At 32.6% G+C, this 144,179-nt stretch overlaps 3 protein-coding genes across 4 annotated transcripts in view; 2 read left to right on the top strand and 1 right to left on the bottom strand.

Moving 5' to 3' along the window:
* Positions 1-11,394, top strand: part of LOC129223029 (uncharacterized) — a 20,999-nt gene extending 9,605 nt beyond the window's left edge. The window contains exons 4-6 of the mRNA XM_054857595.1: positions 2,715-2,839; positions 4,192-4,316; positions 11,355-11,394. Coding sequence (XP_054713570.1) covers positions 2,715-2,839; positions 4,192-4,316; positions 11,355-11,369 — 265 coding nt within the window. The 3' untranslated portion in view covers positions 11,370-11,394. The remainder of the gene's footprint in view (positions 1-2,714; positions 2,840-4,191; positions 4,317-11,354) is intronic.
* Positions 11,395-24,819: 13,425 nt separating this feature from the next.
* On the top strand, positions 24,820-57,586 carry LOC129223011 (alpha-aminoadipic semialdehyde dehydrogenase-like). 2 transcript variants are annotated; one of them, XM_054857586.1, is made up of 9 exons: positions 24,824-24,840; positions 24,943-25,130; positions 33,058-33,303; positions 42,532-42,810; positions 47,062-47,367; positions 52,175-52,351; positions 53,943-54,149; positions 54,735-54,827; positions 57,186-57,586. In XM_054857586.1, the coding sequence occupies exons 2-9, from the start codon at positions 24,945-24,947 to the stop codon at positions 57,303-57,305; spliced, it is 1,614 nt and encodes a 537-aa protein (XP_054713561.1). In that variant the 5' UTR covers positions 24,824-24,840; positions 24,943-24,944; the 3' UTR covers positions 57,306-57,586. The 2 variants fall into 2 exon arrangements, with proteins under 2 accessions (XP_054713553.1, XP_054713561.1); XM_054857578.1 differs by having other exon boundaries at positions 24,820-25,130.
* A 6,978-nt stretch (positions 57,587-64,564) lies between these two features.
* On the bottom strand, positions 64,565-115,224 carry LOC129217115 (kinesin-like protein KIF12). The gene is made up of 19 exons (XM_054851369.1): positions 115,202-115,224; positions 113,650-113,733; positions 110,721-110,799; positions 108,646-108,773; positions 102,645-102,714; positions 93,777-93,920; positions 93,515-93,647; positions 90,593-90,835; positions 86,276-86,394; positions 84,765-84,869; positions 78,509-78,589; positions 77,493-77,565; positions 76,808-76,871; positions 76,620-76,712; positions 75,934-76,072; positions 72,382-72,531; positions 71,845-71,912; positions 64,732-65,033; positions 64,565-64,587 (listed from the first exon to the last, which is right to left on the bottom strand). Exons 1-19 carry the CDS (start codon positions 115,222-115,224, stop codon positions 64,565-64,567), a joined length of 2,121 nt encoding a protein of 706 aa, XP_054707344.1.
* Positions 115,225-144,179: the final 28,955 nt, after the last annotated feature.

Genomic DNA, 144,179 nt, shown 5'->3' with positions numbered 1-144,179 from the left:
AAGAGTTCCAATCACAAGAAATGTCTCCAGTGGCCCAAGCTCGCTTATTAACCCACCAAAATGCAGTTTTACGTGTTATCTGCCATCTCAGGAGTTTCGATTTTGAAAGACAAGAACTCTTGATCTGTTTACAATGCCGCATCCGCGTAAAAGCAAAGCTTCTCCACACACAAAAAAAAAATAAAGGTGTCAAATCTTAAATCACGTAAAATCAAATCCGCGTAAAATAAACTCGCGTTAATGAGGTTCTACTGTGATTGGTTGTGACCACCAGGAAACTTTCTTCTACATTTTTCATTGGAATATGCTGAATTGAATCAGTGTCAAAGATTATTTGATCACTTCTGTTGTTTTAATCGTTAAAAGGTTTTTTCTTGAAGTAATATACTATCGAAGTTAAATAAGATCAGCAAGTAATGGTAGATAATTTTATAAGCTCTGTGCTTTTCAAGGGATTTTTTAAAGGAATTCCACATTTCAATTTAAATAGTTTTATTGTCATGTGCTACCGCTACGTTTTTTTTTATGTTATGAATTTTTTAAAATGAAATTGCTTTCAAGTGTTAATTTACTGGTCGATCTTCCTACGTAAATGCATGATGTTTTTGGTTAATTCACATTGAATGAGAGCAAAATTTCTTTAACTCATCCAAATGCATAAGTATCTCTAAATAATACCAACTACATTCCTAAACTTTAAACGATTTGTATTAACAATATGAACAAAAATTTGATGAACATTTCGTGATTACGATAAAATATTTCTTTTGAATTTCAGGTCGTAATATCTTTTTTCTTTTATATATTTTACTTGAGAAAGGACATGAATGAAAAGTTTTTATGACTTAAAATAAAAAATGGTAATTTAGCCATAATTATTCAAATGCTAGTAAAATTTTTTAGAAAGTGTAAATATTAGCATAATTCACCGCAGTTTATAAATTGAGTAAGGTATTTTTCAATGACATAGAAGCATAAAACTTCTTAGGTTTTTAGATTTATTTTGAAGTTTGTTGAGTCAGGAAAGCTTTCTTCGTTGATTTTAATATCTTTTCTCTTGGGAAGTTCATACAGTTTATTTATATTTACAAGAGACTTGCTACTTCCGTAGTTCGTTTTTTATTCGCTTTGGCATGTCATGGATTTTTTTCAGTGAGGCTTCCGATTTATAAGTGCTTTATATCCTTTTCAGAGGCGCAACCAAAGAAGATTTGAAACCTCCCCCTACCTCAGAGTGACATAAACACATATTTTTAACCTCATTATGTTAATACTATTGCGACAATCGCGGCACATCTCAAAAATTTGAGAAAACATAATTTTACTGATTCAAAATCTAAATTTAATGCTCTTTCTTTTCACAAAAAAATCACAAAATTAGTTTTCATAACTAGTAAGTGGTGGTGGCAGGTATAAACAGTATTAATAATGACACTTCATTAATATTTCGTAATTGGAAGAAAAATTTTCTAACGTTAACTATACACTAGGAATTTAGACAACAAAAACCAACTATATCATAAATGTTTTACGCGTATTAATATAATTGAAAAAAAAATCAGTTAAAATTAGTACGCAATATGTACGAGGGGGGGGGGGAGTCATGAATTCCTCTTAAATAACCGAAGATATCCTATAGCTTCATGACCTAAATTTTGGAAACTTCGCCCCAAACCCTCTATTTAGCCTATAAATGACACTTATGGATCCCACCCCCCCCCCTTTCCAGAAGTCACCCCCTCCAAAACCAGATGCTGGATCCCCATTGATTCGATTATCTGTTTTTCAACTTGCTCTTTCTGTTTTCTAAACGTTTTACAGACTTTTTCCCTCCTCCTTTCTTCAGCCCGTCAAGTTAGACCATGCCGAAAGTTGTGGTTAACTATTCAATCCTTTCCACACGACTTTGCAGTCCACCTTTTATTTCCCCATTTGCTGTAGAGGACATTGCGATTTTCATAATTGTTTTAAGAATCTTTTTTGCTGTATTCAAATACCATAAATTAGAAAAAAATATAATTTTAAAAGTTAAACTGAATAATATTAATATTTAAATAGAATATGATAGTTAATTGAAAATAACAGTAAATGTTATACTGTTTGACTGCCGTTAAGATGGAAAGCCGAATACCGGGTTTACGGGCAGAAACGGACGCATCGATGAGCTTGCAGGAATACTGATTGCCGTGTATCAGCATCTAAACTAAGCAGAGTCACATTGAAATGAACGGAACACACGCATATCAAGTTTTTCCATTCCCCACTAATTCAGATAGAATCGTCTTAACTAATTTCTTGCCAATTCTACGACAAACGCGGTCAACCAGTAAAAGTATTTGGTATCTTTTTGAGTTTCTAAAAACACTCTCTCAGTTTTATACCTGGAATTTTCTGCTGTTGTCATGGGAAAAAGACTGTAGAGTTTAGGAAAGCAGAACGTTAATAGGGAATAGTCATCCTAACATAGATTTCTATTTTTTGGAGAATTTCTCTCTTGATTGAGATCAGTAATCGAAATATTTGCTCAGGAAATTACTATTTTATTCCATGTCGAATTTCGTATTTTGCTGCATGAAACGCTGGATTGTTTGAATTTCTAATCACTCATATAAACTGCATGAATTTCCATGTCACTTAGCTGAAATTAGCCTTATTTATTAAATTGTTTCTTAGAGTTATATCCAGCTCCAGTCCTGTTATTTTTTTTTTTTTAGTTACTACAGGATGGCGGACGGTGTTATTCTTGTCTATGATGTTGGAAACATAGTTTCTTTCAGCAAACTTACTAGCTGGCTTCAAGAACTCAGAGGAATGAATGAAAATGCGGCAATTGTAATAGGTATAATTATTTGTGTAGTGTACAATATAATAAAGGCTGATACATCAATCACGGTATTTGAATTCATACACATGATCGCCAAGTCAGCTTTTACATTTCAAGAAGTTAATTTTGCCACTTAATTTACGGCCATAGAAAAATGCTTTATCTTCTTAGTGGTAACAAGTCACCTTCTTATCGAAATGAAAGATTCTTTTCGATAATAAAGAAAGATTAAAATTCCTCTTTGAAGAAATTCTTTCACAAAAGAAAAAGTGTGATTTAACCCCTCACACATGCGACATAGTGATGGAATCCTTAAAAATTGAAATTGTTCTATAATTCGCAAAAGAAGTGAAATGGTAAACACATTACTTATGCGTTCGATAATAGTCTCATCAATTGGCTCTCCTCTATATGACGGTGCAATTTTTGACGAAAATTGTTTGTTTGCATGTAAATTGTTTACGTTTTAACATTTTTACCATAGGTTTGAATCTTTCCATCAAAATTTGAACAATCGGAGCTTACTCCTTCGTAGAGAGAATTATCGCCTGAAATTTTGATTTAGTGTCGACCTTAGGCATTTTTGATCTAGGCTTTTGTTTGCTCAAGATGAAACCATCATGCCTTTCTTCTCCACAAATAGTTTCTGAAGCCACTGTTACCAATCTGACACAGCGTGCCGTCGCTTGGCTGTGACATGAGTATTTATGAATGTCCGAAGTACAGATTGGTTCCTCCAAATTAATTTCACCTTAAAGGGGGTACTTCTTTTGTTAGTGGAGGCTCAATGGCTCATATGTTTCAATTTGCCATTTTTCTTTTCATAAAAATTAAGCCTGCCCAAACTTTACAACCCGCACAAAATCGACTACTACCCAAAATTTAGCAATTGTGCCGGAATCTTAAATAACAAAATACTCCCCACAATTCAACGCCTACTCTAATTTCAAATGCGTTTGTCAAAAAATACAAAAAAAAAATAAATATGATGTAAGAAATTTGCATAACAGTGCAGTTGCAATCTTATTTTAATCTATTGCTAACCATAGCAATAAATTGATTTCAACTCACGCTTGGAATTTAACACTTAATATGAATTTCAGTCCAAATATTTAAATTTCATAACGTTTCAACGATTTCATCCGACACCATCACTAAGCTTTTATAATATAAATAGAAAAAAAGAAATCGTATGTACTAATGTATTTTTATTTTATGCAAACAAAAAGCGAGAACTATTTTCCGGCGATCGGAACAGCAACTTAAAAGCGTTTCAAAATATTTTCAAATATTAATTTTTACTGCAGTAAAAGCAACTTGTGTTTCTCTAAATATTTATTTTTTATTTTTTTCTCCTTCTTTGTTAGTTGGGAACAAAACAGATAATTTGAACCGAAGGGCTGTAACACTACAAGCAGTTGAAAGCTATGCTAAAGAAGAAAAATTACCATTCATAGAAACGAGTGCAAAAAATGGGAATAATGTTAACACGGTAAGTTAGAAACGTAACCATCTTTCTAACACAGATGCCATTATTATTGGACTAAATGCTCAGTTATAGATATGAAGAAAATATCTGTTCATATATTTTCAGTGAAATAAAAAGTTAACAAAAAAATTTTCAACCATCGAGTGTATGGAACGATACTGAAACATAATTTACAGGCGTCCCTCGTATAACACGGTACTTGTATCACACGGTTTCGATATTACACGGTACCAAATTTGCGATCATTATTATAACTCGGTTTCGATATTACACAGTACGAAACTCACTTCATGCTAGTATTTATACTTCATTTTCATACTTCGTGGTTTTGATATAACTCAAATGTTATATTTTAAAAAGATGGAATTTCATTTTTGTTTAATACATTCTGTTAATGTTTGATAACTCTAATAAGTTTTTACTTTGTTTTTATAAAACTTAGTTTCGATATAACACGGTGCACATCCCTTGATTTACATTATTTCTATGTCTCATATAACACGGTTTCGATATAACACGGTACACATCGACATGATTTTTACTATGTACATGATTAGTATAAAAAATAAGTTAAAAAGTTATTTTAAAAAAAAGTCTCGTTTAACAGAGTTTTGATACTACACGGAACGAATTAACCGTGTTATACGAGCGACACCTGTATACATTTACCTAGGTCCTATAATGGCCCTAATGGGCTATAGTCTACTATTTTGAATTTATCAAAGCACTGGGTAAAACGGCGGTACCAAATGATAGTGTTCCATTTGAATTCATTAACGGCATCATAATCTTTCTAGAACAGTTAACAACTTTTTCTATTCTAGTAAACTACAGTGAACCGTGAATAAACAAAATTTATTGTAAAATAAGATCAGGCAATTTTGAGAAGACTCTTTTGTAATATCAGATTATACACATTTGTCTGTTAATAACAAACTGCTTGTTGATGACGTTTTATCATCAGTTAGGCGGTCTGATGATAATAAATCACAATCAAATGAGTTTTTGTTACCCTACATAGAAAAATGGGGTGGGGTGCCGGGTGCCTTATTGGTGCATATGGCTTTATTTGGAGCACCCACCTTGTGTATGATTTTTTTTTTTTTTTTTTTTTTTTTTGTAACTTCTCTTTCTTTTATTTCGTTTACAACACTAACATATTGCAAACATTTTGCATCCTTGACAAGAATATAAGTTTTTGCCTACAAACTTATTAGCAATAGGGCCTAAAATGCATGAAATTTCGAAATTATTTTCACTTGCATTTAAATCTTAAAATTTTACAACTGAATATCAAATTTCAGACTATTTTAAGCGTGACTCAAAGAAAAGAATAATGTAGGTTTTTTTTAATCACCTTCCTTTACATTAATAAACTTCGGCTATGTCAAGGAGGCATAAAATTTTTAATGGCCTCTGCCTCTCCAAAAAAAAAAATCCTGTATTCGGTAATGACTCCAATGCTAATTTTATTTCAATTAAAGCGCTTTTGTAAATTTGCTGTCCTTCCGCTTTATTTTCGTTTGACTTGTTTGAAAGAAAAAGCTTATAGTAGTGTAAGAGTATGATATTGACGAATAAAAATATAAGAAGTCATAGAAATTCTTTCAGTGATGACTCATGCTTTTCACCAAAAGAAAACAAGTTTTAATCCTAAGAGAAGGGGGATATCAAAGATAATCATGATGAAGCATTTAAAACTTTTTTGTAAAATTTAGTAAATCTTACTAATCAAACTAATGAAAAATAAGAAAAAAAGACGAAATCCACTGAGCTAAAAGTTTGTTTAAACAAAATCCCTTACTAACATTTTGCCGTTTTTCAGCAAATCTGAAACTTTTAAAACCACTCGTAAATGAAAAATAAAAGAAAGCAAAATGAAATTTTCCCTTTTTTTATATTTATTTTATGTATTCCATAAAACGTTTTTAACTATACATTTTTCCTCGTAAATACACGAGGAAAAATGCATCTAAAGCTACCAGAATCTGCACCTGTTGTCGCGTTTAGCTGATACAGTGCAATTCAAATAGTTGAATACAACTGTAGTGCAAGGGCAAAATTGACATTCAAGTTTCTACTCGGCTGTTTTTCATAAGTCACTTATTTATACAGATATACAGTGATAGATGAGAATTTGTTTCAATATTTTGTTTGATTATATTTTGACATCTTTATGTTGGAATTTAAAATTGTTGTCTTAATAAACGCTAAACATATTAATACAGTGAAACGAAAATAATTAAAATTAAAATTAAATGTGCGACATCCCAACATCATGAGCAAAAATGAAATCTAGTTCCCATTCGTACAATTGTGAATATCATTGAAAAGTAAAAAACGAGTTCAATCTTTAAAACAAGTTGATACAGTATTTTTTGAAGTCGGCACAAAAACAACAGTTCAAATCATTTATGACCAATTGACTATGAATCATCCTTAAATATAAATTTAAATAAATAGAGAATTATTCAGTAAATTACCGCCCATTAGCCAGGGCTAAAGCAATAGGGAAGTTTTCGATTTTTCAATTTTATTTTTATATGATAGAGTAACATGTATGAACATCATAGGTGAAAAAAATTTTGCGATACGATAAGTAGTTTTTTTTTTAATTAATTTTTAAAGTTCAAGCGCCTGTGACGTCAGATGGCATAGGAAGTGACGTCCGATAGGAGAGAAACGCTAGCGAACCGGTTCCCATGTCATGGGAGAAATCAAAGAACGTGCATTCGACTTCGAAGATGAAACGTAAAAGGCTTATCTCCTCGCGTTTCTGGAACATTAAACCTCTCATCCTCTCGGAAATATTCGAATTTCACCATTGATATTATTTGAGGAAGATTATTTAGATTGTGCTTTAACGAATCCGGCCTCCATAGTGTGTTCAAAAGGATTATTGAATTTCTAAAAAATAAAAATATCAGCGCGCTCAAAATGTCCCCAGCGGAAACAAGGGATCTTCGGCGGAAGGCTGACCATTCGCGCCCTGTGACGTAGGCTCGTGACGTTTCAGAAGAGCGCACTTTTGCGCGTGGATTTTTAAAAATTCATTAAAAATCAACCACGGTGTTTTAAAATTCGGCGATGGTGAATTTTTTAGTTTTGAGGGTCAATTAACAATATGCAATAGCCAAAATATGAACATTTAATAGGTTGCAACTTCCCTATTATTCTTTATTCCGTTAACTAGAGTTCGGATTCATTGCATAGCTGACAACGTATTCGACTAACGGTACTTAGCTCCAACTTTTAAAAGTTTTCTCTTGTTTTCCTTTTTTGTAATGTGAATGAAATACAATTACTCTTGTGCTGATATGTTTTCAGAAATGTAATTTATATTAGTTTGTTATGAGACCGAATAATCAATTTTAATTTATATTTATGTTGGTTACTTATGATTTTATTTACCGTTTTTACGCCGACTTCAGAACTGATGTTTAAAAGTACGACGATGCATAAACTTTTGAACCAATCGACGCTAAAAGCTAATCAGAGTTTTTCTTAAGTTAATCCTAACTTAATTAATACCTTTTAAATATTGACGGTAACTTAATCAGCTATCTTTCGAACATAACCAAAAATAACGTGAGCTTCTTGTTAATTATTGATGTATTGCGCCCTATTTGGCTTCAATTTATTTTGCAGTTAGAAATATCGGATGACAACACTTTGCTGATTTATCGTTTGGAACGGGGAGGAGCTGTTAAAAATACATTAACGTTTAGTTTAAACAGAATAATGAAGATGTAATAATATTATATTGCTTTTCTATTTGTGTAAATATTTATTTATTTTATTTCTTTTGTATTTATTTATTTACTAGCCGCCTTCGGCGGCAGCTTAGACAATTTAGTAACGGTATTAATGTTTTTCTCTATATATCAATATTATCTGCCTTTTTACGACAATGTTGCCGTCTTCGGCGGCTGCTTAAATACGTTTCGTGGCGGTATCAATCAATCTATATCTAAATCATTATTAATTTAAATAAAATATTTTCTAGATCTATCTCCAGTTCCGTCGTTTGGAATATTTTTAAAGGAGGTGTAGGGGAGACACAAGCGGCTTGCTCTTCATGCAAACTTTGTCGAAAAATAACAAAAAACACTTCTACTTTTATTTGAAAGCATTGTTTTTTCAAAGTCATGGTGTGTGTGGGGAGGAGGGGCACTGACAACCCGTTGAAGTTCCTTAAATGACGGGCATGTCTCTTTCTTGCTGTCCATCTACTATATTGACCTCTGCATTTGTCTATCTATCTATACGATCAATGCGTATCTACCTCTGAGAGTAATTAACAATCTTTTTTTATCTATATACAAGCAGCCGCCTACGGCGGCCGTGTTTGGCTTACTTGTCATTCACCATTTTACGCCAAGAAGTCCTTAAATAACAAAAATCGCGTCCATTTTCATGTTAAAGCATTATGTTTTTAAATCGTAGCGGCGCCCCCCCCCCCTAACCCCCCTTGTTGTTCCTTAAATAACGGGTCTGTCTATCTCTCATTGTACATCGACCTGTAGATTTATCTTCCTCTAGATCCATGTAAATTTACCTCTGATAGTAATTAACAATCTTTTTTTCAAAGAAAAAAAAATATTAATTCAAAAAAAGAAAAAACATTTTTTGTACGCTCAATGTATATCTATCTACCTATTCGACCTATCTCTAAATTTTCTCATCTATCTCTATTTATTTTGATCTAACCTCCAATCTTATTCCCTAACAAAAAGAAAATCATGCAAAAAAAGCGTGCTTACTTATTTATTAAAACAGCACAAAAAGTTGGTGTCTCTGTGGTACCCGAAGTTTGCCAAAGTATAAAAATCATTGTTTTTATTGAAATTCAAAAAAAAAAGTGACTGGGACCAAAACGATCTGATGTGGTCCGTCTGATTAACCGAAATCGAATGTTTAGCAAAACATCCGAGGGGGGGGGGGAGAAATAAATGAAATACCTGGAAAGAAAAAAAAGCGAATGAATCCTTCGAAAATGCAGAAAAGAAAAAAGCAAGTATACTTCAGTTAGATCACGTGGGTGCGTTACGTCATATTCGAAGCGGTCAGCGCAGCGGATCTTCGGTGAAGCGATAGCTCATATCTTCGTTCTGCCTTTAAAAAATTGTAAAACAAAAACTTATGAATATTTTTGAAAACTTTTTTTTTTCTGTAGAGGACGAAATGTTGTGGCTACTACATATTAAAATTGTAGAAAAGAGGTTATTATATTTTTCACGGGATGCGCTTAGAAAAAAATTAAACCCAGAAAAAAATGCAAAATAAAGGTTTTTTCAAAAATTCATAAAAAAATACAAAAATTGCTCTATCTTCAAAATTTTTTTGTTCATCATATTTAAAATTAAATTTCCGACACTATAGTACCAAAAATATTTGTCTGGCGTGATTGGTTCGGGGTCTGTAAGGTTAAAAGTGCTAAAAATCACATTAAACATTAAATAACTTTTTTTCTAATTAAAATATCAAAAATCGAAGCCCGAGGTGCACAACTTCAGCAAAAACTACACCTGTATACCAAATTTCATCTTTCTAGGCCTTACCGTTTTCCCGGGATGCGCGCCACACACACACACAAACATCTTATTTTATTATATGTATAGAATAGGTTTATTTTTTTTATTTTTATTTATTTATATTTATTTTTTTATTTTATTTTATTTGAAATAATGATTTATAACAATATTCTAAAACTAGTTTATAGTTTACAAAAACTATGCTCTCTGATGCGCATCAACCGATCTAATGTACCAATTTAATTTGATTTTTGAAAAGTTAAATCGTCTGGCAAAAAGAATTTGAATGAAATACTCGTTACAATGAAAATCCCGCTCCGTAGAAAACAGACTTTGCTTAAAACACTCATTATAACTGAAACAGTATGAAAATACTGCTATGCCACTCGAAGATAAAAAGAATTTCATTAAAACTCATTACGAATTGAAAAAAAAAAAAAAAGAGGCTTCAAAAATACATGGTTCCGAAATAATTTTGTACCCAATTTTAAGGTCTGTAGGTGTTAAGAGTCCCTCGACACAGCAAAACGGCAGTTCATAACGTTAGAAAAGTGGTTTTCAATTTAGTAGCCTCCAGTAACATTTTACTATATTTATCTCGGTACTTTAAGTGAGTTTGCCTAATGTTTTCGCTAAATTAGAAAAGCTTGCATCCTCTATTCTAGTTATTTGACTGGGAACCACGGAATCACTCTCAAACAGAATTTTTTTTAAATATTATTCTTCATTTTAATGGGACTGCGTTAGAGCATCACTATCAACAAGAAGGCCTCAGAAACCGACCGACTCAAAAATCCTTATTTGGCTGCTCAGCACTCGCAAACGCGAGCGATACTCTCAAGTTTCGAATTCTTTGCCATTTTTTTTTTCACTAATGCTACTGATAGCAGAGTTCACTCTGGATTTAGTAAAACTCCTTTTTACAGTTAAATTAATTATGCAAATATAAAAGCATTGTAGAAATATTACACTGTAATAAAGAATAAAAAAGAAATGAAAATCTTTGAACTTTAATAATAATCTAGAATAGATATAATTTTCAACGTAAAAACAGGTAAGAAATTTTGTTTTATTTTTCCAGCCATCAATGACTCGTTCTTTCTCGCAAACTGCATTTTAGCAATGAAAGAAATATTTAAAGAACTTTAACATTTTAGGTATTTTTTAACATTTTGTACGAAAGAAATTCTGATCACTAAATTTTTTGTCGTCATTTCAATAACTTTATAGAATGCAGCTAGTAAGTTCACGAAAAATTGTAAGAATAAAGCTAAAAACTTGTTTTAATTGATTGGGAAAGATGAAACTTATATCACCAGGGAAGAGTAAACAAGAAGAAAATATTTGACTCAGGACTGACATTTTTTAAATGTTGCTTTCTGTTTTGCATGATATTCATTTGATTACGTTGTATTGTAAATAGTGACGCATGATTTAGATAATACCCATGTATATTTTCATATTTATGCAGAACGCATTTCATATTTAATTATAAATTTTTTTTTAGAATACTTTATTGTGATAGCCATTGCGTTACTAAGTACATACAGTGGCTCCCAAAAGTCTTCGTACACCTACGACTTTCAACGAAATAGGCCCTAAATCATTGGTTAAAATTAATATTTCTTAATAGGTATTTAATTACAAGATTCATGATCAATTTTTAACAAAATTGCATGAAAAGTTTTTAAAAAATATTAAAACTTAATTTTTAAAAAATCAAAACCCGAAAAGTGCCGGAAATTTTATCTCACAAAAGTCTTCGTACACTTTATTAAATGTCTATATACAGTGGCTCCCAAAAGTCTTCGTACACCTACGACTTTCAACGAAATAGGCCCCAATCCATTGGTTAGAATTAATTTTTCGGAATAGGTAATTAATTATAAGATCTATGATCAGTTTTTAACAAAATTACATGAAAAGTTTTTAAATAATATTAAAACTTAATTTTTTAAAAATCAAAAACCAAAAAGTGCCGGAAATTTTATCTCACAAAAGTCTTCGTACACTTTATAAAATGTCTGTATATTATTGAATAATCTAACTATTGATTAAGTTATTAATTAGTAGAATATCATACAGTATTCATAACAACTTTTAAACATCTGGGAATAAATTTCATTCGTTTTCTTTCTTTTTTTTGCGTAATTTCTGAGTAAGTGTTCAACCACACTTCGAGTCTTACTGTTTTTAGCTCTATTTCCGTTTTAAAGCCCTATTTTCGTAATCTAGCCTCCAGATATCTCTAAATACGTTACAATAATTCAAAATCTGAAGATTGAGGGGGTATTTCTAAACTTTAGGACAATTTTCGAGGCACTAGACGCAAACGTTGAAAACCGTGTGCTTCTTATCGTTATCTTGATAAAAAACAAAGTTGTTTCCAATAACCAAATTTTTGGCTAAGAGTTCAAAATTGGTTTTTAGAATATTTAAAGGACCAGCATAATCCATTATTTCACAAAAAAATTCCAAATTTCCAAGTCCTGATGCTGAGATGCACCCTCACACAAGAACACCTTCAAAGTCCTGATTAACTGATCCAACTAAGTTCTTAAGATTAAATTCCTCATTTTTTTTCTTCCATTTACAATTATACAGCAATTTAACCCAAAATGTTGAATTTATTTTCATCTATAAGTAGGACGTTGTACAAAAACGTTTTGAGTTTATTTATCATTGATTTTTCGACTGAAAGCGTAAACTTACTGTTTTTCGCGCGAACAAGAAAATTTCTGCGGGAAGAGGTCCCATTTAATCCAGCTAATCAGAGAACTTGGCGAGCAATTTTAGGTGAAAAGTTAAATGTAAAATATTTCTTTTAACTCTGCAGAAACTTTTACAGCACTCAAATTTGTATTTTTCATAAATTGTTTAACTTTAAATCTCCGATCACGTTTTTGTCAACTTTGCCGGTTGACCTTTTCTTACCTTGTTTTCGGTCCGATTCCTTTCTTTAAAGTATTTTATCAAGCACTTTACTATACAAACAAATAAATTAACTAATTTAGATACATTTCAAACCAATTTACCACTACCGTGGAAAAAAAAAATTCAAATTTTGAGTGGTGTTTGCGGTTTTTTTTACGAATACCAGCCATTTTACAGTAATAAGCACAATATTAAGGAATAAATAAACAAAACATTAAAGCCAAATGACTCTTAAGGGTCAAAACAATGCAAAAATATGAATAAAACGGCATATGATAATTTTAATCATGAATTTATTCGAAAATATTTGAGTGTACGATGACTTTTGTGGCGTGTTATTTCTCTGTTTCTTCGTTTTCTGACCCATTTCAAAAAGAAGATCCGTCAATATTTTGAAAAAACCAATGTGTTGTATTTAGAATGACATAGGAATAATGTGAAAAAATATTGGACTTCATATTCGAATTCAGTTTCGAGTTATTTTGGTTTTACTAAAAAATTTCAAAGTGTACGAACACTTTTGGGAGCCACTGTATTATTGAATAATCCAACTTTTGATTAAGTTATTAATCAGTAGAATATCATACAGTATTAATAACACCTTTTAAACGTCTGGGAATAGATTTCATTCTTTTTCTTTCTTTTTTTAGCGTAATTTCTGAGTAAGTGTTCTACCACACTTCGAGTATTACTATTTCTAGCTCTATTTTCGTTTTAAAGCCCAATTTTCGTAATCTGGCCTCCAGATATCTCTAAATACGTTACTAAGTTACAATCTGGAGATTGAGGGGGTATTTTCTAAACTTTAGGACAATTTTCGAGTCACTAGACGCAAACGTTGAAAACCGTGTGCTTCTTATCGTTATCTTGATTAAAAAAAAAAAAAAAAAAAAAAAAAAAGTTTTTTCCAATAACCAAATTTTTGGCTAAGAGTTCATGGTTTTTAAAATATTTAAAGGAACAGCATGATTCATTATTTCATCAAAAAAATACAAACTATAAAGTCCTGATGCTGATATGCACCCTCACACTAAAACACATTCACCGACCTGATTGACTGATCCAACTAAGTTCTTAAGATTAAGTTCCTAATTTTTTCTTTTACTTACAGTTATACAAAAATTTAACCAAAAATGTTGAATTAATTTTTTTCTGTAAGTAAGACATGATTCTAAACTGTTTTTAGCTTATTTATTATTGATTTTGGGCCGAAAAGCGTAAGCTTTCTGTTTTTCGCACGACCAAGAAAATTTCTGCAGGAAGAGCTCCCATTTAATCCAGCTAATCAAAGAACTTGGCGAACAATTTCAGGTGAAAATTAAATGTAAAATGTTTCATTTAACTCTGTAGAAACTTTTACAGTGCTCAAATGTGTATTTTTCATTATTTTTTTAACTTTAAATCTACGATCACGTTTTGTCAACTTTGCCGGTTGACCTTTTCTTACCTTGTTTTCGGTCCGATTTCTTTCTTTAAAGCATTTTATCAAGCAATTTACTATACAAACAAATAAATTAACTAATTTAGAGACATTTTAAACCAATTTACCACTACTATGGGAAAAAATTCAAATTTTGGATTTCGTTTGCGGTTTTTTACGAATACCAGCCATTTTACAGTAATAAGCAATATATTAAGGAATAAAGAAACAAAAAAATTAAAGCCAAATGACTTATAAGGGTCAACATAATGCAAAAATATTAATAAAATGGCATATGATAATTTTAATCATGAATTTATTCGAAAATATTTGAGTGTACGATGACTTTTGTGGCGTGTTATTTCTCTGTCTCTTCGTTTTCTGACCCATTTCAAAAAAAAGATCCGTCAATATTTTGAAAAAAACCAATGGGTTATATTTAGAATGACATAGGAAGGATGTGAAAAAATATTGGACTTCTTATTCGAATTCAGTTTTGAGTTATTTTGGTTTTACTAAAAAATTTCAAAGTGTACGAACACTTTTGGGAGCCACTGTATGAACACTTCTACGATAGTGGATGGGAAAATTGAAAGTAGGTTGTTCTCCTGTTTAAATGGTCTATGATAGTTAAAATTTAAATTTTTCATTTATGTTTACTTCGTTATGATATTGATAACTAAGACATTGTTTTTTGAATCTAATAAGATTCCTTAAAAATCATTTGGATGTGATGCAATGTATTGAACATATTGGTTACTGTAATCTTGTTATTCCCTACGTTCTTTCTTATATATTTAAAGAAAAAAAGCGCGTTAACTTAGAAAATAAACTTTTGATTTCTCCTTTGATCAATGTTAATATGTTTGGCGAACTACTGTTCTCAAAATAATAGCTTTAGTATGTTAAGAGACATAAATTAAAGGGGTTTTCATCGGGAAAATTCCTCTGAGTAAGCCTCTTTCGGTCACGTGACGAAAGCAGTGATCGGGCTTTCTATGTAGGGAGTGGTGGTTAGAGGCCCAACCTTCTGCAGACCTAGTGTAATCCCCTATTAGCATCCATTCTTTCACGTGGCACCACTACCGGCGGATGCTTTTACACGAGAATTTTGAAGGCCAGTTTCCCAACCTGGTGGAGGCACATGGGCTCTATTCGATGCAAAACTGCACTAGGAATTTAATTTTGCCTCAAACACTTCTAGACAAACGAGTAGTTGAGGGATCTTTTACATGCCGCATAATCATACGACATGGTCGCAGTCGATTTTTTGCATCTTGAAATTTCACCGACTGGAGTCAGGTTCGAACCTGCGCCATTGGGCGTAAAAGAACAGCGTCAAACCACTACATTTTATTTGTCGGCTTTTTCTTTTTTAATATACGCAGGGGAGAGTGTTGTACCTTGGTATGCTTGTACCTTGGGACACTGCTAATTTTTAAGAAACCATTTTTAGCAATCATGTTTTTTCGAATCTCTAATAGTAACCTTCACCACTGAATGGGGCCATTAACAATCAGCATCAAAAAGGTTAAATTGATGATTTTGTGAGAGAAAGAAAATTTCATGACTCCTAAGTAAATATTTTCTTCAGGTTTCTTTTTTTTTTTTTTTTTTTTTTCTTTTTCTGTCTTGGTGTTTGTAAAACTAATCAACTGAATTTTATTTTGTTATAAAAGAGAAGTACTTTAAATATTTTGGTTATGAGAAAATAATGATAGTGCATCTAGCTTGACCACCATTTTGATTTTTCTTAAACCACGTTGTGATTGCACCTAAGGGATAGCCAAACATATCATCCCTTAGGACGCCTCCCAAGGTGTGACATATTCATGGTTCTTAATAATTAAGATATGCTTAGGAACATAGAAAAATGTTCCACTCGGATGTAGCCTTTTAAGCAGTTTTAATGTTAGGTAATAATTCATTAATTCATTATTTATGATTCATTATTCATAAGTTAATTCATTACCATGAAAAAAAAATTTATTTTTTTCTTTTTCTTTTTTGGTTCAAAATTGGTTTAAGTATATGGCTGTTTCCTGAATCATGAAGGGTTCCCATGGTACAACAGGATGTCTCCCAAAGTACAATAGGATGTTGTACCTTGGGACAATTTGGAACATTTACTTTAAATGGCTGGCAATATTTTATTTTTAAACTGTCCGAATTTAAAAGAAAATATATTATAGAGAAGTATATTACGATATTTTAATGTGTCTTCTAGATTTTAAATTTAATTTAAGTTATTGACGTTAAAAACTAAAATATGAAAAGTATCTCAAGGTACAACACTCTCCCCTACATATGGTCGCCAAATGCAATGCTGATGCACACAAAGCCAGAAAGTGACGAATGTGAAACAGGTCACAGTTTATGACCAAATATTTACATAAAAGATTTTACAGTAAATTTTAATTTTCAAAGAAGGTTTAAAGCAATTGTTGGAATTCGAAGCCTGCAGCTATAATACAAGCGTCGCAGCTGTCGATGAAAACATATCAGAAAGTCTCGTCATTGCTATGATGGCTAATGTCGGTGCTATGTCATGGATACACTTCGTTTCTAAGCAGAAAGCAGAGGCGTGCACAGAAATTTGGGGCCCGTCACAAATGATTTTTACGGCCCCCTCCATATTGTTCACCCCTACGTCCCTACAGTTATTTTGCCCCTCGTTTTACAAATATGGGGGCCCCTTCAGGCCTCGACCTTCAGGTGTTCCCCCCCTCCCCCCGCCTGTTCAAGCCCCTGACAGAAAGCACCATCACTTGCATGAACTGTTTCTTGATTCTTAGTGGAAGCTGTATAGTTTATTTCTATTTAAATTTTTACCAACTTTCTTTTGTAGATTTTTGAGAGTCTGATACGCGAGATACTCTTCAGAAAAGGAATCATCTCGAGTTCTTCTCCCCTTTTCAATACTCAAGAAATAAGCGCAGAATCTTCTAAGATGATTGACTGTGAGCATCAAGAAGCTACTGAGACTGCTAAAACTGGCGCAGCAACTTCGCTGCCGCCAATTGTTAATCTGCCTAATAATACAATAAAACTCACTGTGAAGAAAGAAGGAACAAAAAAGAAAAATTGCTGTTGAAATACGAAGTCTGTGTTTGCGATGTGTATATATTCTTATGCGTTTTTAGAACATAAGTTTTAATCAGGAACACATTAGAAGGGATTTCTTTGAATCGATCTCTCAACTAGTTCTCAGCAGATTTTCTCATCATTTTCATTGTGACTCATAGTCAGTTTAAAACGAATTTGCCATACATACACTGTGATTTTTGTAAAATTTGAAATTTGCCTCCGAAGTAGAATGTAAATAAATAATTTTTTTTATAAAACAGAACTTGAAAAATGTTTGAATACAAATAATAACACACAAATCCTTGAAAACAATTAAGATCTTTTTTCTTTAAAAAAAATCTTTCCTACTGATTTGTCTAAATCTTATTATGTACATAATTCATAAAAGGGAGGTACTTGGACATTCTTTCCCAACAAAGGAAGTGCGGGATACTGCCATCAGAACTTATATTCACAAATGAGCTGAATTCCATCCAGTGTGCCAAAATTTACGCAAAAAAAAAAGTTAATTATCTCATCCATGCATCAGGATGTCATTATGTCATAACAATGTCCTTCAGGGAAATGTTTTGAGTTTAAAGGATTTTTCGGGATCTGGTCCTTATCCTCCCTCACCAATGGAACTTTGGTGAGGGAGAGGATGTATTTAATAAAACTTTTCAAAATGGAAATCTTTTAATCGCAATTTAAGCCTTATTAAACAGTAACGTGAGGGAAAGGGTGGAGGTTCGGATGTCTTCCGACGGAATATTTTTTAAATTGAAATCCTGCAAGCACCTATTAAACTATCTTTGGCGTTCGGAGAAATTCAGTTCAAGGGCTGTGGTTAGAACAACTTTGGTTCTGAGGTTTTCAAACTCGAATTTTAGGCTATATTTCGAGAAAATATTTGAAAATTGAAGCCCTGGAAATGAGTTTGTAGGTAGACTTGAAAATAACGATGGGGAATAGTAGGGGATTAGACTTTTCCTATGTAAATTTGTTGAAGTCTTAAAAATGCACTTTAAGTTATCTTTGATGGCGCTAGGAGAAGGGTCAAGGCTCAGAAGCTGTTGAAGTTAATAATTGTAATACCGATGTTCAGTTTTATTATTTTTTTTTTTCCTATGTGCTGTAGTACCGGTATTAAAAATTTCTCAAAATAAGGATCCCAAGCATACTTGTTTCGTAGCCATACCTCATAATTTTATGCAAAAAAACGTTGATTTCGAGAATTTATTGCGAACACATATAAAAAGTGAATAAACGAATGTTGTAAGAAAACACTCAAGGATAATAAGAAGCGTAATGCATCTACTTGACTGAATTGTCACTAAGCCAGGACTCATTTCAGTGCACAAATTTCCAGCAATTGCAAATACTCTTTCTGAATTCACGCTGGTCGGTGTCAGGACCGTCCGGAGAGGATTCGAGCGGAGCGATCAGCGTGAAGATATGGGAGGACACCATGAAGTAAGCTCTCACTTCAGTACAATTTATTTGTTTTTCAATATTATTCTTTAAAAAATACATTAAAAACAGTTTTAAAAATGCCAATGTATTAGATTCAATTCCTGTCTTTTATGACACACATAAATTTCAGATTACATGTTCAAGAATATTATAATTAGTACAAAAATGTTTAGTACTTTTCCATTATGCGCCTACCATTCTTTATGTGTGGGGGGGGGGGATCTGAAAATGTAAGTCCCGGGTGCTGTCATTTTATAGAACGACTTTGGTCGGAGGAACTATTAATAATGCTCAATACACCTCTTCTAACTGCCCCGAATTTTTTAAATAACCTTAGAGAGAGGCAATGAGATCCCCCCCCCCAACCTAGAGTAGGGACTCCACCCTAACCTAAAGGACTAACAAAGCAGTTATAGGCTCTTTTTCACCTTTGATCGTGTTAAGGGGGGATTTTGACGTCTCACTTGAATTTTTTTTCCCTTCTCCTCCTGGAGCAGTGGTTCTCAACCTTTTCACCACTGAGGACCACTTGCTACATTTCCGAATCTTCAATGCATCAAATGCGATAGAAAAAATATTTTCACACAAACTATATTAGGTGGTATGAGATGAATCCAAAAGTTTTCTTCAATAATTTTAACCATGACTATAAAAATGATATAGATTAATATTCATTAGCTGATGGCGTACTACATGAAAATTTCTCGACGATTCTGTTGGGAGGAACGAATGATTAATTTATTATGGGGGGGGGGGGGTGATACTAATGAAAAAAAAAGAAACAAAAATAACTAAAGCATGATGACTCGTTTTTTTTTTTTTTTTTTTTTTTTTTTTTTTTTTTTTTTTTTTTTTAATTTACTTATTCAAATAGTTTGAATGAAAATTAAAAGTGTTTCGAGTATCACAAGAATAAAGAATTGAAAAAAAAAAGAAGAATTTCTATTAGTATACCGGATCCATTATCCAAATTAAATCCTTTAACTTTTTATTCGTTTGAGGTCTCGTGAAGTTTTTTCAGTAGCCATTTAGGTCCTCAATTGTACCTTCTCCTTATAAAGGAAAGGTTACAGTGTCAAGATGGCATCTCTTTTTACCAGTTTTCTTACCGAACATAATGAAATACAAAAATTGCATTTGTAAATAAAACTTGAAGATAGTTATGGATTTTTTTGTTAATTGAGCTGTTTAGTATTTGCGTATTCGTAGGAGAGTTTGCGTCTCCTCCCACGAAACTGTTTATTAGGAACATATTTTTAGATGCTCTTTGGTGGTTAATTGGCGGAAAGGAGGTTTATATATGTATAGAGAGGTCTCTTTCCGAAAATTTTTTGAAGTTTAAGGGTAATTTTCGAAAATACAATCGTTTGCATCTTTGGCGTCTTGAAGTACAAGGATCAGATTCAGAAAGTCTCCCCAATCGTGTTTTGAGATTAGAGTTCAAAAACGCGATTTTAGATAACTATAAATAATGCTAAAAGTGAGGGCGTTTGAGGGTTTTCCCCGGAAATTATCGGAATTGAAGTTCTAAAAACGCAGCAATTATATGCCGCCTTTAATAACGTAGAAAAAAACAAGGGGTTCAGAATTTTTTCCCAGAAATGTTTCAACGTAGAAGTTCTGAAAACATAGTTTTCGACGATCTTTCAATGATATTGAAGGATGAAAAAAAAAGGACTCGGGTGTTCCTCTCCAGAAATTTTTCGAAATTGAAATCTTGAAAGCGCAGTTGTAGGTTACTTTTTGGTGAAGTAAGGGGTCGAAACAGAGATCAGAACTTTCCCCCGGAAATTGTTCGTAATTGGAGTCTTGAAAATGCAGTTGTTTGCCATCTTTGGTAGCGTTAAGGGAAGGGATGGGGTCAGGCGCTGTCCCTCAACTTTGCGATATTGAAGCTTCAAAAATGGACAGTGAGAGGATCTTCATTGATGATAAGGGAAGGGCTCGGGCTCGGAGGCTCTCCCCGGGAGGTTTTTCGGAATTAAAGTCCTAAAAATGCAATTGAAGGCCACCATTCAAAGACATTAGGTGAAAGCATTAGGTTCAAAACTCTCTTCCAGAAAAATGTTGATATTAAAGTTCTAAAAACGTAATTTAAGATTTTTTTGTATTGCTAGGAAAAGGTGAAGTTTTTGCAGTCTTCTCGCGGAAGGTTTTTGGAACTGAAGTCTTAAAAACGTAATATTAAAATGACTTTAGTAACATTAAAATTCAAAAATTTTGAATTAAAGTCGTAAAAATACAGTTGTAGATGATTTTCGGATGCGTTGGGGGAGGGAGAGGTTTGGTGGTCTTCTTCTGAAACTTTGCATTTCAAAAGAAAACAAATGCCAAAAGAAAGCAAAAATCGTTTTTTTCTTTAGTTTAACAAGGGAAAAAAAGTTCAAATGCAATATTTAACCGATGTTTAATCTGTGATTTGGGAGCTGCTTTTAGTTCATTGAATAGGGTCAACGAAGTGAAGCATTTAGCTAATTTGAAATTCGCTAAAAGCATATTTTATTTTGCAAACTACTTGTGTCAAATAAATTTCCAGAAAAAAGTTAAACCATCTGTCCCGTAGAACATCTGAAATCAATGGTAAACAGTACTCTTGTTTCACCAGTACTCTATTGTGCAATTGTGAAAAAAACCTCTTCCTTTAATTACAGCATGGTAAATGTTTTAAACATCCTCAAAATAATTCTATACAAAACAAATTGCCAACAGCTACTTGTGAAAACACAGTAATCCATGCTGTCCTTTATCGGTTGCGACTTGTGGGTTAAAACTTTCGGTTAAGATCCAAACCCTTACCTTTCTTTTTCTCTTTTTAGAAAAAAAGTGCGTGTGGGGTATTACAAGTTTATTTTCATCTAGGTCTTGTCTGCAGTTACTGGTTATCATTTTTCTGGTTTTGAATTTTATTTCACTGCATAAAAAATTTCCAAAGAAATCTACTTCAATTGACATTCAAATATTATTCATTTTTATTATTTACTAGCAGTACCCGCACAGCGATGCCTGTGCTAAAAATTTAAAGAAAATCTGTTGAATTAAAGGGAAACAAATTACATCAAAATTACATTTGCAGTAGCTTTCAAATGCAAAAAACTCCATAATTCATTGCTAAATTCGCCACGCGACTTTCTAATTAAAAAGAAAATCAATTAACATGCGCACATTGAATTTAAAATAAAGTAATAACAGTAAAATATTCATAAGTAACAAAGGCAACTTCCTCCAAAATGTTTAAAAAGAATGTAATTGAAAAAATTGTCTGGAAAATGCACCTAGTGTTATAGCATTTTCTTGAAAGAGAAGTCTTGAAAATTGGCTCAGTTAGAATTGCTTATATCTGCTATTCTAATTAATTGAGAAAAATGGAACAAACATCATCTTGTTTGGGAAGGAAAACCCTTTCCAACGATATATAATTTTTGGAGGTTGGCTGATTTTTTACCCATTAATTAGCCAAAATTTAGCTTATTTAGTTAATTAGAAAAAACTAATTCGAAATTTAGAATTTCGGCTTCGAGGTGCACGGGCCCGGATACGTTCGAATTTTTGTGCCAAGCTTCAGGGCTGTAGGTGCTATGGGGTCTTTTAGCCATCGGGTACAAAGAAACAAGGAAACACCGTCACCTTTATATTATATATACAGTCGAGTCCCGACTTACGCGAGGGATGCGTTCCAAGACTTCTCGCGTAAGTCAGAATTTCGAGTTGTGAAAAAATATATGCATACAAATTTTTTAAAGCATACCAAATATTTACTTTGCAAGACTGCTCTGCAAGCTTCAATATTGAAACTTAGTTCTGAACTTTTACGGATATCTTTTAGTTTTGACTTTTAATTGTACGTATGGAAGATTCACTCATACTTTTTGTCGCGCTGCCGTCGAAGTTTTGTAGTTGTTCAAGCATATCGAGAATTTTAGAGTTTTTATTTATTTATTTATTTTTTATCAGACATCAGACACCTTCTTTTTCTTTCCATCTTCACAAACTTTAAATGAAGGTGACATTAAGGTGTCATTTATATTTCAACATTTTTTATAATTAAAATGAAAATATAAATAAAAGAAAGATGCTGAGTGGTTATTTAATGCACTAGACTAGTTTGGTGTGGGAACTTTGGCTGTCAGTGATGCTGAAAGGGATGCAATAACACTCACGAAATCAGTATTTAGTCTCTAATAACGAAACTGATACTCCCTTCCAAAAAAATTCGTGTTGTGGGAAAAAAAATTCGCGTTAGCTCTAAAATTCGTTACTCGTGAAAAATTCGTTATAACCATTTCGCGTAAGTCGAATCGCGTTGTAGCGGAGTCGACTACTGCCATGGGAAGGGAAGATAAAGCGCAGTATTTCAGCTAATTTTCCCTTTTTCACTTCCCCCCCCCCCCAATAGGAAATTCAAAACGCGTTTCTTCAAATAATCTCAAACAACTCATTTCTGCAGATACTGCGTTTTACCTACTGACGGCAGTATTCTATACAATGAACGACGCAATATATAAGAATTGTGTGGTGAGTGCTCTTTTATTGCTTTATTTTCAGAATAAGAATTACAATATTTTCAGTAGTGTATTATTGCCATGAGACCAAATAGGAGTAAAATTTTTGGGAGACCAATGTAAGAGTTAAAATTTTTTAACTGGAGCATGAATCTAACAAGTGACTGAGTGACTCAAAAGCTCGTTAGTCCTGGGGCCCCATATACAGCCCTACTTAGAACATAAGTTGTTACATCACAAAAAATGAGTTTTTTACCCTACAATGTCAAAATTTTCGGAGCAAAAGGGTTTCAAAACATCTATCCCTCTTGCTAAGTCCCAACATACAGCCTAAAGTTAAATTTCAAAAAAATTCAGTGTCAAAAACCTGTTAGGGGCAGCCTCTAAACTTTGCTTTTTCATCGTTAGGCGTTCTCCAAAGATTGCCTCAAATAGAGCTTTAAAGATTTCAATTCCAAAACATTTCAGTGGGAGATTCTGCAATGAACAGATTCCTCTTTCCTCCAATATCTCCAAAGGTAGCCTCAATTAGCATTTTAAAAATTATAACATGGATATATTTCTAGAGGAGCAACTCCGAACCTTTCACCCCTTTCCTGAGATCACCACTAATTGCTAAAAATTCAGTCTTTTAAAAATTTCTTCCATTATCAAAACAGCCTAAAATTGCGTTTTTACCCTTCAATATCGGAAACTCCCGGATGGTCAACGGATCCCCTAACGCCACGAAGGTAAGCATAAATTTGACTTCAGTTTTGAAATAATCCCCCCCCCCCCAGTCGAGAATCTCTCTCTAATCCCTTTCCCTTAATTTTACTAAAACCGATTTTTAAATCCGGGAGAGGCCTTTGAACCCCTTGCTTGCTCGAACTTCTTTTCCGGGGAGGTTGCCCTACTTCCCACCTGTTTCCTATTGTTAACGTCACTAAAGACGGTTTAAAATCTTGTAGCCTTTGGTATATAACTTTTCTGTCAAAACACTAAAAATTGCTCACTAAGAATTTCTCAGTGTTAAACTTGTCTAACATTTTAAAATTTATTTTGCATCTGTTTTCGAAATTCAAACTAAATGCAATCAAGTTAAATAAATACTCAAATAGCACAAATTGCAGATAATTGCAGACACGCGTTTCGGCTTTACATGGAACGCCTTTTTCAATGCAAAAGAAATGAATTGGCTCGGCACTCACCACGACTTCCCGACAAAGCTTTTTTTTTAACCATAGCTTACGTTTGACGAGCACGACCGGTAGCGTCCAGTTAGTTAATCACGTGACAGCTAATCATCACTTGCTCCAATCAACCAATCAACTGCTTAGAATGGCAACCGATTCGGTAACCGGTTGATCATAAAACGCTGCGGTTAGTAACCGGTTACTGATCGGTCGACCAGTGAGGTTCGTCGAACGCAACCATAGAAGCCAAGCCACGGAGGCCCCTGCTTTGTGAAGAGAGTAGTAACTCTATTTCTCTATTTCTCACCTGAGTTTTGCGCCGCAGTGCCGAATGAGTTGAAATGCAGTTTATTTTTTAAATGAAGTTTATACTGTTGGCATCAGAGTTAAACGTTTGATTAGTAACATGTGGAATTTGTTGTAGATGTAGGGAATTTAAATGACTTTCTAATTTAAAGCATTTTTTCGAATATTCCACTTTACTATTCGACAACTTAATAAAGACGCATTATTATTTTTCCTTTTTAGAAATGTTTGCTTCTCTTCGAAGTTTAAGAAAAATTCCTGTAAAGCAAGTCTTATTTTTTAGAAATATGCAAGTGTCTCCCGTCCGCAATTACTTGATTGATGATTCCAAATATTCATTTCTGAAAGACTTAGGTTTGGCAAAGAAGAATCTCGGGGTTTACCACGGGTCATGGACTGGTTCAGGAAAAGTGAGTAAATAAATTAACGAAACACTGTGTGTTTGTGAAATAAAAAACATCGTTGGAAGTAATGCAAGATTTAGTGATTATTAGTTATGCACCGCACCCTATTAATCAATATTAATCCAATCAGTGAGTGCTCATAACAGGGATGTAGCGTGCATTGAATATGCAATAATTTTTGACTTCAGAATATTGTTACGGGTAGTTAGTAAGTAAACATACTAAAAGTCCCCGCCCCTAGGGAATAAGCTAAAGGTAGGAGGGAGGAGGGAAGAAAATTTTGGGTTTTTCGAGAAAATGTTGGAAACGGTGGAAAAAAATGTTTAAAAAAAAAATTCAAGTTAAATAAACTTCCTACAAAACCACACATTTGTTAAATTTCCAATAATTTTCCGCGTATATGTTATAAAAAATGATTTATAAATTTTGGCCCCCCCCCCTGCAAAAAAATCAGCAGGGCCCCTAACTGCCTACTAGATTTCCATGCCACTGAGAGCCACGGGCTCTTTTAGTACAATGGACTTCTGGGTCTTAGTAAAACACACTGCAGTGTCTGTGAGTACTTAGATCTGGGCCTGCTTTTAAGCCCTGTTTAAATTTCGATTACTCTGTAACCAGTGTTGGAAAAGTTTCTGACACATAGCAGCTTTTGACAGTTCTCTAACCCTGGTTTATTATTCTGTCATGTCAAAAGCCTTTATAGCAAAATTTTATAACTATTCTGCTATGCTAAGCACAAATGCCGTACCTGCATTCAAGTTCAAAATGAGAAATAGCAGTTTAAACTTCTGCGCCTCCATGTACAGTAGAGTCTCAAAAATTCGAGGTAATTGGGGCTCGGATTACTGAAAACTCAGATTATCCGAAAAAATCTTTGGACTACATAAGATAATGCTCTGTTTACTTCCTTACATTCTGAAAATGAAATATTATCTCCTCAAAGAATTTATCACTCAAATATCAACATAAATTTATGTTTTAATTAACCTAATGTTTTTCTTGATGTTCGCACATACTTGTGTTTAAACTTGCAGGCAACCAAAAAGCTCTTTGATCATCCTCGAATTAGTTTTGATGAGTTTTGTCGTAACATTTGTGTCTGTGTAGAGCGTACGTATGTACTTCCTGTAATACAAAAACCTTAAGGATTAGATTTCGTATGTACACTTCGTACAGCATCAAGTTTTGCACTTTTTAATTGGAATCTGATATTCTAAAAGAGCTGTGTGTTTGTTCTGCAAGGCAAAACAATGTTTTAATTTCAAGCTATTTTTTGTGTCGACCTGCTTTCTCCAAGGCATCTCTTAATCCATTTCTAACACACATATGCAAAGTTACTCTAAGATATATGCTAACTTAAAGCCAGGGTTCGTGACTTTTTCAATTTTTTTTTTTTTAAATCAAAAAAGTTGATTTTTTAAATTTAAATCTGATTTTTTTGATTTAAATCAAATTATTTTGATTTTTTTTAAACGTTCAAAAATTTGTAGATATTAATTACTTTACATTTATAAACATAATATATTTCATACAATAGATGAATCCATTGAACTTACTTTTAAAATTAAGATAAGTTCTCTAACTATTCAATAATATTTTAAGATTTATAAATATGTTATAGTGCTTAGATAAGATGTCATTTTGTTTTCTGCTTTGCTCAAGGATAAGGTTTCCATTATCATGTACATTTTTAGTGTAAAATAATATGTTGAACAATTACTTTTCTGAACTATATTAGTGGTGGTATATAAGAAAAAATCCAAATTTTTATTTTGTTCTAAACTGTAATTTTGGAGTAAAAGCAATAGAGTGAAAATCTGTTACACACTTTGGAAAGAGGGATCTATGTAGTTTTGCCTGTTGAAGCTAAGATAGTATAATGCAGTGCAGTTAAATTTCGAGCAATACATTCTAAAAATGCAAAATTAATTTATAAAAGTAAAATTTACTGATTTTAATTAATGATTTTGTTACAAAAATCACTTTAATTCAAATCAACTGATTTCAATCAATGATTTTTTTTAAAAAATCATTTGATTTAAATCATGATTTTAATCACAATTTAAATCAACAAACCCTGCTTTAATGCCCTGCTATCAATTTTATTGTACATTTTCTTTAAAATATATGGTATTAGTATAACAGGATTCTTTTCTTTTTGGAGTTGTTTTACGGAATGCAATGAAGAAAAATAGCTTTTCCCCTAGCAAATCTTAATGTAACTTTGCATAAAATGAACATAAAGACTTATCCTTCCAAAACCCAGTTCAATAAAAGTGCTATACTTCCAAAGCTCGGAAATTGTATCGGCTTTTGTATTCCCGGGTATCATTAAACACATCTTTAGTTAACTTTAATCTGCATTGTCTCATGAATATTCATTAATTGATTTTTCTTTTGGTTTAAAAAAAAAATTGTGCACTAATGGTGAATGCTTAATGCTGTTTTTAAATAAAAGATGATTTATCAATTAAAACCAATTTAATAGGTATGTTACATTGATCATTAAACTTTATATTTTGCACTCTACACACAAAAGATAATAAAGTAGGAACAATGTTTGATAGTATTTATCACTAAATTAAAAACAAATGTTGTTTGAGTTACGCTGTCCAACGTACCCCCCCCCTCCCTCCTGTGGGGCATGTTGGTCCACTTTAATAGGTTCCATTAAAAAATTAATGTAAAAAAAGTTTATCAATTCAACATTTCCAAAAAAAATCTGTGGTTTTGAGAAGCGTTTAGTGAAACTTATTGTAGAAAACAAAACTGCTCAGTAAATTTTTTGATGAGATAAAAAATTAAAAGTAAAAAAGCGGACCAACGTGCCCCATCTCAGCTTATTAAGCATCTACTTCAATTTCTGGCGATGAAAGCGCACTTTTGACATAAAAAAAATCCAATTTGATTTTCACTATTCAAACTAGCGATGCGCTGCATACTGTATGTTCAGTTGAACCGAATATTTGGTGGAATTCTAAATATTTATCCATAATTTTTTAACTAATTATTTGAATTTGATGCCAATTTAAAATAGAATTTATTATTCTTTTTTGGAATTTATGTGAATGCATTTCCATTTAATATCATAAGTTTGTCTACTCTACATTACGAATATTTGTTAATTCAAAATAAATCATGGAACTAATTTCATATACCCCATCCTTGGCGACTTTTTCCTGTTTGCGCCAAAAAAGTCACCAAGAACACAATGTGATGACATATGTCATACATCGCTCTTAGCAATGCTTTTTTAGCGCCAACAGGAACAATTCAGATAAAAGAACATGATCAAAGCACTTCAGAACACAATATATATAAAAACAACATAAAACCACAGCAAAAAACATTGCAAATATTTGCTTCAAAAATACCAGAAACTAGAAAGTTTTTGTACACAAAGAAAAATTACTAGAAGGTATTTAAAATGCTTAAATTAACAAAATACTATCACAGCTCACCAAAAAAATATATTCCAAGAAAAATAAAAGCTATTTTCCAACGTGCATTTCATCGAACACAAACTTTTCTTATACTCTACTAAAAAAGAGCAAAACAATTCAATATGCAATGTTTAAAGTGGAAAACATCCCCAAAATATAACTATTTCAGCCAAAAAAAGCTTAAGTATTCAAATTTTGATGTATGAAAAGTAAAAATGTCTTGACAAAATATCGCAAACATAAATAACACAAAAATACCATGCATTAATATGCTAGCCAAGAAATGTTTACAGAATATGCCTAAATAGTTCTTGGCATCGATAAGAATTAACTTTTAAAATGAAAAAACCGTGCTATTTTTTTAAAATAAAATTACATGCAGTAAATATAAAATTAACTACAAGAAACCCTCAAGATTTTGTGAAAACATAAATTTCGGAAGTGAAAGGTTTTTTTTTATTGAATTCTAAAAAAAGAAAAATTTACTTTTTTATTGTATAAAGCCTCACACTCAGGCTGAAACACAACATATAAAACAATGGCTCCTTACCGAGACGCACCCCAAGTTGGATTTTACTCTTAACTAGTCGACCCATGCGGAACTCCGCACTGTACTTCGAATCGTTTGTTGAATCAATTGACTAGGACCAGTCTAGCTGGGCCCAGAGCCTGTTGCTGGTCTTCACTTTTGTATTTGTTTCATAAGGCATTTCGCTCCTTAAAAATTTCAAAGAAAGAATATTATGAAGAAAAACCGAAAAAAGTAAGCGCACAAGAGAAGGCATGTAATTTGAAGACATCAGTAACAAAATCTCGTTAAATACAACATTGTGATAATTTGATCATTGTTCCCCTTTTGGTTGTACGTATTTTCAATGCAAGTATAAATATCATTAAAAGTGTGGCTGAGTGACACGTGAAAAATCAGTAATTTTGCATGTGAAAAAACAGGTTGTGGCAAATACAGTCCTACCCATGTGAGCATCTGACGGAAAAAAAAGAGACATTAAAGAGATATTTAGTGGCATGGATTCAAACTGGCACCATTCTGATTAACAGTACGACGCTGCAACAAACCTAGCAACCAGTGCCTTCCTTTTCGAATGCTATTCATTGAAGGAATGCGTAATAAAACACAGTAAAAAAGTTTTTTGCCAAAAAAAATATAATGAGGAAGATATCACGTAGCGATTGGAAACAAACATTCTAGAGAAGTAATAAATTCGGTTGAAAAAATAAGTGTTTTTTATTTTTGAAATTCAACAATTTCCCATAGCAGGCTTCTTTAACCTGTACAGCTTAAAAGCCCGCACTTGTTTTTCTTTTAATCGAACACTTAAAATTCAAAACCAAAACCATTTGAACCGAGTCCGTTTTTTTAAGGTGTAATTTTTCGAACGTAGACAAAATGTTTTTTTTTTTTTCAGCCAAAAGCAGAGGAGTAGAAAATGATTTCTTACTAATGAAGTTGATAATAATTTATAATGTTTTATATCGTATTCGAATAAATAATTAAAGATTTACTGGTTGAAACTCCTAGTTTTAATTTGGCGTAGTATTTTTTCATTTGTACAAAAGTTCGAAACACTGCTATTAGAAAAATCTACATTTCAGCATACAATGAAAATGTTTTTCTGCACAAAAAGGATTCCCTTGAGGTATATCTAATACTTTTTTATGCTTACATTATGCTCTGTGGTCTGGACAGAGTCGAAGCTTTAAAAAAAAAAAGGGCAGAACGCCCTTCGATTAGCAGTCAACTTATTTGAATGATAACTGTAGCCTGCATAAAGGAGTCAAAACACCAAATAGCATTCCCACTGCATTTATTTTATTACGTGTGTTATCTGCTGTATGTTATGAGTACTACATGTAATGCGTAATATTACTGTAAATTTGCTATTATGTCGGACAGCCCGAACTGGCAAGAAGTTCATCATTTAACGGCACGGTTAAAATACAAAATAATTTGAACTAAGTTCTTTTTTAAGCATAGCTTTTAAAATCTAGTAAAAATGTGATACGCTATTTAATTTATTTTTTTTTGCAAAAATAAGAAAAATATATATATTACCGGTTAAATTGAGGTAGTATTTTTTTTTATTTGTACAAAGAGTCAAAAACTCATTAGAAGGAACAAAAAACAATTCCAATGTAGTCTTAAACCTGATACTTATGTTTTTGCTTACATTATGCTTTAATTTTCTTCCCGGAGCCAAAGTTTAAAAAAAAAAAAACCCTTACAATTGAGTATCAATTCAGCTCCGTGTTGCATCAAGTTTTCATAACAGCTAGGAGGATTTCTACCTATGTAATCCCTCATATTTGTTGTTCATTGTTCATGTAATGCGCGATATTTTTCTAATTTTTTGATGCAGATTGTCCGGACGTGGGCCCGAACACGCAGTCTCCTGGCTACTAGGCGAACACTCGGCTGATCAAGCTATTCAGCTCTGTTGGTAACAGTGCAAGTTAAAGTTATAAATTTAACCGAAAACTTCATTCTGGTTCTTTAAAACAGGTTTTTTTGCCTAAAAAAAAACAATTTTTAGACCGTGGGTCTATTTCTCGTCAGTAGCCTGCACGATAAGCTTTAAAATAAGGTGTAAATCAAAGAAATCGATCAAGAATTGAGGAAAATCTTGCGTAGAAACAAAAAACAGGCTACAGAAATAACATATAAGGATTAACGGACAAGTTTGCAGAAACTGTCATTTTCTAATATTTATTCATCAAAACACAACTACTCAGTTTAAACCAACACAAAATAAGCTTTCCTATAAGGTATATTGCATAAAAAAAAATCTATTGAATCTATCTAACGCTGAACTGCTAAAAAGTAAACAAGTTTGAACAGATCTAAGATTGCCTTTAGGTTGCCGAACACAGGTCAGTTTCGCCAGGAATGCTATGCTTTAAACATTAGCCTTATTGGCAAGAAAAATATTTCAATAATTTTGTGCAAAAAATTGAATGTCGCCAAATGGGGGCGTATATCACATATGTATCTAAATCATTTCAAAAAAAAACTATAGTCATGTGTGTTTCAGTGAGACATGTTCAGTTGAAATTATTTCTCAAAATGGATGCATGCTTATGAAGTTACAATAACAATTCTTCATTATGAATAAAATATGACAACGTATATAAAGTACAAATTGAGAATGGAAAAAGGTTAAAAAACCAGCAAACAGCTGTTTCGGCACTCTAAAATACAAGTGCCATCATCAGTGCATTAAAAACGAAGACAGGTTCACCCGACTAAAACACAGTCGAGGCGAACAATGGAATGAGAGATGAGTTGTAAAAGATATGAGAGCAATACCGGAAACGTTGACGTCAAGGTTACGTCAGAACTCAGAGGACAGTTGCACTCAGGAGAAAACATCACGGACAAAAAATAAACCAAATAACAGACTTCCAAACATTAGGAAAAGGGGGGAGTGCTAGACAAATCATTGACGATTAAATTAGCGTTTTTCCATATGTAATATGACTCCCAAAAATCTAAATCATGAATGGACGAACACTCGTGAATAACTTTGGCGGAAGAAAAAATAAAATTATGACCGCTGGACCAACAATGTTGAGCAATAGAGGAGTGTTTGAGATCCTGTTTTTTGACGTAATTTTCGTGTTCTTTTATCCGGAATTTGAGGGATCGTCGAGTCTGCCCACTGTAGGCCAATTTGCACTGGCAGGAAACTCTGTAAATGCCCCATTTGTCAAGGTTGTGAATAGGGTGTTTAAGCTGTGAAAATTTTAATTTATTAACAGGAGAAAAAGTGACGGAAAAAAGAAACTTTTTTAAGATTTTGGCAATTTGTAGACTGATTTTAGGAAAAAAGGGTAAGACAACGGAACTCGAATAGTTCACAGGAGCAAGTGTTTGATTTTTGTTAGTTGAGCTACATAGCTTCTTATAAATGGTATCAATAATATCTGATGTGAATCCCCGATCCACTGCAATACTTTGTAGGTAATTCAGTTCTGATGAAAGTAAAATGGAATTTGAACAAATGGCTAAAGCACGGTAAATAAAAGATCTAAAAGCAGCCAATTTTTGTTTAGGAGGATGAACAGATAACTTGTGGGGGGGAAGAGAAACAGCAAAGGGTTTACGGAAAACAGTAGTTGTAAACGTATTGGCATGACGAGTGATGGACACATCCTAGAAAAATCGTCTTGAAGAAATCGTCTCTCATTCCATTGTTCGCCTCGACTGTGTTTTAGTCGGGTGAACCTGTCTTCGTTTTTAATGCACTGATGATGGCACTTGTATTTTAGAGTGCCGAAACAGCTGTTTGCTGGTTTTTTAACCTTTTTCCATTCTCAATTTGTACTTTATATACGTTGTCATATTTTATTCACTAGGCAGTACAAAGTTTTCGGCTACTTTTTATGAATTCTTCATTATGTTTGTCTTATTGTACTTTTTGGATAAATCTTTTTATACTTGTTTAATTCCTATGTGTTTGCTTCTTTTACAGGTTATTACTTCATTCTCGCCCATAAACAATCAGCCCATAGCTGATGTAGTAGAAGGTTCGTTAAGTGACTATGAAAGTGTGGTCAAAGAAACACAAAAAGCTTGGGAAATTTGGGCTGATATTCCAGCCCCACAGAGAGGAGAAATTGTTCGACAAATTGGAGAAGCTTTAAGAGCGAAAAAATCGGCCTTGGGGAAGCTAGTGTCTTTGGAAATGGGCAAAATTTTACCTGAGAGTGAAGGAGAGGTAAAGTTCCCATTACTCTTTTCTATTTCAATAGTTTTTTTTTTTGTTTTGTTTTAACCGATGTTTGACAATTTAAAACACATCTGTTCTATAACTTTGGAGTTAAAGTATCATTTCTATGAATTAATGATTTCATAAAGAAATGCACATAGCTAGAATGTAGAATGTCTATTGCTATTAGTGATGTAAAATACCGGGATATTTATTTTTAGGGGTAAATACCCAGGGTATATATCCGGGTAAATACCCAAAACGGATATTTACCCGGGTATTTATTTTAAAAATTTATATTCAACTAAAATACTTTTCTGTATGTACTCCACTATGTATATTTATATAATCCATATGCAAAACACTATATTTTACCCAAAAATTGTATTTCGACCACATATTTAAAGAATTATTGTTTGAAACACAACTTAACAATTTTTGATATTCACATTTAATGTGATAAATAAATACCTTTGTGCTGAACAGTAAAGTAAGACAACGTTAAAAAAGCACAAATTTGACAATTACAGCAGACACGTGTTTCGACAAAAATCGGATGTCTTTTCATCCATAAGCTCATTACTTTTTGCATTGAAAAAGGTGTTCCCTGTAACGCCGAAACACGTGTCTGTTGTAATTGGCAAATTTGTGCTTTTTTTAACCTTGTTTGTTTTACTTTACATTTAATGTGTTGGATATGCCTAATCAATGTTGATAGCCAAATTTCAGATATAAAAAGCCATTCTACAAAAAGTAAAAAGGTTAACTGGTTACAAAAAAAAAAAAAAAAGCAAACATCAATTAAAGCAGTGAGAAGCAAAGGGATGTAAGTGAACATTTTCAAGTTTTGAGTAAAACGCGTTTAAAGACAACAACATTTTCAAGTTTTGAGTAATAACGCATTTAAAGACCATCCTAGGATAGACTTTCATAGAAATTTTTGTCTAAATTGTTCCTTTAACTAAAAAAATTATAATGATAAATTATTTTTTTATATTTTTAATGTTTCATTTTACGGTTTAAGTTTTAAAAAGAAAATCATTGCCTTTTTATACTACTTTTTTTTTTTTTTTTTTTTTGCAAAATGCGCAATTATTAGGGGATTTACCCTGCCTTCGGATAAATACCCAAAAAATATTTACCTTTCCACCCTTCATCACTAATTGCGTGTATTAAGAATATTTTGAATAAATATTCACCATGAAGTACTGGGGAGCAAATACAAATGAGAAAGGCAACAGAAAACAATATTTTGACTTCATTTCTTTTTTTTTTTTTGCTTATTAAAGTGAAAACTGTTTCTATATTTGCCACGTTATCACTTAAACAGCAATAAAATAAATAAATAATGTCATAGTGTCTTAATAACTTCTCAGTTTATTCTTCCAAACATCCCTCATGCTTCCTTTTTTTTCTTTCTTTTTGTTTTGGGTATCACTAAACTAGATTGTGATTTTGAAATCCTGAAGTTTATCATTGAATTGCTTATACTTCTCCAATTATGAAATTGAAAAGAAAGATTCTTTGGTTCACAATATGTTTCTTTCATAATTTCATCAAGTCTTTCAATAAAAAATATTATAAACTGTGTAATACATACGTATATATCAGTTTTACCAATTATTTCATATTTAGATTTTTTTTTAAATTTCCCATTCACTTTTTGAATTTTTTTGTAAAATACCCAGTTTTTGGGTATTTACCCAGGCCTTGGGTAAATACCCAAAAAATATTTACCTACCCACTGGGTATTTACCTGGTCCACATCACTAATTGCTATAGAAACATACTTTGTTCATTTTCCAGCAATGTTTGGCAGGAGGTTTTTTTGGTGTCATTTTGCCATTCCTCTTCTGGTTTTTATGGACTTGTATGAGGTTTTCAAGCAGCTAATCTTTCTCCAATTGTTAAAATTTTTGTTATATGGTCGATTTATTTATTTGCTCTTGCCATTTTAGTCGTAATGGTCGGAGTTTTGAACATGCCTTTTCAGTTAAAAAAAAAGTGGTGCTAATGTTAAAAAAAGCATGCAGAACTTTTCTCAAAGCTGCAACAAAAAAAAAAAAAAGGAATTGAAAGTATACCTATTCAGCTATTCTAAAAAAGCATCTGAGGCAACTGGAGTGTCAACATTCACAATCAAAAACATCAAAAATAGAGTTTCAGCATTACAAGAAATGAAATTCTGAGAACAGCTAGGGAAAATCCAGGGTTGATTGTGTTCCGGTATTTTACCGAATTTCCGGTATTTTCGGACGTATTTCCGGTATTTTATGTCCAAAAATACCGGAATTATGTTGTTTTTTTTGTCATGCTTTTATCTCCCTACCTCCGCAATTTTTTTAAATTATATAATACCATAGCTGCCAAGTGCTCCGTTTTTCCCGGAGTTTCTCCGATTTTTATTGCTTACTCCGAAAATCCGATTTTTTTCCAAAAAACTCCGTTTTTTTTGACTTTGCTTGTACACTTTTCGATTTTTGAGGAAAAAGAAGAAATTTCCCTATCCTCCAAGGCAGGAATTGTGCGCAAACTCAACAAAAGAGAAGACAATTTGATGCTTTGGAAGCTTAGTGTCATCAGGATAAACACTGAGGGGGAGCGCCGATTGGAGATCGTCGTTTTTTCATCGAGCATTTCAGCTACGTGTAAAACGTAGCCGCCATGTTTGGTCATTCAGAAGATGGAAGTTAGCAGACGATACTTAAGCGCCTTCGTTTTCAAAGACAAAGTAGAATTGGGTGTTTCTTTTAACTGCAAACTAATGAAAATAAGCAAAATGTTTTTTTTTTTTGGTTATTTTAAATAATTTTATTGAGAAATATGAAAACAGTTATACCATTTAAAATTTCATTTTATCCTTATTGCTTTGGACACGAATGTGCTAAAAATTCGCAATTAAATTGTAGTTTCATGGGGATTTTTTATTTTTGAATTATTTTCATGCTATAAATTCAAAATTTTATATCTGAATTTTTGACTTAGTCGCCATATTTGGTCATTTGCGAGATTTTAGTACACAAGACTCTTAAGTGGCCAAGTTTTCAAAATCGGAATTAGATGTTTATTGCAATGCAAACTATTGAAAATAATGCAAAAATGGGCTTTTTTTTCCCCCCGGAAAATTCTAAATTTCTATCTTGAAAAATGCAAAATTTTTTCTTCAGAATATTATTTTATCCTCATTGGTTTAGACTAATGTGCTAAAAACTCGTTATTTCGTCTAAATTTTAGTTTTTTAAGGGTCATTTATTATTTATAATTGCTTTTCATGCTATAAATTCAAAATTTTATATCTGAATTTTTGACTTAGTCGCCATATTTGGTCATTTGCGAGATTTTAGTACTCAAGACTCTTAAGTGGCCAAGTTTTCATAATTGGAATTAGTTGTTGATTGGAATGCAAACTATTGAAAATAATGCAAAATAGGCTTTTTTTTTTCGGAAAATTCTAAATTTTTTTCTTGAAAAATGCAAAATTTTTTCTTCAGAATAATACTCGATCCTCATTGGTTTAGACTCTAATGTGCTAAAAACTCGCTATTTGGTCTAAATTTTAATTTTTTTAAGGCTCATTAATTATTTATAATTACTTTTAATGCAACAAACTCAAAAATCTATTGTCTTGACTTTTTCGCGTTGTTGCCATGTTTTGTCATTTGCAACATGAAGTAGACAAGACTATTAATAGCCTAAGTTCCCAAAAACAGAATTAGTTGTTTGTCTCAATACAAACTATTAAAAATAACAGAAGGCAAAAAGTTATTTTTTTTTTTAAATAATTTTCTTGAAGGGGAAATTTTATCTATTTGATCCTTATTGCCTTGTAGACTTTGCTATAAACTGAAACTATTTCATCTAAATTGAAGGTTCCTGCTGACTTCTCATTCATTTATTTTTTATTTTTATTTTTTTAAATAAATCAGAAACCAATTTTAACTTAAATTTTCCATGTGCAAAAAAAGTATTGAATATCTCTCTTTAAATCCTATTCATCTTTTTTTTTTTTATTTTTTTAAAGGGAAGTTGTAAAAACTGCCTCCCCCACTCCAGTTTGTATTTCAAAACTTAATGACATTGGTAGCCACTAAGTTTTTGGAGTCGAGTGCCACTGGCCACTTTCAAAATTTCAGAGTCTTGACCTTTACTATGAAGTTGCTTTACTTCCAAGTATAAGAAATAATTGTTTTTTTTTAAATCTTCAATATGTTCTTATGCATGTAGGATATGTATAAAAGCATATTTTTAAAAAGGATTGCAGTTTTATTAAATCAATCAGTAATCATGTTTTTTTTTAAACTTTTCAATCTGTATCTATGTAATGTTGCTTTTTTAATGTAAAATAATTTTGTTCTAAACTTGGTTGTAGTTTTGTTGAAAATCTAACATGAAAATTTAGAAAAGCATTTTATAAGTGCTTAGAATTTATGGAAACTTATGGTACAGAAGGAAGGTTTAGCGCAGGCCACGATTTCATGCTCCTATTTTAGCCCTCAGTGCTCCTATTTTTTCCCTTAAGTGCTCCTATTTTTTGTATCTTGAGGTTGGCAGCTATGTAATACTCATCAAATATACCTGCAAGAGCCTTAAGATGGACAAATGTCAAGATAATTTGTATAACACTAGCTCAAAAGTAACTTTATAACCCATTAAAAATTTAATTAAATGTACACACAATATTTTGACTCAGAACTATTTAATACTATGGCAAATGTGCACTTAAGTAATAGGGGCCAAAGATTATCCCCCCCCCCCCCTGTTCTCGCTTTGAAACCTTCAGGTATTTGTTGATGAACTCACAATCACCCCTGAAAATCTTAAGAGGCCCAGTTATCAAAACTATGTACTTGATGATTTTGATTAGTGCATCGTATGCCAGGTAACGTAGGATTTCCACCTAAAGGGGAAAAAAAAAAGTCTTCTTAAGAAAATTGCTCTCGGTTTTTTAAAGTTAAAATAAATTTTGAATGGAAAAAAGAAGTCTTGCGATTGGCATTGCATTCAATTAATTTTTGCTGGAAAAAGTGCATCCAGTAAGCAAAAAATTCCAGGGTTGTTTGTGTAATGCGACATTACATCTTTACATATGTTTGGCCTGATTATCGAAATCCCTTCATTATGGTCAACCTGCCTCGTGGAGGAGCAGTGAAAAAATGTGCGTCTGTTGGCGCTTTTGGCGTGTTTTGTTTTACTGCGGGGGAGGCAAATTGGCGAGGAACTTGCCTAAGTTCTGGGGGAAAGGTTTGAAACGAAAAGATGAACAGGGAAGAGAGATAGTGGGTGTGAATAAAAATAACCCTTAAAATGCGACCTTTATGCCTCATGAGAAAAAGGAGGTAAGGCATTTTTTAATCAGTTGTATTTGTATTGAAAAATGTGCCTTTCTTTATTATTTGAATACCTAAATGCCGTTTAGTGGGATGAAAACGATTTACCAAAAATGACCAAATAACAACATCATCATAGTTCGGTTTAAACCACATTGGTTTAAACCAAGTAGTTTTTTTTTTAAACCATTTTTTTTTTTTAATTTCATTGTTTTCCCCTAAATGCCTTCATAAATTTTACATATTATTGCAAACAGTAAAATCTAATGCAAAGCAACTAGCAAATCTTTATAAGTGAATTACAGATTTAATAAATTTAGAAACTAATATTTTTTAAGGTAATGCAAATTTGCTAAATAGTTTTTATTTATTATTTTTTTCTTTATTAAAATCTATGCAGCTTTTCTATTAGGTACATAAATATACAAGGCAGACCAACTAAGTTTTTCGAAAATTACATTAAAAAAATTCCAATAGCTCTTTTATAATTTTTAACTATCATTATTTTTCAATCTTTTGCATTTCAAAATAGTCCAAAAAGCATATTTCAACCAAAACTTCATATGCTGCCTAATTTGCTTTATTACTTAAGATTTATTGAGATAGATTACGCACTATTGAAGCAATGCATAGTGTAAAATTATCTTAACACTAGAATATTTAAAAGACAAGAGAAAATAAATCACTAAAAAAGTTCAAGGACACTTAGAGTAGGCATAAAATTGCGTTTATACCTGCACACTTTTTGCATTCCCAATAAACAATGCATTCAGAGCAAGAAAAGAAAATGTATAAAATTGTGAAAACGTCCATGTAACTCTGTGCTCTTATAAAGAAAATAATAATAATGCCAAAATTTCACTTTACAAAGAACTTTTTTTATCCCAATATAATAAAAGCATTCTCATGTATGAATGGTGGAAGAATCAATAAACATTAATTTTCATGATAGTCTTCATTATTAAAATATGTTAAAAGAGTATTTTCTTTTGTACTGAGACTTTTAATTAAAATCATTGTTTTTTTCTTTGCTAAAAAATTGTATTCCTAAATGTATTAAACCAGGAGAAATAATGTCTACAAAGGAAAACATAATGATTTTCTTAAAACCTACTTGTCCTGCTTCTATAATTGTCGTTACTGATACATAATAGATAAATAAATTACATGTTTTGTAACTTTTTAAATCTTTAAACGAAATATGCATTAATCTTTTGGTTTTTAAAGTTGTATAATGTACTTCAGACTTATGATTAATTTGTAGACACTGCAAATTACTTTCCATGTTTAAAAATGCGTGATTTTAATTTTACTTTCATTTTTACATTTATAGTAGATAGCTATGATTATGAGGAAGTTAATTTGCAAGAATTTATTCGTGGTTATTTTAATTAATAATGTCTGAAAGTATCACAGCAAATTATTTCTTTGGTTATTTATACCAAGAGCCATTTACGTATTCTATTTTTTTTTAAAGATTTTCGAACAATATTCTCCTATGGAAATCTCTAAGTATGAGGAAATGAAATTACAAGTTTTTACTCTTAATTCATTAACAAGAATTAAGGTACAAATATGAATATTAAACATTAATTCACAATTAATTCATAAAATCTTCATGATTTTCCTAATTTTTCTTTTTTTTTTACAAATAGTAATAAAAACCAAATAACCCGGTTTAAACCTAAAATAAATAAATAAATAAAACCTGGTTTAAACCAAAAAAACCAGTTTCTTTGGGTTTTTTAAAAATAATACAGGTTTTTATACCAACCCTGAAAAATTCTAATTAGAAGGGCAGCTAAGTGTACTGACGGAATAATTATTTAAGAAAAATGAAACAACGCAAAAGAAATTGTAGACAAATTATTTATTTCTGTGAGACATTGGTTGATAGCAGGGCTGTGGAGTCGGAGTCGAACTGATTTTGGGGTAAAGAAGTTGTTTGAAATAATGCCGACTCCGACTCCGGGTTTCTGTTTTTTCTTTAATTTTCACTGAATCTCCTTGCAATTTTTGAAAAAACTGACTACCAATTTATTTGATTACATGTTTAAATGTCTACTAATAAGAAAATAGCTCATTGTGGCAACCAGCTGGCTTGATTGTTTATCAAACTTTCTGTAACTGCATGCCGCAGTCTCCTAGTTTGCTTATCTTTTAACTTTATTTAACTGATAGCAACTGTCAGCAAACAGTTTTGTTGCCTAACATTTTCTAAGTAATCACTTCGCTTGAGCAAGGGAAACTTCTGACGTTGCTTGATAAATTCAAATAGGTGTTGGCACGAAAGCAAAAATCCAAAAGATCCGATAAAACATAATTTTTTTTTTTTAAATCTAAAGACTTTATCTAAGAAAACTTGGTTATCACTAAAAAGTACAAAAGAAAATCAGTACATGATTTATTGGTTACAACACTCAATAATTGTAATTAATCCTCAAATATTCATATCAAGGTTAATTTTAAAGTAAAAGCTATTCATACAAAGCTGTATACCGCCGCATGTTGTGCAAAATTTGCTCCAGACGTACATATACCCAATCTCTCCCTTCAATATAGTGCAATATTTTTGTTGAAATTTTTTGAATGAAATTTAAGATTTATTATTGGGGAAATTTTTCAGAATTAAAGCATTTCATTTTCTATAGACTCTGAAATTAAGTTGAGATGTCACTCACCAGATGGGTGGCGCCCGGGGGGGGGGGGGACAGCCCATTCTCAAAAAAAGTTTTTTTACTTTGCAAAAAAGTTTTTTTTCTCTCTCAAGTTACAGCTTTGAAAAATTGAAAGCACAGGATTTGATCAACATCTATTTGTTCAACATTAAAGGGGAGCAAATTAATCCTTTTCATTTTTTTAAAAATGGGATTTTTAAGTAATCTTACTTTCAAAATCTCAACTATTGGATTATTTGTTTTTCAAATCAAACTTCTAACATTGTATGCATCTTAGGTTTACTGTAAAATACAGCACAAAAATTTTATAAAAAGAAGTTAATATTTCAATCTTTGTTTAGGGGTTCCCCCCCCCCCTTTTCTATGGGGGGGATTTGAAAAAAAATAAATAAAAAAGCCGAAGTCGAAGTTGGAATCGGACGTTTCAAAATCCAGGAGTAGGAGTTGGTCAATTTCCTTCCGACTTCGTAGCCCTGGTTGATAGTCAACCTTACTTTCAAAAAATGTGTGCAAAATGAAAAGTTATAGGAGCACAAATAAATGTAAATTCAAAAAAATAAGACTTATTGTTGTTCATGCTGGCTCTTCTAGTGGCTTTCTTCCTGCCACTATGTATATTGCTTTCTTCTGCTTATGTATATATTTATCTTTGATTGAGTTTGTTGTAAACAAATAAAATATTTAATGCAAAGTGAAAACTTGCCTAAAAAAAATTGGTTTAATATAAATAAAAATGTTTGTTTTTAAATTAAATACAGTGTTTCTAAATTAAATACTGTGTTATCATCAATGAATGGCTAATTTAAAAAAAAAAAACCCTGATCCAATATGCTGAACTTAGTGATTTATTAATCTTCCTTTGGAAAAATGAGGCAGTAATAGACAGACACAGACATTTCAGTGGGAGCTTTTCTTGTAATAGACAGGCATAAAGAATTTCATGTCAAGTTGTGAAGAGATAACAATTTGCAACAATCTTATAGCTTTTTGAATTGAGTTGTATGACCAATGCAGGTTAATATGTTATGTAACTTAAAAACTTAGTGAATGATAGTTATTCCAGAAAAGGCAAAACAATAGATAGAAGAAAAAAACTTCTAAATTTGTTGCCGAAATTTAGCCATAAAGCTTAAACAGCATTCTAACTGATCCATTATTTATTTCATAATAGTTATGTTATTCTAATGTATGTGTAATTTGAGAGTGTATGAAATGAATGTTTTTCATCTTAGGTACAAGAATACATTGATATTTGTGACTATGCCGTTGGGTTATCAAGGATGATTGAAGGAAAAGTTCTTCCTTCAGAAAGACCAGGACACGCTCTATTTGAAATGTGGAATCCGTTGGGATCAATTGGCATTATTTCAGCCTTTAACTTTCCTGTTGCAGTATATGGTTGGAATAATGCAATTGCTATGGTGTGTGGGGATACCATGGTATGGAAAGGTGCTTCAACAACATGTCTTACTAGTATATCTGTAACGAAAATTGTGTCATCTGTTTTAGAGGTAAATTAGTACAAAATAATATTTCATTTTCCATTAAGATAAACTTATTTTTCGCCTAAACAATAATAGATTTTTTTTTATTGAGAGTATATTATCTTAATCTGTGGTTAGGAAAACAGCAATTTGTTAAATGTTCTACTACATGTGATACCCAATTCAGAAACTGATGACTTCCTTACTGTCTATTCCTCTCTCTCTAGGAAATAAACCTATTACGTTTTATTTATTGGTTTAACAACTTTTTACCCTTGGTTTTTTAAATTGTACAATGCCTTTCAAGTTATGCATTTTTTTTTTTGGTACTTTTAGCGGAGTAAAATGCTCTGGAAAATAAGTCGGATTTGGTATTTTTAGTGAAGTAAAAACTTGAAATTTGTTTTTGTAATTGATGTTGCAATGTAATAATTGAATTACTTAATACTAACCAATATTGAAATATAAATATGTACTACTGTAATAAGCTAGCTGTTAGTTGCTGTCCGAACCGTAGCTAAGTCAAAATTACTAGCATATACTACAGCTTGGTTATGACTTCTGGATACTAGTTTCATGCTTATTAGTTATCAATGGTAGGGAATAACCATAACTGAATGTTACTTAGTAGTTTTAGCTGCCAATGGTTAAGTGGATCTCAGCTTTAAGGTAGACCAAGGGAATGCCCCCACCTTAAGGAACTTCAATTTTTATCACCATTAAAAGTTGTATTTATGAGCTAGATCAATATTTTGGATTATTGTACGCCATCTTAAGAAAGTATACAAAATTTGTTATTAATAAATCTTTTGAAGAAAGTCATAAAACATCAATTTTTCTACTTCTGCACTGTGGTGGTATTACCCAGGGAGCTGGGGTAATCCCGCCACTAGCCAATATGACTAAAAGACTAGGAAGGAAAATTTATTGAAAATCCTATATTCAATTAGCATTAAAATATAGGAATTGAAAAGCAAAAGAAATGACGTTTTTAGTTTATATGAGTGAAAAAACAGTATTTTGAATTCATCTGATTTTCTTAAAATTTACATAAATCACAAATGTAGTTTTAAGCTGTGTCAGCATTGCTACACTCTGAATGCACCCACTTGCCACAGCAAGTGCATCTGTACCACAGTTCGTTCATTCTATATTTATTGCATATAACACAAAGTTGACTGTTTGGATCGCTTAGATCTAAAAGGTCATCATTTTCGTCGTCGTCACAAAACTTTTTGACATGGATGTCCTCATCATCTAAAGACAAGAGCTAAACTAAAAAATATCTACTAACAACTAAACTATCAACATTAAAAAGTTGCTTGCCCCATTTCTTATTAGACTTATTCATTTTCTTTTGCCATGTTGTCACTGCTTTCTCTTTCTTTGCCTTGGATTCAGTTTTGATGGACATTTCCAAAACCTTTGCTGCAGATTTTCTTTTGGCTTGTATCTTTTCCAATGTCTTTTCCTTTGGTTTAGCTACTGTTTCTTCCAAAACTGCCTTCATTTGGGTTCCCGTTAGAATTGACAAGTGTAGCCTTTTCTTTTAGAACTTTCCTCTACCCTTTCTGCTGCCAATTTTGGAATTGGTGAAAACTTTTCTAGTGATTGAAGAAAATTTTTTTGAGGCACTTCCTGAATGGTATTTGATAAGCAAGATGCTACATCCATGAACTTACCTTCCGACGTATTGCTCGAATTTAAAAGATTATTTTCTTCACCAGTTGCTTCTGTTAAGACTTAACTTTTGTTAACTAACTCTTTTTACTAAGCACAGTTTACAAGAGCACATTTTCGGTCCTTTAAAAAATGGCTTTTGAACTATACAGTGAAAAGATGCTTCCGGGAGTAATGCCACCACCATGGTAGCATTACTCCCGGAGAGGTGGCGTCATAACCACAATCCGACAAGATGGTAGAAATGTAGCAAAATGGAAGTGATAAAGATTAATGATTAAAATATAGGCTAAAATATCTAGTTAAAGGTTGTTCATAACAAATGCAGCCATTTTAGCATCTAAAGGTTCATACCTCTGCTTATTCAAAGTCAAAAAATAAGATCAAACTTCTTCAAAACAACGTTCGTCACTATAAGAACAAAAAACATGCAAAATGGCTGCTGTCCACTTGGGGCATTGGTTGTAGTGTCATTCGCTACAGGTCAGGAGCAGTCAGGCGGGCTATCTGGTTTCCTTGACTCAAATATCAGGAGTGGCGGCATTTCCCCTGGTGGCAGCAATCTACCCTAACCGGAGGACAGCTGCCCCCAGCTTGGTTATGACTTCCAGACTGACAATCACTAATAATAATCACTGTCAGTATATGCCTGTATGTATTCCTGTAATTTATCTTTTAGTGATAAAAACCTTTTCCTTTTAAAATCAAAGCTCAGAATTTAACTGTACTAATAGAGGGTACAAAGGGCTCTAGAATTAGTCTTCTTTTTAAATCAATCTCCAATGTTGTATATCTGTATATGTTTTAAATTACTTACCCTGCAGCAGCTTTCAACTTTTTAACACCACTATAAGATGCACATTTTCATTAGGCTAATGAGTGTGAGTGAACATTGCCGCCACTTAAACATTATCCACACTGCATAATCTTAGCCTTTTTTTTTCTTTTTTTTTGTGCTCTTAAAATTCTCCTAACGCTCTATCTTAGAAACAGAGTGGTAGAAAGAACACTGTTGCTTTATTAAATCCAGTTGTACTGCAATCTTTTCGTCTTGTCTAAGCCAAACGAGTGATTGTGGTCACCAAATGACGCATTTCCTTTTTACACAAGGGTTTGCATGATTCTCACAACTCTCTAAAATCCTGCTGAATAAAAATCCCTAAATATATTGTTCCAGCTCATCACCATTAGCAGAAGTGTGTCAAAAAAATTTCAAAACTTTTCATCTCTGAATTTTCTGTTTTTCATATTTCTTTTAAGAGGACAGCCAATATAATTGCTTACAATAATTTTGCACTTCCATCTTATTATCATTGAACAGAAAAATCTAGGAATTTAACAAGAGAGATTTTATAAGAGATTGATAATAACTATTCTTTGGGTTTACTGAATGCTCAAACGTGGAACTTTGAGTTTATCTTCTGCTTACCAAACAAAATGTATTTTTCTTATCCCATTATGCTTCAAAACTGCACCAAAATACTTTCGTCTTAAAAATCTCCATTCTGGGACCTTTTTTTTTCTTTTGAAGGCATTGAAACATTTTTTTTAATAATGATTCAGAGTACTTCATTAGCAGAATACTTAGTAAGATTGATTTTAAAAAAAGAATCTTTGCTTATGTAGCAGAAATTAAGCTACATTATTAATGTTTTTTTTTTTTTTTACTTGGTCGATACTATCTTTAAAAGACTAAGATGCTTATTTATTCTAAAAAACAAATTGAGTGAGTTCTTATTCAATGTTATACTTGTTAAATAAGTTTTGTGCTCATGATATGCAAATACTTTGTTCAAATAAATATTTATGTAAAGTATTCAAGAAATTAAAAATAAAAAAAAAAGTACTCCCACTTTAATTTTAAAAATCCCACTTGAAATTTGGATCAGAGTGGGAGATCCTACCATTCTTTTCTCCCTTGTGTGAATTCTAGTTTACTTTTAGTCTATCTTTTCCGTGAATACAGTATAGACTTGAAGCCATTTAGGAAGAGATTTTTTGATTTTTTTCTGGAGTTGAGTGAGTTTTCATGAATGTGGTCAGGTCTTAAAAAAACTATCTTGTTGTAGCTGTAAGTCATCTATTCACTAAAGGACTTTTAATATGATCAGACAGAATGTTTCTTAAAGTACCCTTTCTTGCTTTTATCAACAAGAATTAGTTACAATCTTTATCTTTACAAATAATAAAGCTGAATGTCCGGATGCCTGTGACGCTCATAGCGCCTAGACCGTTTGGCAGATTTTCATGAAGTTTGGCATAGAATTAGTTTGTAGCATGGGGGTGTGCACTCTAAAGCTATTTTTGAAAATCAGATTTTGTTCTTTTTTTATTCCAATTTTAAGAACATTTTATTGAGCAAATTTTCATAACGTGGACGAGCAAATTACCAAATTATAACATGGAACCCTGACTTGGGCAAGCAAATTAACATAGCAAATTGGCTAGAAATTCATCATCCATTGTTTGTAAATATACAAGCAAACCAAATGACCTTTTAATTTTCTACTACGGCAAAGCCATTGCGGGTACCGCTAGTTTTAAATAAAAGTATGCATTGTAAACTATTTGTATGTTTAACTTTTTTTTTCTCTTTAGAATAATAAGCTACCGGGTGCAATATGTTCTATGATCTGTGGGGGTCCTGCTGTTGGAGCAGCTATGGCAAAGGATGCAAGACTAGCCTTAATAAGCTTCACTGGAAGCAGCAAAGTAGGACGAGAAGTTGCTTTGGAAGTGCAAGGCCGATTTGGTAAACATATCTTAGAACTTGGTGGGAACAATGCAATTATTGTTACTGAGGATGCAGATTTAAATATGGTTATTCAGTCTGCTGTTTTTGCTTGTGCTGGCACTGCTGGGCAGAGATGCACTACCACAAGGAGAATCATTGCACATGAAAAGGTAGTTTTTGGACTTTGAAATGTGCAGCATGATGTTGCTCAACTTTCTTATTAAAATAAACTATGAATTTTTTGCATTGTGATTTTTTTTTTTTTTTTGAGCCTGTATTGTATTATGTAACACACCCTTCCATTGGTGTCTTGATAAAATCCTTTTAGAGGCCCCTTTTGCGTATGGACCTTGATGAAAAAATAATGATGGCAAACTGGATCGAACAAACTAACTTGAGGGCAAAAAAGAGTTTTGAATATAGTTTTGCACAAAGCAAAAGCTGAACACATTACGTTTGGCCTTATAATTGAGGTCAGGGTTCTTAGAATCACTATAAACAAGTTCCTTTAAGAGTGAAGTCTATATGTGATTGAGCAGATAGAACATTTTTGACTTGATGACAAGTTTAATTTTAAAATGAAGGAATAATTATTTAAATTTCATATTTTCTTTTATTGCTAACTTCACATCAAATAATGTTATTTATTTTGTTATTGTATGAGGGCTGTAAACAGAATTCAGAATACTTTTTGAAAATGTGAGCATGCTATCACCTACTCTGAGAAATATTTGAACTTTTTGAAACACACAAAAAATTGTTACATTCATAATTTCCATGAATGTAATAATTTTTTTATTTTTTTATTTATTTTATTATTATTTTTTTTAAGGCATTCTGCCTTTAAAGAAAGGTTTGCTTACTTGCATTGTTTAAAGCAATTGAAAATGTTGACAAAGCAATAAATATAGCAGAGAAAGAAATGTTTCTTTTTTTTTTTAACCTGATAACCACATGTTCCTTTATTATCAACAAATAAACCTGCCAAGAATTAACAAAATGCCTACACTCAGCAAGCTACCTTATCTTATTGAATTAAGATGAGCGGGCATGTAGTAAGATCAAGTTTTTTTATATGCACCCCCAGTTTTCTTTGCTCTACTATCCCATTGTTTGCTTAATAAATTTAGCTGCAGTAAATGTTATTTTTTATGTTTGTTGTTTAATTGCCAGGTGTTTATTCCTTTTGAATGTCTCAGTTAGGTGAACAGACCAAGTGCCCTTTGAGATTATGTTTGCCTTCAAGTTGTCAAAACATGGAAGTATGAATGAAAGATATTTGTTGTCAAAACAATATTAAAGCGTCTAAACTTATAAACAAAATTAACTTAATAGAAAGTTCAAAAAGAAAAAAAGTTGTTAATTATAGAAAGTACTGACTGCTCAAATGGCAATTTCTTTACTGATATCGATTGTTTTATATAGTTAATAAGTGTTGGAACACTGAACACATAAATTGTTCACATTCCTAATGTAATGTGGAGGAACAGCTATGTTAATATAATTTAAACAAACTTAACCTTTAACTTTTTACAGTAAATATTAGCAGTTGTCTAACAATGGAATCACCGAGTTTTTCCCCAATTATATAGTAATGCATGATTTGATAGTATATAGCAAATATGCCATATTTTCAGGTGTAAGCACCACAGCACTTACAAGACCTCATTATAGAGAAAATATACTTTTTTTTTAATAAGAAGGAGAACAAAATGTGATGAACCTGCTTGAAAATGTGTTCAATTTTTAATTTTGTTTGTGCAACAGTTTAATTTTTGCAATTCCGAAATAATTGAGTTTCCAGGATTCACTTTTTTATACTAATTGTTGCTCTTTACTACATTAAAATCAAAAGTTCTCGTTTTAAAACTTGTAGCATTACTTCGCATGCATTTTTTTAATAAACTAATTTCCAAGCCATCGAATGCAAGAAATATATACATATTAAAATATTTTATGCAAAATGTATTGAAAGTAATATAGTAGAAGACCATTATAACACCCACTTTGTGTCCTGAGCTTTTGCGTTATATAGATCATTCTCCTAAATTTTAAAACTAATATTCAGAATAAGTTATAACTGCAATAAGTATTAGAGCACTAACTATGCAATTATCATTCGCAAATGTTTCACAATCAAAAGAAAGTGAATTTTCCTGTGCTTCTGCTAGCTTCATGGTTTGCATAACAGCTGAATTTTCTAGAGCACCTATTTTCTGTAAATACTAATTTTCACTTTAAAGCTTTGAATTGAGCTGGAAAGATGAAAAACTGTTTCAAAATTTATTTTGCCTAGCAATTTTTATATTTGCAAGGTGGAATAAAGGGCTTTCTTTAACTGCAACACTTATTGTTTACGTCAAAAAAGTTGTGCAGTTTGTAGAGAATTGCATTATACAGGTATTCTATTGTATATTATAGCATATTTCCATACTTACATTTGCCAACTCTTTATTTTTTTGTTTTCCTTTGTTATAGGAGTTATATTGGAATTTATTATTAATTATTTCAAAAATGTCGATCCAGTTGCATCCAAATGATTTAACACTAGAAAGACGGAAACGGTCATTTTGACCGCAAACGGTTTTCAAATGCATATATTTGCTGCGTTTATTTTTCAAACTCATTTTCCTTTATTGACTTTTCCTAACTATTTATTAAGATCGTATAAAAGTAAATTTTATTTCTTTAGGCTTATTATTATAGTCGCTATAAATGGTTATACCAAGAAAGACTGACTACGGTCATTTTGACCGCTCAACGAAAATTTTTTTTTGCATCCGGTTTTGTTTACTTTTCTTTTGTCATACATGTGCACAATGGATTTTTGTTAGTTGTTAGGTTGAAACATTCTTTAGGTAGCATATTTGCGTTGTACCTGCTGGACAGGTGCATTTCTTTGAACCATTAGTGCAAAACACATGTTGGTTCCGGGCTTCTTTTGTCCCTGCTATCAGAACAGGGGGGCAAAGTTGAGAAAGGTGAATTTTAAAGGTATGTGACTTGACATGTGAAATTCTATTAGTTCTAAAAGCGGGTTGATTTAAAACAGGTGTATTCTGAAAATTTGTGCTGAAATTTATTTGCACACCAAAACATGTGCTTTACTTGAAGCAAAGGCGTTTATTTCCTTTGATGTACTTGGAGTGCCTTGTCACATAATTATCTTCATGATGTCGTGAAGAGCCATTGGTAAAAAAACTTAACAAAAAATGAACTCCTACCACTGTTGCTATCTGAAAGGGTTTCTGGTTCTGATGGACAGTCTGACTTATCTGAAGAAAAGATAAGAAAATGATTTACGTTCATTGAATGATTGCGAATATTTTTCGGAACCTAGACCTTGTGAGAAAACGAAAACAATGTGGAAATAAAACTGCAAACATTTGTTCTGATTGAAAAAAGACAGCTTGTGGCTCATGTACGGGCAAAGTGATAAAAATGAGCATTTGTAAATATTGTAAAAGGGAGTAATTTAGGTCTATTGTGTTATTTATACTGTATGAAACAATCACATACCTGGTTAAAAATACTCATTAGTTAGTACATGTTTAAAACATTTCCTTTATTTTGTTGAATTTTAATCTTTCTCAATAGCAATAATGTAACACATATGTGTATTTCATTTGATTGAACTCAAAAATAAAAAAAAAGCTTCCTGAGACTGATTTACAGTTTTTATTTTGATTAAATTGTTTAATGAATTAATGAACACATCAAAATAAAACTTTTCTATGATTAAAAATCTCAAAAAGAAATAATTTCCCATCTTTTAAGCATGGCGGTCAAAATGACCGCTGCTAGTCCTTCTAGGTATACGGGAAACGCAGTCTTTCTAGTGTTAAGCGAATGCCATCTGTTAAAATTAATATTGTTTACCAGTTTTTAATCTTGGATTTCTTAAGATTTTAGGACAGTAAATTGATCTCTAGTTTTGGTTGGAGACACTTAAGATAGCAAAAATCTGGGAATACTAATGCTCTGGTAATGAATATGCACACTTCAAGTTTCTCAGATTTAGGCATTTTTTCCATATTCTTAGTCTGTCTTAAAATTTTTATTTATTTAATTATTTATTTATTCTTTTTTCACATTTTTCATATTTTTTTCACGCATGTTTAAAAATTCCTTTTCTGTGACATCATTTCTCAAAATCATTTTTTTTTACATTGTAATTTCATTATAAATTTTGTGACTAAATATCAAACAGTTAAAAATAAAAGGTTTTAATGTTGCCTTGGCTTGATCTTCAGGTTTCTCAATCAAGTAGTTCAATATATAAAAATATATGCCAAGGGGAAAAAAAGTAATAATAAAGGAAGGAAAAAAAATAGCTCTTTAAAACTGGCTTGTAACTTGTTGAGGTATAGTTTTTTAATTCAACCATTCTTTTTGTGCTTTTTTTAGTCTTTTTTGAATATGTTACATAAAAATAAACGTTTTAAAAATAGGTATCAAAGTACTCTAACTTAAATGTGCACTAAAGCAGTGATGTATCAAGCAAAGTAAGTGTGTGCACTGGGATTGCTCCAAAAGTGTGTTTCAGCTGGCACATCTCTGCAATGCTGTAAAATCTCCCAAGGAAATACTACAGCTTTGTGTATGCATACCTGCCAACTCTACTGGTTTTTCCGGGAGATTCCTGGATTTTGATCATTTCTCTTGATTGTGTATAAGATGTAAGGAACATTTGGTTGTACAAAGAAGGAAAATAAAAAAATCTTCTATTTCCTAACTAAGAACGAAAAATCTGTCGTAAACATCTACTGTATTTTTTAATGATCTACTGAATTTTTTCCCAGTAGATGTTGGCAGGTATGTGTTTTTCTACTTCACAAGGTTTCTGTAGCTCACCTATATATAAACAAAAATGTATATTTTAAATATGCTTGTTTAAATGTTTCTGTTTTTAAGATAATATGACTTTATCAGTGTTTGTAGTAATTTTGAATTTTAATTCAATTTATATTTCACTAGGTATATGATGAAGTTGTTGATAGATTGAAAAAAGCATATCCAAAAATTAGAATTGGTGATCCTCTTGAACCTGGGACCTTGTATGGGCCCATGCATTCCAAGCAAGGGGTCGAATTGTATTCAAAAACACTAGAAGATGCTAAGAAACTTGGTGGAGTTGTTGAAATGGGAGGAAAAGTATGCCCTTAAAATATTTGTTGCATATTAATACAAATACAAATGTGACGACCAGCAACAGGCTCTGGGCCCAGCTAGACTGGTCCTAGTCAATTTACAATCCCCAGTGATGATCAATGGCCCTCTTAAAACTATCTACTCCCTTGCTCATTACCACCTCTTCCGGTAAACTGTTCCAAGGTTCCACTACCCTGCTAAAATAATAATTTTTCCTAACATCTATGTTAGCCTGAGATTTAAATAGCTTAAAACAATGACCCCTTGTCCTGTTTTCAGTGCTAAACTTCAGCCCCGTAACATCTTTCATTTGTTTTATATGCCAATAGTTGATGAGCAATGACAAGCTTTTAACAACAATTTTTGTTGTAAAATGGTTTTTTTCTGGTAGCAGTGATATCAAACCATTGGGCAATATTTCATAAAGGTCAAGCAAAATAGTATTGAATAAAATTTAAAAATAACGGAAATAAAAAGTTGCAAAACATTCAACTTTTTTTTTTTGATTAAAAAGAAAATAAGTTGAAACAATGGGATTTCCATTTATGTTATGTAAATGTTGAATGTATCCTTTGAGGTCACATGATTATAATTATTAAATTTATTTTCTTTCGAAGACAAAAGAAACTGGATTATTTACTTGAAAATATTTTTAATTTGTGTACACATTGAAAATGTATGTGTATGTGAAAATTTATATGGGACCCTAAGTCCCAAATTCTTTCGACAGCAACCTTTCAGGATTTTAAATCCTGACTCAAAAAATAGTACAAACAAATCTTGTATGGTTGTAAGTATTGTACAATAATAATTGTGAGTTTTGAAATTGATACCTCAAACAAAGATTAATCTGAAGTAATACTGCACATTCAAACCTTACTTATCCAAAACTTACTAAAATTCATTTTTTTTATTTTGTAAAATTGCTATATACTTGTAATAAGAAGAAATTCAAAATTTAAATTAGGATAACTATGTTTAATAATATACCAATGTCTTTGTTTCTGTGTCAATGTGTGCAATCTAAAATTGAATCATTTTCAATCACGAAATTTTTTTTTCCCTAAAAAAATTCATTCTCAGTTATACTTGTATAATTAAGGTTACAGTATGTAGGTTAAAAATTAATAAGCCAAAACTTTTTTAATCCTATTCAGAATTTAGTTAGAGATACTCAATTTTTTTTCTTTAGCTTGAAAACACATTTTGCTGTTATTTGAAAACCTTTTTGCATAAACTTACAAAAATGTAGAAGCCTTAACTCATGAGTTATGTACAGATATACATAAGTTACGCATTATTTTTCTTTTCTTCCATTTTTTTCAATTTGTCAGGTATTTCTTTTTAATCTCATGACTGATGCTAAATCAGGGCTCTGCTCTAATATGTGATATAACTTGCATGTAGTCATGTTGAAATAGTTGAGTAAGCAGCTATCTTATATGCAGTAAGTTACTGCCCTAAGCCAAAGCTAAGGCAGAAATACATTAAATACACCACCAGCTCAGTCATTTCATTAGATGGAATGACTGAGCTGGCGGGTGTATTTTATGTATCTTATAAGTTTATTTAAATGTTTTATTTATTATATTAGATACTTGACAGACCTGGACATTTTGTAGAGCCAACTATAATTACTGGTCTTTCACATGATGCTGAAGTCGTGCTGAAAGAATCCTTTGTACCAATTGTGTACATTTTAAAATGCTCAAGTGTTGATGAAGCTATTGCATGGAATAATGAAGTCAAAGAGGGACTCTCTAGCAGCATATTTACTCAAAACCTTGGAAACGTGTTCAAAGTATGATGTATATTTCTAAATTGTCTAATATTTTTTTAATAGTGTGTTGACATTTCAATGAAATTTTGCAGTGATTTTGAATATTACATTATGAATCAAAGTATAGTTCTTCACACCATTATAATGTAAAATCTTCAAAAACAAAAAATGCAGGAACCCAAAAATCAGTTGAGGTTTTTCATTCTCATTGTCTACTTTAGATGCATAAGAGTTGTATTAACTCTTGATAAGCAGTTACATATTTCAAACAACCAATAAATTAAAACTGCATTTATAGTCAGGCATGGAAGTTTATGTTTTTACAGAAATAATTTTTTAAAGGCTTAAAGTTCTCAAAATTCTTTTTATTTACTCTCTAATTGGATGACTAAACAAATTATAAATAATCTATGTGTGCAATGAATTCTGTATGCCAATTTTCTTAGCTTGCAAGTTTAAGTGAAACCATATCCTGTGTGCCGTTACAAGCTATGTGTTATTTTCTTGCAATTTTTTTTTTAAATGGTAAAACTCCTTAACTGTAAATGTGTAAAAAACTGTACAATCTTGACAATTGTTTGCTAATATTGTTTTAATGATGTTTAGTGGCTTGGACCGAAAGGCTCTGATTGTGGTATAGTGAATGTGAACATTCCAACAAATGGGGCTGAAATTGGAGGTGCATTTGGAGGAGAAAAGGTACGATGGAAAAGAACTTTTTGCTTGCTATTCCCATTGCATTTACTCATAACTCATAGTTGGGTACATAAACATTTAAAAAATATTCAGAAATAAATTTAAATACTTGTAATTCTCCAAAGTTTTTTTTTTTCTTGAAGTGGGCCAGAAGATCCAATTACTTGGGTTAGAGATCTAATTAAATTTTTTAAAAATTTAAAAACCAATTTTCATATTAATTTAACTTTAAAGCAGCCGCTAACAGAAAACGTGATCCCAGAAATGCACTTGAGACCACCCTAATAGCACATTGTGTCACAGTTAAGCCACAGTGACTCCACTGCGAGTCACAGTCACAACATGACTGAATTGTGACAATACACAAGTCACATTGTTATATATTTGCAACATTTTTCATGTGACTTACTACAATGTCGCTGTATCAACTGAATTGTGACCGTTCACTATGCAACTTCGAGGAGACATTTCACTGTAACTTTAAAGTGACTTGATGAAAAACCTAATAAAGTTTTAATAGCTTTCCAACAACCATGAAACACATGTCTGCAGTAATCGGCAATTTGTGCTATCAGACGTTATTTCTTATTTTGCTAAATACGAATATTTCACATTTTTGGCAAGTTTGCATTGATTGTTTATTATGCAAGCAGTAAGTAGCTATGCAGCAAAGTATGAAAATGCGTCAAAACTTACAAAACTTGATGCTGATGAGGCGGCAGAGGATATTAACTCATAACTCGAAATATTTTTATAATTATAGTTGTTGTAAATAAGCAACTTATAAGCGCTACCCCCAAACTGTTGGACAACGTCTGGTGTTATTTATAGTTTTTTAAATTTCAATCATTTTTAGTCCTATTTTTGAAATTTTTGGGCCATTGAGGTGACAGAAGATATCAGTCCTTAATTTTAAGATTTCTCATGCATTTTAATGATGGCAGTTCACAACTTTTCTGCACTACCGCTAAAAGATGTGGGAAATTTCGATTTTTTTCGATACGCCCTAGTGTTCACTTCAGCGTGGATGCGACTAACTTACCTGACCGCCCCCTGAAGTTCAACAGCTTATCTTTTCTTAATCTTTTTCGAAACAACTCCCATCCTGTCTAGTAGTTGGGATTCTTGTCTTGCACCCAGGCAGTACGGGTTCGATTCCTGGCGTGGAAACATGAGTTCTGCGGTGCAATGGTTAGTGGTATGTATTTTAAATAAAGTCTCAGTGATTTCAAATGTTATTAAGTCTTTCTTTTTAATTTAAATATTTTTGTTTTATTAAAATGAATAAATGTTGTCGCAATGTGATGTTGCTGCAACTTCGCACGTAGTAAAGCAAAAAATTATTTTGATATTATCAAATAATATAAGCTCCTGTTATTAAAATTTTAAACATTAATTGGAACCTTCTAATATTCGGTGCAGTATTTACTTAGTTAATATTTAGCATGTCTGTATTTTTAATATTTTTCGCAATTAGTCAAGTGCATACGACGCAAAGTGAAATAGTTCATTTCGTTTACTCAATTGTTTACTAAATCACTTGCGTATTTATTTATTAACGTAATTTATTTACATTTCTTCATTTAATAATTCACTTATTAATTCATTCTTTCATTTTTTTCTTATTCATTCACTATTTTATTCACTCACTTATTTTTCCTCATGTATTAATTAATAAATTAATTACTTAATTATTTTTATTTTATTATTTTTTTATTTATTAAATTAAAATGTTGCTTATTATTTTGTTCAAAAATATTTTTCCCAATCGAATAAAAAATATTTCATCCAAAAAATATTTAAGTTTTCACTAACCCCATGAAAAAAAAGTGATAATTTTCCACTTTTCTTTTTGCAAGCACAATTTTTGCTGCCAAAAATAAAAAATGTTTCAATGCAAGTTTTATTATTAAATACAATGTCCTTTCTTTATATACTGTAATTTTCAAAACAAATTTCCAAATTGTTCATTTTGAAAAAGCTCAGTCATCTTAACCATTTCACTTTACCCCACATCCTCCTACATGTTTTATTTTATGTAATGATTGCTCACATTTGTAACTGCATAACTAATTAAGTTTTTATAGCTTCATGTTTTACGATATCTTTGAAAATGCTACAATTCATTAGCATTCTTTTTGTATGAGTAAAAATCGGAAAAGTAGACTGAATTTATGTAAAATTGTAACTTAGAAACTCAAAGTAAATCACTTAGCTGAAATTGTTCATTGCAAAATTTTTAAAACTTTTCAATTTTTGTTAAAAACAAATACAAGTTATCTTTCTTTGTACAGGCGTTTCCTTTTTTTTCTTCTTTTTTTCAAATCTAATTTTACATTACTGACTTGAAATCTTTTATAGCACACTGGAGGTGGCAGAGAATCTGGTAGTGATTCTTGGAAGCAGTATATGAGAAGATCTACTTGCACTATCAACTATACCAAAGAGTTGCCTCTTGCTCAAGGCATTAAGTTTGAATAAATAAAGTTTTGATAATCTTCAAAAGCTGTGGGGACCATATAGTAATCTATGTATTTTCTTGCACACCTATATCTGTGATGTTGAAATGTGCCTTTGAAAGGTTTCACTTGTACTGTTATGTAGAAGTCCATGCCAAACTTCCAAAACTTATACATTCTCTAAAATTTGTTAAAATGCTAATTATTTTTGAAATACTATTTTTACATACATTGTTGTATGCATTTAGTTTTATATAAAGCATAAATGTGTAACTTTTAATAAAACTTGTTAATACTTGTGAAGTTTCATTTGCTTAAAAACATAGTTTTTTAAAGTATTGCCTTGATGTTAAAGAGAGTGAAATCAATTCTTTTCTAAAATTAAAGCTGAAATTCTGAATGTCTGGATACCTGTGGCAAGGATAGTGCCTAGACCGTTCGGCTGATTTTCCTGAAATTTGGCACAAAATTACTTAGTAGCATTGGGGTGTGCACCTCGAAGCTATTTTTCAAAAATTTGATTTTGTTCTTTTTCTATTATTTTATTTTTACCACCATTGGTGGTTTTAATTCCTGTGCACCAAGCGAATCACCATAACATGGACGAGCAAATTAACCTAGCATATTACAGTGAAACCTGTGTATAACGATACTGTCTATAACAATAAACCTGTCTATAATGATATTCTCATTGGTCCGAGCAAAATATCAGCATGAATAATCAAACTGTCTATAACGATAACCTGCCTATAACAATATTTTTTTTAGGTCCCAACAGTATCGTTGTAGACAGGTTTTACTTTATTTGTAAATATACAGACGAACCAAATGACCTTTTAATTTTCTACTATGGACAGAGCCTTGCAGGTACCACTAATTGAAGAATAAAAAAATTACATTAACCTCTAAAATTTTCAAAGTTACTAGTAAATTGAATTTAGAAGAAAAATCCAAAATGTTTCATTTGAAATGCCAAAAAAAAAAAAACTCAAAACTATTAAGTTCTGCTCTGCTGAATGTAAATATTGGCAATATGTTTCATATTAAACAGGACAGAATTAATAGCATAGTACAAATTCTGTACTTTATTTGTTTAGCCGAAAAAAATTCATTCTGGAACTACAGTGAAGCACTATTTATACATTGCTCTTTTATACTTTTTTATCAATTATACTTTATTGGTCCCTGCAGAGTCTAATACACATTAACCTATATCTATTATATGTATTTTCATTTGTATGCATTTTCATAGAGTCCTAGAGTCCCTTCAAAAATGTATAAACGGTGCTTCACTGTATATACAAGTTTTTTATGGGAATGACATAAAATCTTCTGATTATAAAATCGCCTTTGGAAACATTGTTCTTTAAAGTGATGCCACTCATGTTTAATATAAAGCTTACTATGTTTCAGAATGCATCAAGGTATCATCAGTTATTGCCGTTTTTTATTTGAAGCAGTTTCAAGATATGTAGTTCTGCTAGCATAAAAATGAAAAAGGATGAAAAAAAAAAACGTCAAAACGGCTGTTTAAAGTGAAACGGTTGAAAAAAAAGTGAAATGTTTTTAATGAACATTTGAAGAATTAAAATGCACGAGTTCTGAAATTTATCAGCATTAGGTGATAGTTGTTAGAAACAGTTGTTCATAGCATTCTAATTACTTATAAAGCATTTATTACGTAAATTGATAGCATACATTAGAGATTAGAGCAGAATTACTTAAAGTCTAAGATCCCATTAGGCTTGTTCTACCCTCATTAAGTTTCTTAAAATTGTTACCATATATGAAAAGTAAAGTTGTAAATAAAACATGAAAGTAAGAATTTCTACCTCTGGCTTAGGGACCGGAAAAGGTAGGCAACCCTGCTTTCACGTTTTATTTACAGCTTTTACTCTTCATTTATGGCAAAAATTTCTGGAAACTCGATGAGGGGTAAATTATCTGCCTTATGGAAAACTTTTATCTGATTAGAGAGCCGAAACAGGCATGCAATCTTCGTTTAGTGTTTTATTTCCATCTTTTACTCTTCATTTATGATAACGATTTTCGTAAATTCGATGAGGGTAAATTACTCATTTTTAGGCACCTTTCAACCCTCGGCAACCCTTATTAGTTCGTGTGAAAGAGGTAGAAATTCTCTTTTTCACGTTTTATTTACAACTTTTACTCTTCGTATATGGTAATTTTAGGAAACGTCATGGTAGGTCAAGCCTAGTGTGATCTCGTACTATTATTTTTGTTTTTAAACCATGTAGTAAAAAAAAATATTGAGTGTGTTTGATTTTAAATTACAACTTCACATAACACTCAAACATCATTTAATAAATTATTTAACTTTTCAACTAAAGTAAATTTTAAGTAATTGATTTTATTTATTTTCTTTCTTAGATGAAAGAATATTTTGTGATTGTGTGAAAGTGAGGAAAAACAACTGCACTTTAGCGGGTACATTTTTACCATATTTTACTAAAATAGGTTTCACACTGAAAGACAAATAGCGAAAAGGCTGAAAAAAAAGGACGTGAAATAAACCAAAAAATGAAAGTTGATTAGTGAAAATTTTGTGGTTCCAAAGACCTTTTTAGCTTTTTTTTTCTCTTCTCCGTCTGTGCTCTTCATTACACATATATCTTTATGCTGTTTTATAGTTAACTTTTTCTTCAACAGTAAGTGCTCTTTTCTGTGCTACATCCCCAGCTCCTTTTTTTTTCTTTTAATTCATTTGAGAGTAGCTCATTGTGTTTATAATTATTATTTTTAATAGTTAAGTTGGATTAGTAAAGCCCAATCATTTAAAGTGAATATTTTTTAAATATTTTGACTGCTTCTTTTTTGATCAGTAATGCTGCCAAAGTAAGCCATGAGGTCACTGATTTTGGAACTCATCAACAGTGTCTTCTGATACTCCTAATTTGTTTTTAAAAATCAAGGGACATGTGCATACATATTTTTTAAAATATGATCTGAAGTAATTAATAAGCTGCCACATTCATACTTCTTTGTACAAAGTGCTGAATGTATTGTATAAATATATATATATATACGCTATTCGCCAAAAAAAAAAGCTTAAATTTTCATTTTATTCACCATCAAATGAAATAAAGTTTTTTTTCCTGCATCCTCTGTGTATATGTACCTAGAAACGTAAAAAAAAAATCTGTTTTGACCATCTGCAAGTTTTCTCATCAAGTTTTCATAACAAAAAAAAATGGTATGCTCTGTAAAGTAAGGTGGAAATTACCTATGTAGAGTACGCTGTATGGGGTCTGGATATGTACTTCTTTTGGTTGCATTCCAATATTCCACAAGAGGTCTTCATACTTTTTTATGCTAAATCAATGTGGGTTTCAATGCAGACTAATGTAAAATCATAAATTGGCAACATATCGCCAAGCTTTTTGTTGCCAACTGGGCACTATATCTCCAAGTTCGGACAAAATATTTTTTTGAGTTCAGAAAGTTTTTTAAATTGTGGTATAATTGTTTCAATATGTTATGGTGATATAAAAAGACTACTGAAGTCATTAAATATGAATTTTATTTTACAACACAAGAAATTTCATAGATTATTATGGTATTGATGAGTAGATTATAGTATTGATATGAAATTTCAAATTTGTTTTTACAAAAAACAAAGTAATAATAATAATAATATGGGAATTGAGAGATATTAGATTAATTTTATAACAAATTAATCTGATATCTCTACATCCCTTTTGTTTGTTGATTAGAAGAATCTTTACTGTACGTAAGTACTTTAAAAACTTTTTTTAATATTGTGCACTATTTCAAATACATATATATCTATGTATAACACATATCCATATTTTTTTCAATAACTGAAAATATTGGAAGACTTTTGAAAACAGAAATTTTTTTTAGCAAATTTATTATGTTAAAAGAATGATGCCTATTAATGTTAGCGTACAATATAAAATATTTAGTTAATAAGCAATGATTGCAAAGTATGAAGGTTTAACTTGTGATGAAAAGAGGTTATCAAAATTTGTTTTACATTTAAAACTGATGTTAAATGAAGTGCATATTAGATGTGTAAGTAATGTAGAGATGAATCAATGTTCTAGGAATGACATTTAATCAAGATATTTTACTAGTCTCTCTCATTGAGTTGTATTTCAACATACAGGTATTTTTACAGTTTTCCTTTTTTATGTTTCAAAACTAGTGTTAAGAGATTGAAACTTTACTGAATTGGTTTTTATTTACCTGTATGCCGAAAACGATATAACTATGAATGACTTTATGGGAGAGGGGGGACAAACTCGTAGTTATTCAGATATCATGTATACCTTTCCAAAATAAATATCAATCAGAATGGATTTAGTCCATTAAAACTTTTCGAATAAAATTTTAAGAAGGATGTGTTTGACAAGAAGTGTGAATGATCTACCACTTGAAATAACTCAAGGGCAGTTCTACCCAGGAGTGTTTGTTTGGATTACTCACTCTCTCTCTCTTTCTTATTAATAAGGCTGTGAGAAATTGGAAAATGTTCAAAGAGAAGTAGAGAGGGAACTCTCACAGAATTGTTCTATACAAGCCTGAATAACATTTCAAATGAGAAGATCAGCTGCCTGAGTGTTCAGCAGTGGTTGTCACATTGCAACAACAACGACGGACGATCACTATATTGTCAACTGACGAACAGAAACAAGCAACAGACTGCTGGAAAAAATTGCAGCTTACCTACTAAAAATTTTCACATTCTAGAGATCTTAAGATATAATTAAAAAGGTATAATTGTTAATTTCAGCACAATATTAAGTTTAAAAAATAATCTTGTGTTTTGTTCATCAGAAACTATTGCAGATTAGAAATTCAAAAAAATACAGTGCCTAATTATTTTAAGAAGATAGCATACTTAAGCCTCTATGATATATGCGTACCCCAAACCTTACCACCACAGTGCGCGAAGTTAGCCATGCATATTTCTTTGGTGAAACTAAATGAAGCTTCATTTTTGAAATTTGGAGGTAAGAAAATGGATACCAGAATGAATTTTACAAGCGAAAAAACATGAGGTAATCCTTATGACCTTAGTATTCAGAATGTGAAAGACGTAGCCTCATTATGAAGTAAATTTGTTTTTCAACATCATTGTGAAGCAATGATTAAACAAAATTACATCAAAAGTGTTGTATCATCTTATGTTTTCATGCTGGTTATAAATCTAACTTAAAAGTTGCTGGTTTCAATTTGAAATTAGTATTTGGTTCATTTTAATATGAAGCAAAATCCTTAGAAAATTATTAATCGCATTTTTGTGGAGTACATTCATCCAAATAAGTTGACATGCTTCATACATACCCTAGTGTAAATATTGAAATAACAAGAAGTCCACTCCCCTTCAGGATTATACAATTACATTGATATTAAGAATAAATGAATATTAATGCATTTATATCCTAATCTTATTTCTTGTTCTAAAAAAAAAGCTATATTTTTTATTTAAATTATTGAAATAACACGGATTGTGAATACGATAGCTTTAAAATATGATTAATGATTATGTTAACTTTTTGAAGTGAGGCGAGAAATTGATATGTCTCAGTTAAGGGGGGAAAAAAGGATTGATATTATTACAGAGTTTTTGAAATTTCTTTTAGTACATAACATTTTAGTATATAAGTATGAAAAATGGTTAAAATTTTTAAATACTTTATATTCTACAAAAATAAGTTCTTGCTATTTGAATTTTGGGCTGTGTAGGTGTATTAAGCGATATTATTGTATGTACATTTCTATTTACACGTCTCTGTACAAGAAGTTTCCTCCAATATTTTTCAACAGATTATTTTCACATGTCAAGTCCTTTGAGTTTTGAGGTATCTTTAAGCTATCTTGTTGGTCTGGTACTAGCTCTGGATTCTCCTCTAATTGCTCGCTGGACTTGTTCCAAATCTTTAGCCAAAGTTGATGTGTCTCCATCAATTGGATCTACAAGAACAAATTTTGAGACTACTCGTTCTTCACATATTGCTTTGGATTCAAATTCTCATCATAAAATAAAAACATTCTCTGAGAATTAAAATATTAAAGTAATGACTTCGATGTTTGGATTTAAAAACATCTGATTTTAGTATCAAAATGTTAGTTATATTTGATCTCTGTTTTTAATAAAAGATATTTTTTTCTTTTATCATACGCTATTTTAAATTCGCAGTTCTAGAGTTTAAATACGCGATTTGTGTGTTGATTTAAGGATTTCGCCAAAGAGGAAGCATTTCAATCTTGCGTGGACACTCTAGACAAAATTTTGCCGATAAAGGAAATTTTCGGAGATCAGAGGTACTTCCCATCGGGGGCGTATTGGTTACCGTACAATTTATTTTATATTCATATTAACTATAATTAATTATCGTTAGCATTTATTTTGTACCATATTTTTATTATTTCTACTTTTACTTAGTTATTAATTTCTTTTTTCATACTTGCCAACTTTTATGGCCTAGGTGTAAATTTTAAGCATTTTAGTTGTTTTTTACACGTTAGTCCTGATATTTTACGCATTTCGAAATCCGATCGCCTCCGCCTCTGGAAAGTTCTCCCGTTTTGGTTTGTTGTATATGACTCTAGCGCATGTATGTCACAAATTTTGTGTTTCCCATTATTTTTAACCTATCTCATATTCCATAGCAGAGGACTTGCACATTCGCTATTTTGCCGCACCCATTCGAAAATTTCAATCCAATTGCATACGAGTTGAACGTTGAACCAAGCTAGATGGTCCGTTTTTTTTTTTTTTTTTTTCTAAAACTTGATTAAAGACGTTTTGGATAGCAACGGCATACTGAAAATAAAGAATTAAGATAAATTATGTTTTAAATCGGGAAATGTTCGAGTTACTTAAATTCAGATCAGAAATTTTTTCATTACTTTGAAACTCCTTTAAAATTTTGGCGATCATATCAGTTGTTTTTAATGTTAAAATATATTAGCTTATTAGCATTTTGAATTCATATTTTTTCATCATTCTTAATTTAGTGCTTTCTTAATTTAATTTGAGCAAACTTTCAACCAGATGAGAGATAGTGTTGTGCGCGAAAAAATTTTGCTGATGCCCATTTCCAAAAGTTTTTCGTCTTGTAAATATAGTCGGAGATCGATTTAACGAATATATCGAAACCGACAACTTCGTTCATAAAATCAATGTGAACCGGGGAAAGGATATTTTTAAATAGTACCATAATTGCACTATCCACGCACAACCAAGAAACATAAAAATTTTGGACATTTTTTGAAGGAGATTTCTTTAATTCATACAAAGGATGCTTCTTTGCCTGAGTAAAAATGAATAATAATAATGAGTGTGAATGAATAAGTGCATCCGAAATTTAAGTACCATATTGTGTTACAGAAATGTTCTGAATTGAAAACATACTGACGCCAAAGTTGTGTTTCCTATCAGATTATAAAAAACATACCTTTCAACTTGGATTTTCCACCAGATTTTCTAATTCCCTTACTCTTCGGCATAAGCATCGAAAGAAGTGGAGGCAACTTTGAACCTGGTGTTGTAGGAGTGGGGGTGGATTCCGGAGATCTTTCCTCTTCGAACATGTCTTCGGCCTCAGGGGGAGTGTACTGTGGAGGGGATTTCGAGGCTCTGCTATTGTTTTCAACAGGTCTTGGAATCCCACTGCCCCAGGAATTCCTTCTCTGCCGTCTAAGACCCACCGGTTTCTTTTCTTCAGCTTCATCTTGGTTCTCCGAAATGTCACCCAAACTGAAAAAATCAGACAAGAAGAAAGGATCTTCGTTACTACTTTTAGTTTTTTTTTAACTTGGTTTTCGCTTTCTATATGTTTTGTGCTTTTTAAATCCAGTTCCTTGAAAAACGTAAAATCGATGTTTCACTCATTTCTATTTTTAGCAAAAAGTAGAAAATTAAATCAGTTGTTATTTCACACGCGAGGTTTATTTATTGCAATATGTCTCTCTCATATATATCTACATTAGAGTCTCCGAAAATTGTTATTTTCTGGCTATTATTGCATTTGCATGAAGAATAATGTTCTGCATTAAGCCATAACAACGTTATTCTGTCATTTAAAAAACAAAAACCCTTAAAAATTTGTTTATTTATCAATGTTTTAAGAGCACGAGTCTCCATCTGCGTATACAATAAATAAACTTGTTTACACACTCCTGCAAAGTAGTGAACATACTTACGTTAGTCTGACTTTGAGGTACAGATATGTTTTGGAACTCGTCAAATTTGACGGCCAATCTCTTTGTTAAATAACCAACCTGTCCCCGTCATAACATGAAAGATAATTTTCAAGTTTACTACATTGGCGTTGCTAAACAGCGAAACTAAAACATCGGCCACGATAACAATCGCAGAGTTCGCAGCTAAAATGTTTTGGTTCATTTACAGGAAGGGTTAAACTATTTATCTATATAACTTTCAGCCCACCGTAAGCCGCCGATAAAAGTATATTCAACAATATTTTTCATTGTATTTTCTCGCAATAAATTTTTATTTTATTTCCTCCAATTTTAAATTTTGATGAGTTTTAATTTCTATTTTCGGTGTAATATGTATCCTTTGAGTGTGAAAAATCAATCAGAAAGGACTTGTATTAAATTTTAGACGATCTTGACTTACTTCCGTAAAAACAATTTTTTTTTTTTTTTTTTTTCAAAAAAACTCTTATGGAGTAAGTTACTACAACTCAAGGGGTAAGTAATTACGATATGAAATATTTTCTATCTTAAAACTTGAAAATGGCTATTTTTCCGCCCTTGAACCACTGTGCGTCGCACCCCGGCAAGGAAAGTGACACAACTCAAAATTTGAGACAAATACGTACTAGCTACTGGTTTAAATTCTACATTTAAAACTCGGTCTTTAATATGTTGGTTTTGAAAAAAAATCACTTTTGTGAATGTGTGGGTGTTTCTTTTGTATTGTGAGTAGGCCTTTTTTTATCGTTATTATTCATAACTAATTGTAACTGTTTGTCGATCGATATTTTTTTTTTCCAAGTATTAACATAGTCTTTGGCAATTTTTTCTTGGTCAGAATGGGTTTGCGTTTGCTTTTTATTAACCTTTTGGATTGAAATTTACAGTGAATTTGATCTTGTTAATTTCTTCTTTTTTTCGTTTTCTTTTCAAAATTCTTTATAATTATGCAAATATTTGAGAATATGTTCCAACTGATTATGCCTTTTTTTTGCAAATGTTTAAGCATTATAAATATTATCTTGCCGACAACAAATTATTGTTTATTATACTCAAAAGAAAAAGTTTTTCTCTAAATTCAGTACAGTTCAGACAAATATATATATATTTTTAATATCATAAAGAATAGTTGCAATTGATTGTTGGAATAAACCTCATAGCGCAACACTTAAATTCCAATACTTTTATACATTTAAAATTAATTTGCAGAAGAGGGCAAGTCTAAAAAACGGAGATTTAAAAATAGTAATTCACATAAACTCACGTAAGTACGATTCATCACACCATCTAGTGATGAAAATATCATTATGCAATCTTTCTGCTACTTATTCATTGATGTTCTATAAATTCGTGCTTTTGAAGCCAAATTTTTACTTCAATAGATTGATTTTGATACTCTGCTGCCTCATCAAAAAATAAATTTATATTTAAAATAACAGTATATATCCAATTATTTAAATTGAAAACTCTTTAATTACAAACTTTATTATTTTTAGCTAATACCGAAAATACCGGTATTCTACCCATCAAATACCGGTATTACGAAATTGCAAAATAGCTCCAAATATCGGTATCCCGGTATACCGGTATTGCAATCGCTAATCACAGCATAATGTTTTCACGCGTATTGTACTATTTGCGACGAAATCACTAAAATCTACCCCTATTGCGTAAAAACTTGATTTTCTTGAATTCAGATTTGTTGAATCATGTCACTTTCCTTCTCAGAGTGCGACGTGTTACAATACATTGCACTTCTCCCTCAAGTAATTGTCTAGAAAATACATAGAGAAAAGAAATTACATAGAGAGGCCCCGCTATACTAAGAAATTGAAGCCGGAAGTTGCACCGCTGTATCCCAAGATCCTTAGCTTCTTGCTAAATATCTTGAGATACATTTTGATTCAAAACATTCTATTACTGCATCTCAATTGATTGTTAATTTAAACTTAGATATTGTTGCAAGTTTATGAGGCACGTTTTTGAAGTTGCATTACAACATGAATTAAAATGCAAACCAATCAGTCAGCTACTTTATTTGGTTGGTATAATAACCCCACCCAGGTATAATAACGCGCCGTCCCTATGTGCAAGGTCGTGCGGCGCACGACGGCGCCTGAGTCAAAAAGGCGCCAAGCTCTACCAATGAAAAATGTTCCAAATGGAGGGAAAAGTTTTCAAACCAAAAAATAAATAAATAAAATTGAACTTTTCATTATATCTATAAAAGTAGCGATGAAATTATACTGCTCATTTAAAACAAGCAATCCTCCTTGCTGCCTATCTATAAGGAAAAATTATTGCTTTTTTCCGTCTAAATATGCTATTCAAAAGCGTAATCTTTTACACTGAAAACACATGATACTAATTAATCCATACATTAGCATTTTTCTTCATATGTGGAGCCATGAATTGTATTTCTATAATTTCACAAGGTTGAGCATACGAAGCAGCGCAAGAAATTCGCTATTCCCTATTTTGGTTCTTGCGATAAATATGCTATATTATAATTCGTAGAATGTGTCTTTTTTTTATTTTTGACTATTGGTTGTGGTAATTTCACTGCAGCATGTTATCATACATTAAAAACTACGGTAAGCACATTTACATATTATTTACTTGTGCGTAATATGCATATATTGTAGACAATAATTTAGATTAACTTTTTAGTTCCGAAAAGACTTGACATTAATTACTCAATTCCTCCACCCCCTATTTCTTCAGCTATTTGTGTACTAGTGGTACTCGCACGGCTTTGTCCGTAGGAGAAAATCAAAAGGTCATTTGGTTCGCCTGTATATTTACAAATAATGGATGATGAATTTCTCGCCAATTTACTACATTCATTTGCTTACCCCTGTTACGGTTTCACGTTATGTTAATTTCGTAATTTATTCGTCCACGTTGTGATAATTTACTCGTTAAAATGTTCTTAAAATTGGAAGAGAAAAAGAACAAAATCGAATTTTCAAAAAAATCGCTTCGAGGTGCACCCCATGCTACAAACTATAATTTTGTACCAAATTTCATGAAAATCGGCCGAACGGTCTTGGCGCTGCGCCTCACAGAGATCCTGACAGAGAGAGATTAAATTGAAGAAATAGCTTTGGACAATGTGTTTGTTTTTGATATTACATTCAATGACTTTTTAACGATTTCATATTTTAGAATTATTCGTTTTACCCGCAAGTTTCAGTTTCAGATTTTAAGGTGGAATATTCTCTACAATATTATTCTTCAATTTATAAACATAATCAGTACCCTCCTGTTCCGTGGCTCAACCAGAGCGGGTAGGGGTCCACGGGGCACCCCTCTGGTTGCACCGCCCCATGGCCTCACAACCCAAAGCTTAGTTGAATGTTTTTCAACTAAGATGAGTTAAAAATATTTACTATTGAAAGGGGGGAAGGACGTGTCTTTGAAAAACAAAGTGATTTTAATAAGGAAAAAATAATGATGTTGCGGTAAAACTTGAATTTCTTTTCCGCTAATTGGTCAGCTACTCCCCCTCCGTCCTATTTCTTTTCTTTTTTCATAATTGTTTTTATTTTTTTCTAGTTTGAAAAAGTTAAGTTAGAATAGCCTCCAAACCACTTCTCGTAATATCCTAGAATACTGCTTAGGTTTTAGGACTTCAATTTTGAAACATTTTCCAGGGGAGAGCTCTAGAATTTCCTTCTTGTATAAATCTTCAAAGTTGTCTACAATTGCGTTTTTGAAGTTCAATTCTGAAAAATTGGAGGGGAGAAAAGGGGAATTGATTTCTATCTATTTTTCAAAAAAAACGATCGGGTAGAATCCCAGAGTTTCATTCCTTATTCTAACGCCAATAAATATAGCCTATATAATTACGTTTTAAGGCTTTAACTTATAAATTTCCATAGACCGCCATGTACCTTTTTTTCCCGTAACACCACCAAAGACCGTCTAAAATTGCGTTTTTACAACTACAAATTTCAAAATTTTTCCGGGGAGAATCCCCGGACCCATCTCACTAAGATAGATTTTTTTTCAATTTGTGGCCCCTAAAAATATTTTCTAGTGGCGCCACTGCTCCTGTAGTCATGTTTTGACAGGCATAAAAGTTTTATCAATTGTTCATCACTTAGAGATTAGATATATATTCAAAGAGGCTTTAACTTAGCTATCAAAATATTTTCTTCTTCCAAAACGCATTATTAGCACATTAGGGGAGCTGCTGAACTCAGAATAATTTCGAGATATGAAGTAAAAACGTACCGTATTGCGAAATTAAATATTCACACATTATTTTTTGTATAAATTAAATACCCAAAGTATTTTTTTCCAATTTATATTTGTCTACAAAACTTCCCTCCAAGTGTTAACTATATGTTCCTCGAACGCCAGAGCATAAAGGCGCTCAAAAGACATTTGCACGACGGCTCCGATCAGGCTTGTCGCGGCTCTGACCCCACCCATGATTGCACGGCTGTATCCCATAATTCCGGCTTCAATTTCATCTCCTTTTTACCCTAGACGGGGCTTCTCTGTGTAAATTTCCTTACTCTATGAGGAAACAGGAAGTTGAAATTTCCTACGAGCTGATGCCACCTTTCTGCATAAAAATTAAATGATCATTTGAAAAAAAAATAGAAGCATACCTTTTCCCTACTTTCCTCTTCGCTGGTGTTAATTGCTGACTTTGACGCGTCATTCGACCTTGCATCAAGGTGTTGTTTAGATTATTCATATGTTCTATCTAAAATGAAACAAATGAAATTCGATTAGTGAGGCTGAAATCTAATTGAATATCTGAATACCGATTTTGAAAGCAAAATTGTTTTTTCCATAAAGTGTTTACCTGATTGCAAAGATTTATTGTTGAGAAATTATGATGACTATGGTTGGAGAAAACCTAAAACCTGGCAGTATTGTGATAGCTACAAAGATCTCAATCACACCATTACGACGCTGCTGTGTTAGAGGTTGGCCGTAACTATAGGCATACGCTTATTTTGATATTTTGTAAATAGTCCAGTTGCTTACTTAAGGTAAAAGACACTCCGTGGGAAATTTCGTGAGGAAATTATGAGACCAATTCTAATACCTTCCTTATGGCCTATATAACTATGCCTCACCGGGTGTTTTGTTTGAATTCGTGTCAGACGGCCTGTGTGACGTCATTAATCCAAGATGGCGGCTGCACTATATATTGATGAAAAGTCTCGGTTTTGACACATTTTTGAGGCCTATTATGATTTTTTTTTAAACTTGTATTACATATATAATATTTTAATGCAATTACTTTTCAAATTTAAAAACAAATTGCCTATATAGAATAATTTTTTTTTCTTTCGTTATTTGTGATTTTTTATTCAGATTTTGTGAATTTTTTTAGTTACCAATAGCAGTTAAAAAGTATTTTGGAAAGCTTTCCTCTTGAACCTGCCAAATCATGCTGTTTGCTCTTTAACATTTCATTTAATCCAATCATTGCTTTAGTTTTATCAGAAAGCCTTGCCAGCTCTGGAGAGGTCAAAAAAAAAAAAAAAAAAAAAAAAAAAAATCGCGCTAAAGTATTTTTCTTTTGAGTTATATTTACTATTCCACCAATTACGTTCATTCTCCTATTCTCTTGCTCTAAAGCTTCATATGACCCTAAAGCACAAAATGGTACAGAAGACTTTTTAACAACCCAATTTCCTTCCATAAATTCATTCCAAAGATTTGGATGCTTAACTTTAAGACGCTTCATATCAGTCAGGTACCATGATATCATACTTGCATAATTTGTTAAATCCAAAGCGAAGAAATAGGGAACGAAAGCTTCCAATGAAGAAATGTGTAATTCCCAATTTCCTGACCTAACAGACCGTACAAAAAGTAGCGTAGTATCAATCATATGCACATATAACAAAGCAAGTTTAAATATTGGTCTTCCACTTGATTCTGTATCCTCAAAATCTTTCATTTTTTCATGTATTTTAAAATCTATTAATATCTGCATTACATTTGAGTAAAGTACTTTTGCTTCACCATACTTTTTTTCTTGAAAGCAATTGATTAGTTTTTGCACTTTATAATCGTTTTGAAATTTAATTTCTTCATTGTGTGTATAAAAGGCATCGAGATAACATTTGAATAGTGCAACTCTTAACGTAGAATGTGCTTCTATAGCCCGTCTAACACACTTTCCTGCAAGAATTTTTTACACTACAGTTTCACTGTATAACTCAGTCAAAGTGGCGTCAAGACCTGTACCATCTAAATATAACCCAATTGCTCGCAGCATAGACATAATCGTATGTAATTCACCAGGCCTAATAATCCAATTATGGGACAAGTTTTTGTTTGCCATAGCAAGTTTTAAAACTGGTTTGTATAACCCAATATCCATGGTGACTACTGTCGGTGAATTTTCTCCAAAAATATATTTAGTTACGTCTTCCAGTTTCTGCATGAAAGTAAGCTGTGTTGATGAAAAACTTGAGCTGCTATCGATGAGATGTAATACACAAACACGCGTTTCAGTGATCTGCTGTTTTTTAACTATAGAGTTGTACGCGGACAAGTTTGGAATTTGTAACAGGTTCAGGGCTTGATGCACTTCCATCATCTACGTCACTTTCAGATTCATGTAAATCATCATTAACAGATTCATGTTTTATTTGCTGAAAGCGGGCCATCATCCAAAAAATATCCTCTAAGTGGAACTGATTTAATATCTCACTTTCTGTTTTCTTTTCTTCTAATACTTCTCCAAATGCTGAACATTTGGGCTTACTTGTCTTTGCAATTTTATAAGATGTTATTTCAGTCAGGGACTGAGGTAATGTTGAAAGGGAACGGGCTGCTGAAGGGTGTGGTAAGAGAAAGTGGAATTGTCTATCCGAGTCTTTTTTCTGTTGATAAAGTACCATTACTGTGCCATGCAAAGTAACTTTTCCATAAGATGTGTCTTCAAGGAAATCAATGTTATCTGCAGCACAAAACAGAAATCTTGCCTTTATCAGATCAGGAGGAATATAGATCCCGCCACTGTCATCCATGCACCTTGTTACCTCATTCGCTATCTGTGTTTCCAAACGTAGAACTTAAGCATAATCAATCGAAACTCCTATTTTATGTAAAAAATCAATTATAAATTTGCTTCGGGTAGCAGAGTACATTGTAAGGCCAACATCAACTTGCAAAGGCATGTCTCGGGTGTGTCGATGAACAGTTTCTTTTGAAGCTTGGTACGGAGACGGTATTTTATACATGAATATGTGTGACAATCTTTTGCTTTGTTTAGCACGGTATTGTCCTGCACCTCAGAAGTAGAATTAATTTCAAAACTGATCAACTTCGGTTGGAACGGCATCAACTATCTGATTCTGATCAAGAGATCCTGTAAATATTCATTTCTGATGAGATAAAACTGCTTTGCGTAAAATGTTTGCTGCTTCAAAGATAGTTTTCATGTTTTTTCCAATGTCTATAAAATCATCTTCTGCATTAGCTAGGGTAACGTCTACAGTTGCCTTTAAAGACACGCGTTACGACTCATTTTACTCTTTTTGGATTACTAAATATAGCGTCATCCATTTCTTCTTGAATGAGATTTTTAATTTCTTTTCGCGTTTTATTTTTTCCTTCATTTTTATTTGCAATTGACTGATAATTCATTTCAAGGTCTGCTATTGTAGAAACATTTCCCTGAACAAGAAAATCATTTAATGCACACTGAAATTCTACGTCTGTTGCTTCATTAGAAATGTCTTGCGACTTTGTTACTGCATCAGGATCGCGATGTTTTCGTAAAACATTATGTACATGTTTTACCCAGCAAGATTTATGGTATAAAATATCCTTTGCATGAGGGTCTCCTGGATCCGTACAGTCACTGAGTTTAATTTTGAAAGTTTCATTTTTGGAAATTTCAATTGCTTTTTGTAATTGCTGACCTGCAGAATCTGTTTTTATCACCACCAATGGTTTTTTTACACTCCAATTTTTGAAGCAGAAAACACTTATTTTTGTCAACAACGACAATTTCGGATCTCGTTGTGTAGCCTACAACATTGTCTTCATGAATTGAAGTAGAACAGGGTGGTTCATTCTTATCCATTTCGTGTAATCTCTTACTTCTGTCCATGCTTGCTTTATGAGTGTACTTCTTGTAGCATTCTGCATGCCATGATGCGTTTTCATTCTTCGATTCTTCTACGGTCACATTCGTTAATCTTATCCTTAAGTAATGTATACTCTGTCATTCCATTCTGTTCTCTTCTTGATACATACTAACACTGTATCATAACCAATGGGTTTAATTAATCGGTCCTTAATCTGACAAAAAATACACAGTTTGTAATTTGTAGCCTTGCTTTTTTTAAAGATGGAGGCAAAGAAACTTGTAAATGAGTTTCTGGGATAGAATACATCGTGAATAAAACAGCAGAAATAGGTTAAGGAAAAAATAACCGTACTTGTAGATCAGATTATTCACCAACGAACCGGCAAACAATACTTTCTCTATTCAGAAGCTTTTTCTTCTACTCTCCCTACGAATTCCTTAAGAGCACCCCCGATCTAATACGATATTCTGTTAAACGATTACACAGTCGAACATCGTTAAAACGTACTCAAAGGAACATTCAAAGTAAATTTGTCCCAACAGTAGCTCGTTTTATCTGAAAAACAATAGTGTTGAGTGTGTTAAGTGATTTTCAACAGAAAGACTGCCCGCAAATGTAGTTTGCTTTAGCAGTAGTTCGTTATAATCGTGTTCGAATTAACGAGGTTCAACTGCACTAATGTTTAGGGATCTTAGCCTGAAAAATGAAAATATTTTTAACTGCGAAAGCTCACCCGAGATGCTTAAAAGTGTGCCAAGGTAATTAAAGGTTGCTAATTAAAGTGTGCCAAGGTAAAAAAATAGGATTTATCAGAATTTTCTTTAAAAATGAGTCAATAAACAAATAAATCAAATATTTTGTTTGTAATTTATAATAAGAAGGTGAATAGAATATTAATCAAGTAAATTCACCAGAAAATTATCACAAAATGCCCAAAAATAAGCTCATAATTTCAAAAACTCATCAAAGCCGCCATCTTGGATTGATGACGTCATACAAGCCGTCTGACACGAATTCAAGCAAAACACCCGGTGAGGCATAGTTATATAGACCATAAGGAATATATCAAAATTGGTCTCACAATTTCCTCACGAAATTTCCCACGGAATGTAGTATGCCCCCCTACTAAAAGTCATTTATTAAAAATTAATTCAGTCAGTAACTTTTAAAATTTTGCCTTGCAATGTCCTAGGCTGTCCCTCACCAGACATTACTCCGCTAGATTCTTTGAAAGTATCTAAAAGACGCAGTAGCTGCAATACTTGTTGAAGATTTTGAACCATTGGATCAGGAAAACAAATTATACGTTTAGTAGTGAAACAGCTCAAATGTTGAGCAATGCGTAGTAAGAATTGGAACACTGTCTTAACATTCGTCAAGCTTACAAAAGTGCTGGAATCAAAATTTCTTGAAGTAAGTAATTTTATTAAAATGTATTGAGAGAGCTTAAAAATCTTTCTTCAGTTTTGAGACATGCTCCTGCCTATCCATGTTAATTTTTGTACGCAACACATTAGGTGAAAACTATGAGGTAGAATTTTTGATTATTAATAATAATAAATGAAAAAAAAATGTGTAGAATTTTATAGCAAGGTAACTCAAAATGCTTTGTCATCAAATGAGTTACAGTATCTTGTTTTGAATAATCATCATGTTCAAAATAAAATTAGTGATGTAAGTTGGTTTGTTTTTGCGATATTTCCAATTACAAAATGTAGGGACACTTCATATGACTGTTATTTTCTTGCCCAATTCTTAATTAACTCTGTCTTTATTTATTTTTAAAAGGTTTTCAGAATTTCACGGACCTTGACTACTATTGAAATTTATGGTCTCAATGTTATTTGAAGTTTATCAGCGTACACCTACGGACAAAAAGAAATCGACTAGTTGATTCAAGATATACTTGCCGAAATGGCTTTTTTTTTTTCAACGACAGCTACTGTACTACATTTCCGCAGTTTAAAAAAGCACATTTATATTTACATTAACTTTGAACTAAAATGAAATAAGATGTCTAAATCTAGCAAAAAATTAGTTGAAAACGAAAATGCCCAGTATAAGGAGCAACTTTTTGTTGATATTCTGGAACTCAAGCTTCTCACACTTAGAGTCATTCTGTTTCTTGTTTGTGAAAGTCATGAATAGACAAGAACTGGAAGAAATTACTTTCTTAAAAGTTAACATCGATTTTGTGACATTAGTAGTCAAAGGTTTCGTGCGAGATTTATCGATGATCTTGGCAGTTATTTCATGCTGAACTACTCCGGTCCCTGATAGTTGCGCTCAACAAACAGGTTACGCCGCCTGGCAGTTACCTACGGTGGTGTATTTTGGTCTGGATCATTGAGTTCTTACCTCTCCTTCTACATCAATGATGGATTTCCAAGCTCCATTCGTCCAGTTATTGTTATCAACTAACGAATCAGATGATCCTAGAACAGCCCTTGCAGCGGTTATGCTGTCCGGTCTACGAGTTTGTCGGGCTGATCTGGTTCTATAATCAAAGAAAAAAAAGAGTAATTGTAAGTAGGCAGAAAAAACTTATATTTTCTGTGCTGTGGAAATATATTTTAGATATGATTTTAAAAAATGCACCTCATATCTGGTAAATGAAAAATGATCAAATAAACTTTATGCTACAATATGATTAAAGTGAAAAACCAACGTAAATAAAGCATAAAATCTCCAGAAGATACAGCAAATAGCTATTTCAAGGCTACAATGGAGACTCTTCATCAGTGCAAAAAGCTCACCACACAAACAGAAGGTCCCGAGTTCCAGAACCAGAAAGGCGAAAGTTCTCTCGCGACTTTCTGGTTGTTTGGTAAGCTTTTTGCATTGATGAAGAGGCTCCATTGTAGCCTTGAAATAACTATTTGCTGTGTCTTCTAGAGAATTTGTGCTTGATTTATGTTGGTTTTTTTACTTTAATCATAAAGCTGGTAGCAAAAAATCTTCATCTCATCTTTAATTGCTTAACCAAAACATTTAAACATTAAAATTAAAATAAATAATTAGGTAACAATGAGCCGCTGAGTTACCTTTCTTTTTGAAGTCGCTCGTTTTCCTTATTCACTCTCTCCAGCTCCCTTGTCAACAAATCATTCGTAAACCTCAGTTCAGCGTTTTCTTCTCTAAATGAAAAGGGGGAAAATAACGTGAATATTCCTTGGATTGCCCATTTTAGAAATGAAGAAGCGAATGTTTAATGTTTGAGTAAACTGCATACCTTAAGGATTCATTATCATTCATATATTGCTGCAACATAGTTTTTACTTCATCTGGTTTCATGTCTGTAAATAAATAAATAAATAAATAAATAAATAAATAAATATATATATATACATATATATATATATATATATATATATATATATATATATATATATATATATATATATATATATATATATATATATATATATATATATATATAATATATATATATATATATATATATATATATATATATATATATATATATATATATATATATATATATATATATGAAATTAGTGATCTTAGTATTCAATGGCAAAGAAATAATATTATTAATAAAACAAAACCACAAACGAATAAATAAATAAAATAGTAAAATTAATGCATCATGCAATGACGGTAAAATGTTTTCATGGCTGCTTGAGCCTTAGAAAGTACTTTCCTAAAACTAATGACATCAAAAAAAATTGTTCAACTTTCTATCTAAAACAAAATCAAAAAATTTAGGACTACTTGTAGTAAAAAAAATTTGACATCATTGTATAACATCAGTGGGTATGTTTTTCCCCTCAACGTTTTTTCATTGGGGGGAAAATGTAACTCTGACATACTTAGACATACTTAAAAAGAAAATTTTTCATTATATTTTATGCGTAATAATGCACAAAATCAGCAAAATATTAAAACTTTCTTACCGTCCATTGATGCATTTCCTCTCATAGGGACGGCCCCTTTATTGCTTGACAGCAATCCATTATCTAAGTGTAACTAGAAACATAAAAATACTTATTTCATGACAAATTCATGAATGTTACGTTCATGAACATTTAATCTTATTCTAATGTTTTTTCATGGTTTGTTAGTAGTTAAGGTACTTTTGCGGTTTCAGACTGGTACGATAAAATGTGTTACTCAAAATCTTAAAATAACTGTTTTTTTGCGGGCTGTTAAAAAGTATTGTCCATTTTTAAACATATAAAATGTTTAAAATAAATTGAACTTTTGTGAAAGAAGTGAATTCAAGTTCATATGTCTTAGCTATGCAGCAGTCTCACTTATGCTCTCTTTGATAAACAGGATTTATTTATTATATATGATGTGCGCATTCTACAATCTATCAAAAAAAAAAAAAAAAAATCTGCTCACAAAGCGGTATATTTAGATCTTTCCTTCCAGTTCTTCACTGTAAAGTTTGTTTTTCGACAGTGATACTCTCATTGCACAGAAACAGCGAAGATGCAAAAGTTGTATGTTTGTTGCCATTTCAAATTTCAAGCGAATCGATGTTTTTATGTCATAAAATATGTAATTGAAACTAATGTTTCAGATACAGGAGTCTCTTGTTCCATATAAAAAGAAAATGACTGTTGAGAGAAAAAGAGAAAAGTAACTTAATAACATAGCATAACTTCATTTTTATGTTCGTAAGAAAAGACCACCCTCAGTGTGCAAAAAAATACCCCATTCGTCTATTTTCCATTGAAACAATATTATTCTTCGTGTTTTTTTTTTTTTTTTTTTTAAATTTAATGGCACCCTTAAACAAAAATACTGAATTCCATTCGTCTTAATTTAAAATTACTCTCTTGCTTTGTAAGCAAATATATCAGGTTCTTGTGCGAGAATATTGAAGGTCTTAACGGGTGCTATTTATATATCTATCGAATGCCAAAATATTAACAGAAATATCAATGACTTTTCAATTTCTTACCTGTTGACGTAGGAAGCTATTTTCCATTCTCAAGACACGAACTTCTCTTTTTAAGCTTATAATCAGTTGCTCTCTGGGATCCTATGAGAAAAAAATCGTTGCATGCTTAAGTACAATCTTCTTATTTCCGATTTATGTTTGGAAAAAAATTAAAAACCAGAGTAAACAAAGCATAAATTCTCAAGAATTTTTTTTTTTTTTTACTTTATCTACGTTGGTGTTTCGGTGTCCCCCAGTTTCGCAGACGCGACATTTCCTTTCTCCCTGTTTTTCAGTTTCGATCATAGCTTTGTATACTTAAAGGGGGGGGGGGGAGAGAAAATTTTAAATTTCTCCAAAACTTGGGCTAAACCGGTTTTTAATTAATTCATATTTTAGCACAAAGCTTATTTGATTTTTTTTTAATTTAATAAGAGATAATTTTACATTTCGGAAGTAAAAGAAATTCTTTGTAATAGGGATGTCACAGTAACTTAGAAAGAAAATATTTTACTCACAATAAAAAAATAAAGAGAGGAAAAAAGGATGTTAGAGTAAATTCGTAGAAAACTAAGAAAATAACTACTTATTTGAAAAATAAGTTGTGTGGTTGTGTTTTTCTTTTTAGCCTACTTTTCCAGCAAAGGTCAGAAAAAGAAGAAAAAAACATGAAAAAAGGCTTAATGCATCTTAAAAATATCGCAAAAAAAAGTCAAAAATAAATAAAATACTTAAATAAATATCGAAAAATTAAAAATTGGAAAGTAGGGTATTGAAATGGGGGGAAATGTCTGTCTGTCTGTCCCCCCCCCCCTAATGACTTTTGAATGAATAGTCCGATTCGAAAAAACATTTTTTTTTGTTCAAAAAATCTCAGCAACGACACCTCATTCCCATATTTTATTTTTTGAATTGAGCAATTTTTCGTTCAATTTTGAACAGTTCCAAAAAACTTAACATTTAGCGCGGGGAAATCCAAGGCAAAAATAAATCTTCAACTAAGAGGCGAAGTGGTTTCAAACTTTATAGGAAAAAGCTTTTGATGAAGAACATGTATCGAAAATATCTTTTTAATTTGAACAATTTTCCGTTCAATTTTGAACAGTTCCAAACCTTTAACATTAGTGCCTATGAGGAAACTGAAAGTCAATATAGATTCCGAACTTTTAGACGGATTTGCTTCAAATAAATTTCGTTGGAAATAGCTCTTGACGATCTACTCCCGACTCCGACTCCGAGAATTTCGAGGCACCTAATTGCGGCTATGACTCCTGTGGCCGAAAGCTAGTCAGACTCCGACTCCCTGACTTCGTAGCTTGGACAAAAATTTATACACGGAGGAAAACTGACTGGCTCCGACTCCGACTCCTGTATCAAAAAATAAGTCCGACTCCACAAGCATCGTCAGAATTGCGAACTTAAAGGGAAAATGACCGATTCCAACTCCGAGTCTTTGAATTAAAAACTTTTGGCTCTCGAATCTGAGTCTTATGTTCCAAAATCAGATTGACTCCGACTCCGCAGCCATGGTTTTTATCGTGAAATAATTATTTTTGATATGATTTGATTTTCACTCTGAAGTTTTCATTTATTCATTCAGTTTTTGATGGAGAAATTCGGAGGACTTTATTTTTCTGCATAAAGATATGCACAGACGATTTTTTTTCGACAATGAAAATTATTTGTTTAAGTTGACATTTTATTGTTTTTATTTATTTTTAAAAGCGCATTAATTCGTTTTAAAAACTATTTTTTGGCAATAGGAGAAAAACAAACGATTTTTCCTTTTATTTTTTTGACCTGATGTATTTACTTTAACAAGTCACCTGACCCGGGAAACAAGCTTATTTCACTGAGACATTTGCTATGGCTCCCTCCATTAGTATTCCTTCTCAATGGTCACAAACTGTTACTATTTCGTGAACCCACCTTAAAGCGGGACTTCATTTGTGGATAGCCCCTATTTTGTGGCAACCGTATGCAAATACGCATTTTCCTACCCTTTGTTTTCGTATGCAAAGTAAAAACATTTCTCGAGCTGCAATTGGTGCCAAAAATTTGACGCCAGTAGATGAAGAGCGACAACCAATTTAACAATTATCGAAATCTTCCCGAATGAAATGATCCTGCAAAACTCAGATTATACGTAAAACTTCTGCATGAACAATGCTTCTTTTAATAAGTTTAATATTATTGAGTAAGTTGCCTTGACCTCTGCCATTAGAATTATTAAATTCCAAACAGTCAAATGAACGAATCCTACTTGCTACATTAAAAATTGTCCATTCAAAAACAGTGGACGTCGCAAATAATAGTGTAGTTTTTTTAAAAAATCGTGTTTGTGATTTGTTTACGATTTAGGGGAAAACTGACAAATGCACTTCTCAAAATTTTTTATCTCTCTCCCCTTTGTCGCAAAGTTTCATACTTCACCATAACCCCTCTTCTCTTTGCCACATATCACACTGTTTTTTTTTTTATAAACGTTCTTATCAAAAAAAAAAAAAAAAAAGCTTTATGTCAAATTCTCCCCATTGTATATTCCTCTTATCATTCATTTCCTCCACCTTGTCACGAATGGTTACAATTTCATGAACCTCACCTTAAATGGGACTTCCTTCGTAGTCAGTTTCTTGCAAATATACATTTCTGTACTCGTTTTTTACGAATGCAAAATAAAAATAATTCTCGTCCTGGCATTGGTGCCACAATGGATAAAGTTCGCCAATTTCACAATTATGGAAGTCGTTCTGAATGAAATGATGCCGCAAAACTCCCTTAATACGTAAAATTTCTGTACAAACAATATTTTTTCTGAAGGTAGGCACGATCTTGCCGTTAAATATGAAATTTCCAACAGTCAAATGAACGAACCCTTCACGGCAACATATAATGGGGTCGTTTCCAAAATTTTAAAAGTATTTTTTTCTGAAAGAGCAATGGTCAGCAAAATATAGCTGAGCATTTTTTAAATAATTTGGTTAAGTTTAATATTAAAAAAAAATTACTTAAATCGTTGCGCTTTCATTGTTTACACTTCTGTCGTGTGACATCACAAATGATAAAATGCTATTCAATGTTGCCATTCATGTGCAAAATATTTAATTCGCATCTTTACTCACGTGTATTGGTAACGATATGGTTGGTAACAAGCGTAGAGCGCAATTTTAATTCGCTGCTTGATTATCATAACGTGGAAACGTAGTAGAAAGATGCGGCAAAGTGCATCATTTGTGACATCATAAAGACCACGCCTTGTTTGAAAAATCGGACATTAAGAAAAATTAATTTAAAAAAAACTGTTGGGAAAATAAAAGTATTTTCTGGGTCCATGTTATTTGTTTTGCTCATTCTATCCATTTCAATGACTAAAAGCAGTACTTTTGACTGAAGGAAACCACCCCATTGTCCATGCGAAAGCACTGGACGTCGTAATAATACGCCAATTTTATCAAAAGTTTCACCTAAGATCTGTTTGTGGTGATAGCAAATGTAGGTATTATTGGGAGTTGGAACTGAAAGTTGTCCCTCACTCCGTAAAATAATTTATTTAAATATTCCTAACTCCAACTAACTATAGGGGCGCTGCAGCCACTGTCTAATGGCGGATGAAAAAGGTAAAACAAACACACGCCGTAACTTTAACTTTCTTTGACGCTTAGTGAATGACAGTAATTTTTCATCGTGTTTGTGGGAAACTTTCTTTTCTATTCCTCTAAAATTACATTACATCTCAAACTGTCTGAAGCCTGTAATTAACCCCAAAGAAAACACGTGCAACGGAATGTTTTACCTTTTTCGGTAGTATTGTTAATCACCGCAAGGTAGTGTGCTCGAGCTCTGGAGTTGCGAATTAAAATCAAGAAAACATAATCAAAATGAAATTATTTTAAATGCCCGTAGCTACCCAAAAAGCCTCAATAATAAAAACAAATGCAAGTATTTCATTTCTTTATGCTCAAGCGAGAATTGGCAACACCACAATATTATCCAGAAATTTCTTCACGCTAACTATGTTGCGAGAAAAAGCAAATAAAAATGAATTTTCACCAACTTTTAATTGCTTCTAGCTCTATTTCTAGCCAACATAGCGGATTTGTATTTTCACGCGAGAAAACCAGGTGAAACGTGTTTTAGAGCATTTTTCGCGAGCTTTCCAACCATACCAAGCTCGAAGCATTAAAATGCATTTTTCGCGCAGAAAAAGAGGTTTAAAAAATGAATTAAAACTTAATGTTTCACGCTTCCAACGATAAATTTCAACAATGGAAAAAGATAAAATTAAAATTTTTGAGTTTTGCTAACTAATAAACGCTTATAACTTTTTTTCTAGTGGATTTAGGTTATTGGACCTTGGGCACCCTGACAATTTTTTCGTTAGAAGTGTATTTTAAAGACCTTTCCAACCATATCAAATTCGAAACAATTGAACCATTCGTTCGCGTAGAAAGAGCCATTTAGGAAGAAAATGCGTTCTTTATTAATATCTCCGTTAATTAGCGTATGATTTCAAAATTTTTATTGATGACACTAAAACTCGGCAATAGCTACCGAACAAAAGAAGAATGAAGGAAATCGGTTCACAAACAGAGGAGAAATCGGTACCGAAAGAAAACGGCTTGCCTATTAATATATAAAGATGAGCTTTTAATTTTAATTCTTTTTTTTATTTTTGAAATCGGTTAAAGATTTTTTTTTGATGGGGAAAAATGTAGTACCTGCTTTGTTTAAAAAGTGCAGCTACTTTATTTGTTCATTTTTTTAAGTAATTTTTTTACGCATCTTATTCTTTAGATGAGCGAGGCATATGTTATTCGCAACTCCAGACCGCGAATACGCTACCTTGCGGTGATTAACAATACTAAAGAAAAAGGTAAAACATTCCATTCCACGTGTTTTCTTTTGGGGTAAATTACAGGCTCCAGGCAGTTTATGATGTAATATAATTTCAGAAGAATAGAAAAGAAAGCTTCTCACAAACACGATGAAAAATTACTGTCATTCACTAAGCATCAGAGCATAAGTTACGGCATTTGTTTGTTTTACCTTTTTCATCCGCCATTAGACATTGGCTGCAGCGCCCCCAATAGTTTATTAAAGTTGCCAATTTCTAGAAATCAGCTTAAAATATTAAAAAATTAGGCTTGCGAATTATGATTCGCGATTTTAGCTAATTTTGAGAATATTGAACCGATAATAGGAAATCGATATGGGTATACGGGAAAGTAGGCTCGTTTAGTTCTAGACGAAACTTCTTGTTGTTCATATTACGTTCTTTATAACCACAGATGCAGTATTGTTTTATTCACTGATTATTTCTTAAAATATAGAGGAAAATATGACCTTTTGGAAAGTGTTTTAAAATTAAGATTGTTTTAAGCAAAAAAAGCATATCAAGAGACAATATTAGTAGAAAAACTATACTTAGTGTTTTAAATAGTCTTAATAATAAATTACCTTCCGAAGACATTAAATGTTAATTTTTTGTAGCTAGTTTTTTGCTATCTGGCCGAAATATAGTCGAAAATCTAATGAGATTCAATTAAATTTTGGGAATCAGATGCATAAATTCGTAACATTTTAACAAGTACAAAAGATAAGCTTATCAAGTATGACCGTAAATATTGTTCTAGTTAAAATTAAAGGCAATGCAATTTACTACAGCAAAAGTGCAGGAAGTGAATTTGCCTTTGTGACTCAAAGAAAAAAGTATTTCCAAGCCATGAATTTTTATGTTCAGTTAGCTTTCAAAAATAATGAAAAAGCTTTATTATTGGTTAATCCAATGGCATAGAAGATTGTTCAATTGCATCAAGTAATTGCTCATTTCTAAAACAGTTTTGCATGTTCTGTTTTGAATTTTATTACATTCGTTTATTACATTCGTATAGCACTAAATTGAGCATAAACGTTTTGATGTGTTTCTCCTTAAAGTTATTATAATAAATTAACACCATGTAATGCGTTTTTACTGAAACATTTTTTTTCTCTGAGTAACATTATTTTATATGTTTATTTTTTTCCAAGTTCCATAATATTATATTTTTTGAAATTTATATAAGCAAAATGATGTAATCTTTTCATGTGCGCAAAAAATAAATGAATAAGTGAATAAAATAAAAATATAATATAATATAAAAATAAGCAAATTAATAAATAAAACAATTCTATTCATGAGGTATTTCATTTTAAAACCACTCGAAAAGCTTGGAATAATTATGAAGTATATTCAAAAAGATAGTATGTGTTTTCAAAGTTACATTATTTTAAAACTCACCATCCGAACCATAGGTTTTGTTCTGATTTTCTTCGCCCTTGCTGCGTAGCGGAGTGTATTGAGAGTTTCTGAAATGTTGGCACGACTTGGAGAAACGCAAGCAACCTGAAAAAATTGAAAAAGAAAAAATCGGTTTCTGCTGCATTCAAGCATATTTAACGTCTGTTCCCAAAGCTTTTCAAAGCAAAGTCCGAAAAGAGATATTTAACATTGACGCCTTTGTTGGATATCACATCAAGAACATTTTTGAACGTCAAGAGTTTCCCAAGATTGTCAGAGACAAAGAGAATGAGGCAAGAATCAGTTTCGTTGAAGTAGTTCAAGACTTCATTGAAATTCATACAGCTAAGTGCTATGCTTAACTGGTTGAGAAGATAATTAATAATACAGCAAAATATAAGCTGTCGGGTGTCTCTCAAAGTAAGTATTCTTGATGCTCACCATCACACGTATTTGAAGGGAGAACAGAGAACACGAAAGCAGATTCCGAGTGCAAAGAGAGAACTTCCACCAGGTCATGCATCATTTTGAACGTCGCTACCAGGGAACCCACAATAAACACATGATCGTTTAATGTATTTCGAGATTTGTTTGCGAAATCGATGTAACACACACAAGCTAATTTTGCGTGATAAGTTCGTTGTCATCAATAAGTAGAATTTTGGTGGGAATGTTCTATGAAATAGGTGGACCTCGCTTACCTACTGCACTGTACCGCGCTTTGCAAGACCTCCATAGCTCAGCGTTATTGGGAGGCTAGAGACAAACTGGATTAATGAACTTTGTTGCGACATTTTTAGTTCTCTGTTCCTCTTTTTTTGTTTCCTGTTATATTCATGTTGTAACTGTTCATGATCTGCCTTAGAAATAAAAAAAATGTTCTATGAATTTGTGAAACAGACTGTTTACTTTTTGTTCTCACATTAAAAAAAATTAAAAAAAGCCTCGAAAATTCATACTACCACAAAAAGTAAGATTTTGCAGCAAAATGAAGTTTCTCCATGTTTTATAATGTTACCAAATGGAAAATGACATTGATTACCCAGAAAAAAAAGCCATGTTATATATTGTAAGCTTTCCACAAGCTCATAATTTATAAAATTGTCACTCACAATAAAATTGCACTGACATAAAAACTGATGTGTTAAAGGAGAAAAAGTAAATTAGTATATATGATCAAACATTAAAATGTAAAATCTAAAAATTGGTCAAAATATTGTACTCATGTCAAAGATCTTCCTAGCAGACAGAAACAATTAACTCCGTTTTTTTACTTATTGGCAAAGATAAAAACGTCGAAATGGACAGAGGTTTTACCTAACTTAAAAAAAAGAAACGAAGAAAAATTAACTATAGTGAAGGAATTTTTTCACACTTACACTGTTTCTATTTTAAATAGAAACAGACCATTAAATAATTTAGTGGCCCAATTAACCGTAAGAAGGAGGGGGGAGAGAAGGGTATAATAATTAGGAGAAAAAATCGTCTTGAAAACCCTTTTTAAAACTTACCATCAACGCAAGTCCACTTCCTCCGAGGCTGTCAGCTAACAGTTTCGTTAGTGTGCTGTCTCTGTAGGGAATGTGTCCACTGCGTTTCCTAGGATCAGCCAAAGCAGAGATGCAATTGCCTGTATAAAAAAATGCGTTTGACTTCACGCATGCAAACACTTTCATTTGCTACAAACTGATAAATGGGAAGATGACCATAATGTTTATAGAATTTTTTTTAAAGAAATTTCAATGCTAAATTAATCAAATTCAGTTAAATTTACTCACAAACCAAATTATTTGGTTTGCAAACTGAAATATTTGCTTCTCTTTTCGTTACTTTAGGTCAGTTTATTTTGAATAAAGCATCTGAGATTCTTTACGACATGCAGTGATTTATTTACTATAAAATGGATTCATCTTCATTTTAGGGCGAGTCATCATTTATAACTTACTCCGTAAACGGAACTAATTTTAGAATTCCGTTTCATTTATCTGTCTATTTCATTAAGTATAGATCGTAGAGATTGGATAATCATCTTTTCTCTTAAAATTATTTTTCTGGGTCTCTTTTTTCAGCAAATTCTCTCTCTCTCTCTCTTTCTTTCTCTCTCTCTCTCTCTCTCTCTCTTTCTTTCTCTCTCTCTCTCTCTCTCTCTATATATATATATATGTATGTATGTATGTATAATTTAAAGTCTCACTCGTAAGTAGCACACTAGCAAGTGTATGAAACAAAAACAACAAGAAACATATAAGAATACTAACAATATAAATTGAAAAACTATACGAAGTTGAACAATATGAACTATAGACTGGACAGTAACTGCTACGTTATCAAAGAGCTGGAGTAGTTGGCATGATATATTAATCTGCAGTTTTCTATAGAGGTCGGTAGCGTCTCTCTCTCTCTCTCTCTATATATATATATATATATAGAGAGAGAGAGAGAGAGTGAGAGAGAGATGCATGGATAGATATACAGCGATTTTAAAATAATCCATCTTACAAATTTTAAGTCTTGTTCTACTTCCTCTTCAAGAATTAATTAAGAAAGTTCTGCCTATAAAGCATCAATATATAATTTACAACGGAAAGGGAAATACTTGGAAAACTCTTCTAGAGCCTTTTCTTCTTCCGCACATTAACGATGCTAATGTTCCATTCAACGTATTACGTTATGGGTTTTTTTGAAGAGAAAAAGGTTTCTTATTCGCTATAAAAAAGAAATAAATGGATGTTTTATGCTTTGTTTCTAAAGTTCCCGAAAAGCGTAGAATGAAGCAACAGCTACTTTACCTGCTTTAGTGTATCTATAGTTACCAACTTTCTAAACACGGAACCAAATAAATACCTTATCAATCAGGCTATTGTCAGGTATAGTTAACCGTATATTATGTGTTTCGAGAGAAGTGGTTTTGCTTCATTTTTTATGCATTGCTTGTTTATAGCGAGACGTCTGATTGCTAGAAAGGGTAACAGTTCTAGAACTATTTGTATTAGTTCTACTAATCTTTTCATTAGAATTATTGTTTATTTAGTTTGAATAAAATCGCAACCAGCTCTTGATATTTCGCTTGCAGTTCCACAAAATATTTTTAATGATTGCAGCGATATCAGCAATGCTACTTAAAATCACCTTTCTCGTCACATAGAACACAATATTTTGAAAACGTTATAATGAAGTTAAAAATTATACACTGAGAGAACACGCATGAGCAAAAAGTGATGTTATTGACGGAAAGATAAATTTATACAGCTGTAAAATATGCAGGATAGTTCGTAAAATAAGGAAACACCCATCGAGATGATAGCAAGCAGAAACCCTACGAAATACATATTCAATTTGTTTGCATGTGATGCCCAGAACGATAGAAGCCGATCGTCGTCCATGGTTTATCCTATCGATTGAGTCTAAGGTAGAGCAGGCAGACGATAGCAAACCACATCAATTGAGAGATCAGGAAACCTTACAGACAGAAAGTGGGCATGTTGAAAGGTTTGTCTGATTTGATGATGCGATCGTGAGTAGTCCTGCTAGAAAATACTATTTTTCAGGTGAAAAGGGCATGACAGTACGATCGGGTAAATTAATTTGTCAAAGTTCTTCACATGATTATTCGCCTTGCCTTTCAAAGGTACTTATACTTAGAGAATAGTCTGATACATTGGCTGCAGACACTCTAAACTTAGGGGACGGTGTGACGTTTAGAATTTGTGATCGGACTATTAATGTCTCTCTGACGTCCTGTATTCGTCATCATATAAACACGATTTAGACTTGTACTAGTCTCTCTCCAAGTGTTCGTTCCATGAAACCATCGTAATCTGTCACGTCGGTGTTTGTGGGTCAATGGCACACTTCACAACGAACGGCTCGTGTGCGAGCAGCTGTCGTTGTTCAAGTGTTTGTTCATGACACCATCGTAATCTGTCACGTCGGTGTTTATGTGTCAATGGCACTCTTCGAAAAAGACGGCTTGTGTACTAGCAGCTGTCAGTCAAGACTTTTTGTTGAGCACCAGAAACTCAGTTGCCCAAGTGTTCGTTCACGACATCATCGTAATCTGTCACGTCGGTGTTTATGTGTCAATGGCACTCTTCGCAAAAGACGGCTTGTGTACTAGCAGCTGTCAGTCAAGACTTCTTGCTGAGCACCAGAAACTCAGTTGCCCAAGTGTTCGTTCATGACACCATCGTAATCAGTTACGTTGGCGTTTGCGCGTCAAGGGCACTCTTCATAAAGATCAGTTTGTGTGCTAGTAGCTGTCAGTCAATTGTAATGAAACTGTTCTCCTGATATTGGAGTATCAAACGCTCCCTACAGGTTACATGGAATTTACAGTGGATATATACAGCAGGATTACGATGGTAAGACTAATTACAGTGCACAATTATAGTTTGACCTCTCGAGGAAAAAAACTCCGCTTTCTGTGCAGTCATCTAGAGATCTCTTCCTTCTCACGTGTCTTTCAGGTCACTTGACAAAATGATGGAATCCTTAACAGCTGGTATTTTAAGAAAACGTCCTGTTCTACATGACTGTCTCAAACAGCCTTGGCATCATATGGGCGTGCTCTAAACATCGTAACGTTGCCTAGAAACCCTAAAATTTTGCAGCTGTTGATAGTCAAAAAAGAATGTTGTCAAAAAGAGAAAAGATGAAATGTAAAGGTAAAGGAAATGGTTTCACCAACGATTATTTGTTGTACTTCAATTTATAAATTTGAGATATGCATACAAGATGCAAGTAATTTTGATGAAAAATACGTGGTCTTGGAAAGCAAATAGTTGTTTCATTCAAGAAGAAGTCTAATGTTAAATAAAATAATTGCTGCAAAAATATCCATTGTGTTGTTGTGAGAGTTTATCTCGCCCAAAAACAAATATTAAATTCATTAATAAATTCGATGGTTTGCTCTTATCTGTGGACAAAAATTTCCCTCCCTTCTCTCTATCTGCTTAAAACGAAAAAGAAAATTTAACTAAAAATTCGACTAAAAGGAAAAAGAGTCGGAGTGTGGTACAAAGGTAAGCATTAAGTAGACGCGGTAAGACGAACAATTAGTTCCTATTCCTCTAAAATAGCTCCCGATAAAGAAAAAATCTTGAAAAAAATCAATTATTACCAACGTTTAAAATGTTGCAGCCGAAGGAGAAAAACATTGCAAAATTACCAAGATCAAAGGAAAATCTTTGAAAATTGACTCGGTTAGCCAGAAATTATGAAGATTATTTCACTTCAAAACAGGAAAAATGTTTATATATATATATATATATATATATATATATATATATATATATATATATATATATATATATATATATATATATATATATATATATATATATATATATATATATATATATATATATATATATATATATATATATATATATATATATATATATATATATATATATATAAGATCTTTGCAGAATCAACGTACAAAAGCAACCCTCGTAATGAAAACATGTATGCAATTAACTGTACATTGATTCCTTTATTAGTCTCAGAATGTATTGTAATTTTAAAATGTATTACATTTTTATTGTAGAACAATTAAGTGCTGAAGGAAGAAAAAAGAGGTCAAAGGCATAGATCGAAACTTTTCCTTCTTTATTTCTTCGTTTTTGATTTTTAGAAATAATAAAAACTAGTTCTTCTAAGTAGTGCACAATAGCAAAATATCTGTTAATACGATTGCATTTTGAATTGCTTTGGAATTGAATAGAAAGTTACCGTAGCTCATTTCTCAGTTTTTTGCAGTTTCAGATCTTTGATTATGTTATGTTTACACAAGACAGAAGCAGAGAAATTCATACATCTATTCTTACCTAAAACTAGGAGAGATTTATTGATGTTATTTGCTTCTTTTAGTGTTTCCCCTCTGCTGTTGGTCTTTTTAGTTTTCTCGGATCCAGCCAAATCAACAAGAAACAGTTTTCCATATCGTCGAATGTAGTGCGTCGGATCTTCGGAATCCCGAACTTCGGAAGTCAGCGTCAGGATTAACATGGTATGACTACGGGAAGAATATTCGTTCATATTGTGCGCACGAACCTGGCGATTTTTCCGACCTGGAGAACAACATAAAACAAATCTCTTATTGTTTACTCCAGGTAGAGAATCAAATAAAATGTAATTTTTTTCCTACTAAAACATAAACTATTTACATGGTGGATATAAATAAAAAAACATATATATTGAGGCAAAATAAATACTACAAGTCAACTTAAAATGCATATTTCACTTTTATACGAAAGCATAAAAAAATCAAGAAATGCAGACAAAATGCGAAAGTAACCTTATTTTTGCTCGTTCCTTAAGCAATTTACCTTAATACTTTATTTTGGCTAAAACTATCTTAACTGTCGAAAGCAAATTGGTAATGTACATCTAGTTTTCTTTATTTAATTTTTATTTCAATCTTGTTTGACTCAATTGTGTCAGATTTTAAATGATGCAGAAAAGTATGCTAATGTTCGACCTCCGATGATATTTAATGACTAACTTCCGATTTACAGGCGTAAATGGACTTACCAATATTAGTTTACGTTTACAGGGATGCCAGTTTGCCAAATTCGAATCAAAGACAGTTTAAAATAAACGAAATTCTCACATGAAAATTTTTCTTAACCTAATAAACTTATTTTGATATAATTTTGACCTTAACTGGTCACATGCTACGGCAAACGTGGTAGGACAATACCCCGAAGCAAATCTGGTTGCGTTAGTGCTGACATAATACAAAATTGCCAGTCAGAGCTTTGAAATTCCAGGCTTAATGGGCAAGTAAAGTAACGCATTAAAGTAAAATTAATCTGATACATCATCTACCATGTTGCCATTTAATTATTCATTTCGGCTCAAAATAATTTAGAGAAACCTGAGTCTTATCGGGAAAATTAAATTCAGTTTTGATATGGTACATTTTATAATAATTCTTTTTTACCTGCTTTTCTAACTTTTTTCACCTTTATAGAAACTTATTGGTAATTTCGAACGCGTTTTGAGAGCTATGACATATTTCTACTAATATTTCTTTAAGTTTGTGTTTTAAAATTAATGCCTGAATTAAATGATACTGAATTTAGAAAAATGTTTTCGTCATAAGAAACAATTTATAAGTAGCCTTATGACAATAAAATTATAAAAAAATAAGGTTAATATACACTCGATTTCGAACAACTGAACTAAATATTATGATTTTATTTGCGGAAATATTTTAAGCGATTAGTTTATTTTTCTTAAGGTTTTGTTAATTACAAGCATAGAGGCATCTTTTTGTAGCGGGTTGACATTGATGGCACCGATTGGCACATTTGGCTCAATTTTGTCGTTAATGTCAATTGTCGGTAATGATGGCAAATTTGAAATCGTATCACAGTATCGCAGAGCTCATACACGCTGTAGCAACTGGAGTTTTTAACAAAGAGAATTACTGCTCTAGTTCAAAACTAAGACATCGTAAAAAAGTGAAATTTTGAAATTTTATACAGGTATTTAGAGAATAGTTCGTGCTTCATCTTGTTCTATACTGAGACATGTTGAATTCCAGTTTGTTTCCTATCTAATTCAATTTTCGTTGGTACCTGTCGTATGTTACACGGAGAAAAAAAAATGCTTAAATGCGTTTTTCTCAAAGCAATTTCTAATGTATTTCAATATTGAACTGGAACAGCGATATTTTCGTGGAATGTGAGCTAACTTTGAATACGAAAATCATTTCAATTCATACCTTGAAAAATGGATTTATTTATTTTAAAGCCATAGAATTCGGATTCAAAACTTTAAATCTAATACTGTTGTCTGTTCTCTACACTATTTTTGAATGCAAATTAGTGAACTTTAGTAATAACTCGTTATATCGCGCTTTCAGGGGACAAAGAAAAAGCGCGATATATCCGAAAGCGTGATATAACCGAGGTCATTAAAAATAGTTATCCATCCAACATACAAGTAAACTAGCATTCGTTCTTTTTGACATGATTTTCAAATAGTTTAGATGTAATTCACAAATGTACTATAACATGTATTAATATTAAACAAGATTTAAATTTAAGGGAGGTAAATTTTTAGCGTCAGAGAGGTACAAATATCAAATGGCGAATGAAAATGATCTTTCTTAGCTACCGCGAGATAAGAGTAAGCATTCCAATTCCCTCTCACTCCCAATAGACTTTCTAATCCCTTTGATTTGCAGTAGAAAGGATGTGAAAAGTAAAAGTAACCAGATAGTTTTCGGAAAACTGTTTCTCCCATCCAGATCATTCTTCCTTTCTTTAATGCAAATCCCGATTTGTGCAACCAAGCACAGATCTTTTCTGTACTAAAAGACAGTCAGAGGGCTTATGTTCTTTTCTACTTGGGCCAATATGACACTGCCTGCTGTCTCTCCCTCATTGTAAGGGTCTAAGTATCAATACAAAAGCAAATGTTAAGTAGTTTCCAAACTAGATCTTAAACTAAACTATACTTCCGGTACAGGAATTTCCGCTGCTTTTCCAGTGAATTAAGAAGAATAGAAGAATCTTCGTCTTGTTCATTGAAAAAATAAAGAAGAGACCTTTTCTCAGTAATACCATAAGTTTTCATGAATGGTTTCAAGCTTAAAGCAAGGTTTTTTTTTTATGGTTTTAATATTTCATCCATGGAGACAGAAGAAAAGTGCGATATATCCGAATGAGCGAAATATCGAGGCGCAATATAACGAGGGGTTACTATTTAGTTAAATCTAAAACCTTCCAAAGGTTTACCTTCATCCAGAACTCCTTCTAAGTCACCCGCATCTTCGCATTCGACGACAAAGAGGTTCTCTGCATAGAAACCTTTCTCTTTCGACCATCGAACAGGCAAGCCCTTCGTCGAAGGGTTTAATAAGTCGAAAACCTATCGATAAAGGAAGAATTAGAATTCACTACAAGTTGGAAAGTTGCTGAAAAAGTTAATAATTAAATTAATTACTTACTCGAAGTATTGAAAGTTCATTTCTAAAATGGATTTAGTAATATAACTCACCTGTTCTTTATAAATTTCCATATATGAAGCCTGGACTATATAATCAATGTCTTTTCTTTGCTTAATTTGGTTGAAAAGGTATGCAAATGCCATGTGAACGATTCCTGGCGATGATCGGACACCGGGTCTCAGCAAGTCATCGCTCTGAAAAGAATCATTAAAAAGTTTCCAACATAGGCTCTGCAGAATTACATTATTCTCACCAAACAACACAGCATTAGACTATTTTTAATTATGATGTAATGTAATATAGTATATTTATGCTCGTATTAGTAGCATATTTTCTAAGTGAATGTTAATGCTGAGATCGAAAAGAAAAAACGTTAATTGTTGTTACTGTTGCACTGAAGCCGATTTCTTTCAACACCACGTATACAACTAAAATAATTCTCTTTCCCGAGTCCGACTTTTCAATTTCAAAACAAAAACTAACATTAAATTAAAATTTTCAGTAGGTTACCGCCCTATAGCCAGGGCTAAGGCAGAAATACATAAAATACACCGCCAGCTCATTCCATCCGAGGACTGCAGTTTCGTGCTTATTAGCACTCATGGCTTCCTTTAGAGGTTTTCCACCTCATATTCCGGGCTGATGATTGCTAATAAGCATGAAACTGCGGTCCTCGGATCGAATGACTGAGCTGGTGGTGTATTTTACGTATTAAATTAAAAATTTAATGAAAGAAAAACTCAACTGAATAATGGACTACAACAGTGGTGCCAACCTTTTTTTTACTTTATGACCGTACCTCCTATTAAGACGAATCTCGTGGACCAGAACACATGGGAAATTAAATGTATTTACATTTTTCCTGCATAATATGGTAAAGCACGACAAAAGAATAAAAATTACGATCCAAGAGTTATTGTTATCATTATACTACACGCTCATTTTATTAATACGAAGTTTCGATCTGGTTTTTGGAAACAAGTTTTTGACTGCTTTGTTCCAAATACCAAATGAAGATGATTGGTTGTTTTGGAACGTTAGAGAACAGTTTTTGATTCGTAGCATTTAACATAACGACGAGCTTCATGAATTAGATTCGTGGCCCACGAGTCGTAGATTCAGCTCCTCTGGCTAAGACAGGCTCGATCAAGACATCTTTCAAACACTAACAACGAGCTACATAATCAGCTTCTCGGGTCTCTTATTATGGCCCACGAGCATATAGTACAAGATCCGACTTAGTGTGACCTTCCCTCATCGAGTTTCCTAATAAGTAATGTATAAAAATGTAGGTAAAAAAATTGCAAATATGATGATGCAGGGTTGTCTAAGCAAAAGTGGTTCAATCGTAGGGTTTTTGCGATTTAAAGTTTCAATAATTGAGTAATTCTGCAGATTTTCTGCAGGTATCTTCATGTTTTGCAGAAATCTTCAAATGTTTTGAGGATTTTTTAAATTGGAAGAAGATATAAATTTCCAGAAAAGGACGTTTATTCAACTCAAAACTCGGCATTTTTGCAGTATTATGCGATGATTACGAGATGCTTTTACAAAATTCTGCAAGAAATCCGCAGGAAAAAATATTTCTTCTTTGACTTGAAGATACCTGCAGAATTGCTCAATTATTGAAACTTGAAATCGCGACTAGGCTCATTCCATAGAAATGTCAACCTCAGCCTCAGAATTTTTTTTCCCACAAAATCCTAATTGCGACCTATCATTTCATTCGGCATACTTTCTAGTACATAAACCCAGTAACAGTTAGCAAAAATTTCATTCGGTGTGTTCCTTCTGGCTCTAAACGTGCGAGGCAGTGGCGTATATATGTTTTTATTTTGGAGGGGGCCCATATAACCAAGATTAGCCCCCCCCCTTTATTTTGTTTTTTGTATTTTTTTTTGGGGGGGGGGGAGAGCAATAGTGCCTTGATGTTCTCATTTTTGTTTAGGTGGGGCAAGAACTTTATATAAGGTTTGTCATCGACTGGCGCAACCAAATAATAATTTTAGGAGGGCACTCTCGAGATATAATCGCTTCTGGTGGGGGAGGGGTCAGGGGGTTCTCCCTCAGGAAATTTTTGAATTTCTAGTCCTAAGAACGCAGTTTTAGACAGTCACTGGTGATGCTAAGGGGAGGAAAAAATCGGGGGCTTCTGCGGAAGTTTTTAGACATTAAAATCTTAAAAACTCCATTATAGGCTGGATTTGTTGACGTTAGTGTAATGAAAAGAATAGGAATTTTTGAAGTTGCCTTCTATTGATTTAAAAATAAAAAAAAAAATAGAGAGAAATCCCTCACTCCTCCGCCCAATTTTTCGAAATTGAAGTTCTAAAAACGCAGTTTCAGACTAATTTCGATGATGTTACGGGCAGGACGGTTCTGGGACAGTCCCCAAAAACTATTTTGAAATTAAAGTCCTAAAAAACGAAGTTTTAAACAGATGTTCAGTAATACTAGGTGAAGGGATTTAAACACTCTTCATCTTGAATTTTCCAAAATTGTAGTTTTTTTCCTTGTCAGATTTCAGATGGGAGTAGTCGGACCATATTTGGTAACGTTAGGGGGTTCGGCCATTTTTCAAAATTTAAGCTCCATAAAGGAAATCTTTAACAATTTTCGATGCTTTCAGAAGGCAAGGCGTTTGGTAATCGTCCCCTGGAAATTTTTCGACATTGTAGCCCTGAAAACGAGGTTGGAGATTCTCTTTAATGGTTTTAGTGGTCGGAGGTAAAGCCCTCGATCCGTCTCTTAAGTGGCGACATGCTCCAGCGTCCGCCATTTTGTGTCGTTCCGCAACTTTCTCCCTACCTCAACAGTAGAAAAATACAGAGTTTCGCTCATTGAAAAGTATCTTTTTATCAACGAATGTTTACAGATTTTTAATCGTAACTTATGTAACTGATAATATACATACGAAAATGTTGAATTTTACCTTAGTATTGTTTTGAAGAAATTTTCGATCATTTTTAAGAATAATTTCTTTTTTTCCCCCATATAGACCTTCTGAGTTACAAATTACTTAAGTGTTTTAAATATGTTTTATTATTAGAAAGTTGGTGTAGTAGAACCCGGGGAGGATACCGAAAAATCTCTCGGAGGGGGCCGGGAAATTAAATAGCACCTCCTCCTCTCCCCTGCCACATACGATGTTTCATAACCAGTTTTCATTACTTTATTTTAAAATGTCTTTTTTTTTTAAATTTTTTTAGGATCCCTTAAACTAATGATCCACTTCTAAGTACATACATATTACGTATCAATATACTTTGAATGTGGACGTAAAACATCTTTAACGTTTCAAGCCAATTAAATACTGAGCCGTAATAATGTTACCGAAATGCTATACAATTAGCGGTTTTAATTTTAGGAACAATGTCGTAATGATTATAACACGAGGGCAAGGTTATTCAATAAAAAATATACCCATACCTCATTTGAGTTTTTAATATTATTGTATAGTATTTTAACTATAAAATATTATTTAATTAAGAAAATCATAGCTATTAAACATATAAGTTTTACTGAAAAATTCGGGACAATTTCTGTGTGGATTTCAAACTGATTGTTTTTGAAGCAATGATACAGTTGAGATAACATATTCATATTACATGCTGCCTCCATTAATATCATGGTTTTCTCAAGAAACTACGATATGATTTCTTTCATTTTGCATTTTTTTATAAGCTGAAAAAGAAAAAGCTATTATTTCGCAAATAGCTTCCTGGATCAAAATAATAATTCTTTTAGGTATGCCTGCACATTTTTTGAAGAATGTTAGTTATTGATTCCATCAAAGAAAAATTAATGGACGAATCGCGATATTACGTTCCCTTGAATTCAAAACCAGCGAGTTAAATGTATAAATGTATTCTGCCACTCTAGGACTCCAGTATGACTTCTTTAGCAAATAAAAATGCTATTATTCAAAATATGCTCTATGTGTGTTTTGTGTTCTGTTTAATTAACTATATAAAAAATGCTATGGAGAAGTCAATTAAAAAATAGTGAATAAAATAGTTAAATAAATTCATCCTTTGGAGGGGCACGAGCCTCCTGCTCCCCCCTTAAATCCACTACTGAGTAGAAAAGGAGTGAGTTAAATTAATTATGTCATAAATTATTTGTGGGCAACAGTTTGAACTTATTCATGCAAAGCAGTATCAATTGTATTACTAATGTGTATAGCTTTCTTATGGAAAATTATTCATTTCTAAAAAATAGCAAAAATTCTTTTTGTTTTAACTAATAAGGTTTTATTTTCAGCAGGACTCTTCCATGTTTTTTTTTTTTTTTTTTTTTTTTTTTTTTTTTTTTTTTTTACATTTTACCAACACTTTCTTGTTTCTCATGACGATTTTACATTAAAAAATGTCTTTCATTTAAACCTGATTTTTAAGGATACTAGTAGTTCTTAAAAACTTAATAAAATGTAATAAAATGTAATCAGTTTTAAATCAATATTAAAAAAAATAATAATAATTGAATTATTTGATACCAATAGGAATTCAAATAAAAGAGTGCAGATTAAAACTGTGACGAACTGTTATAAATAGTAATAATGAATTTATAAATTAACAGATTCTGGGATAAATTGTATATATTTTTTTTTATTAAAAAGGTTTTCACATCAAAATAAAAAATAAACGAAAACAGATTTTTTCCGGGGCAAAAAAAAAAAAAAAAAAAATATCTTCACGTAATTATCTAACTTGGCTTGAGTTACATGTTACTATAATCTCAAAGAAGCTCAATTTTTTTAATGAATAATTTCATATTTTTAATATCTTAGTTTTTATGCGCAAAGTAGATAAATAATTAACTTGGCAACACACTGAAACTCATGGCTATGACACAATTAAAAGCAAAACGACGTGTTCTTAGAATAATTTTGAAACTTACTAAACAATAGAAAATTTACATTAAAAATAATTAGTATATTTAAATTTTGACGGCTTTGTTACCTTAAACTCTGAAAAATCTGTTTTAAAAACAGGGCAAATATTTTACTACTGCTAGCAATTTATTAGGTGCCGTTACGTAGTTGAGCTTTACAATATTTGAAGGAACTATTTATGATGATTTTAGTGAATGTCCTTATTATCCCATGAAAATTAACAAACCATCAGACAGTTTCATGAAAGTAAAAAATATTACAATTTGAACAAGGGTTTCAAAAAGTATCTGAAATTGCACAGTAGTATTGATGAAAAAATTTAAAATACATAAATAATCTTTCAATGTATTTCGATATAGTAATTTTGAACTGTTAGAACATCTTAATACACTACACCAAGGCATCTTCACATTAAAGATAGCGTTTGATGAAAAATACGAATAGCAAAGAGAAAATATCTAGTATTCCGCACAGTGAAATCACACAGGCAACGACACAAAATGGCGGACTGAACCCACGTGACTGCCCGCCTCCAATCGCAGTCGAAAGCGGCGCGCAGTGCATGGATCAAAGTGTGTCGCCACTTAAGAGAAGTATCCAGGGCTTTAGTCGGAGGGGACTTCGAAGTGTAGCATTTTGAAGACTTCCTTGTCTTTGACCGACTAGGAAAAAGGGGAAAAATTTGGAGGGGGGACTGAAAAGAATAGAAAGTGTTGGACGTGATCAATAGTCATCAGTAACTTTTGAAAAATTTTATTTTAAGGTTCTTTTCAAAAGCAATTCAGATTTTTTCCCAACATTAGGCAATCTTTGGAAGTAAGAAGGAGTTCGAGAATCCTTCTCTGAAAGGTACAACGCAATTTCAGGTCATCTTTATAGATATTTAGTGTTAAGGAGCGGTTTTATTGATCTCCCTCTGAAACTTTTCCAAAATTGAAATCTTTAAGGCGCAACTGCAGACTATTTTTTATAGTAACCTCAGTGAAAGGATGTTGGTTCGGGGATCCTCCTCCAGAAATGTTTTGAAAAACGCCTAAATAAATGCGTTTTTAAGACATCAATTTTCATTATTACTCCAACCGAACAACTGAAACTTATTTTAAATTTCTTTCAGCAAACGAGAGTTAAGGAGAGAATAATTTTGAAAAGAAAAAGGGGTGTGTGAAAGAGAGAGGAATTTAAATTGCTAAGCAATTAGCTGCATCTGTATATATATATATATATATATATATATATATATATATATATATATATATATATATATATATATATATATATATATATATATATATATATATATATATATATATATATATATATATATATATATATATTTAATTTAAAGATTTCTTTTTGAAAGAATTGAGATTTTTTCCCCCAACATTTTTTGCTTTTCTTTTTGTTGAAATAACATCGCTTTCCCAAGGCCCGTTCTTTTCTGGAGAACGGGGTACGGATCCTCCAACCCCTTCTGAATACCATATCCTGGTGCCATCTAAAGCAGGGTTCCCAAACTTTAGTGATTGACGGCATCCTTTGAAGAATTGGAATTTTCTCACGGCATCCTAGTCTAGTTTATATACATACGTATTATTGTTACCATGGGTGCTTGGCGGCACCCCTCACCTCCTACCTGCGGCACCCAGTTTAGAAATCTCTGCTCTAACGCATTATATTTATTATTATCACTATCATATTTATTTATTCATTTTTGTAGCTAAAAGTTTGGAAATCATTTTTGAGCAACAAAAACCAAAACTAACAATCCTTATTTAAGTTTTTTTTTCCCCCACATTTTGGAGGAGGCCCGGGCCCCATCAACCCCTCCCTTATATACGCCCTTGGTGCGAGGTTGTAGAAAAGGTTTAGCATACGCAAAAACATGCGTCTAAGTTTTCTTGCGTAATGAAAAAAAAATTGCAAATTTTTAAAAGAACTATGTTTATTCTAAAAGATTAGATGTTGGCCCAATAAAATTGGCTGATCTTTTTACACATATTATAAGATAAGTATTATGATTAATTTGGTTATTTCACTGAAAATATTTACTTTACGTTATTCACGAAAATGTACTATTTTCTGTTTAAAAACCAAACCAGATGATTGAATCAAACGGCACTTTTTATTTTCTTACATCTGTATCATATCTACTTAAAAAGTACAAACAAATTATTTTAGATTCAGTAAATATAAAATAATTAGTGTGACTAATATAACGTTTGAGCTGTGACTAACGTAACAGTTTAGATGTGACTAACGCAACATTTTAAAAATGACTGCTAACATTTAAAACTTATTTAATTGAATGTACATTTTCATAAACAATTTTGAATAAGTAGACATTCTACATTGATTAAAAATATTTAGGTTTAAAAAGACCTCTAGAAATGTTACAATGTAGACCTTCTGTCTAATTAGAAAAAGGCTTTTTTAAAGGTCCTCTTAAAAAAGAAATGCTCTCAATTTAAAGAAGAATTATTATTTTTTATAAAGAAGGGTGAGTAAATCAAAATGAGTACTCTGCTGAATAAACATTCAACACAAAAAATCTAAGCTAAAGAATTAAGAAATAGAAAGGCAGTTTTAGCTAAGGAGAACGTCTATATGGGACTCAAATCACTCCTTTGATTTCAACTCATTTAAAATTATCCAGAAATGCCCAAATTCATCAGATCTTGATTTTTGGGAGTCTTTCCACATTCTGAAAAATCGTTCTTATCTAGTTAACGATCTTAAAGCCATTCCGTATTTTTCTGCAGTGTGGCATCCATTCATTAATTATTAGTCATTTTTCGCCCTCTTCTTTGATCTCATATTTTTTCTCCGTTGTGTTGTAGGTGGTTATTGTTTTGTCTTTCTTTGTTACTTTTTTTCTGTCTTTACGTTTCCATTTCATGTTTTATTTTGTACTTGTTTAACCGTTTTGTTGTTTACCAACTTCTCTCTGCTTTCCTGAATCATGTTTATTCTTCTTTTCGCTAAATGTGGCAGTTAATTCGTAGCGAAAAATTTGCGAGCATAATTTTTTTGTTAATTTATTAATAAGCGGTTTCATTTTGACAGCAAAATGTATTTTATGGGTCGTTTTACTGAATTTTAATGCTTAACGGTTTTTCTCTGGGAGGGAATTATGCAATAAGTTTTAACTTTCTGTTCCATTTTGTCTTGTTTTACTTTTGTTAATTGCTTATTTTAATATTTAAGCTATCTGCTGTCCATTTTCATTGCTTTTACTGGGTGTCTTTACATTTAGAAGCTCACACCCTTTGCTTGGAGGACCCACTCCACCCCTGAACCACTTTTGCTTAGACAACCCTATGCCATTGTATTTGTTATGTATTAATTTGCATTTTTGCATAATAACTTATTAGGAAACTCGATGATGGTATGTCATGCATTCATTTAGGAGCTATGCTGCTACAGGTATATGCACACACACATATGCGCAAACATATACACACGTTAAACTTACATCCCCCTTCCTTTTGCGTCGGGGGTTTACACTTCGTAGATCGCTTAGTAAAGTTTAAAAAAAAAATCTTCATAAACATATTTTTACTCATTAAAGTTTGCGCAGTTAGTGCATTAAGATTTTCAAAGGTTCCGAGAACAGTAATTCTCTTTTGCGTATGAGATAAAAAGTATTATCTCATATGCTATATAATTAGGTACTGTTAACCAAATAACTAATTACCAAAAATAATAATTGAAAACTCCCTTAATCGTTGTGTACAACCTTATTTCAATTAAATTTCTATGCACCGTATCAATTTTTTAGGTGAATGTAAACTTTTCACTCGAATATGCATAACTAAGTTGCAAAAAATTACAAATAAAGTTATAACTATTGTGTTATTAAAACAATAAGTTGATGATACATAAATTTTTCCCCTTATTTCCATTCAACTTGTAAATTACATACAGTATACTAAAAGAAATTATCTACATCTGTGCAGGAAACATGATTGTAATTAATTTATTGATGAATTAAGGATTTTTTTCTCGTTTAGTTTTCAAAACTTACCTGAGGTCCAGTTAATGTATATGTTTTCCCAGCTCCAGTTTGGCCATATGCTAACACTGTACATGCAAATCTAAGATAAAATAAAGCAAAATCATATGCATTACATATTTCATTTGCTAATTCTGGTACATTTTCATGTTCAAGCACTTACAGAGGTCGGAGTGGTGATTTCAAAAATTTTAGTAAACAATTTTAGTAAAATTTTAGGACATTTTTTAGGACAACAAATAACAAGTTTCATAACTTAAATGTAATTTATAAGCTTAATTTTTGTAGCGGGTGATCAGATATTTCAAATTTAATCTTGAAAACTACACTAGAATGCATTCAATCTTTTATTCTTCAACACAATGACACATTATAAAGTAGAAATATTTTATCTTACGATTTTAATTTGGGTTAATCTAAACAGGCAGCAATTAGGAGGAAAATCTTCTATAATGAATTTGACTTGATAATAAGTACACAAATAAAATTTTATTACAGAAATAGACTTTTTTTTGTCTCCCACTACTTTCGATTTCGTGAACTTTAAAAATATACTTCCAATAAGTTCGTTCAATTTTTGGTGCAAAAAATGAACAACTGGGTTTTTTGTAAAAGTAGTACATGTTTTTTCATCAGGTCAGAGAGAAATGAGACAAAATATAACTGCACAAGTGTAAATGGATCTTTCAATGAAGTTGTGATTCTATTACATCAATCTAAATTGCCACCTTCATACTAAACAGATATAGATTTTAAGAAATAATTTTGAATAACTGAATACTGCTCAATCAGTATATTACATACTGAAGGCACATATCACAGGCCCAAGAGTTAACCACCTTGTTTCAACATTTCGTAAAAAGACATGACCAGCCAAAGCTTTATCAAAGCAATTAAACTTGCAAGGAATGAAAATCTTCCCTCCTGGCTAGTGATAATTTAAACACTTGATAGATGTCTAATGCGAATTTATTTACGTCAAGAAAAAGATTTTCAACTCCGTTGTGCATAGCATCATGCACAATATGCAAACAATAAGTTCCTATTGTTAGAAATTCTGTAAATAGTAATTATTTTTATGATTAATTTGTTGTAATCTAGCTAAATTTGGCGTTTATTCCATTATTTTTCATCTAAAATTATCTTAGAAACGTAATCTGCAAATAGTTTCTTGTAATGTACATACAACCTCTTAACATTCGACTGAAGTATATGGTCCCCCGAATAACATTTGTGAATGGAATAAAAAGAAAATATGAGAAGCATTTCGAATTTTGTCGAAACTTCTCTAGGATTTATAAATAGCCTCCGCGCAGTGGCGTAGCTAAAATGTTTGCCGCCCGGGGCGGTTCCCCTATTTGCCGCCCTTTCGTTGTGAAATAGCTAATACATTAAGCTGTCAAGGGTGTTTAAATTAAAACTAGAAATACTATTTGAGAGAAAAAAAAGAATTATCATTTTCTGCATACTTAAAAAAGAAAGAAAGGGGAGGGGGAGCACACTTGGAGAAAATTGCTAAATTTACGTAAAAAATCGAAAATTTCGGCAGTTTTTGGAGAAGTGAAGGGAAAGGGCGGGTTGTGTGAGTTTGCTTCCGATTTTTCCAAACTAAAGTCTATTTTAGTGTTTCTTTGTTGACGTTAAGGGATCGATGGGCACCGCAAGGAAATGTTCGGAAATCAAAATTTTAAAATGCAGCTTTTTAATACTTTGTGAAGAGGTTAAGAAAATCGGGAATGGTAGGATACTCAATTCGAAAATTTTCAACCCTGAAATATGCAATTTTAGGCAATCTTTGGCAAAGCAATTGCATGTGTATTCCAAGGCAGTTGTAAGCGTTAGGGTAGGGAGGGGTGTTGAGGTTTCTAACTGAAATATTTTTTCAATTGAATTCAATTTTAAGGATATTTTTGGTAATTTACTGGAATGGGGACAGTTTGTCTTCTTTTTTGGAAAATTGTTCATCACCAAAGTCTCAAAAACGCAATACTACACTAGCTTTGGTGACGTTCAAGGGTTTCCTAACACCTAATGGCACCAAAAATATTGTGAAGCCTGGCGATTCTCTCATGGAAAATTTACGTAATTGACGTCCGACTTTAAGCTTTGTTTAATATTGATAATGTTAGAAGCAAAAGGGGCAGAGGGAGGTTTCCCTCCTAAAATCTTTCTTCAAGCTGAAGTTCATTTTAGACTATCTTTGAGAGAGAAGAATTTGCGAGTTCTCCCACCCATGCAAATTTCTACGAGCGAAGTTTTGGGCTATCTTTGGGGACGTTAGGAAAAGGTCTGAAGAGTTCGGCTTTCCTTCCTCGGAAAATTTTCAAAATTGAAATTTCCAAAACACTGTTTTAATCTGTGGCGACATTAGATGAGGGGGGGGGGGTAGTTAAGGTATCTTTCTCGAAAAAATTCCGATACTGAAGTCCTAAAAGCTTATTTTAAGCTATCTTTGAGCACGTTAGGAAGTAAGGCATAGTCAAAGTTCAAATGCTATTCTCAAAAATTGATATTGAAGTATCAAAGTTTTAAAAACGTAATTTTAGACTATATGTTGAGCCTTTAGGGCTAGGAGTTTTCTCAAGAAAAGATTTCAGAATTCAAGTCCTAAATATGTACTTTTTGAATGTGTTTGCTACGTTAGAGCTAAAGACAGGTTTTGGGGTTCTGCCCAGAAAATTTTAAACATTGAGGTCTAAAACCGTATTTCTAAGCTATCTTTGGTGGTATCAGGAAAAGAGATGAAAGATTCGAGAGCTCTCCCTCCTGAAAACATTTTGAAACTATCTTTCACGCAGTTAGACTACAGAGTGGAGGTGGGAGAGGTTCCCAACTGGAATTATTTGAAACTGAATGCTCTAAAAGACAATTTTAGACTATGCTTGGCCAAGTTGAGGGTCCAAACTAAATGTTGAATGAAATTCGCTTACCTTCCATAAGGAATAGACTAACATGCGATCCAAAGTTGTCAGATAAAAAAACATTAGTTCCATGACTGTCCTATGCCGCTCCCTCAGAAAAAAGAAACAAGGAATTGCACTGATATGCTATCAAGAAAGACTTTTGAAAGTTTATGAAAGCAGAAAGTATTATATGAAAGTAATTTTAATCTGGTGGTGATTCAAAAGTCTTACAATCCGAAGATTTTCTTTTTGTCTGCAGTAACAAATTTCAACCATAATTTCCTTGTTTGAAAAATACGTTTATTTTTTCTACATCAAACAGGTTAATTTGCCGCCCCTCGAAAAGTGCCGCCCGGGGCGGACCGCCCCCTCCGCCCCACCCTAGCTACGCCACTGCCTCCGCGCGTGATAAAGTTTTTAGTTTTGCTTTTTTTTTAAACTGTCTGAGCCGTTAGCTCTGTTATTGTGCCTTTGCACTGTGTTTTCGCGTATTTGGATGTAAATACGTGTGTAACCGTTGAGTTTACGGTATTAATTGATATTTGTCTAATTGCTATGATTGATTTAGCAGTTGCAACTACATTTCCTGTACATAGCTATAAATAAATCTCCTGTGCTTTTCTCAAGAACTGTGTCGTCATTCCATGAAAATTTGAAGTTGTATCACGAACTCTTAACACTATGTTAACCAGATTAGGGAGAGTATCTCAAGTTAACAAGATTTGCATATTTTTCATTTCTTCTCAAGGGGGAAAAATCAAAAATGTCAGAGCCTGTTCCCCTCCCTAAACCATTTTCTGCAACATCTGCTGCGTAGCTTTTTTCATTTAATTTATTATTTTATGATTATATCTGTTTTGCAGAAGAAGAATGACTGGACGTATTACAAAGTATAGATAGAACAAACAGCTTTATAATGAGCATATGTTATGGTTAAATGCATCCCGCCCCTCCTTTCTTCAGAAAAAAGGCAGCAGCAGCATAGGTTTTTCTTTCTTTTTACGAGAAATTTCTTAGGGTCTAGCAACTTCCTTTTATCCTGAAATATAAGCATATCATCATGAAAAGTTTTATTTATAAGTTAAATTTTCTTTTTCTGTATGTAAAATAATGAAAATTTTACGAATTTGAAGACAAAACTCGAAATTTTACGAATTTTAGGACAAAATTTGCATTTTTAGGAATATTAGGATAACTCCTACCCCTGGCAACTATCGCGCAAAGTAAGTTCTAACAAATTGTAAGACGATGGTATCAAGACTAAAATCACAAAGAAAATGACGTTGAAAGTGAGGTTATTTAAAGATGTTTACAATATAAAATGGATGTCGTTATAAACGACTTCTACTATTATTTTCCAATGATGTGAGTTCAGTTTATAGTTCAAAACTTAAAGTTTCTTTTCTTTTTTTTTTTTTTTTTAAATGTTTAGATGATTTTTTTGGGTAATTTTTCACGCATTTCAGGGCATTTTCTTGGGATATTTTGTGGGCCCAATTTGAATGGCCTGCATACAGTGCATACAGTGTTTTTCATACAAGGCGCCAATTTTCAAAATAATTAAGAGGTTACTGGTGCTTACAATTTTGAAGGAGACAGAAACGCGCTACAAAGGCAACATTGCCATCTTCAGAAATTTTCAAGGGTTTGGCCAATTTGTCTCGCTAAAATCAGTGCTTTTGAGTTCACATGTTGCTGTCTTGTACAAGTAGTGCAGAAGGATCAAATAACAACGAAGGAGTCTGAAACAGACCCAGCAATATTAATGACCTTTGGCGAATAGAGCAGTTGATAGTCCGTAGGGTTTAAGACTCTATTGTAGAGTTCAGTTAGTATAGAAGGAATATTAAAGGCATGACTTGGAGAAAGTTGGATAGTGGAACAGTAGGCTGATAGGTTGATCAGTAATTAGCAACTCACAAGCAAAACATACAAATTGAATGCAAGCAAATACGGGACAGCTCGATACAGCATTCGGAAACTACAGCTTCGTCCTTGTTTTGGGTTCTTCAATTTGGAATGGACTCTTATCAAATTTGTGAACCTCTGGCTGAAGTATCGAAACATTTATACTTAATAGTGTGAAGATGTACTAAACTTTTTCGTGAGGTTTTTTTTCTCTCTCTCTTTTTCTTTCACCTTTAACTCTGTTACATTGACTGACGTTCCCAAAATAAAGCAGAGCAAAACTACAGTCTCTGGATTATGAAACAAACTGTTAGATTTGCTTTCATTTATATCTCAGCTCCAGCTCTATGGAAGCAACTTGTAGTTTTATAGTTGAATCTTTTATTCAAAAATCACAGATTTTTTTTTTTTAATGTTGAATAAAACTACTGATTGCAGTGTCATGCAATAATATTTTCCCTAAAACTACCTTCCTCATACTAAATATGTTGAAAATTAAGAGTCATCAGCAACTTTTTGCATTAAATATTGCTCATCGTCGAACAGTAGGATTTATCATACTGTTATTTCTCAAACCAGGGCAGAAATTCACGAATATTTCATTTGCGCATTGCTACTGTAATAACTATGTTTAAAGCATCAAGCATTTTGCTTAGCTGCTTTTATCTTTACGCTAAACAAATGTTTTTCTTTTTTTTCCCGAAAACTAAAGTAAATATAAAGGTTTTATCAGACGATGTTTTACATTACTAGAATTAAATCAGTAATTTTCTTTATTTATTTTTACTCAAGTTAACAACATAGTGCAATTAGGAGTAAAACTTGACCACGAAGAGATAGCGGATGACCTTGAAGCGAAAACTTCGTTTTGTATATCATTTGTAATAGGTAAAATCAGCCAGAAAGCGTCGACTAGTAAGAGGCGTTCTCGTTGATCCTATCTATTACAAAATAATAACAAACAACCTGTTGCAAATGATACAAATGATGTTTCTGCTTCAAGGTCATTCACCATCTCTCCGTGGTCAAGCTTTAAATAACAATGTTATTTATGTAATTCTACTCGCAGACGTGGCAGACAGATGCTTTTCTTCATGTGTAAACAGAAAAATGCATACGTCAACCGTTTTTCCCCCCCTCAATCTGGATATTTAATTCATGCATTCAACTTGTTGATAGTTCAGTTATTTAATAATACTTACCCATCCAAAGCCATGTCTATGAGCCTTTTGATACCACAGTGATCGAAAACTTCATCTTGCGTGGCTTCGGGTTCAAATACCACATTGAAAGTAAATGTTCGCGGAGTCGCTGCCGAATGGTCATCCAACTAATAAAGGAACGAACATTTTTTTAAGCAAAAAATGCTTTCATCAAGATGTCTTTGATAACCATACATTTAATGAGATCACAAATTTTTACGCATGTTTCTAGTTAGATCTAAATATTAAAATTTTTAGTTAATGGTTTGTGGCCTGTACACTTATAGTTAGTCACATTTTCATCATTAGTATCTAGGGCTTTTTTTTAAATGAAAATAACAGGACTTAAGGTAGGGACTTAAAGTAAGACTGTGGAAGAAAACATTAGTATATTATGCCTAACCAATTTAATTCATTTGCGCCCCCCCCCCCTAACAAGGTGCATTCGGATCTTTAGTATATTCCTACGAGATTTGCGATTGTTAGTTCTTGAGGGATTGGGGCAGAGGAGTAAAACGAATCACGGCTTTGCTTAGCTGTTGGTGGATATCAAACACTACTAACATCAGAAACTGTGTGCGACAAAATAGCAATGATTTATTTTTTTTAAAAACTATCATCAAAATAAAAGAAGTAATAATGATTTGTGACCAGTTGATTGTTTTATTTAGTCGCCAAAGAAGTCAACAGGTGGCGAGCATTGAAAAGAGATAAAATTGAGGGAGTGAAGATTTTCATTCATGAAACCAAGACCCCAAGTCATGTGATAGATTTTAAAGCAAAGCATTGAAAATTAATCAGGTTTATTTCGCTTGTTTCACGCAAAACGTGCCAACCATTCGTTGTTGTTGAGTCACGTAGTCTTTGAATCAGCTTTTGCTAAGCTAATGATTGGACTTGCTCAATCCATTTCAATTCCTGCTCTAATGTGGGGAGTGATTACTTTCAGGTCCAATTCTTGCTTTTGTTCACATTCAATAAAAATTAATTTTTCTGCAGTTAAAAATGCTAATCACAAGTAATATTATTGAATCTGAAATAAATTCACAACTACAGCAATTATAAGTTTCTGAATCAGTTTTTTTAATAAAACAATATGTCTAATGTCTATCCTTTTGTCCGCTATGCAATACGTGACTTTATTCCCTTACAATGCTTACAATGATAAGTGTAAAACACTGAAGACAGTCTGGTACCTAATTCGTTTGCGGAAGAACAAAGAGAGACGGTATCTTTTTTTTTTTCAGTTTTTTAATCATTATGTTCACATTTTTAATTGTGAAGAATAATAATATTGGATTTATTTGTTTTAATATGAGAGAGAACTCACTAATCACAGTACATTCGATTTTATGTAACTATATAATTCACAAAAAATACTTATGTACTACTTTTTTTACGTACATAAAAATTGAAAGAAAAATCATTCGAGAATATACCTTCGTCCCTAAATGAAATGTATGTGTGTACACACTTCCAAACTTAAGCACGGATCGATGCAGCTTTTCCAAACGGTGCAAATTTATAGGTTTGAAGACCCGTCGAAGTGAATTTTTTGACGCCAATTTGTCTATCACTCTTAAAATAAGGGTTTGGGAACCATGTCTTTTTGGGGCCCCGATGTCGAGGGGCCCCTAGCATTTGAGACATTTGCGTTATGGAAAAGCCGCCACTGTTCTGCAAGTCAGATTGACTTCCGGACGTCAATATTTTTCACTTCGTGCTCAACTTTTGGCAGTGTTGTGTATATTTTAATTCACGCCATCTTCTTTAACCATTTTAGTGACCAATGACCATTGCGGTACATATGTGTACCCTTAGCTCAAAATTTTTTAAATAAATGATCGAATACAAATAATTTATGAATTGTATTTTTTCATGTACCTCAGCTGTCATAATCATAACATTAACCAAAAAAAAAAAAATTTTCTTTTTTAAATAAAGATGTGTATGCATTCATAATGTACCACTAAGATCATGGTCCACAAAGGGATGAAACATGTTCACTCGTATTTAATAGAAGTGATTGCAATTATTAATTAAAGTGCAAATAATAAACGGATAAAGACACTAACACATATTTGCCCTTCCGCCGGAAATTGGACAGCTTGAATGTCTTTCTTGCCTTCTTCTTGAAGAGTGAGCGGTCGCACCCTGTGAAACAGAACGCTCAACGTTAGTGCACATACAGTTTAGAATAGTGTTATATGGCAGTTCAAAAGTAATAGCGAAGTGAGAAGGCAATATATTTGGCAGTGCCTGAAGAAATAAATTTTGTCAAAAGAATATGAAATCAAATAGAATTCTATCTATGCAAAACAAAGCTTCATGTGATCTTTAGCTTTTGTTCTTTTCATACGAATTAGTTAACAGTATATTACCACAACACGTCTTCAAAAATGTAAGCATGGATCGTGTAACTAATAAACAAGAGTGTTAAAAATTCCAAAGTTCTCTCTTTTAAACGTTTGCCTGATCAATGCGTTTGATTCACACCTATCAGAGATCATTTTACAATCAGAGGTTTTTTTTAACGCCCCAAGAAACGTATTTCATGCATTGGAAATCAACTATGCACCTCAGATGCACTGCTTGACAATTGCTAAGGAACAATTACGTTTTTGGAATAGTTAAGAATAGATAATGATTAAAGAAACAGAACGAAGTATATAGTTAGTAGGGAGGATGTGCCTTTATTATAAGTACTAAATAATACAGATATTACTGCATCAGTGAAGTAAAAACTTAAAAATAAAAAAAATAATCCTACTAAGATGGTTTTCAAACAACCGGGAAAAAATGATCTAGGCCAGAATGATGGAGACATGAGTACCTTAATATGATGTATGATTACCAGGAACAGTAATGCACATTTTACATATGTTTTCCATACTCCTCACTAATTATTGAGGAGTGCTTGGGGGATGTTTTTCCACTTCTCTCTCAAGGCGGATTTGAGTTCTTGTACTGTTCTGGGAGGGACAGTTCCTCACGCAACACGTCTGCCAATAACCCCTCAGGCAAGTTCAATTGGATTTAAGTCGGGAAAGTAAGCAGGCCACTGCATACGGAGAATATTTTCACTTTGTAGTATGTGTCCGACACTTCAATGCTTCTGAGTGGCCGTGTATCGTCGTCCGTAAAGAGAAAGTCTGGACTAACAGCCCCCTAACAGACGAACATGATTCAGCATAACTTCTCTGCAATACATTTGCGACGTAACGCTTTCTTGTTCAAAAACGTGAAGCGGTGTTCTGCCAGTGTGCATGATGCCTGCCCACACCATCACGCCTGGGCCGTACCGATCACGTTCATAAACAAATTTTTGTGCATTACGTGTTCCACGCTCTCTCCACAGTAGTTTGTGACCAGAATCACTTGTCACACTGAAACGAGATTCGTCAGAGAACATCAACTCTAGACCATTTTTGACGATCCCGACCAACATGTTCCTTACACCAGCGTAATCTCTCTCGACGATGGCGTGGTTGAACTTGGATGCAACGTACGGGCTTTCGTGAATACAAACCAACATTATTTACTCGCCATGAGATGGTTCTTGCAGAAACATGCGTACCGGTAGCGGTTGTAAGATTTGCAGCTATCTGTCCAGGAGTCAAATTTCTGTTTCTTTTTGCCACGAGGGCTACATAGCGATCCTCTGAAGATGTGCTGTTCCTACCACGAACCCCGGCATGTTTTAGCAAAGAATTTCCACTTTCAGCGGCCTTCTTTAATCAGGAGATCTCACTTTTTGATACACCCACTGCAGCAGTCACAGTGGTGACACTTTGACCTGTTTCCAGTCGTCCAATCGCTCGTTCACGATCGTAGGTACTCAAAGAATGTCTTGCTGACATTTTATTCTTAAATATTTCAAGAACCAAACATAATTTCAGACAAAAAACTTTTTTAACATCCAACACTATTTTTGTTAAAAACCAAACAGTGTGAATTTTCATACAAATCTTGAGTGTGTATGCACTGTCTTTTATACAGATAACGAGTCTTGATTTACCACGCCACCTGAACTTAATTCATTTCCATTGGCCAGCTGGTTGAGGCACAAATTTGCATAAATCACTTGTTCCTTAGCAATTGTCAAGCAGTGTATTTAGTCAAGCCTATTTTCGTGGTTTGCATTTTAAATAAAAATTCAATATCGTGAAAAATGGGAGATAAAGCAATTTGAGTTTTAAAAAAATATTGATACCTTTAATTGTTTTGTTTTAATGTTGAGGTTGTTTATTGATTGTTTTTATCTTTCTTATATAGTTGATTGTTTTTATTTATCTTTTTTAATTCAGAATCTCAAACGTTCATAAGGTTAAAAAACAAAATTAGTACACAGCTTTTCTTTTCCTCCCATCTTTCATCCCATCCTTTGCGAGTTAGCATTTTCGTTCTATTTTTTTTCATTGAGAAGAGATAAAATGGAGGGAGTGAAGACTTTCATTAGTGAAACAAAGACACCAAGTCTCGTGACTGTTTTTAAGGCGAAGCAGTGGAAGAAATCAGGTTTCTTTCGCTAGTTTCACGCAAAACGGGTCATCCATCCGTCGTTGTAAGGTCACGTGACTTGATATCTTTGCCCAAAATTTTGCTAATCTGATGATTGGACTTGCTCACTCTATTTATAATTCCTGCTCTAAGTTTATTTTCTTCTTTTTTCTATTCAATTGCTCATATTATAGTAATTGTTGTTTTCGTACATTTCAATCCTATAAAAAATTTCATGGCGTATTTTGTCGTCTTGAAAAAAACTTCTAGCAATATCTCTGCCTACAATTATTATTTGTTTACAAAAGAAAAAAAAAACTCATTTTTGAAAAAAAAATTCGCTTTGCGTTTTTATGCATAATTTCGACAATCCTGCCACCCTTTAAGACAATGTATATTCAAGCACACTAAAGCCCTACTTATAATAAAATTTCTGCCTATTCATGTCTCTCAAATCGTTTTATTTGAGTAACGTGGTGATGGTTTTTGAATTTAAAAATGTACCTGACGACCACATTGATATTGTCAAAGCTGCCATCATCGGAGCCCAAAGACATCACAGAGTCCTCCGAAGCAGCCGAACTGGGCCTAAAAAAAATAGATTAGTTTTTACAAATACACTCAATATTCTTTTTAAAAAAATTTCATGAGATTACAAATAACTATTTAATGCAACAACTTTATGATTCTATAAAGGAATTACAAGACAAAACAGTACAAAATCAAAGATCTCCAAGTAAAACCGTATGATAAGTAATACAGATACCCAAACAGCCTGACAGAGATCTCTGTCCGGCAGTTCTGTGGTTCGAAACACATATTTTAATAGAACAGATTCTGCTCTAATAGTTACAACATGAAAAAGAGTAACACTAGAAAGATGACAGGTGACAGTCTCAGAGACCCCTGCACATACCAATTGCTTAGTTTATCGGTTTTAAATAATCAAGTTGGTCCCAGAGTAAATGCATTAAATTATTTAAAAATACGTTTTATACGCACAAAAATTACAATTTTTAATCGTTAGCAACAGAAAACACAAAAATTTGACAATATCGAATGTTTCTTACAATTTTACACAAAATTAATGCTGACCATCATGGCGAGATTACGAATAAAGAAAAATAATGACAAAAATGAATATGGAACATAATTAGAGAAACGCGTTATAAATAATCATGGTTAATCAATAAAAAATTAACTTTTTTTTTTTTTGAAAGATGTACCCTTCCTGAGAAAGAGATAAGAAAATTTTGTTAAATTTATTGCGACAAAATTTAACCGATAAAACTGTTAAAATATTGTGAGTAGTAGTTAGAGTATTACTTCTACGAATGTAAAGAGATGAGGTCAAATGGCAGTTAAATAAATAATTCTCCACATCAGCAGTTGGGGAATTCAATAAATTGAATTAGAAAATATAGATGAGCAAGGGACTGTGCCCTGGCACTATGACTGTCTTAAAACGAGGAGTAATTCTTGGATCGAAGCAAACTTTAGAGAAAAATTCAAACAACTTATACCAGCTTCAGTCTCATTCCAACAGTACCTACTGTCAATCATCAAGTTGTTGCCTTTTTGATTCACGACCGATCGTCCCTTAAACCAAAGTCCCTACAACCAGTTTGATTGACATACCCCACGCCCCCCACTGGGAGATTCCCATCCAACATAGTCTAATAAAGCAGAAATCCCTCTGGGGAATTGGGGCGAAAGATGGTAGACACGGTCTTCTTCCCCAAATAAGGTTTGATTGTGGGAAGGGAGGGAAAACAACAGGAGAAATGCCAGGGTCTTCAGCGGCAGCTAATGCTAAGTTGTCTGTCATTACCTTCATTTACTGAAGATCCCTTGGCCCAGAAAAGAGAAGTTGATTGATTATTAAGCAATAGTTTTTGAATTGATTCGACTAGCAGTTCTCGTGGAAGAGGATTATGCACAGGTTTTGGGGTGATCTAACTCTATGTGGAAATTTGTATGTGGGTGTAGGAAAAGAGAAGTAGAAAAGATAATAGCTTGTTCAATTGCTATAGCTCGAATTCAAAAACAGAATTACCTAATTGTAGTTATGTACTCCATTTAGAAACAAAGGTATTACCAAAGATTGGTATTATCTCTATGAACAGGGGCGGCATTTCAACATTTCATTTGGGGGGTCGAGTTATTCAAATGTGAATAATCTCAGTATGGAATAAAATGCATATTACTTCACAGCAAGGGATCATAAACAGATTTTGTTTTTTAAAGTAAGGTTATTAAAGTTATTTAAATTTTAATGACCACAGTGAGTTATTGCAGAAAATATCTTGATGCCACCGTTACGTAAATTTTAATTTGCGATTTTCGGAATCTAGAAGATTTAAGTCTTTCTTGATCCACTATGCACCGAAGAAAATTCTTTAATCTCCCGAGACACGAGAATGATCTTCCACAGCTAGCTGAGCTGATTGGAATGGTTAAAAAACAATTAAAGCAACAAAGAATGCTCTCTTTTAAATTTTTCTCTTTAAAATAATCCACGCAACATTAAAATTTGTGCTAGTCTTCGTGTTTCATCATTGAACGGTTGACTGGCGCAAAACAATACTTTTTTGCTTCTTACTATAAATTTTACTTGTAAGGGGAATATTTATCTCTCTTGCTCAATAACCGATCCCTATAATATCGAACTTAAGACTAACAACACAGATAGATAAGTACTTATCATCAAATCTTGTGTTAATTTCATTGGAAACTGATTGAATTTATTATTACAGTGAAACCTGTGTAAGTTGACCACTTGCGGTGCAGTACTTTGGTGGTCAACTTAGACAGGTGGTCAACTTATAAAGGGGGTAATGATTTTTTTTTTTTGGAATTCTTGCATCATGACACCTTTTGTAATTCTTGGAATTGACACCTACTCTTTCTGTTTAACTCACTTTCATTGTTTAGCATTACTTTGAAACAATAATTTAAGATGTTATTCAAATATTTTTAGAGATTATTTTCCCAGAATGCCGTATAATGTGTCGTGCAAATTTAAAATTTCAGTAAATTGATCAAAAAAAAAAAGCCTTATTGTTTATGAAAAGTAACTCATTTTATATTAATAGTTCCTAAAAAATTATTGCTAATCAAAAATTACAAATTTTTCGCTTAACAACAGAAGAAAAAAAAGTTTGGGGAATAAAAGGGTTCTTAGTAATTTTCCCATGTGGTTAAACTCAAAAGCAGGTTTAGTTATGCTGCTGTTTCATTTAGTTGGTAAAATGCTGATCTGGCATCAGAAATATTCTTGGAAAGCTTAAAATAATAATAATAATAATAATAATAAATAATAACAATTTGCTGAATAAAATTTTAAAAAATAAACCAAGTGGTCAACTTACAAAGGGTTTTTTTCAATACTCCAATCCAAACTTGGTGTTCATTAGTGGTCAAGATAGACAGGTGGTCAAGATAGAGAGGTGGTCAAGTTACAGAGGTTTTCCTTCATTATATAAGATAGGACTAATTCCGTTCCTGACAAAAGCGGTCAACATAGACAGGTGGTCAACTTACAAAGGTGGTCAACTTTACAGGTTTTACTGTATATGCAAAATATAAATTCAATCTTATTACTTTGCTTCATCATGTGGGTTTTTGTCATTTTTAAAAAATAATTTTTTCAAATGGATCCGTTGTAAGGACTGAGAAGCTCTGAAAATGATTCATGAATTTCTAAGTTACTATCCAAGCAACAAAAAACACTTCTTCGTGTCTGGAAATGTTTCCAGTTTCATCAACTTTTATTGAGAACCAGCTGGAGATTTTCTTTAAAATTTCTTTTTACATATGATCATTGATTTGTAATCGATTTTATTTCGAGGAGCAATCGCCGGTGTTCACCCAGATATCTCTCCTTATTCCTATTCCTATTCCTATTCAGAGTCACAACTGACTACAACTGTATTTATGTCGAGGACTGCATACTAAGTGCCTTGCCTCCATTATTTTATATACCGATAGATGGCAGCACCATCACCGGATCGAACAGTTAATGAGAATTTAGAACTAGTCCAGGAGCTAATAGCTACCTGGTGCTAGCACCCCCAGAGGTATCGTTTCACTTGGAGGACATTGAGACCACGAGCATATTTAACGTCGCCCAGTCCCCTTTAATGACGACGGTGGATCTTCGACCATCGAGGTTCGAACCTAGGACCCTCCGGCCCCGAATCCAACACTCGAGCGATCGGGCTACCACGGCCCCATCTCTCCTTATTGTTCGAGCTTGAGTTTATATTTGGATTTCATACATGTTGTAGAAAGAAGGTCAAGGTCAAATTAGAGGTGAAATCATCTGCCGTGGGCAGGTAAAGGGCAGTTACTGCAAATTTTTCTTTTATTTTCTTTCTTTCTTTCTTTTTTTTTTTTTTTGTCATTGATTGTACGTTGGCTTTTATTGTACAAACTTGTTTATTTGCATTCCGACGAAACAAAATTAGCGAAAAAACGTCTGACACATTTCTTTAACGTTAAAATTGAATCCAAAACACCTTTTATTCAAATATCTCGAAGACTCATTTTGGCAGATACTGTCGCTTTCCTGCCCACGACAAAACTGCACTTGCCACGCTATATCGATTATGAGAAACTACCCAATATTTACGTTTCAGTGATGCTAACACATAAATGATTATAAGCACAATTTTTTATTTCGTTTATTTAATTTTTAAGGGTGATATATATTGTCTGAGCACTAAAATAGGATGTCATGATGAAAAATCAAAATGCTGTGATAAGTTCTGCTAATTACAGTGGGGAGTAAAATTTTTCCTTCTAATTCTGTTGTATGATACTTGTTAAAAGATACTTGATACTTTCGCATCATTAATTTCAAATCTGCAAGTCAGTTTCTTTCACCACGTTACAGCTTTTACGCTATTTCATAATACAGAGCAAGAGTTTGGAACATTCATTCAAAGGAATTTATTTTTCAGAACTCCTATATTTGGCGGGAAATTGCAGATCATCATAGTCACTGCTATTTTTGCATGTTTAATATAAAGTGTGGGAAGAAAAATCGACCCAATATCTCCATTACTTGACAGTTAGACACTCAGAAAGTGAGAAGTTCCTTATGCCCATGGTTACTTGTTTTTTTTTTTTTTTTTTCATGTGAACGTGGAAACACTGAGAAATATTTGAAAATGTGTGTTCATAATATGAATGCTCTAGGAATGGTTTTAATATCTGCAGATTACTCATCTTCTGATCACGGGACGCGGGAGCGTCCCGCCCCGCCAAGGAAACCAAACGTCAGCAGCCAACAGAAGCAAGTCTACCGCCAAAGACGAAAGAAAATAAAAGCAACCAAGAACAAGATTACACGACAGAACAAGTTGGGGTTTTTTGGGTTTTTCACCCCTCTGTATCTCAGCCCCATGAAGACCACCGGAGTTGATTTTTGGTACACTCAATCCTTAGTGGCCCCTGACGCCGTAAACCAAAATACAATCCCCGGACCATCAGTGGGAGGAGGTATTAAAGTTATAAAATCGCTGTTCAAAAAAGTTTACGCTTTCTTTGACAGGGCAACAGCCCAGACGAAAAAAGGAATCAAGTTGAAATTTCGCACACACATTCCTTGTGCCCTACTGATGTGTCCCCCCAAATTGTACCTTCCCGGGGTTCTATCACAGCCCCCCAGGGGGCTGCGGTAATGATTTTTTGTATACATATTCTTGGGGGGCCATTGAGTACATATACAAAAATTCTACCCCCAGGGACATCATGGGCCGGAGTAATTGAAGTTTGAAAATCACTAATTTTCCCTAAATTCTTATGTACTTAGTCTCAGCTCATAGGGTTTATATCGGACTGCAATTGCAAGGTTAGAACAGATCTAACAATTATTCCAAAGTTGTCTTAGGAAATGAAATTCAGTCAAGACTAAAACATATCCAACAGTTGCAACTAGACGTTAAATCGCGGATATCACAAATTTGCCACAGCGACTGCGCATGAGCGCAGACTTAGTTCATTGGGCTTTCTGTTTTCAGATTCTATGTTGTTTGTTTATACTTAAGCAGAGAAACAAATTAATGAATGAGATTAAAATGCTGTCCTCCCCCCCCCCAATTTTTTCCGATACGAAATTTCCTTCCCCCTGTTTTTCAGTTTTGATATATTTATGGAGGGAAGAAATTTTAAATGTCGGCGCGAAACTGGGGTTAAACCATTACAATATTTTACGTGACTAATTATATGAAACTGTACGCATATGAATACGGCACATATAACTTTTTAATTGAAAGCGAAAAATAGCACTTTTTTATTGGTTTGCTTATTTTCTAAATTAATGGATTTTCCACAAACAACACATAATGAATTGAAAATATATGAAATACGTGTGTGGATATCCGTGCTTTGCAGTAATTTTTAAGCTGAAAAATTTTTTTGCAATTAATCTAAGCAAGACTTAATGAGCTTAGTCCGTGCGCAACATGTGCATTCGCTATGGCAAATTTAGGATATCCGCGATTTGTCATCGAGTAAATTTGTATAGATCTTCTGACATATTCAAATTTAAAATATTTAATGGCTTAGTTTTTTTTTTTTTTGCTTGGTGATAACATGCGTTATTTCGTTTTTTAAATGAACTTTTAAACAAAACTAGGTATTAAACAAGACAAAGACTTCTATCAAGAGAAAGATAAATCACCAAACAATTAAAATTATCCCATAAAACGTAAAATAATCCACGATTTAAGAAAAAATGTAATTAAACAAAAAGTGAAAAGCTAGATTAAAATAGCCCTCAAGCTGTAAAACATTTAAAGAAACCTTCATGAAAATGTTGAATAAATCTGTCAAATAAAGAAACTGTAATAGAATTTATTGCGAAGTTGTAAAATACTCGAAAACAATATAATTTAAAATATAGTATTTTATTATCCAAGAAGTTTTCTTTGCAACAGAGAGGATACAAGAATTGCAATAAAATTTAAACCGCCCAATTCTTGCAAAATGAACATAGAATCTTAATAGTCAGAAAATAACTTGACGTAAAATTAGGCTAGCCATTATTGTTCCTTAAAAACACAAAACAGCGTTGTTTCAATTGAAAATTTTCTGACTTGAAATTCTCAATTCTAAAAATACAGACAAAGTAATAATATCAATGCAAAAAGATGTGATATCTCATCAAAAACAACCCTGTTGTAAAAATTTCCCCGCCAAGAAAACCTTTAACTTTTCCGCACAAAAAAGAAAACCTGCATCCTAAACCCAAAAACCCTCAGCCTTAAAAAGTTATGATATCTAGTTTCCCCGCCAAGTATCTGCCAAACTATCATCCTCCCTCTTCTCCTTTTTCATTACAGCTACTTCCATTAGAACCTCCTCCCACTTTCAACTCCTCAGAAATATGGATAGATCTTTTAAATTGCTTATCTTGTTTGGCGGGAAGCTTTTCAAAGTGAAGCGGTTGCTTGGTGAGCAAAAAGCTTCCCGCCAAGCAAGATAAACAATTTAAAAGATCTATAAATATTTCTGAGGAGTTGAAGGTGGGAGGAGGGTCTAATGGAAGTAGCTGTGATGAAAAAGGAGAAGAGGGAGGATGATAGTTTTGCAGATACTTGGCGGGCAAACTAGATATCATAACTTTTTAAGGCTGAGGGTTTTTGGGTTTAGGATGCAGGTTTTCTTTTTTGTGCGGAAAAGTTGAAGGTTTTCTTGGCGGGGAAATTTTTACAACAGGGTTGTTTTTGATGAGATATGAATATTACACTACGGTTAAAACCGAACCCACTACGGTTTAGAAAAGCAATATCTCTAAGTCAGTTGAGGTATTCTGCCGTGGGCAGATAAACAGAAGTATCTGCGGAAATAAGTTTTCGAGACATTTGAAGAAAACGCGTTTTAAACTCCATACTAACAAAAGGGAAACGTTAGAATCAGACGTTTTTGGCGTGTTTTTTTTTTTCAGTGGAAACTAAATAAGCAAGCTCGTACAGTAAAACTAACGTACAATAGATGACAAAAATGCAAAAGGGGCCGTGGTAGCCTGATCGGTAAGGCATTGGACTCGGGGCCGGAGGGCCTCGGGTTCGATCCTTGCTGGTCGAAGACCCACCGTCGTCATTAAAGGGGACTGGGCGACGTTAAATATGCTCGTGGTCTCAATGTCCTCCAAGTGAAACGATACCTCTGGGGGTGCTAGTACCAGGTAGCTATTAGCTCTTGGACTAGTTCTAAATTCTCATTAACTGCTCGATCCGGTGATGGTGCTGCCATCTATCGGTATATAAAAACAATGGAGGCAAGGCACTTAGTATGCAGTCCTCGACATAAATGCAGTTGAAGTCAGTTGTGACTCTTGAATAGAATAGAATAGAAAATGCAAAACAAATACAGTCGAGCCCGCTTATTATAATATCGGTTAAAAGAATATCCCGCTTAATATGATACATTTTCAACGTACCAAACCAATGTAATGCGTTATTTTGATCCCGATTAATGGAATATCCCACCTATTAGAATATTTTCCGTGGCATAAGGGCTATCCCATTATGCGTGTTAAACTGTAGTTGTTACTGCCCTTTACCTGCCCACGGTAGTGTTAACTAGTAATGTTCCGGATATTCGTATCCGTATCCGCGGATATCCGAGGGAAAACAAAGATCTGTATCCGTATCCGTTACTTTTTTGACGGATCTTAAACGGATCTTTTCTATTCTCAAAAATCTTAAATACTTGAATAATAGACTCTTAAATTCCGTTTAAATTAGGTTTTATTCCCTACTTAAATTGTAAGGTATCGTTTTAGAAGCCAATTTGTAGATTCCCCCCCCCCCCCCCGTTGCAAAAAGGAATGGATAATAAGTTTTAAAAGTGTGTACCTGTGTGTATATTTGTGGCATCGTAGCTCCTAAACAGTTGAACCGATTTTGATAGTTCCTTTTTCGTTCAAAAGGTGACTTACTCGAAAGTGTTCTTAGCTTGTCCTCGTGTTTGTAGAACTTTAATTACCGGAGACATTAATTTAAACCCGACTTAACGTTTTTCACAATTATGGTAGTAAAAAGTTACCCGTACGTTAAAAATATTGGTTCTAAATGAAAGAACGAAGTTTTCTGCTTTTGATATTTGTTTGGAACTTCCAAGTTATATACAGTAGGAGCTATAATCTTGTTAAGTAAATTTTAAATGCAATTGTAAGTCTTTATACGCGTGATTGGTAGTGGTTTCATAGTCGGAAGATAAGGAGTAAAAGCTCAATGATTTAAAATTTCTATCTGCTGTCAGTTCATATTTCTTAACAGTGTGTGTTCTGACCCGCGAAGTTCATCTTAATATGAGGTCGGTCCTATGAGATATGCTTTTTTTTTTTAATTTTAGTTTTTGTTATTGATTTGAGGTTTCTGTTCTTCATTTTGGTTTTTCTTGGCATCCTTCAAAAAAAAAGTGAGACTAAATTCTCTATTTACTGTTTGTAAAGGCGTTCCCGGCTCTGTTGTTTCGTCGGTAGAAGTAAGTTGGGTGGAATGGGTCAGCGCCGCATTTATGCTGAAATAAAATGCAAAAAATTGTTTCTAGCCTGTGCAGTAGTAGCTTTACGCTCTTGCTCCTGTATCCTACATCTATCTAACAAGTTAGAAATAATTTTTCACATTCTATCTAAGCATTAATGCGACGCTCACCCATTCCTTCCAACTCTCCCTCAATTTTAACGGAGATTTCTTTAAAGACTAAATCATAGTCTTGGTTATATTTTCACCGTTGAAGACATTTTTTAAAGAAAAAGTGCCATTATTCTGACGGGAATACCTTCCGTAACAAATTTTACACTTGGAATTGGGTAAAAAAATTGAGATCCGTATCCGAATCCGCGGATCTTGATACTAATGATCCAGATCCGTATCCGTATCCGCGGATCTACTTTTTTAACAATCCGGCACATCACTAGTGTTAACACCTGCCCACGGTAGTGTTAACCTCCAGGGTCCAGACTATAAATATACGTAAGTAAATTGCTTTACCCGCGAGCAAAACTCTATTTTTTTCCGAAGAAGGAATGGGGCTTTTAGACTTTTTTTTCCAAAGAAAAGCATTTCTTTTATTGCACTGTCCATGTCTTCTTGGAAAATTGGGTGTTATAATGCAACTTTGACAAACTATGTCTTGCACCATGTTTACTTCTTTTTAAGGAGTTCAAAGAAAAAGAAACTTGTTATTGGCGCCAATTTGAGATGGAATATTCATGCAAATTACTGCGAAAGTAACAACACCAAACTCAACTCAGTTCCAATTACTGTCCGCATCTGGCAAGTTGAGCCTTCCGCTGGCCGGCCGATTAAACGATTCCATTTGTTGAAATAGGTGTGAGGAAAAACGGCTGAAGGTCAAAAGGCTCAATGGTAGCCCAACTCTGCGCCTAACAATTCCTCTTCTTACTGATTTCTCTCCCTTGAATAAAATGGACTTTCTCGAGGCCATAGCTCAACTTCTCAGAGGCGAACAGACGTACTCTTCCCTATAACCTCGAAAAGAAGTAATCGTTGTTTAAGTCACAGCTTGTCACACTATACTTCCTATAAAGTAAAAGTGAGGCTTTAATAAATGGAACTCCGGCTTCCATTATGTAGACCTCTGTTTCAAGTTAAGTTGAGTTAGGTTACTTTTGCAGTAGTTTGCATAAATATCCCAACTCAAATTCGCGCCACTAACACGTTACTTTTTCACTGAACTCCCGAAAATCAGGTAAACATTGTCAAGATCATAGCCAGATAGCTAACCAGAGCAGCACTAAAGCACCATGATAGCTATTTTTGGATAACAGAAAGTGCAGTCTATGGTTTATTTCATGATTCTATGTTCTATGTAGAAATAAATCTAAAGGCACTTCATAAACTTAAGCATTTGGAATAAAAATAATTAAACCAATCTAAAAATGTCACGTAGAAATGTATCTGTTGCTTTTGATTTCGCATGGAACAAAAACTATTGCAGATTTTACATCACCAACTCGAATCAGTGAAGAGCATTTACAAATGCAACAAAAATTTTGCTCCCAAGTGCTATTTATATCAAAAAGGGCCACATTATAACCCCCTATAATCCTTCTTTCAATGTTAAAGTAGCATTTCAATAACAAAATTTTTTTTTTTTCAAATTAATTTAATGGTGTCCCCCCAGTTTCGCAGACACGAAATTTCCCTCCCCCTGTTTTTCAGTTTCAATCATATCTTTTGATACATTTAAGGGGAGGAAATTTCAAATATCGGTGAAGCTGGGGGTAAACCAATTTAATTACTTTTAAAACCGTTTCACTCCATAGACAACATCACTCGAAGATCGATCAAAATCTAAAAAAAGTCAATCGTTACAAAATACGTGAGCCCAGCTCCCGATAAACACTCCTTCGTGCGGGATTTCTCCTGTTTTATATCCGCTCTTGAGAAAAGTTCGCACGCAAGGCGTCAGAAGCAGGGCGTTACCATTTTTTTTTTTTTTTTTTTTTTTTTTGACCTTGAAACAAACCAACCGTACTTGAATCGAAACGAATCAATAGAGTTTACCATGAAAAAATGGAAAAGCAGCTTTATTTTATTTCGTTCCTTTTTTTTTTAATTTGATGCCCCTTGGGAATTTGTGTCTGCGTGCCACTAGAACTTAGAAATAGATATTCATACTCATGCGAGTCCAGATTACAGAAAAGAAAACTTATAGAAGAGAAAAAATTTAATTTTCAGTTTTTGCTTAAATTAGTAAGTATGAGATTTATTTTTGTTAAGAAAGAATCCTCCAATCAAAAGTTTTATTTTTTCCCCTATCTTTTTTCCCTTATTTTTATGAAAGGTGGGGGGGGGGGGGGACTGCTCACAAAAGTGTTTAAAATTATCACAAAACCAATTCTAAAGAATTTAAGTAATAACTATTAAATTGTTTTAAAAATATACAAACTGCTTGAGGTACTTATATTCAATGTATTAAATATATGTAAAATAATGAGATTTTGTAGTGCAAGACTTGGTCAAAGGGTTTCCTGAAATCAGTTCAGGGCATAAGGACTATAATTGGGGCAAACCTAACCCGGCAGCGTTATTATGTTGCGATCAGGATCTGCTTAGCCTTCACAATACTGCCAGGTTAGGTTCGCCACAACTATAGTATATTGTAACATTGACGGTTCATGTGTTGAGCTTGGAGAAGTTAAATAAAATAACGTGTAAGTGTGTGTGTGTGTGTGTTAATGTAGAAAAAGCTTCATAGCACACTTTAACGTTTCGTTACATTTACGCTACAGAAGGTTTTATTATTTACTGTCTGACCACGGATTGTATGGAAAGGCAAACATCCGGTTTACACGCAGAAATGGACGAATAATCTATTAGTTTTTATAGATGTCAGCTTTTGCAGATGTATGTTAGCCTCTAAATTAAGCAAAGTCTCATTGAAATGAGTGGAACGCGCATCGAATTTTTACTTTTCCCCCTCATTCAGATAGACTCGTCTTAACTGGATGTTTGCCAATTCCATACTATCCCAGGTTTTTGGTCCCAGTCACTTTTTTTTAAATGTTTCAATAAAAGCGATGATTTTTATTCTTTTGCAGACTACGGGGACCACAGGATACCATGCTTTGTGCTGTTTTAGTTAATAAATAAGCGCGCTATTTTTGCATGATTTCCTTTTTGTTAGGGAATGAGATTGGAGGTTCGATCAAAATAAATAGAGATAGATGAGAAAATTTAGAGATAGATCGAATATATGTAGATATATAAACATTGAGTGTACAAAAAAAGTTTTTTTTTTTTTTCGAATTCATATTTTTTTCATTGAAAAAGATTGTTGATTACCATCATCAGAAGTAAATTTGCATGGACCTAGAGAAAGATAAATCAGTGAGAGATAGACAGGCCCATCATTTAAAGAACAACAACAGCAGGTCCATACACCCCCCCCCCCTCTGCCGTTACGATTTTGAAAACATAATGCTTTTACATAAAAATGGACGAAATTTTTGTTATTTTCCGACTTCTTAGAGCAAAATTATGAATGACAAGTAAGCCAAACAGCCGCCGTAGGCGGCAGCTTGCATGAAAAGGCAAACAGCGTTAAAGTACGAACCAGTTGGTCGCCGCAGACAGCTACTATTTAAATAAATATGGTACTTAAATGAAATTGCTTCCACAAAAATACATTATAAAAAATATTATGAACAGTTCATACTAAATAGAATATAAAATGCAAGCATTATTGGTGAGAAAATATTTTCTATATATATATTTAAAAAAAAAAACAATAAGGAAATCTATGTTGAATGACGATCAGAATGAAGAAACAGAAGAAATTATTCTAAATTTTATTATTAAAATGCGATAAAATAAACTAAGGTAATCAAATAAAATAATCAGCAACATTTTTGTACTAGGTTTACAGTTCTGGTGGGATCTGCTCGTTGTTTTAGATTTTTGAAAATCTAATAAAACAATCGTTGATGTGAAGTTTAGAATAATTTTTAAAACAGATAGTTGAGACACGTTAAAGAAAAATAAAAGAAAGTGACATATTGTAAAAAAAAAAAAAGAACAGTGAAAACAAAATTTTTAAAACGTTGATCATTTTCACTACATGATTATCATGAAATATTTAATCGCGTTTGGTATTTCCACACTCACAGCTACATTTCAATTTATATGTGATATTGATCCTTCTTTGCATGTCATAAAGCAATTAATATTTCAGTACCTCATCCTCAATACTTCAATGGGCCATTTAAAAATATTTTCCCAGGAATTCCCGTAGCAGAACCTATTAATTTCTGTTTTCTAAATTTGCTTGCTTGAGTATGAAAGCACTGGTTATGAAAAGAAGTTCAGAAAGTTGAATTTTCAATACCAAAAACCGTCTTTTGTTCTTCGTAGCCATAGTAACCATTTTTTGTTTCAAAACATTTTCTTCTTCTCGGCGACGAAATAAACCTAACTAAATCTTTTTTTTTTTTTTTTTTTTTGGTGTAGAAAATATATTTTAAGATTTATGAGAACAAATTGTACAACTGGTATCTCAAAATAAAACAAATTTCTAAGCAAAAAGGAAAACACAATTTCAGAAGCTCTGTTCATAAAATGATTTTTCTTAAAAAACTGCTTTTTACTAAGTGTTATAGTACTATAGTAGGGGATTATGGGGCAAAGTGAAATGGTAAAATATTTACTCTGCTTTTAGCTCCGTCTATCTGGTATTATTTTAACTATATAGTACCATATGTAGTCTGTTCCAGTTAGGAAAAAAATACCGCCAAAGATTAAATCATTTGGTAATACAGGCAATTTTAAAAAATGGATACTCATATTGTAATATTTTGTTGTGAGACAAAAATTATTTTTGTTGCTATAAAATAAAGTTCTTATTATTAACATTTTAAATATTAATTGAGACTTCCTAATATTTAATGCAGAAAAAAATTTAGTTAATATTGAGATCATTTGTATTTTAAATAAATTTTACAATTAGTCAAGTACATACGGGGAAAAGTGGAATAGTTTGTTTCATTTACTCCCTTAATCATTTAAAATAAATCACTTACGATTTCATTTATTGATTGATTAATTTTCATTCCTTCATTTAGTAATTCACCTATTTATTCATTCATTCATTTATTTCCTTATTCATTCATTCTTTTACTCGCTCATTTATTTCTCTTCATATATTAATTGATTTGTTTATTGTTTCATTATCTTTTCATTTATTCATTTAACTTTTTATTTATTGATTCTTTTGATCAAAAATATGTTTTTTACAATCGAATAGAAAATATTTCATTAGAAAAACTATTTCACTTTGCCCCATGGAAAAAAAAAGGGGGGGGGGAGATAAAAATTTTCCTTTTTTTTTTTTTCAATTTTTTTGACTCAAATTTATTACCAAAAATTAAAAAAACACTGTTTTCAAGGAAAGTTTTATTATAAAATGCACTGTTCTTTCATTATGTACTGTAATTTTCAAAACAAATTTCCGATTTGTTCATTTTGAAAAAAATCAGTCATCTTAAACATTTTACTTTTCCCCACATTCCCTTACTGTAAGAGTGTAGGGGAGGGTGGCTCAAAGCGGATAGGTTAACGAAGAACGTTTAGAAGTTGTAGTTTTTGGATTTTATCGCAATAATTTCGGTTTTATTTCCTAGCAGGGTTCTTGAACTTCAAAACAAAAAGTGATTTTTGTATTATTTCAAACTCAATACATATTTATTATCAAAATTTACAAACATTTGAAAACCCGCTTTGCCCTACCAAGGAGCCCAAAGCGGGTAAGCTTAACTAATTGTGATTTGGTACATTTGCCAATCAAATTTGAAGTTATAAATGATTAAAATAATTGACTAGCTAACTGACATTATAAAAAAAAATAAAAAGTTATATTTATCCAATTTAAATTGAAAATATAAGTCAGCACATTTGTTTATAAATCATAAAAAAATAACTAATTAAATTAATAGACTAACTAATTGCCATCATAAAAAATAACTTTTTCAAGTTATACTTATCCTATTGAAATAAAAAAACTAAAGCATCACATGTGTCAAGAAATTATAAGGAAATATATGATTGAATCTTATACCCGCTTTGCCCCTAAGATACGTTTTGTATTTCAATCATTTTAACCTTAAATTTAAAAAAAAGAAACAAACAAAAAGACCATCGTAGTTTGTAGGTGGATGGTGTCAAAATAACTTAATATTATTAATATTTTAAAAAAAAATTGGTCTTTGACTAATCGCAAGTAACATATCTTATTTTTTTTAGATATGTATCATTTTTCTTACTTTAAGCCTGGTTACGCCATGCCGCTTCACTGCTGATTCATTGGGACTGATTGAAACTTGGGGGTGGTTCGGGTAAACACGGCATAGTTAGCATCGCATCTCGCACACCATCCGGTGGCCTACGAATGCCTACTCGCTTTGGGCCACCCTCCCCTAAATAGTGCTGTAAGTGTCGCCTTACTTCTTACAAAATCACCGAGTACTAGTGGTTCCCAAATAATTGTTGCGTAATTCCATGATCTCAACCAGTAACCACCCTGTTTCTTCTGAACCGAAAACTAGTCCTTTAACTAATTGAGGACAAAATATGTATTCACCCGTCTATGCGGCACTAGCTATAGCGTGAGGCTGTGAAGTTGCATTATATTTAGAACCGTTGCAATATTAGAAGTATTGCAAGATAATATTTAGAACCAAGATAATATTTAGTGACGTGAAAATTTGCGTAGAGATTAATAATAATCATTTGAAACGTATTTTCAGATAGTTACATAATTGTAATTGCAAAGAATTTTGAAAAGAACGCGAAAACGAATAAGAGAAGCTAACAAGATTACATTTAGTCAAGTTTATCGTAAATTTCAAACCAAAGGGCTAATAATAAAAATGAAACAACAACCTCTCCTGTTCAAGAGAAAATGATGTTAATATTGGAAAAGTATCGTGACTCGGAAAGAAATAACAACTTGCTATAAATTAAGAAAAAATAATAATAACACACACAACACAAAAAAAACATACACACACACAAAAGAATTTATCCGAAAATAACACTCAAGAAACCGAATTATTTGAAGATGAAAGACTTCTAGACAGTTAGAGGAAGTTTATCGCGGCTTGAAAACAGTTTGACCGACCTGCATGAACTCAGAAAGAGTGCTTTTAACTGTTGGAAAGTAGAGTACTAAGTCTGTTCTAGGCTCAGAAGCAATTCAATCGATGCATAATGTTTTTTTACTATTATTTTTTTTATTATGGCATTCGTTCCTTCATTTAACATTTGTTCACAATACGTTGTCATAAATAATATAATTTTTGTACAAAATTATGAAATGTGGCAATGAAAAAAATGTGTTTTCAAAGTTTTTTTTTTTTTTAACCTAGATAGTTGCTAAAGTAGAGACTGAAATAAAATTAACATAAAATAAAATTAATTCGAATTCTGAAATTTTGAATTCAAATTATGTTTTTCGCAATCATGAGTTGCGACAGGACCCTACTCATTGGTTACTACCCCACTCACTTGTTTCTAGAAACGGTTCCTGTCCCTTCAAGCCTGCCCATCCTCTTGGGCGGTTACGTGTGCATAGTTGTATATGCGCATTATGTGCAGGCTTGTGTGTGTGCGTAAACCTGTGTGTATTCACGTTGGCGTGCGTGTAGTGTATGTGTGTAAAGGCGCGTGCATGTGTGTGTGTGTGAATGTGTATGAGCATGCATGTGGGTAGGACATGGACGCCTCCGACCAGGAGAAGCGGATTGCTCAGGACCTGAGGAGCCGCGCCTGCAGAGGACGGTGGGGTTGAAAAAGGACGCCAAGGACGGTCAAGTGAAAACAATTAGCAATCGCGATTGCTCAATAACAGAACCCTTTTCAGATTTAATAGTTATAATGTGTAGTTTCTTTTATATAGAAAGTTTTTAATGCATTGCATTTTAAATAAGATAAAATAATTTTTAAAAATTTCTACACTGAAATGCTCGTGTATCTATTATAGTTTGTTTCCATACTCTGTTTCTGTTTAGTTGGCGTGGGAAGGAGAGAGATAACATTTTAATGGTTTTCAAAAGAAAAATCAAAAACTGTTATTAATCAGTTTTACTACTTTTGGAAATTGTCATTAAAACTAGTGTATTATCGGAAGGCGGGCTGCCTTAAAGCTTGAATTTTAATGAATTCTCCCCCTCCCTCCCCCTCTTCTCCACACAATATTTGATATTTTATTGAGGAATCAGAATTGCTTATTGATTTTACTTTACTATGGCTTAACGGTTTTCAATTTGTTGTCATCATGACTGGTAGATAACGAGTCAGAGAATGAATTGCCATTGAGAGAATTCACCTTGGATCTTTCGTGTCGCCGTCGGTAAATAGCGAATCCCATGATTCTATAAATTTATTTTCCTTTTTTTTCAGACAATAAACTTTCTCGTAACTTTATTGATTCTTCTTTTTTCGTTTTATTAATTTACTAATGGTAACCGCACGACTTTACTTGTAGTAGAAAATTAAGAGGTCATTTGGTTCGCTTGTATATTTACAAATAATGGATGATGAGTTTCTCGCCAATTCGCTTTTGCTCGCCCTTGTTATTGTAATTTGCTCTCCCACGTTATGGTAATTTACTCGCACACGTTATGATAATTTTCTAGATAAAATGTTCTTAAAATTGGAATAAAAACAGAACAAAATCGAAATTTTGAAAAATCACTTCAAGGTGCTCACTCCTATTTTACGAACTAATTTTGTGCCAAATCTCATGAAAATTGGCCAAACGGTCTAGGTGCTATGCGCGTAACAGACAAAAAAATTTTTGCTTTCTGTTTTTTTTTTTTTTTTTGGTGTACAAATTTTAGAAATTTTACATTAAATTATTTACGCCTTTTTCACATGTAAGTAAAAAAATTTGATTATTTTTTCTTTGACAAACGTTGCTTTTTAATGGGATTTTTGAGGATCGACTTCCTTATTCTTATGAAAGATGTTTCATTCATTTGTTTCGAAAACGGGGGAGAACCAACCTCTTTCTCCGCGGTATTGGGAATCCTAAATTTTAACTGCAAGAGTTGCAGAGTTGAGGGCAAAAAACCCTCGCCATTCTCCGGATAGTAATCTGAAGAAGAAAACAGGGTAAGATAATGAAAAGTCTTCTAACATGATTGAATTCCTATGTGATCTAATGAAAGACGGTGGTCCTGTCTTTTTCTCAGACGACGCAGGCTCGATTTCTGGCATGGGAATCCCCTATAGACAATCCTAAATGGGTGGGAGTTAGCTGGATAAAGGTTGCTTCTCATTCTATCAGGTTATTGGAGATCGAGAGGCGATGCGATAGTCTCTTCCTTTAAAATGCATAATTCCTAGTTATTTTAACACTAAATCATATTCACCACGAAAGATATAATTTGTACTGATTAAAGTGCCTGAGAAAATATAATGCCAAAACAAGAAATACAATATGTGCTCTTAAATTTTTCAATCTTTTGCTGTTGAAAAATTGTAATAAAACTTACAATTTGACCACCCCCGTTACATTCTTCAGGCATACGTCAAAGCGCATCAAAATTGATCCTCTCTCACTCAGCGTTTGCATTACCTAGTAAAATGTGATACAAACAAAACTTTCGCATAAAATATAAAAAGATAATTGTAAAAAAATATTGTGAGAAAAGCTTCATAGGTGTTCATACTACGTGCATTTATTTTAGAAATTAATTGAGGTTCAAATTCCCGTTTTTAAAGGTTTTCAGTAATATTAAGCGGTTTGCGTAAAATCACTGTTAAATACTTGGTCTTTTATTTATGCTCGACCTTAATGCGCACAATATTCGTTGAATACCAATGTTTCGAAATTGATCCAGTTTCAATTTAAAAATTGCAATTACTTAATAAAATGAGTACCGTAAAACTCGTGCATAATTTTATAGATTATTCTAGAGTAAGTGCTCCAGTCTCCAGTAGTTGGTCACAAGGACATGAAACTGCTTATAAATAGAATAACTATCACCGAAAATCGGATATGATACATTCCTACATTCACTTATCTATCCCCAATTATCATCCAATAACAGTGAAGTTGTAGGTAGTTTTTATTAAGTAGTTATGAATCATTTTATTTTAAACTAGCGGTACTCGCACAGCTTTGCCCGTAGTAGAAAAATTAAAAGGTTATTTGGTCTGCCTGTATATTTACAAATAATGGATGATGAATTTCTCGCCAATTTGCTATGCTCATTTGCTCGCCCATGTTACGGTTCCACGTTATAATTTCGTAATTTACTCTTCCACGTTATGATGATTTGCTGGGTAAAATGTTCATAAAATTGGATCAGAAAAAGAACAGAATCGAGTTTTCAAAAAATCGCTCGAGGTGCTCACGCCTATGCTACGAACTAATTCTGAGCCGAATTTCATGAAAATCGGCAGAACGGTTTGGGCGCTAGGCGCGTAACAGACATTCAGAGATCCAGACGTCCAGAGATCCAGAAATCCAAATACACAGACTTTCAGCTTTATTATAAGTAAAGATGTGTGCAGATCATCCTAGTTTAGGATTCTGCTTATTTTTTTGTTAAGACACATCATCTTTAAATATTAAGTACCCTTCTTTTTTTCGTTCTGCTGTAAATTTGCTTTTACTTTTATTTTAATGGATTGTATAACCAAGGCTTCACTGGATACGCGTCTTATAAACAAACACACATAGATAGAAACACGTATCAAGTGAAGCCTTGGTATAACCTAACGTTTCAATGAAAAAATAAACTCCTTCTTAGACTCAATTATTTTTAGAGGGTGGCCAACCACTGAATACTGAATTCTTATGCATTTCCAATAGCCAGCCATGGCCGATTGACCACTGGTGCTCTACTGTTTGGTTGATATACTCACTAATCGACTACGTACTGAATATGGTTTTTCTAATATTCATCAAATAGTAAATAAAATAAAGAATTGACACAGCGACAATTTAGCTGTTTTAAATAAAAAATCCCTTTCTAACATTATTTCTTCCAAAGAAAATGTTCAGATTTTGATTCTTCAGTTTTTTCGACAAAAATAGTCGTTTCATCATTTTACTGCTTCAAATGTTTATTTTAGTCTAGATTTCTCAAAAACAGGGTTGAAAACAGCTGTAAATTCATTCCGTCGTTGCCTTTAGAATATAAATTCTAATACTCAACTTGTCATTACCAAACGGTAAATCATCGAGGTTTTTTTTTTTTTTTTAAATCAAATCATGATACGTTGATGAAATTAGTAAAATAAATGATCTGATTGTAATTAGTATGTAATCGGCAATAAATAAACGTTCCTATTGTAAGGAATTAAGACGTAATACTTCAATATATACGTTAGCTCAAATTATTTCAATGAGCGTTAGACTTGCGATTATTCTTTCTATTGCTCATTTTGCTAATGAATCATTCCACGTCAACTGACCTAATTTTTCAAATCGTCCCCACTCGACCATCTCCGATTTGGATAAAATTTTATAGAGGCGTAGAGATACCTTTGAAACTAACCTATGCAAATTGTCAGCTTCCTAGATCCAAATCCTGAGGATCTAGGATCTTCGAAAAATGTGATCCAAGATGGCGGATTAGCTTTTTGTGCCTAATTGCCATGTTTACACCAAGTTTACAGGAAATTTTATTACACTGGAAGCCTGAAATTTTAGGCGCTCAAAATATGTTTGACCGTTAGTGTCTTCAAGTATTTTTGTAAATTTGAGCTCGTTAGATTTTGTGTAGCATGCGCTTGAACTTGTGACAAAGCGCGATGGGAAAATTTTTCCTGGATTTTAGGTTGTCATAAAATCTGAACAAAAATAATTTAAAAGCTCGTACTGCGTGATTCCATTGTAAAAACGTTTGTATTTAATGGAGATGGTCGAGTGGGGACCTCTAGGTCACTTGACATGGACTGACTCTAAACTATTTGCTTCACCAAAAGTTCACAAAACCTGTATTTTATCTAAACTAATTATTCTAAATGTTGTTACCACTTCTTATTACTGCTACTAATCAAATATTGAATTCATTGGATTTTTTTCACAAGGAAATCAAAATTTATTTCTTGTTTAAAAGTATGCCAAATTTATTTCAAAATCATACGGTTTCAAAGTTGAATTACGCTGCTACCCATTCCATTTTAGTTTATTCATTGCTTACTAATGTTCTTGTTGAAAGCAGTAAGATTATTTTCATAACATCCCCTTTTCTCAATTTCAATTTACCCGCATACAGACCCGTCATTTGGGCAATTAGGGAAGGGGGGCAATGGACCCTCTGAATTTTTAAAACTTTTTTAAGCTATGCATTTTTTCTTGTATTTTGATGCTTTTCTCCAAAAAATGCATTGAATTCATGCCCTTTGTCCCCCCTCCCCCCAGAAAAACTTTGAAAATACGGACCTCCCAATAATTCGTCTTACTTCAGTTCGTTCACAACAAAAGTACCTTTTTTATGATAAATTTTGTGTTAGATGTACCTATGATTGCCAATCTTTTAAGTGCTTTTCGAATAGATTTTTACTTGCTTTGTTTTGAGGTGAAACTGTTTTCGAAACTACAATTTTAGTTTAATGTTTCGTATGTTGAAATTTCGTTCTAATGAACATGGACTAGTCAAATGTTAATCATATCGATCGATAATTCACTCTTTATCAATCATAAGTTCTATTAACTCTTTTATTCAGTCTTTATCTTAGCATGCACAGTTAATACATAAACCTTTTTGCACCAGGGAGGGGGGGGGGAATCCAAGAACTCAGTTTTCAATATTCCTTTCTTAAAAAACCCGGTTTAAACCGGGTCTTTTCCATTCTTCAGCTTCTATTTTCGAAGTATACTATACCACTTTAGTAAGTGATGTAGAAGGTAAATAATAAAAATACATGGCATGTGATGCATATCCAAACCGGTTGCAGTTTGAAGAATAATATGAACATAAATGTTACGAAAACATCAAGAATGCAGAATTATTTCATAATTATTGGAGTAATTAATTTTGTAAGTACAATGCTGTACTGTAAGTTTCGCATTAAATTTTGTTTAAATCTATTCACTCATACCCCATAAGAGTAACGAAAATAAAACGACCGACTACTGGGCTCATACATGGCAGAGCACTGGATTTCTATGGCAGATTACTGGAGCATTTTCTCGTATTAACAATAGGTTAGTTTATAAAATAAAAATGCTTTTGTTTCTGAAACAATTTAGTGATTCATTATCATAAAGGTATACCCAACGTCTTACAATGTTTTTGTTGTTGTGTTAATTGCTCAAATTTATAGGTAAACAAAAATCAACTATCACCCTCTTAAATTTCCGACTACTGGAGCTCTTATCCTGTAGGTGATTTTCTGTTACAAAATTTATGCTAGCGTTCAAACTATGAGCATTTGCTTTTTAGATATCTTCTTATTCAAATTAAAATACTTTCAACACTTAAACCATTTGCGATAAGACAAAATCAACAGTAGGTCTTTAGGTGATCTTGGAAGTTATTCTTACTAACTAACAGGAAGGATCAACAACAATGTGTGTAAAATGCAAGAAAATTGATATTTAATTGAATGGGTGACTGGAAAAACGTTGTATGTAGGTTTTTAACAAGTTTTTTTTTTCAGTGGAAGAAACGAGAAATTAGGCCAGAGAACTGTGTCCAATTAACTGTGTTTTTAGTTCGTTTACACGATTAGAAAACGCGCTTGTTGGCATTGGCCTTGTAAATAAAGTATTCATAATTTATGGAAGAGCGTTGTATGTTGCAAACTTGTTTCGGGTCTTCCTTGCAATAGGAAGTAAGTTGGTACTTGAATGGGAAAATGTTGTATGTTACTCTGCGTGGCCTGGTTCAGTATATTGCCCTAAGCAGATTCGTTTCTCATCTGTAGTGAAAAGTAGTTGTGTTCAACATTCAACGTTTCTCCCGCCACCCATTCAATATACTAAACTCCAAATTTAAAATTTCCTTGTGGACCAATAGGGTGCTGGAAGTTTTAATTGCGGTCAAAATTCGAACAATTGTGTTTGATGTTTGCCTTCCAATCTGATCCGTTAGTGGTTTTATTGGAAACATAACACAGGGAATACATTTTCTTTTAACTTAGACAAAAGGTAGGGTTTTACGTATAATCCCAACATTTACATCAACAGTTGTAATCGCTGGTAGAATTTATTCTACGGATAAACTTCTGCAACCAATGTCAATTTTATGCATGTGAGGATATTTAGTACCTCTAACCTAGGTAATGAATTAGAAAATATTGTAAAAAGACGACAAACGTGAAAAAAAAAATTTGAATTGAAAAAAAAATCAGTGTGCACCAAATTTCATGATATGACAAGAGATATGAGTTAAAACTGTCGAAACTTGGAACCAATGGTCTAAATGCACCAAAAATATATCAAAAGAATCGGAGTTAGAAGTGAAAAGCAACAGGAAAACCGTAGGTCGAGAAAGACATCTCAAAAAAATAAAATAAATAAATTAATTAATTAATGAAAGAGCAAAGGAAAAAAAATCTCGAAATGGTAACAGACAAAAAATGCCAATGAGCTTTTTTTTTTTTTAATCTTGTTATGATCAATTGTCACGCTTTTTTTTTTTTTTTTTTTGAAAATCTAGTTATAATCAACTTTGTAAGTTCAATTCGAACATAGTTCATGTTATGTAAAAGAAAAAGAAGACCTTTCGTTTAGTATGAACACTCAGAGCATTTTATAAAGAAAACTAGAAGATGTGACCCCGAATCAGGAAATTAGTGCAAAACTTTCGCTTTAAATTGTAAAAAAGAAAAAAAAAACCTATTAGAATTGAATTTTTGTGCACAACAAGGGCTCAGTAAATTTTCTCCTCCTTTTAGAATTAGTACTAAAAAACCAGTGGGACAGCTATTAACATTCACGTATTAAAATAACGATATTGTTACTAGCTTTCAAAGCATGAACCTTGAGTATTTTGAAAGGGTGGGGGTTTTTGACATTTGAAAAAGAAAAATATGGAAAAATTATAGTTAAATAGAGAATATAATCAAAGCTGAATCGTCCAAAAATTGTGTAAGGTTACCATAATTAATGCGTGTAACCTTACATGAATTCTGGAGTAAGTCGTAACCTTATTTTAAAAATTTAAACTGTTAGGGGAACCTTCCACCATAGTTTGTGTAAAGTCCCATCCTCCGTCAAAACTGCTTTAAAAACTGAAGCAGAATGGAGTTGTTTCTTTCAGTCAAAAGTACTACTTTTAGTCACTGAAATTGATAGAATAAGCAAAAATAATTACATAGGTCTAGAAAATACTTTCATTTTTCCAACAGTTATTTTTTAATTAATTTTTTCAAATGTCCGATTTTTCAAACAAAGCGTGGTCTTGATGACGTCACAAATGATGCATTTGGGCGCATCTTTCTACAGCGTTTCCTCGTTCTTATAATCAAGAAGCGAATTAAACATTGCACTCTACGCTTGCTATCAACCATATGGTTTCCAATAGACGTGAGTAAAGGTGCGAATTAAATATTTTGCTCTGTGAATGGCCACACTGAATGACATTTCATCATTTGTGATGTCATCGGCAGAAATTTAAACAATGAAAGCCCAACGATTTAAGTACTTTTTTTTTAAATATTAAACTTAAGCAAATTATTTAAAAAATGGTCAGATCCTACATTTTTAAACATGCTCTTTCAGAAAAAAATACTTTTAAATTTTTGGAAACTACCCCATTCAAAGTGCTTGTGCTGCGACGCCGAGGCGGTTGTTTCTCGTAGACGAATATTTGTTGTGAAGAATCGGGAAGATTTTAGACATGAAGTAAGTTCTTATTTTCGTATTTCCTTATCATTACGTATCAGTATGAGCTTTTGGGTCCCTTGTATACAATAGCACAGGCAGCCCCTAATTCTTAGATGATGATGTTGTCACACATTTCCCACAAGCCTAGCCGCCATTGAATGTACGAAGATACACAAAGTAAAAAAAAAAGAAAGATTAGATAAAATATGCCGTCTAAGCACCATCAATGTTGGTGCATACTGGGGCAAACATAACCCGGCAGCTTTGTACAGCTGTGATTAGGATCCGCGTAGCCTTCACAATGCTGGTAGGTTAGATTTGCTTGTCTAAACAACAGTGCTATAGTCTGTTGTTTATACTATAGAAGTCCCACAAAAAAAATCTAAATTATGATAAATAAACACTGATTTTAAAAGTTGTAAATGCTTTAAAATAATTAACATTGCTGAATACTTTTTGCTTCTGTAATCTTTTGTCCAACCAGAATTAATTTTAAATTATTATCAAAACATAAAGATATTGCCTCCTTTTTATTTATTTATTTATTTATATTTTATATATATATATATATATATATATATATATATATATATATATATATATATATATATATATATATATATATATATATATATATATATATATATATATATATATATATATATTTTATTTATTTTTTTTTTTTTTTTTTTTGAGGCTAGATATCTTGCGAGCATAATAAATTATGCCCGGTTATTTACTAAATATCTGTTTCTCAATCTTGAATGTTTGTAAGTTTTCATTACACTAACGCTATGAAGATAGTAACAAATAAATATTTAAACAACCCCAAAGGCTGTCCTATTTATGGCTGACATTAGCCAGCCATAAGCGATAAATTTCCTAATCGAACGATTTTGTATTGATTACCTGATAGGTACCTAGCAAACATCACTCGTTTTTATGAAGAAAATAGCATTTACTGATGCCGTACTCATTGTTGACGATATCGATTTTTGCCTCTGAAAAGGACAACCTACATCTTACTTTATCAAAAGGTTTATAGGAGCGATTCAAAACAAGAACGCAAGCTGTAACTTCCCCCCTCTTCTCGGCAGAATAATGAATACATGAAAGACAACGATAATGTTAAATAAATAAATAGCAATTCTGTCGGATTATGTAACATGCAAGCGACTACAATTGCGTAACATGTTAGAGATTACAGAAACTCATTCTATGCTATGAAAAACGATAATCAAATATTTCAGCAAATTTAAGTGAGAAAGCTAGTTTAAGTTAAGTAATTTACGCCAATTAAGCATGATTTTATTCTTTTTTACTTTATTAATTATCATTTTTGAAAATTATAAATGGTTGGATATCTTGTGTTAAATTGTCGTTTGAAGATAATTCAAGAAAATAAATTTATAAAAGTGAGTTATCCAAGAAGAATTATTTTGACACATATACTCTATTTTTAAAGAATTTGCAAGTAATGTTTTGTTTCGAATCGATAGCAACAAGGCACAACACAGATGTAGGGGAGGGTGGCACAAAGCGGGTGGGTTTTTGAAAACGCTCGAAAATGGTAGTTTTTGGATTTTATCGCAATAATTCCGGTTTTATTTCCTAACAGGGTTCTTGAACTTCAAAACAAAAATTCATTTTTGTATTATTTCAAACTTAATACATATTTAGTGCCAAAATTTACAAACATTTGAAAAATCCGCTTTGCCCTACCAAGGAGCCGAAAGCGGGTAAGCTTAACTAATTGAGATTTGGTACATTTGCCAATCAGATATGAAGTTATAAATGATTAAAATAATTGACTAGCTATCTGCCATTATAAAAAAGATAATAATAATAAAATTGTACTTATCCAATTTAAAGTCAGCACATTTGTTTATAAAACACAAAGAAATAACTGATTAAATAATTAGACTAATTAATTGCCATCCTAAAAAATAACTTTTTGAAGTTTTACTTACCCAATTGAAATAGAAAATCTAAGTCAGTACACAAGTCAAGAAATAATAAATAAATATATGATTAAATCCTAAACCCGCTTTGTCCGAAGACACGTTTTTTCTTTCAATAATTATAACCTTAAATGTAAAAAAGAAACAAACGAAATGACTATCGTAGTTTGTAGGTGGATGGTGTCAGAATAACATAATATTATTGACATTAAAAAAAATAAGCTGGTATTCGACTAATCAAAAATTACAAAACTTTATTTAGTTTTAGAAATGTATCATTTTCTTCTTTTCTTTTGAAGCCTGGTTGCGCTATGCCGCTTCACAGCTGCTTCGCTGGGACTGATTAAAACTCGGGGGTGTTCATGTAAAAACGACGTATGTATGCATCGCCGCTTACACACCATGGGGGGGGGGGGTCATACGAAGGCCTACCCGCTTTGGGTCACCCTCCACTACTTTATAGTTACTGTTAGGAAAAAATATATTTTATAATATTTTTTTTTTTTTTTTTCGAAACAAAAACTTTCTGAAAATTTCGCTTAAAGATTAAATGTATGAACAAAATAAAATTTTTAAAAAACGCTTTGAGTTGTACACCTGAATGATCGATATGAATGTTGCGCAAAATATTATGACCCTAATGATGAAAAAAATCTAACTAAAAATGACCATAGATGTAAAACAGCAGATGAAATCGGAACCAGTGATCAAAAATGCAGCAAAAATGGAACGAAAAAAAGGGGGAAAGAAAAGAAAAATTCGTTTTAAAGTTTAAAAAAAAAAGGCCCGATACGATCACCAACAAGCAAAAAAACACGTCTAAGTAAAGTTTTTCATTCTGTAAGCGCGTTTTGAGCAGGGCTGTGGAGTCGGAGTTGGAATCGAAGAATTGGAGTCGGACAGATTTTGGGATTAAGGAGGAGGATGAGGAGTCGTTCGAAAACATGCAGACTCCGACTCCGAGTTTCTTTTTTTTTCTTTAATTTTCACTGATTCTCCTTGCATTTTTTCAAAAACTGACTACCAGTTAATTTAATCACGCGTATAAAGGCCTACTCTAAGGAAAATAATTGTCGATGTGGCAACCAGCTGGCTTGATTGTTTATCGAGCTTTCTGTAACAGCTCCCTACGCCGACTCCTATTTTGCTTACTTTTTTACTTGATTTCACAGATAGCAGCTGTCAGAAAACAGTTTTGTTGCCTAACATTTTCTAAGTATAGCCAAAAAATGTAGGTATAGTAAAAGCTATTCGTACAAAGCTGTATACTGTCGCATTTTGGGTAAAATTTGCTCCAGACGTACATTTACCCAACCTCTCCCCGCAATATAGTGCAATATTTTTGTTGAAATTTTTAAGATGAAATTTAAGGTTTATTATTGGGGAAATTTTCAGAATTAAAGCATTTCAGTTTTTATAAACTCTGAAATTAAATTGAGGAGTTACCCACCAAATGGGTGTCACCCGGGAGGAGGGGGAGGACCGCCCCTCTCAAAAAAGTTTTTTGACTCTGCAAAAAAAAAAAAAAAAAAAAAAATCTCTCCAGTTACAGCTTTCAAAAATTGAAAGCACAGGATTTGAACAACATCTATTTGTTAAACATTGAAAGGAAGCAAATTAATTTATTCATTTTTTAATGGGATTTTTAAGTATTCTCGCTTTAGAAATCGCAAATATTGGATAATTTGATTTCCAAATTTAATTTCTAACGTTGTATACATGTTAGGTTTACAATTAAATACAACGCGAAAATTTCACAAAAAAGAGTTAATATTTCAATCTCTGTTTAGGGGTTTTTCCCCTTTCCTGTGAGGGGAGGGTTGGAAAAATAACTAAATAAATAAAAAAATTTAAAAAAATCCGGATTTGGAGTCGGAGTCGGAAGTTTAAAAATCCAGGAGTCGGAGTCGATTGTTTTTCTTCTTACTCCGCAGCCCTGGTTTTGAGCTTCTAAAGAAGCCCCTTTTTGCCTATTTTCCTGTAAAATAAAAGGAAAGAAGAACAAAAGCATGAAAGGAAGCTTAATGCAACTCAAAAAAGACGCAAAAGAAATAAAATAAAATAAATAAAATAAATACGTAAATAAATAAATAAAGCCAAAAGTAGAAAAAATAATTTCATAAATATCGAAATACATATGAGGTTTTTTGATATGGGGAAAAGGTGAATCTGTGGGCCTGTCTGTTATGGCCACGAGTGAATGACCATTTTTGTAAGATACGCTTGACAGATAAACCTCAAACTACTGTTGTTACTGGGTCTGAAAGTACAAACCGTAAGTATTACCAAGTCCCGAGAGATTTTTTTTTACCTTCAGTTAGGCAATGGACGTTTGTCAATCGATTACAGATGATTTATTGTCACGTTAAAAAAGGTAGCCGTTGTTGAAAACAATCTTATTTTTCTCTTAGCATGCTTTCCCGCTTTCTGCCAACACGCAAGTTTCGCGCTTTTTTTTTTTTAACTACTATTTGCATTTTTTATTGCTGTTTAATCAGCAGAAGACGAACAACGAACGAACTTGAAAAGAACGGAAAACAAGACATTCCTCAAAGCTTTTATTCATGCATTTCCGTAAATCAACAGCGATTTCTTAAATATTTTTAAAGCAAGTCTTGGAACCTACACTATTTCATGTTGTTATTCTTCATCACTTTAATCAGCCATTTAAAAGCAAAACAAAACTTTCAGATGCAAAAATTTGCAATTTATATATTGTTGTAAATATATCTTGGAAACAATAAAATGAGTGCGCCAAATATTGCCATGTTGAACAACAAGGGCAAATCCCCGTTTTTCTATGTTAGATAGCAACAATTTGCTAGATAGTGATTTTATTGTAATCAGATAGCGTAAAAAATGATAAAGCGTTATCAACAAGCAGTTTGCTATCAACAGGCAAAAATGTCATTGCATCTACCACATGTTGCATCTTTCCTGTTGAACGCATCATCAATGGACGTTCAACAGGAAAACGTCCATTGCATCATCTGTAACTATTATTACAGAAGAGTATTTTCAAAACTGCCTGATCTTATTTTTAACCCCCGACACACAAAGGAAGAGGGTAATAAGTTTGACGTGTCTGTGTATGTGTGTGTCTGTCTGTGGCACTCAAGTGCCTGAACGGATGGACCGATTTTGAAAAAAATTAACTTTGTTCGAAAGGGGAGTTGATCGAGAGTGTTCTTAGCTAGGTTGAATCTTTGGATGATATTAATTAAAGAAGATATTAATTAAAAACCTTTAAAAGGTTTGTTTGCAATTTTTGCAGTGAAAACATACTTTTTTTTTTAAATTTAACATCAAAATAAAGAGAATTTTTTTCCGCGTCTGATAGAATGTGTTTGGGACTTCCATGTTTTATAGAATTCGAATTATAACGTTTTTTTAAAGCAGATTTTAATAACGGTTAAGCCTTTATTCACGCGATTGATAACAGAATTCATTGTTAGCCGACAAGGAAATTAAAAGCAATGATTTAAAATTTTTATATGTTGCCCGTTTCTATTTGCTAACACATAAAATACTTGTAATTTTTTTTAAATAATATAAGGCTTTTAAGAGAATTTTCAATTTTCAATCTTGATTCTACATTTGCGTCCCAGTCGGGGGTTTTAAAATTTTTAATTTTAGTTACTTGTCCCTCTTGATTCTACATTTACGACCCACTCGGAGGGGAGGGGGAGGGTTAAAAATTTTAAGTTTAGTTACTTGTGTTTCTTCGCTGTTCACTGTACTTTACAT

The sequence above is a fragment of the Uloborus diversus genome, chromosome 1 (assembly GCF_026930045.1).
Source record: "Uloborus diversus isolate 005 chromosome 1, Udiv.v.3.1, whole genome shotgun sequence".
In the NCBI taxonomy this organism is placed as follows: Eukaryota; Metazoa; Arthropoda; class Arachnida; order Araneae; family Uloboridae; genus Uloborus; species Uloborus diversus.
Note: the sequence above shows the minus strand (reverse complement) of the source record. Positions and strands in the feature narration are given on the sequence as shown.

Coding starts and splice junctions, on each gene's coding strand:
- LOC129223011 (XM_054857578.1), top strand. CDS start 24,945: ATGTTTGCTTCTCTTCGAAGTTTAAGAAAAATTCCTGTAAAGCAAGTC. Junction 42,811..47,061: donor TTGTGTCATCTGTTTTAGAG/GTAAATTAGTAC, acceptor TTTTCTCTTTAG/AATAATAAGCTACCGGGTGC. Junction 54,150..54,734: donor ACCTTGGAAACGTGTTCAAA/GTATGATGTATA, acceptor AATGATGTTTAG/TGGCTTGGACCGAAAGGCTC.
- LOC129217115 (XM_054851369.1), bottom strand. CDS start 115,224: ATGGAGTACATAACTACAATTAG. Junction 76,872..77,492: donor AGGAAATGCATCAATGGACG/GTAAGAAAGTTT, acceptor ATTTATTTACAG/ACATGAAACCAGATGAAGTA. Junction 72,532..75,933: donor TCATTGATGTAGAAGGAGAG/GTAAGAACTCAA, acceptor TTGGAAACACAG/ATAGCGAATGAGGTAACAAG.